At 45.9% G+C, this 144179-nt stretch overlaps 2 protein-coding genes across 3 annotated transcripts; both read right to left on the bottom strand.

The window, feature by feature from the left end:
• Positions 1–37102: 37102 nt before the first annotated feature.
• LOC100216809 (putative glycosyl transferase family protein) lies at positions 37103–112091 on the bottom strand. 2 transcript variants are annotated; one of them, NM_001348664.1, is made up of 51 exons: positions 111561–111926; positions 110821–110918; positions 110549–110703; positions 109561–109684; positions 109277–109390; positions 108472–108591; positions 107715–107804; positions 106955–107052; positions 106731–106848; positions 104516–104641; positions 102674–102750; positions 102506–102584; positions 82700–82792; positions 82512–82614; positions 82263–82386; positions 81989–82178; positions 81849–81901; positions 81228–81288; positions 81053–81134; positions 80867–80916; positions 80684–80770; positions 80485–80561; positions 80299–80329; positions 78448–78545; positions 78282–78363; positions 78012–78172; positions 77778–77898; positions 72414–72511; positions 72235–72325; positions 71997–72157; positions 71806–71915; positions 64625–64756; positions 64386–64454; positions 64118–64295; positions 59862–59982; positions 55680–55799; positions 51624–51748; positions 51461–51541; positions 51202–51314; positions 50679–50731; positions 46888–47064; positions 46181–46228; positions 45912–46070; positions 45716–45829; positions 45559–45647; positions 45117–45275; positions 43429–43531; positions 43215–43334; positions 38077–38127; positions 37799–37981; positions 37103–37573 (listed from the first exon to the last, which is right to left on the bottom strand). In NM_001348664.1, exons 1-51 carry the CDS (start codon positions 111811–111813, stop codon positions 37337–37339), a joined length of 5757 nt encoding a protein of 1918 aa, NP_001335593.1. In that variant the 5' UTR covers positions 111814–111926; the 3' UTR covers positions 37103–37336. The 2 variants fall into 2 exon arrangements, with proteins under 2 accessions (NP_001335593.1, XP_020402565.1); XM_020546976.3 differs by lacking the exons at positions 37103–37573; positions 37799–37981; positions 38077–38127; positions 43215–43334; positions 43429–43531 and adding an exon at positions 44760–44916 and having other exon boundaries at positions 111561–112091.
• On the bottom strand, positions 112057–115143 carry LOC103644874 (uncharacterized). The gene is made up of 4 exons (XM_008668027.2): positions 114963–115143; positions 114578–114829; positions 114185–114404; positions 112057–112288 (listed from the first exon to the last, which is right to left on the bottom strand). Exons 1-4 carry the CDS (start codon positions 114979–114981, stop codon positions 112057–112059), a joined length of 723 nt encoding a protein of 240 aa, XP_008666249.1. The 5' UTR covers positions 114982–115143.
• Positions 115144–144179: the final 29036 nt, after the last annotated feature.

The following is a 144179-nucleotide window of genomic DNA, read 5'->3' as shown; positions in this document are numbered from 1 at the left end:
TGTACATTTTACCCACGAGACGTGATCCTTTCCCAGCCTAGGTTTGCAAGACCCGATCTTCACTACCGAGGTGAATGGCCAGGGATTCACTACGTAGCATTTACAAAGATTCCCTAGAGGTTATAGCCGCCCGTTAGGTTTCTCCAGTTTGATAAACATAGTACCTCTCCCCACAAGAAGGGTGACTAACAAAAGCAACACGAAAGAACCTTGGCACCCAGCCTCGGCAGAGCAAGTACTATGCCCGGACCCCATTGACGGCACGACGACGAAGCCGACTACACCTCAAGTTTCTCTAATTAATCAGCTAAGGGTGTCCCATACCACCCTCATGGTTGTATTGTTTTCCCGGGTGGTCATCCAAAGAACCGGTCCTTATGGAGAGGTACTCGGGAAACAGCCCGAGTCCCCTAAAGTAGCACAAGTTCATTATCATATCTAGAATAACATCATCGTATCATAAATATTCACATCATGTTCAATGATTAAAGTAAAGCAATAGCATGATACTAATCATAGTAACCAATTCCCAAAGGATAACCAAGGACAGGAAAAACAGAACACTAGTCAATCCTTAGGTTGATCATAGTATGCGGGACGATGAATTATAAATTAAGTAGGACATAATGGGTCAAATGACACTTGCCTTCACCAGGTTGCTGCTCAGGGAAGTCTCCTGCAACATAGTCGGGAACCACAGACTGCTCGTTGTCTACGCAAAGCAATCATTCATTCAACACACTTAGAAAATGACAAAAGAACAGTACACTAAACATATGCAACCGAGCAAACACAGGTTTAATAGAAAGGTAAAGACACGGAGGTGTATTATAGGTTTGGGGTAGATCACTATGCGAAGTGGTCTATTGTTCTCTAACTAGGTGTATCCTAGTAAATTACTTACTTAAACAAAGTTATTCCATGGATGGGATCATACATTAAATGAGATTAGGTCTACAAAATTAGGCATTTGAACATTCATTAGGGTTATCTTTATTTTATTTTTAATAAATATCCTATAACCTTACACTAACCTAGAGACCAACTATAAAATTGAGACATGGAAACAGTAGTTGAACATAATTTAAACAGATAGAAAATATCCTAAGGAACATTTTGCAATTTGAACCACCCAATTTGGAGTTCATATGCAAAAGTTATGAATTTTGGAAGTTTTAGAATTCAAAAACCCTAATTTATACCCATTTCTCTGATTAAAATAAAGTCTGGGTTCTCCCTAAAGAAACCAAGGACTCAGGTGCAAGAATCCAGGACAGCGGGTTGATTCTCGGGAAACCGAGGGGCTCTTTAACAAAAAGACTAGGCAAAGGGGTATCGGGCATTTTCGGCTATGCAATCTCAGATTGACGGCTGAGAACAGATCCCATGGGCAAGCGTGGGCGCACGCACACTGATAGGCGGGCCAGGGCGGTTAGCGACCTAGGGCCAGCGGAACTAACTAGCTAGGCCCAGCGGTAGGGGCCCGTGTAAGGGAAAAATCTAGGCGGTTGGATTTCGATCAGGTGGTCGAGATTGGTTTGATCTATTTAAATCAGGGCCATCCGATCCGAGACGAACGCCTGGGATTTGACAGCCACCTCGGGCCAGTCTCTCTGGCCGCAAGCGGCGGCGCTGCTCGTGCGCACGGTGGAGGACGGCCGGAGACGATGACGCGGGCTTGCTGAGGGCCCCAGGGAGGTCGGGGGGAGTGTGACAAACATGGAGGTAGGCACGACACCTATGCAGAAGCTCCGGAGGGTGGCGATCTGCGGCGAGATGGCTCGGCGTCGTCGCTGTCTCACTTTGATGAGAAATTGTGCACAACAGAGGGCAGGGGAGGGGAAATAAACGAGCGGGAGAGGTTGGTTACTTCGAGGGAAGACTCCGAGACCCTTGAACGGAGGCAGAGGCATGGCGAGGGCTCGAGTCGATGACTGTAGCGCTGCTGCTGCGAGGAGGGAGGTCTGGTGAGCGTAAATAGAGAGAAACAGAGGGGAAGGGGTGAATTGAAGGGTGTCCCAGGTCACAGAGGTCGAGGCGAAACTCACCGAGGCAATGGACATGGCTAGGCCTCAACGACGATGGTAGAATGGACGAGCAACCACAAAGGAGGGCAGTGGTGCTTCTCTGGCGTGCGCGCGGTGCGAGGTGAGGGTGGGAGCTCTGTGGATGCGCAAATGAGGAAGGGGGATAGTGAGTGGGGGTGCGACCTGCTAGAAATGGTCGGGGGTGGGGCGGTCGCAACCTCGGCGTGTGTCGTGGGCGCGAAGTCCACGGCATGCGCGTGAGTCGTGCGCGTGGTCAGTTGGGGAGGACAGGGCTGACAGGCAGGGTCCACGGGTCAGTGGGAGGGGGCGCGTGCAGGCGAGGGAAACAACGGCGACAGGCGGGGCCCACCGCGCAGAGAGAGTGAGGGCGCGCGTGGGGGCGCTGGCGAGCTGGGCTGACTGGGCCGAAAGGCCGAGGGACAGGGGGTTTCGGCTACTTTGGCTTTTCTTTTTAAATCTGAATTTCTAATTCCTTTTATTTTTGTTTCTTCTATTGAATTCAAATCCAACCAAAGGAAAAATTCAAACTTGAATATTTCAAACATGGACATAAACCAAAAACAAGCTTTAAGCTCAGCATGATGCAACATTTCATGTCTCCTCTAGGGTTTAATATACTAAAGTATTAATACATATCCAAATAAATAAATAAAACTCTATTAAAATGAAGAGAAAGAAATCTATAGAGAGGAGAAAAGAGGTAACACCTGAATTTGGTAGATATTAGAGAAGAAATTTTATACCCCCAAATTCAGGGTGTTAAAGATGGATTCACCATCATGAGTTTTCTTTGTAAATATTCCCATTCCAGTGTGAAGCATCACCCTTTTAAAACAAAACATTTTGTTTTCTAAGAAAAGCTAAGCATCATTAAAACTTGTTTGAGTAAATCAGGTAACACAGAATGGTACTCGATTTCTCAAGGAAGGAAATGCATCAGTAGTTTATCACACAACTCCTATCACCTAATGCATCATTCTAAGGTGATAAAACTTTAAATACAAGGGAATGGAAAATGCACCGGGGCTTGACTTGTGTTGTAGGAGTAGCTGCTTCTTCACAACAGATGTCAAAATAGAAATTATTCTCCACAAGAGGGTTCTCAGTCGGAGGGACAACTTCTTCTACTATAGAATCTTCTTCATGTTCTATACGCAATAATACATATATGGATGCTTATGTTATGCCATGAACATGCATGTCTATAAACAAGAATTAGAAAACACTCTCTTGAATACAACTTTCCTGCACAGAGTTTATTAGCCATCAGAGCTTCCTAGCTAGATAATCTTCTAAGATTAACTCAACTAATCTTCTTAGGTTAACAAGTTATAGCAAGTTTACTATTCTTAATTTCACTTATAAAATTAATTTCTAGTTTCGTTTTGTATTAAAAGGGGTTATTTCTTTGGACTATATCTGGTTTCCTGGTTAAACAGTGGCCAAACAAGTTCAAATTTCACCCAAGGGCTAGAACAAACATATCAAGTCTACCCAAAAGTTTTCATGATTTTTGAAACTCCTAATATATTTCTAAAATTCTAATAGGCTTTGCATAAAAATCTAATTTTATGAGTCTAGTAAAATTGGTCCCATGGTTTTACCATTTTCTACTGTTTTAGTGGATTTCACAAGCTATCAGTAAAAAAGAAAAAGGAAACTCGTGAACAGGATTAGGCTGAATCCAGCTCGAGACGGCCCACGGACGGTAGAAGAGCGTGCGCGCCCACAATGGTGATCTTGCACAGAACCCCCTGGCGTTTCAAACAACTAATCTAGACCCTAGTCACTATTCCACTATCTCTCTGTCCTTACGCTCGACCCCCTTTTATTCTTCCTCTTCGCAAAACCATGCCCCCGCGCTCGACCCCGGTCGAACACCTGGCGGAACCACCAGAACTCGCTGTCGACGACCCTCCTCGACGGTAGCGAGTACCCGTACAACACCCCAGAGACTACCGGAGCATATGCCCTAGGTTACTTTGGCAGGTCAGCCCCTAAGTCATGCCTTCCCACGACGACGGCGGAGTCAGAGCTCCGGTGAGTCCGCACATGCGCACACAGTATGGTAGCACTCAATTGAAGAGCGGGGAGAGCATCAATGTCTCACCAAGATTAAGGTGCTTGCGCGATTTTTGAGCGAAGAAAGCGCAGCAGTGCCGGTCGATGTGAAGGGTGTCCACGACGGTGTTCCCAGGCGGCGACACGACGTTCCTAGAGTTGTGCTGCAGTAGCGTTCAAATGGTCGAGACTATGAGCGTCTAGAGGCCAGAGGTGTTCTAAAATGGGGACCAGAGGGGCATATGAACCAACTCAAGAAAGGCTGACCATGGCGAAGCTCAACTCGGCGGTGACGTTGACTGTTTCCAGGGAATTCCAGTGAACTCACGCTCTGGTGGACGAATTAGAGTAGTGAGCGGTGGGCTGAACACGTAACAAGGAGGCGAAGCCAAGGGAACATCCAATTTAAAGGGGTCAGCCTGGTTACTCGCGAATTTTGGACGAGAGTGTGGACGCCGGTGACGGGATATTTCACCGGGACACGATCACTGTGGTGCGTGATGGTATACTGGATCAGGGGCGGTAAACCATGGCTTGCCATGGTCACGACGACGTGGTAAAACGACCCATCATGTGGCACAACCACAGGTACCGTGGATCACGACGACGGTATCTCGGCCACGACACCGGCCAATGATGCGATGGCCATGCCAGTGCCAAACCCAAATGCAACCCCCAGCGACGATCTTTTCCTTCATTGTGTGTTACTCGTCCTTACCTATGCATGAATCACCGCGCCGGGCACGGATCACAGTGCAAGGACACCGGCGGCGGGTGCACTGAACCTAGAATCTTGTTCAGTTACTGTTCATGTTGAATACCAATTCCAGCTGACTGATAGTGCAACTTTGAGGCATTTTTATTCCCTTTTCCAAACAACAACATACCCACCTTCACTATGACAAAGTTGCACACCTATATATAGTATTCAACTATGTCACAGTGACCCCGGTCTTAACTTCACTAGATCAGTCACAAATTGGCTCCAAAGTTGACTAAATGTCACTGAATTCTCAGTTTCAGAACTGTTCTAGTCTGACAGTCCTACTTTGGGGATGTTTTACACTATGTTCCATATAGTTTTAGGGCCAGGTCCCTTACTAAAATTTGTACTATAATAGTAGTCCTGCAACTTTGTTATAGTGACTTATAGGAAAACCCTCATGGATTTAAAACTACAAGCGTCCAAAATTGGCTCAATATCACTATTTTGTAGGACTTCAACTCTTGAGCACATGTGAACTTTTGCACTTTACTCCAATTTACCCCACAACACATGGAAATTCCCAAATAGGAAAAACGCTAGCTCTCAAAACTCTACTACTTTGGTATATACACTTTTTTGCAAAAAGTGATTAGAATTTGAAATCCCCTATAAGGCATTATTTAGGGTTTTTGGACTCCAAACTAGGGTTTTGGTTTTCCAGAGTACTTTAAGTGCTTAACCTCCCTAGTTTTTACCCTTCTAGGAATAATCCTTAGTAAGTATGCTCTATGCTCAAACAAGTGCCACATCACATATTCTTTTTAAGATTTTAACTTAGTGGATGCATTCTAGGTGTATCACAAGCAATGTAATGTCAGTGCATATGATCCCATGCTAAAGTTTTAGTTCTCGTAACACCAGAGGTGTTACATCCTCTCTCGCATAAAAGAATCTCGTCCCAAGGTTTTAAAGCTACTGGGTAAGTAATGGAAAAGGAAATACGTCACAACTTTATTTCCCATTTTCTCCTACAAGGCAGGGGTGGGCGTGTGTGTCTCACCTGACTTTACAATAAAGTGTACAAAACTTAGGGTTTACAGGAAACTAAAAACTCAGGAAAATGCTTCGTTAAATAATCTTTAGATTCCTAAGTGCCCTCTTCTTCTATATGTTGGTTCCATTGTACTTTATAAAATTTGAAGTGTCCTTTTTCGAGTGACTCGATCCATTTGGTCCAAAACTCGTACGTGATATTTTGAATAAGTTAGGTCTAGTTCCAAGTTAACTTCTGATACATCCATGGTTTGATCGGGTACTCGGAGGCACTTCTTTAGTTGTGATATGTGGAACGCATTGTGTACTGCAAATAAAGATTCTGGTAACTGAAGTCTGTACGCAAGATGTCCACATCGTTCGAGAATAGGGAACAGACCAATGTATCGGGGTGCTAACTTTCCTTTAACTCCAAAACGGCTAACCCCTTCATTGGTGATACTTTCAAGTATATGTGATCTCCGACTTGAAAGATCAATGGTCAGTGTCATTTGTTAGCATAATTCTTTTGTCGTGCTTGAGCTTCTCTCAAATTGTGTCAAATACATTGAACCTTTTCTTCTGTTTCCTTGACCAAATGAGGTCTGAAGAACCATCGCTCTCCCGGTTCTGACCAGTTTAAAGGTGTTCTACATCGTCGACGATATAGAGCTTCGAATGGCACCATTTTGATACTCTCTTGATAACTGTTATTGTAGGAAAATTCCACAAGCAATAAACTGTCATCCCACTTATGTGTAAATTCCAAAACACAAGCTCTCAACATATCTTCTAGTATTTGATTAACCTTCTCTGTTTGTCTACTCGTCTGGGATGATAGACCGAACTATGGGGCAACTTAGTACCCAAAAACTTGTGTAGCTCTTCCCAAAATTTGGATACAAATTGCGGTACTCGATCCGATACTATCGTTCTTGGTACCCCATGCAGACGTATAGTTGAGCATAGGTAAGAACTGGGTAATAAGTTGAGCATAGGTAAGAACTGGGTAATAAGTTTTGACTGAATGAAAATGAGCTATCTTTGTAAGCCGATCCACTATAACTCAAATAGAATCATATCCCTTAGATATTTTCGGTAGTCCAACAATAAAATCCATACTAATTTTGTCCCACTTCCAAGTTGGGATGAGCTATGACTGTAGGGGACCAACTGTTTTCATGTGCACAGCTTTTACCCACTGGCAAGTATCACACTTTGCTACATAGCGAGCAATTTCTATCTTCATTTTAGTCCATCAATAATGTTGTTTCAGGTCTTGGTACATCTTAGTACTTGTAGGGTGGATAGAATACCGAGTGAGATGAGCTTCATCCAAAATATGTTGGTGGATAGAATACCGAGTGAGATGAGCTTCATCCAAAAAATTCTATCTTCATCACAAAAAGCTTTGTATGGTTTGAAACAAGCCCCTAGAGCCTGGTATGAGTGTTTGAAAACTTTTCTACTTGCAAAGGGTTTTAAAATGGGCTTTGTGGACAAAACTATTTTTCTCCTCAAGCTTGGCAGTGACACCCTTTTAGTTTAGATTTATGTGGATGATATCATCTTTGGTAGTTCCTCTCATGCTCTTGTGTCTAGATTTTCAGATCTTATGAGCAAGGAGTTTGAGTTGAGCATGATGGGTGAGCTGAACTTTTTTCTTGGGCTGCAAATCAAGCAGACCTAAGACGAGACCTTTGTACATCAAGGCAAGTATATAAAGCACGTCTTGAAGAAGTTTGACATGGGCGAGGCCAAGCCTCTTTCGACGCCCATGTCCAATACGATGGTGCTTGATGCCGATGAGGATGGCGAGCCCATCGACCAGAAGGAGTACAGGAGCATGATTGGCTCTCTCCTGTACTTGACTGTGATGAGGTCGGACATACACTTCACAATGTGTCTGTGCGCTCGTTTCTAGGCTTCCCCACGCACATCTCATAGATAGGCTATAAAGAGAATTATGAGGTACCTGTGTTTCACTCCTAGTTTGGTTTGTGGTACATCTCTTTGTCTGTTCTGTCTTTGTGCGGTTACTCTGATGCTGATTTTGCGGGTTGTCGTTTGGAACGCAAGTCTACTTCTGGGACTTGTCAGTTTTTGTGGACTTCGTTAGTTTTCGGTCTTCATGCAAGAAGACTAGTGTGGCTCAGTCTACCACAGTGGCTAAGTATGTAGGTGCTGCTAGCTGTTGCTCGCAGTTGTTATGGATGATGTCAACTTTACGGGATTTTGTCTTGGATTTTCATCATGTGCCTTTGCTTTGCGATAACATGAGTGCCATAAGTGTTGCCAAGAATTCTATGCTACATTTGAGGACCAAGCACATTGATGTTCATTTTCACTTTATTTTTGACCATTCTAAGAAAGGCGACATCGATTTGCGCCACGTTGATACCCAGCGACAACTAGCTGACATTTTCACCAAACCCCTTGATCGGTCAACTTTTGCACATTTGAGAGGAGAATTGGGTGTTTGATTCACTTTTTGATCGAGGGCTCCCATTTTTGGTTTTTATATCTTTCTTCTACCTTTTCATATAAATTTTAGTCTTTCTCTTTTGATTTATTATATCTGCATCTCATGTAGCACTTTGAGCTTTGTATAACTGCTAGATTGTGATTATGCTCCTAGTAGTATGTTCTTTGTGTACATGATGATGCTATGGCATGCTTAGACTCTTTTTGCCCATATAGATAAAATTTTGTAGAGCTAAGCTTGTTTTCATAATTGTGAACTTGACTATTACTTTCTGAATCCAAAACATGTTTACCATTTGAGAATGGCGCCTAGAATGTGTAGGAGGTGTTTGAAATCCTTTGTGTTGCCTCTAGTATGCTAGGTGGCTATGTCTCATGCTTTGAATCATTCACTTGTCTTGATTAAGTCATTTTGTGCTAAAATTCAAAATCAAGATAAGTGACAATCAGAAAGATCGAGATGGGTTTGCATTTGTCCCCACCTCTTTGTATCGAGATTACTTCCATTTGCACCTATGGATGAACTTGAGTAGGATAGCGGATGATCGAAACTGGTGTGTTTAGCTTATGATTGCTTTTCTCCATAGGCTACACCCGGTTGAAAGGTTAGACAAAGACAATGCTTACAACATCTCGCACTCACATGCTCTTCAATGAAATTTGGAATCTGCTACAAAATCCAAAAAATCTTGAAAATTTCAAATGGTACCAATTTTAAATATGTTTCTAGCATGATGAGTGACTGTTGTTTGGGGTATTTCACCTGGTTTACTTTGACTCACACTTAGTTGATTTCCTGCATACTCCATGCCTAGTGTTGTCTTTAGTGGTGAACTTCTTTTTTGAATTACTTAAAATTGAATCAAAATGCTTACACTTCACATATCTTGTGCATATGATCAGTTTGAGTGGTTGCTAGCATGTGCATTTATTGATGCACACATAGCACAACACCACTTAGAGCATTTTTATACTCTAACTGGTATAATCTTGAAGCTCCCGCACCTTCGCCATTTTCTACTCGCTTTTGCATTTCTACATTTTCTCAGGGGGAAGTTCTCTTGTCGAGGGGGAGTTTTTCTTTCTACCCTTGTTTGTGCTTGATGAGTTCATTTGTCAATAAGGGGGAGAGATTTTGAGATTTCCAGTTACTCTATCAAGGGGGAGAAATTTGACTTTTGGGCTTCCTCTCATCCAAGGGGGGAGAGATGTGTGAATTCCGATTATTTTTTGGGAGTATTGTGACAGGGGAGGAGATTTGAGCATTTTCGAGCTTTTGCTGGTTGTCTTGAGCCATTTGTCTCTTTCTAGAGGGACCAACTTTGATTTCAGCTTTTGTGTTGATTTTGTGATCTAAATTGGTTTTATGCTCCAATGAAGTTTTTTTGTGCTTCGATGAGTTTTTGGCTTCTGGCTAGTGGTGTTGAGCCCTGCTTTTGCCTCTTATTGGGGGCTAGCCTTTTCTTGCTTGGTCGTGTTGAGTTGTTGCCCATTTCTTTGGGGACCAAGCTTTGCTTACTCTAAATGACTTGTTTGGCTTTTGGTCATTTGAGTGAGTTTCTCTTCTTCATCTTTCTGCTTAATTATGCTCATATGGTGGTGTTAACAATGCACTCATCAAGGGGAAGATTGTGAACACAAGGTTAACTTGTCCCTTGTGGTTCGAGTTGATGATGAGTGTTTCTCAACGGGTAGAACTCTGGGGTAGTAAGTGGACTAACCAAAGTGTGAGATTATGCTTGTGCAACCATGTCGATCGACTTGTGGTGTGAAGGTGTGGAGCACAGGGATGGTGGTCGACGACTATGGTGAAGGTCATGCGGGCTCGTGCTGATAGACTGGGAGTGGTCAAGGGCGAGTGCTGGGTCATGACTGATGGACCAGAGTAGCCAGGTGACCAGACATGGTGGCTAACACTTGGGAGACCCACTCGTGCGAGGACATGGTGGAGTGGACCGTGTTACCAGTGTGGTCGAGGACTCGCAGGACATGTGTCTGGTCATAGAGGACGCGCACGCGGTGCGAGACTCACGATGGCTTTGGTGGTTTGGGCTTCAAAACCACCCAATGCTACGGATGGTGGATTTTGCTGAGTTTTGGCTTCAAAACTGAGAGGCGGTGGTTCTGGAGGGAACCGATGGTGGCACGTGGCATCTGTAACACCATAAAAGCCATCAACTACAAATAATAATTTTGGTTATTATGTTAAATATGGTAATAATTTTTTTAGTGTTTAATTATTTATTTGCGCTTTGAATCATTTTTCTGTGTATGCGCATGATTGATGATCGAATGTTTTATAACAATTCTTCTTAAAAGAAAATCCTAGTAATTAAGATAATAATTAAATAATATAATAATTGTTAGTCTAAAAATAAATATTTTATTTACAAATAATTTTGGTGATTTTTTATGAATTTTTGAGCTCTTTAAAAATTACATTTCAAATAAAAAAAGAAAACTCCCAACCTTAGGCCCACTAGGGGCCTAGCCACTCAAACCCTAGTCGCGCCCCCTGCTGGCTCTCCCTGCCGCCGCCGCTCTCTACTCCCTGCTCCCTCTCCCCTTATTCTCTCTCCTCTGTCTCTCTCTCTGTCCGAGCGCCGCGCCAGGAGCCTTCCCCGAGCACACTCCGCGGCCGAGCCGCCCAGCCCACGCGACCGACCCTTCCCCAACGCGTCGAGGTCCTCGCCCCGCGCCAGAAGCCCGACGCCCGGCCGAGCCGCGTGAGCCCGTGTCAGGCGCGACGCCGACACGCCGCCGGGAGCCCCACGCGTGTTCCTGCCCCGACTGGCCCCAAGCCGCGACGCCAGGCACACCAACCGAGGCTGACCCGGCCCTGCGCCAGGACACCGCCCGCGCCCGACCAAGCCACCGAGCCGCCGTGCCATTTCGTTTCCCCATTAATGGACTTCATGCATCCGAAATCCTCTCCTCTCCCCATTCCTCTCCATTGAAGCCATGAGAAGAAACCGCTGCCATTAAACCGCGTAATGGAGCCGCCGACCGTTCTCCTCTCCCCCTGGCCAACCCTCCATTCCCCTCCCTCTCCCCTATAAATCTGACGCTCTCTCTCTCTCTCTTCCTCCCCTACCCGAGCTCACTCTCATTTCCTCGCACTCTCTCACTAGCCGTTGTTGCCGGAGTTCACCGGAGCTCGCCCCGCCGGAGCCTGCCCGATGTCGAGGACCCCTGCCCGCTTCTCTTGCTCGACCGACCTCCTTGCCGAGCCATCTCCATTTCCCTGCGCAAGCGAGAACCCAAGGTGGAAGACAACCCTAAATTAATTTGTGTATTTTTGAAATTCTTTTGATTCAATTCATGAATTGTATGTTTATTTTGTTGTAATATGAACATGTGTGATCCGAAATACATGTGTATGTGCGCTATGGAATTTTTGGTAGATATATGTGATTATTAGTGCACCGTGATTGTTCATGTTACTCGATGCGATGATTTTTGATTAGAGAGAAATATGACGAAAATTTAGTAGTCACACGTTGGTGATAAAAACACTAGATAGGAAATTTTGTAGTTAAAATTTGGTCACAATGAATTTTAGAAACTATTTGGAGAATTATAGTCATAGGTTCATTTTAATAGATTTAGAAAATAGTATAGAATTCATGTCATATAAACATTATAGGATTTTAGATGATTTATATCTGATTATATTATTAATATTTTTCTTTTAGAAAGAAATGAGAAAATACCACTAGTAGTATGGAAAATAGATTTTTACTGGCCAAAATAAACATGTTCACGAGTATAGCACTTAAATTCTTGGAGTTAGTAAAATACTTGTTTATGTCAAAATAACCCTGCTTATGTTATAAAAGTCCAATTAGTAATTTATATGGATTTTTTTAGAATATTAATATAATAGATTCATTTTTAGCCATACTCAATAATTCAAGTTAGAAATAAAAAGAATAAAACTTACTAGTCTATTTATTAGTATTAAAGACAATAACTACCATTTATTTTTATTAATAATGTTAATACGGATTAATAGTAGTTAAAACTATATTTGTAGCACCGACTCATAATTTCACCATTTATGACTCGCAATAATAGTCATAAATGAATTAATAAGCATTTACGCGCTAAGACGTATTTATTTGTGTATTAAGTGTGATGTGCTAATGTGAATATAATGGTGTATGTTTATGTAATGGTGCATGTTTATTTATTGGTGAATGATTTTTTTTGAATGTACGTTATGCGAATCGATATTAGAAGTTGACTATGTGGTAGAGGATTCGAATACGTTCGAGGACGACCCGCAAGACGCTTTTGAGCAAGGCAAGTGGATTCTCCCTCTGCATATTCTATTTGTACCCAATCAATGCATATAATGATGTTTACTTTTTGATATACAACATAATTTGATGGGATTTACCTAATTAATGATTTCCTAGTTTTACCAACTGTATTCCTTGTTTACCCTCGGGAAATTATTAAGCTTTGCAAATTTGTGCTACCGCTCCACTTAATAACTTTTATGTCACTCATCAATTGATATTAATGTTCCGATAATGAAATTGGCAATTATGATATTAACCCGATGGTTAACGCAACATTATTTCAAATTAATTGGAACATGGAGTGACCACCCAGGATAACAGTGCAACCACGAGTGCTATCATGGCTCTGGCTTTGGTAATTAGCTTTATATGCTTAGTGCCTAGCAACCTTACCTAAAAAATGGACAAGAGGGGGAGCGGTGGTGTTGGCAGCCCACATTAACATGGGGACGTATTCTTGGCTAAGGTACCTCACCCAGGGGGCCACCACCATCTACTTTAGAAACCTTAGCGGGTTGCTTCGTATTAAGTGTATTTTGTGAAAGCCTCATAATGGATCCCTAGCCATTCACCTCGGCAGTGTTTAAGGGTCCGATCAACCCAGGCTAGATGGGATACATGGCTTGTGGGTAAAGTTGTACCACCTCTGCAGAGTGTAAAACTAATATATCAGTCGTGCTCCCGGTTAAGAGCAGCCTGGACTCCTCACATGATAATTGAACTTGAAGATGGAAATACATTGAGATCCGATGATCTGCCAATTGTTCGCTTAAGTGGTTTCACTTAAGTGTTTTTGATATACTCATATTCCTTTGTTTAAATGGGATACTTGAGATTCACACTTATTAGTAAGATAGGTGTTGTTAATAAAATGTTGACCAACTAAAATACTTACTGCTCAACCTTAGCCTCACCTTGTTATACCTGCATTAATTTTTCCTCCACTTGCTGAGCCCCGACCATAAGTGAGCTCACCCTTGCTAATATTTTGATCAGAGGGTGATGCTGGAGACTTTGATGGAGATTTTGACGACGATGAATTCTAAGTCTAACGATGCGTCGGTCATCTTCCTGTGGGAGATTGCCCATGTTATTTAAATTCCGCCTGACTTTGATGTGACACTTGTTAAAGATATAATGATTCAGATGATGTAATAAAGTATTATACTCTCTTTACACCTTTATTGCATTGTCTTTTGATATATTACACTTGTGACGTCAACATATGTGTGGAAATGGATCTTGGCACACATATGGTATGCGCTCGGTTCTACCCCCTGGAACCGGGTGTGACAGAAGTGGTATCAAAGCTATGCTAACCCTAGGTCGTTAGACTAGTTAGAAATGGAAAGCCTAGTTTGTTCAAAACTTGCTAATTTCATTCCTATAAAATTATTTTATCAGCCTTACCTCTTTAAAAAATTCAACTGAGTTGACATTTCTCTTGTAGATGATTCGTACTCTCCAAACTACCCAGTTCAACACCAGCTACGCCCCTCAGCCCCGACAAATTCCTGTTTACCCAGTGGTAGTCGAGGAAGTTCCGGTGGACCTACCTCACATCCGAGTGGAGAATGTAGTCATCCTGGAGGACAGCTCGGAGGAACAGCTGCCGACGCCCACCCCGTTGGCAGAATCACTGGCCTTCGTAGCTAGGTCATCGACATCGGGACCGCCTGCACCAGCCGTCCAAGCTCCTGCACCCGGAGGCAACGACCCCAACGACTCTGGGACGATGATGACGACGACGAAGGATAAGAGGAACACGTCAACGAGGAAGCCAACTACGCCCAGCAGGACTACTTCATGGGGTTTGGTCCTGTTGTCGAACATTACACATCAATGTTCGAGACGGGGCACTTCCCCAACCTGCTGCAAGAAGTGTTGCACGCGCTAGGAACCTACGTCCGCCCCCTGTACGAAACAAGGCGAGTGAGCGAGCCTCCCCGGGCTTGCTACTACATCACTCACATCCATGTCAGGGTGATGGATGCAAGGTATAGGGGATTCAGGACTCTGTCTGCTCACGAGTACCTGACACCACTATCCACCTACGCTGCCTCGGTCAGCGACGCTGCCAGACGGACCCTGTGGTCGCTCAGCCACACCTACCGACAGCAGCTGCAGGACACGAGGTTCAGGCATCTTCCTCTGCGTCTGAGTGGAGGAAGCCAGATCAGCATCGTTCCAGGTGAAGCTAGTGAGGATTGCCTCAACACCCTAGCTTGTGTAGTGGCCGGTCTCAACACCGACTTGGACAGTGCCACCCTGGATCTCTCTAGGGTGCACTTGGAGCTAGAGAATGCCCATGCCAGGATTGCAGCCGTAGAAGCCCAACTTCAAGGACTGGATCCGCCCGAAGCCTAGGTCCTCGCCATGGCGTTGTCTCCTCCCCGCAAGAGGCTGTGCTATGGGGAGCCCGGATCCGTCACCAGGCTAATTTAAGTGTTTTAAGTTATGATGTAATAAGTTTGTCTTCGCGTCAGACATTGAACACTCTTTTAAGTTATCTTATTAATAAATAATAACCATGTGATGGTGTTGGTTGACATGTTTGAGTTGGATTTTTGTTTGAGTGCAATGGTCTTATGGAATGATGGCCATAAGAGCATATAAAAAATAAACTTAGGATATTCCCCTCTAGAATCTTTTCTTCTTCTCACTCTTCTAAGGATTTCACTATTTAACCAATCAGATGGTGAACGCTCACCAAGGACCCAACAACAACAGGAACCAGCATGGTCAACAGATACCACCACCCTCACTGAATCCCAACATGGAGCAGTTCATCGTCGCTCAAATGCAGTTACTACAAGGACTCACTGCAACTGTTCAACAGATTCAGCAGATCCAGCTGATTCAACAGCACCAGCACCAGCAGCAGCAGAACGCACCCCCGGCCAGAGTTAAGCACCGGGATTTTATGAGTCATCACCCGCCAACATTCTCTCATGCGGTTGATCCTTTAGATGCCGATGACTGGCTCAAAGTCATTGGAAAGAAGTTGGACATCACCCAGTGCAACGACCGGGAGAAGGTCTTGTACGCCTCGGAAAGACTTGAGGGTTCCACGTCCGACTGGTGGGATGCCTTCACAGCGGCACATCCCAACGCGGATACTATAACTTGGCAGGAGTTTCAAGCGAACTTCCACGCTCACCATATTCCCTCGGGAATTATGAAGTTGAAGAAGAAGGAATTCCTTTCCCTTACTCAAGGGAATATGACGGTCAGTGAGTATCGTGATCGCTTCACTCAGCTTTCACGCTACGCACCGAAGAGGTGGATACAGATGAGAAGCGCCAAGAGCGTTTCTTGGAAGGATTGATCGGACCTCTGAGCTATCAACTTCAGAGTCATACTTTCCCCAATTTCCAGACACTGCTGAACAAGGCAATTGGCCTTGAGAGTAAAAGAAGGGAATTATCTGACCATAAAAGGAAGTTTCAAGGTCAGTCCAGCAGGAACACCCGCCCAAACAACGCTCAAGGTTCGCAGTTCCGCTCTGAAAATTAGGGTGGAAATAATTATCAAGTGCAACGCTCTGGACAGCAAGGCCAGAGGAACAGTCAAAGCCAGAACCAGCAAAGGAGCAGCTCTCAGACCAACTAGAGGTATGGTGGGAATTCACAGAATCGTCAAGGTGGCACCGTAAACGCGCAGCCCAGAAGCAACAACGCACCAGTCCAACCCAATGGCTATTTCAAGTGCGGTGAGCTGGGCCACTATGCTAACAACTGCCTAAAGCGCAACCAGTAGACACCTCAGAGGAGCAACACTCAGAGGAATCACCAGAGCACCCCCGCTTGTGGATCTGTTCAGAACAAAGCTCAGCAGAACCAGAGTAGAGGAAGGGTCAATCACGTCACAGCGGAATCAGTGCCTAAGGATGCCGACGTAGTGTATGGTATGTTCCTTGTTAACTCCATACCTACATCAGTTTTATTTGACTCTGGAGCATCGCATTCGTTTATAACTGAGTCATTTGTGGAAAAACATAGCATACCTAAGTACCCTCTTAAGAAGATATTACATATTAGTTCACCGGGAGGTGACATGAAGGCCACACACTCATGCCCCCATGTTAATCTCAAGATTCAAGGAATAGATTTCTCAGTCAACCTAGTGGTCCTAGGATCCAATGGTATTGATGTGATTCTTGGATGCAATTGGTTGAAGAGTTGTGATGGAGTGATACAGTGTGCCAACGGAACAATTACGTTGACAAGTCCGCAAGGCGAAAGAGTCCAAGTTAGCACAGACATGTCAACAAATGCAAAAGGGAAGACAGTGATAAATCACTTGGAAGAAAAGCTCTTGGAAAATATCAAGGTAGTGTGTGAGTACCCAGACGTATTTCCAGAGGAATTACCAGGTATGCCACCTAACCGTGATATTGAGTTTTCTATTGAAATATTACCCAAAACTGCACCTATCTCGAAAAGACCTTATAGAATGGACGTCAAAGATTTAGTTGAACTGAAGAAACAAATAGAAGAATTATTAGAAAAAGGTTTCATTCACCCAAGTTCATCCCCTTGGGGAGCCCCAGTTCTATTTGTGAGCAAGAAAGATGGTTCGAGGAGAATGTGCATTGATTATAGAAGTTTGAATGAAGTAACCATCAAGAATAAATACCCATTACCTTGGATTGAAGATTTATTTGATCAGATGAAGGGAGCTAAGATATTCTCGAAGATAGATCTGAGATCGAGATATCATCAGTTAAAAATTCGAGTAGAAGATGTACCCAAGACAGCCTTCACGACGAGATATGGATTATATGAGTTTTTGGTCATGTCGTTTGGACTAACTAATGCACCAGCATACTATATGAACTTGATGAATAAAGTATTCATGGAATATCTGGATCAGTTTGTGGTCGTATTCATTGACGACATACTGATATACTCTCCGAATGAAGAAACAAATGAAAATCATCTAAGGCTAGTCCTACAAAAGCTCCGTGACAACCAGCTATATGCGAAGTTCTCGAAGTGTGATTTTTGGTTGAAGGAAGTTGCTTTCTTAGGGCATATCGTTACCGATGGTGGAATTAAAGTGGACCCGGGAAAGATAAGCGAGATACTAGATTGGAAGCAACCAAAGGATGCGTCCAAGATCAGAAGCTTTCTTGGATTGGCAGGATACTACAGAAGATTTATTGAAGGTTTTTCCAAGTTAGTGAAACCTCTTACCTCTCTACTAGAGAAAGGTAAAGAGTTCAAGTGGGATGAAGCTTGTCAGAATTGTTTTGAACTCAAGAAAAGGTTAACCACTGCACTAATATTGGTAATGCCAGACATCCACAAGGGATTTGATGTGTATTGCGATGCATCACACCTTGGACTTGGATGTGTGCTAATGCAAGAAGGAAAAGTGATAGCTTATGCCTCAAGGCAGTTGAGGAAGCATGAGAAGAATTATCCTACGCATGATCTGGAACTAGCTGTCGTAGTGCATGCTTTGAAGATTTGGAGGAACTATATGATTGGAAACAAGTGCAAAATCTTCACAGATCACAAAAGCTTGAAATACATATTCACTCAGAAAGAACTCAACCTCAGACAAAGAAGATGGCTTGAGTTGATTAAGGACTATGACTTGGAAATACAATATCACCCCAGAAAAGCAAATGTAGTAGCTGATGCTTTGAGCCGTAAGGGTCAAGTGAACAACATCACTACTCATTTGATGTCCCAAGAATTGTGCTGGGAAATGGAACAACTCAACCTTGGTATGCTCAATAATGTAGAAGCAACGGTTATGGAAGTTGAGTCTACTTTGGAAGGAGAGATTCGTAAAGCACAAGAGCCTGATGAGAAAATCAAAGAAATTAAGACACAAATTACTTTGGGTAAAGCCCCAGATTTCACGGAAGATGATCAAGGCACAGTATGGTTTAAGAAAAGAATCTGTGTACAGGATTTCGAACACCTGCGCCATCTTATCTTGAGAGAAGCTCATGATTCGGCTTACTCTATTCACCCTGGAAGTACAAAGATGTATCAGGATCTTAAGGAAAAGTATTGGTGGTACGGTTTGAAAAGTGATGTTGCTACTCATGTTGCATTATGTGACGTGTGTCAGCGAGTTAAAGTCGAACACCAAAGACCAGCAGGATTACTACAACCTCTCAAGGTACCGGAATGGAAATGGGAAGAAATCGGTATGGATTTCATAGTTGGACTACCCCCTACTCAGGATGGCTATGATTCAATATGGGTCATAGTAGACAGGTTGACTAAACTGGCACACTTTATACCTGTGAAGACAACTTACTCGGGAGCCCAATTAGCAGAATTATACATGTCGAGGATTGTTTGTCTACACACTTTAGGGTTTAGGATTCAGGAATTAGACAGTGAAGGATTCTTACTATTATAACAACTCGGTCGATTATTTGTTTATGCTGATTTTGGATGGTTTTTGCCAAATTGATTCTTATAGAAGTTGGCTGAAAAGCTGAGCGTTTGGTAGTCCACAACAACTTTTGGTGGCCAGAAGCTAGAAAAAGCTGAAACAAACAGGGCCATTATTGTCTCACTACTCCTACCCTACAGAAAACTGCATATACTCTTGGAGGATGGAGATTTTAATCCAATTAACGAGAAATAGCTCCTGCTAAAGAGCATTTGCATTTGGAATGAAAAATTGAAAAAGCAGAGAGAGGCCCTAGTGGCAAAGAAGCAACACAGTCAGCCCTAAGTGGTCCTACAACGACTCATTCAGGAGGAGAAATAGCAAACATGCAACACGACCAACACTAGTCATTCCCTAAGTTCTCTAACAAGGGCCCTTGATAGGAAACGTGTGGAGGACCTGACTGGTCATCCCAACACCCTAACACGTTCTAAATATTCAACTTCATAAACGAGATGTGTCCCCTGCATGTGAGACTACAAGCTACCCCTTGGCAACAAAGCTATCGCTTGGAAAACTAGCCAAAATACATTGACAGCACGAACCCATCACAATACATCATAAGCTACCAAGTGATAGTGTCTTCGTATGGCAAGGACAACAACAAAATGGCAAAGTCCACCATCATCGCCATAGAATGCCTAGTATTAACATGGTATACGATACTGCACCCCTATCCATCGACTTATGGCAAACCCTTCATGACAAATTCTTGCTCAACTTTCAAGGCTATAGACCCGACATTGTTGACAAGTGAGAGAACCTTCATGAGTATTATGACAAATTCTTGTTGCTAAAGTCTTAGCTCCCAATCGTCAAAGACCATAGTGCAGTTCACTATGCATGAACAAGCTTCGGGTAGAACATCTATATAGCCACTTCACAAGAGATCTACCACATCGCTCCAAGAATTATAACAGCTATTCGAGAAATATGCACACTCCAAAGAGTTATATTATAGAAATTTGGAAACCCAGAGGAAGCCAAAGGACACATCAGAGACCAGAAACATGACCTAGACCCAAAGTAAATTGCAATAAGACCATCAACCAGACCAAATTAACAATATGAACACTGAAAAAGAAATTGGAAAATAAGCCATTTCTCTAATGTCTTGGTGATTAATGACCAACACAACATATTGAACTAACCAGTTTGCTAAGCCTATGAGCAAAAATTCACTTAGGTGCAAATTGAAGAATCCAAGTTCAAATGAGCTCAAACAAGGCTAGGAATTGCAACATATTGATAAAGAGTAAAATAGTGAGGTTTGAACCTTTTAATATGTTGTATATATCTTTTAGAATGTTTTTGGCACTTTGGTTTGCTCCCTAACTCAGTTTCTAGTAAAGGTGCCATTTTGGACTTGTTTTGAGCTACATGACTTATATAGAAAAGATGAGCTAAAGGTATGAACCTATGACTTAGACTAGGTTGACATACTCTAATAAAGTTTGTCTAAGTCATACAATAGCTTTGAAGACTAGCCAAATTGAATCGGAGAAGATTTGCTAAAACTGCAAAATTTGGGTTGCTCCGTGGCTCACCGGATCGCGTGTCCAGGGAGCCCTAAGAAGACCTCGACGGATTGGTGCAACGGACCCTAGGTTTGAGGCATCAGACCTCGCCGTATAGGAACTGCCCAGCCTCGGTTTTGATAAAAAAATCATCAGACCATGGTCCGGTGATGCACCAGACCTCGGAGTCCAATGACTACTTCAGTCTTAAATGAGCGTGCAATGGCTAACTGATGTGCTGGACGGTCCGGTGCCACTGCCACCAAAGTTAGGAAGGCGACAATTAGGATCCGGAAGGACCAGCTACAGGACTTGGTCCGGTGGTGCAGTGGACCAGTCTGGTGCGCTTGTAGAAGTCAAATTTCTAGCAATTCATCAACATCTCTTTTGGCCATTTGGGATATAAATAGCCCCTATCAGCCTCTACGAGAACCCAAGCACCCTAAGAGCAAGTGATCACTCCCATACACATTCACAACATAATAGATTCATTCTTGAGAGATCTGAGCACCATTTTGAGTAGAATTAGACTTCCTAGGGAGAGTGTGCTTCTAAGATCTTTTTGGTGTTGTGTGTTGCGTGCTTGCTCTTTGTGTTGCATTCTACTTCTCCCTCTTGCATTCTATTAGAGTTGTTGCTCCCATAAACTTGTGTACGACCGCAATAGACTGTGATCTATGGAGATCCTTGCGAGGAGAATACTATAGGGAAGATTTATGGCCTCAATTTGATCATTGGATAATTTGAGAAGGGTTGAGTGCAACCCTTGTCCTTTGGGACACCACAACATGTAGGCTAGCATCTGAGGTTGGTCGAACCATGATAAAAAAATTATTCGTAGAGGATTCGAATACGTTCGAGGACGACCCGCAAGACGCTTTTGAGCAAGGCAAGTGGATTCTCCCTCTGCATATTCTATTTGTACCCAATCAATGCATATAATAATGTTTACTTTTTGATATACATCATAACTTGATGGGATTTACCTAATTAAGGATTTCCTAGTTTTACCAATTGTATTCCTTGTTTACCCTGGGGAAATTATTAAGCTTTGCAAATTTGTGCTAACGCTCCACTTAATAACTTTTATGTCACTCATCAATTGATATTAATGTTCCGATAATGAAATTGGAAATTATGATATTAACCCGATGGTTAACGCAACATTATTTCAAATTAATTGGAACATGGAGTGACCACCCAGGATAACAGTGCAACCACGAGTGCTATCATGGCTCTGGCTTTGGTAATTAGCTTTATATGCTTAGTGCCTAGCAACCTTACCTAAAATATGGACAAGAGGGGGAGCGGTGCTGTTGGCAGCCCACATTAACATGGGGACGTATTCTTGGCTAAGGTACCTCACCCAGGGGGCCACCACCATCTACTTTAGAAACCTTAGCAGGTTGCTTCGTATTAAGTGTATTTTGTGAAAGCCTCATAATGGATCCCTAGCCATTCACCTCGGCAGTGTTTAAGGGTCCGATCAACCCAGGCTAGATGGGATACATGGCTTGTGGGTAAAATTGTACCACCTCTGCAGAGTGTAAAACTAATATATCAGTCGTGCTCCCGGTTAAGAGCAGCCTGGACTCCTCACATGATAATTGAACTTGAAGATGGAAATACATTGAGATCCGATGATCTGCCAATTGTTCGCTTAAGTGGTTTCACTTAAGTGTTTTTGATATACTCATATTCCTTTGTTTAAATGGGATACTTGGGATTCACACTTATTAGTAAGACAGGTGTTGTTAATAAAATGTTGACCAACTAAAATACTTACTACTCAACCTTAGCCTCACCTTGTTATACCTGCATTAATTTTTCCCCCACTTGCTGAGCCCCGACCATAAGTGAGCTCACCCTTGCTAATATTTTGATCAGAGGGTGATGCTGGAGACTTTGATGGAGATTTTGACGACGATGAATTCTAAGTCTAACGATGCGCCGGTCATCTTCCTGTGGGAGATTGCCCATGTTATTTAAATTCCGCCTTACTTTGATGTGAGACTTGTTAAAGATATAATGATTCAGATGATGTAATAAAGTATTATACTCTCTTTACACCTTTATTGCATTGTCTTTTGATATATTACACTTGTGACGTCAACATATGTGTGGAAATGGATCTTGGCACACATATGGTATGCGCTCGGTTCTACCCCCTGGAACCGGGTGTGACAGAAGTGGTATCAAAGCTATGCTGACCCTAGGTCGTTAGAATAGTTAGAAATGGAAAGCCTAGTTTGTTCAAAACTTGCTAATTTCATTCTTATAAAATTATTTTATTAGCCTTACCTCTTTAAAAAATTCAACTGAGTTGACATTTCTCTTGTAGATGGTTCGTACTCTCCAAACTACCCGGTTCAACACCAGCTACGACCCTCAGCCCCGACAAATTCATGTTTACCTAGTGGTAGTCGAGGAAGTTCCGGTGGACCTCCCTCAAATCCGAGTGGAGAATGTAGTCATCCTGGAGAACAGCTCGGAGGAACAGCTGCCGACGCCCACCCCGTTGGCAGAATCACTGGCCTTCGCAGCTAGGTCATCGACATCGGGACCGCCTGCACCAGCCGTCCAAGCTCCTGCACCCGGAGGCGATGACCCCAACGACTCTGGGACGATGATGACGAGGATGATGACGACGATGAAGGAGAAGAGGAACATGTCAATGAGGAAGCCAACTACGCCCAGCAGGACTACTTCATGGGGTTTGGTCCTATTGTCGAACATTACACATCAATGTTCGAGACGAGGCACTTCCCCAACCTGCTGCAAGAAGTGTTGCACGCGCTAGGAACCTACGTCCGCCCCCTGTACGAAACAAGGCAAGTGAGCGAGCCTCCCCAGGCTTGCTACTACATCGCTCACATCCATGTCAGGGTGATGGATGCAGGGTATAGGGGATTCAGGACTCTGTCTGCTCACGAGTCCCTGACACCACTATCCACCTACGCTGCCTCGGTCAGCGACGCTGCCAGACGGACCCTGTGGTCGCTCAGCCACACCTACCGGCAGCAGCTGCAGGACACGAGGTTCAGGCATCTTCCTCTGCGTCTGAGTGGAGGAAGCCAGACCAACATCGTTCTAGGTGAAGCTGGTGAGGATCGCCTCAACACCCTAGCTTGTGTAGTGGCCGGTCTCAACACCGACCTGGACAGTGCCACCCTGGATCTCTTTAGGGTGCACTTAGAGCTGGAGAATGCCCATGCCAGGATTGCAGCCCTAGAAGCCCAACTTCAAGGACTGGATCCGCCCGAAGCCTAGGTCCTCGCCATGGCGTTGTCTCCTCCCCGCAAGAGGCTGTGCTATGGGGAGCCCGGATCCGTCACCAGGCTACTTTAAGTGTTTTAAGTTATGATGTAATAAGTTTTTCTTCGCGTCAGACATTGAACACTCTTTTAAGTTATCTTATTAATAAATAATAACCATGTGATGGTGTTGGTTGACATGTTTGAGTTGGATTTTTGTTTGAGTGCAATGGTCTTATGGAATGATGGCCATAAGAGCATATAAAAAATAAACTTAGGATATTCCACTCTAGAATCTTTTCTACTTCTCACTCTTCTAAGGATTTCACTATTTAACCAATCAGATGGTGAACGCTCGCCAAGGACCCAACAACAACAGGAACCAGCGTGGTCAACAGATACCACCCCCCCCCCACTGAATCCCAACATGGAGCAGTTCATCGCCGCTCAAATGCAGTTACTACAAGGACTCACTGCAACTGTTCAACAGATTCAGCAGAACCAGCTGATTCAACAGCAGCAGCAGCAGCAGAACGCACCCCCGGCCAGAGATAAGCACCGAGATTTTATGAGTCATCACCGCCAACATTCTCTCATGCGGTTGATCCTTTAGATGCCGATGACTGGCTCAAAGTCATTGGAAAGAAGTTGGACATCACCCAGTGCAACGACCGGGAGAAGGTCTTGTACGCCTCAGAAAGACTCGAGGGTTCCGCGTCCGACTGGTGGGATGCCTTCACAGCGGCACATCCCAACGCGGATACTATAACTTGGCAGGAGTTTCAAGCGAACTTCCACGCTCACCATATTCCCTCGGGAATTATGAAGTTGAAGAAGAAGGAATTCCTTTCCCTTACTCAAGGGAATATGACGGTCAGTGAGTATCGTGATCGCTTCACTCAGCTTTCACGCTACGCACCGGAAGAGGTGGATACAGATGAGAAGCGCCAAGAGCGTTTCTTGGAAGGATTGATCGGACCTCTGAGCTATCAACTTCAGAGTCATACTTTCCCCAATTTCCAGACACTGCTGAACAAGGCAATTGGCCTTGAGAGTAAAAGAAGGGAATTATCTGACCATAAAAGGAAGTTTCAAGGTCAGTCCAGCAGGAACACCCGCCCAAACAACGCTCAAGGTTCGTAGTTCCGCTCTTGAAATCAGGGTGGAAATAATTATCAAGTGCAACGCTCTGGACAGCAAGGCCAGAGGAACAGTCAAAGCCAGAATCAGCAAAGGAGCAACTCTCAGACCAACCAGAGGTATGGTGGGAATTCACAGAATCGTCAAGGTGGCACCGTAAACGCGCAGCCTAGAAGCAACAACGCACCAGTCCAACCCAATGGCTATTTCAAGTGCGGTGAGCTGGGCCACTATGCTAACAACTGCCTAAAGCGCAACTAGTAGACACCTCAGAGGAGCAACACTCAGAGGAAACACCAGAGCACCCCTGCTTGTGGATCTGCTTAGAACAAAGCTCCGCAGAACCAGAGTAGAGGAAGGGTCAATCACGTCACAGCGGAATCAGTGCCTAAGGATGCCGACGTAGTGTATGGTATGTTCCTTGTTAACTCCATACCCACATCAGTTTTATTTGACTCTGGAGCATCGCATTCGTTTATAACTGAGTCATTTGTGGAAAAACATAGCATACCTAAGTACCCTCTTAAGAAGGTATTACATATTAGTTCACCGGGAGGTGACATGAAGGCCACACACTCATGCCCCCATGTTAATCTCAAGATTCAAGGAATAGATTTCTCAGTCAACCTAGTGGTCCTAGGATCCAATGGTATTGATGTGATTCTTGGATGCAATTGGTTGAAGAGTTGTGATGGAGTGATACAGTGTGCCAACGGAACAATTACGTTGACAAGTCCGCAAGGCGAAAGAGTCCAAGTTAGCACAGACATGTCAACAAATGCAAAAGGGAAGACAGTGATAAATCACTTGGAAGAAAAGCTCTTGGAAAATATCAAGGTAGTGTGTGAGTACCCAGACGTATTTCCAGAGGAATTACCAGGTATGCCACCTAACCGTGATATTGAGTTTTCTATTGAATTATTACCCGGAACTGCACCTATCTCGAAAAGACCTTATAGAATGGACGTCAAAGATTTAGTTGAACTGAAGAAACAAATAGAAGAATTATTAGAAAAAGGTTTCATTCACCCAAGTTCATCCCCTTGGGGAGCCCCAGTTCTATTTGTGAGCAAGAAAGATGGTTCGAGGAGAATGTGCATTGATTATAGAAGTTTGAATGAAGTAACCATCAAGAATAAATACCCATTACCTCGGATTGAAGATTTATTTGATCAGATGAAGGGAGCTAAGATATTCTCGAAGATAGATCTGAGATCGAGATATCATCAGTTAAAAATTCGAGTAGAAGATGTACCCAAGACAGCCTTCACGACGAGATATGGATTATATGAGTTTTTGGTCATGTCGTTTGGACTGACTAATGCACCAGCATACTTTATGAACTTGATGAATAAATTATTCATGGAATATCTGGATCAGTTTGTGGTCGTATTCTTTGACGACATACTGATATACTCTCCGAATGAAGAAACAAATGAAAATCATCTAAGGCTAGTCCTACAAAAGCTCCGTGACAACCAGCTATATGCGAAGTTCTCGAAGTGTGATTTTTTGTTGAAGGAAGTTGCTTTCTTAGGGCATATCGTTACCGATGGTGGAATTAAAGTGGACCCGGGAAAGATAAGCGAGATACTAGATTGGAAGCAACCAAAGGTTGCGTCCAAGATCAGAAGCTTTCTTGGATTGGCAGGATACTACAGAAGATTTATTGAAGGTTTTTCCAAGTTAGTGAAACCTCTTACCTCTCTACTAGAGAAAGGTAAAGAGTTCAAGTGGGATGAATCTTGTCAGAATTGTTTTGAAGAACTCAAGAAAAGGTTAACCACTGCACTAATATTGGTAATGCCAGACATCCACAAGGGATTTGATGTGTATTGCGATGCATCACACCTTGGACTTGGATGTGTGCTAATGCAAGAAGGAAAAGTGATAGCTTATGCCTCAAGGCAGTTGAGGAAGCATGAGAAGAATTATCCTACGCATGATCTGGAACTAGCTGTCGTAGTGCATGCTTTGAAGATTTGGAGGCACTATATGATTGGAAACAAGTGCAAAATCTTCACAGATCACAAAAGCTTGAAATACATATTCACTCAAAAAGAACTCAACCTCAGACAGAGAAGATGGCTTGAGTTGATTAAGGACTATGATTTGGAAATACAATATCACCCCGGAAAAGCAAATGTAGTAGCTGATGCTTTGAGCCGTAAGGGTCAAGTGAACAACATCACTACTCATTTGATGTCCCAGGAATTGTGCTGGGAAATGGAACAACTCAACCTTGGTATGCTCAATAATGTAGAAGCAACGGTTATGGAAGTTGAGTCTACTTTGGAAGGAGAGATTCGTAAAGCACAAGAGCCTGATGAGAAAATCAAAGAAATTAAGACACAAATTAGTTTGGGTAAAGCCCCAGATTTCACGGAAGATGATCAAGGCACAGTATGGTTTAAGAAAAGAATCTGTGTACCGGATTTCGAATACCTGCGCCAACTTATCTTGAGAGAAGCTCATGATTCGGCTTACTCTATTTACCCTGGAAGTACAAAGATGTACCAGGATCTTCAGGAAAAGTATTGGTGGTACGGTTTGAAAAGAGATGTTGCTACTCATGTTGCATTATGTGACGTGTGTCAGCGAGTTAAAGCCGAACACCAAAGACCAGCAGGATTACTACAACCTCTCAAGGTACCGGAATGGAAATGGGAAGAAATTGGTATGGATTTCATAGTTGGACTACCCCGTACTCGGGATGGCTATGATTCAATATGGGTCATAGTAGACAGGTTGACTAAAGTGGCACACTTTATACCTGTGAAGACAACTTACTCGGGAGCCCAATTAGCAGAATTATACATGTCGAGGATTGTTTGTCTACATGGAGTACCGAAGAAGATCGTATCGAATCGAGGAATCCAGTTTACCTCGCGCTTTTGGAAAAGACTACATGAGTCCATGGATACCAAGCTAAACTTTAGTTCAGCTTATCATCCGCAAACGGATGGCAAACGGAAAGAACAAACCAAGTGTTGGAAGATATGCTAAGAGCTTGCGCTCTAAAGCATGGTAGAAGCTAGGATAAAAGTTTGCCTTATGCAGAATTCTCGTATAACAATAGTTATCAGGCAAGTCTAAAAATGGCACCATTTGAAGCACTTTATGGACGAAAGTGTAGAACACCGCTTTATTGGAATCAGACTGGAGAAAGTCAAGTATTTGGTCCAGAAATTCTCTAAGAGGCGGAAAAGCAAGTGCATATTATCAGAGAAAACTTGAAGAAAGCACAGTCAAGACAAAAAAAATCTATGCTGATAATAGAAGAAGAGAGTTAATGTTCGAAGTAGGAGACTTTGTCTACCTTAAAGTTTCACCGATGAGAGGAATGAAAAGGTTTAAAGCTAAGGGAAAATTATCTCCTCGCTATATTGGCCCATTCAAGATTTTGGAAAGAAAAGGTGAAGTAGCCTACCATTTAGAACTACTCGATAGATTATCGGATGACCATGACATATTTCACGTGTCACAACTTAAGAAGTGCTTAAGAGTACCAGAAGAACAGTTACCCATGGAAGAACTAAATGTCAATGAGGATTTGACTTATTCGGAGTACCCAGTCAGAATTTTGGAAACATCTCACAGAATTACACGGAGTAAAGTTATTAACATGTGCAAAGTTCAGTGGAGTCATCATTCGGAAGATGAGGCCACTTGGGAAAGAGAAGATGAACTCAGAACAGAATTCCCCCAGTTATTCTCGAAAGTTTCTTAATCTTGAGGACGAGATTCTTTAAAGAGGGGTAGGTTTGTAACACCATAAAAGCCATCAACTACAAATAATAAATTTGGTTATTATGTTAAGTATGGTAATAATTTTTTTAGTGTTTAAATATTTATTTGCACTTTGAGTCATTTTTCTGTGTATGCGCTTGATTGATGATCGGATGTTTTATAACAATTCTTCTTAAAAGAAAATCCTAGTAATTAAGATAATAATTAAATAATATAATAATTGTTAGTATAAAAATAAATATTTTATTTATAAATAATTTTGGTGAATTTTTATGAATTTTAAGCTCTTTAAAAATTACATTTCGAATAAAAAAACTCCCAACCTTAGGCCCACTAGGGGCCCAGCAACCCAAACCCTAGCCGCGCCCCCTGCTGGCTCTCCCTGTCACCGCCGCTCTCTACTCCCTACTCCCTCTCCCCCTATTCTCTCTCCTCTGCCTCTCTCTCTGTCCGAGTGCCGCGCCAGGAGCCTTCCCCGAGCACACTCCGCGGCTGAGCCGCCTAGCCCACGCGACTGGCCCTTCCCCGACACGCCGAGGTCCTCGCCCCGTGCCAGAAGCCCGACGCCCGGTCGAGCAGAGCGAGCCCGCGTCAGGCGCGACGCCGACGCGCCGCCGGGAGCCCCACGCGCGTTCCTGCCCCGACCGGCCCCAAGCCGCGAAGTCAGGCGCGCCAACCGAGGCCGACTCGACGCCGCGCCAGGACACCGCCCGTACCCGACCAAGCCACCGAGCCGCCGTGCCGTTTTGTTTCCCCATTAATGGACTTCATACATCCGAAATCCTCTCCTCTCCCCATTCCTCTCCATTGAAGCCATGAGAAGAAACCGCCTCCATTAAACCGTGTAATGGAGCCGCCGACTATTCTCCTCTCCCCCTGGCCGACCCTCCATTCCCCTCCCTCTCCCCTATAAATTCGATTCTCTCTCTCTCTCTTCCTCCCCTACCCGAGCTCACTCTCATTTTCTCGCACTCTCTCGCTCGCTGTTGTTGCCGGAGTTCACCGTCGTCATCGGAGTTCGCCGGAGTTCACCGGAGCTCGCCCCGCCGGAGCCTGCCTGACGTCGAGGACCCCTGCCCGCTTCTCTTGCTCGACCGACCTCCTTGCCGAGCCATCTCCATTTCCCTGCGCAAGCGAGAACCCAAGGTGGAAGACAACCCCAAATTAATTTGTGTATTTTCGAAATTCTTTTGATTCAATTCATGAATTGTATGTTTATTTTGTTGTAATATGAACATGTGTGATCCGAATACATGTATATGTGCGCTATGCAATTTTTGGTAGATATATGCGATTATTAGTGCACTGTGATTATTCATGTTAGTCGATGCGATGATTTTTTATTAGAGAGAAATATGACGAAAATTTAGTAGTCACACGTTGGTGATAAAAACACTAGATAGGAAATTTTGTAGTTAAAATTTGGTCACAATGAATTTTAGAAACTATTTGGAGAATTATAGTCATAGGTTCATTTTAATGGATTTAGAAAATAGTATAGAATTCATGTCATATAAACATTATAGGATTTTAGATGATTTATATCCGATTATATTATTAATATTTTTCTTTTAGAAAGAAAGGAGAAAATACCACTAGTAGTATGGAAAATAGATTTTTACTGGCCAAAATAAACATGTTCGCGAGTATAGCACTTAAATTCTTGGAGTTAGTAAAATACATGTTTATGTCAAAATAACCCCACTTATGTTATAAAAGTCCAATTAGTAATTTATATGGATTTTTATAATATTAATATTAATAGATTCATTTTTATCCATACTCAATAATTCAAGTTAGAAATAAAAAGAATAAAATTTACTAGTCTATTTATTAGTATTAAAGACAATAACTACCATTTATTTTTATTAATAATATTAATACGGATTAATACTAGTTAAAACTATATTTATAGCACCTACTCATAATTTCACCATTTATGACTCGCAATAATAGTCATAAATGAATTAATAAGCATTTACGCCCTAAGACGTATTTATGTGTGTATTAAGTGTGATGTGCTAATGTGAATGTAATGGTGTATGTTTATGTAATGGTGCATGTTTATTTATTGGTGAATGATTTTTTTGTATGTACGATATGCGAATCGATATTAGAAGTTGACTGTGTGGTAGAGGATTCGAATACGTTCGAGGACAACCCGCAAGACGCTTTTGAGCAAGGCAAGTGGATTCTCCCTCTGTATATTCTATTTGTACCCAATCAATGCATACAATAATGTTTACTTTTGATATACTGCATAATTTGATGGAATTTACCTAATTAAGGATTTCCTAGTTTTACCAACTGTATAACTTGTTTACCCTGGAGAAATTATTAAGCTTTGCAAATTTGTGCTACCGCTCCACTTAATAACTTTTATGTCACTCATCAATTGATATTAATGTTCCGATAATGAAATTGGCAATTATGATATTAACCTGATGGTTAACGCAACATTATTTCAAATTAATTGGAACATGGAGTGACCACCCAGGATAACTGTGCAACCACGAGTGCTATCATGGCTCTGGCTTTGGTAATTAGCTTTATATGCTTAGTGCCTAGCAACCTTACCTAAAATATGGGCAAGAGGGGGAGCGGTGGTGTTGGCAGCCCACGTTAACATGGGGACGTATTCTTGGCTAAGGTACCTCACCAGGGGGCCTCCACCATCTACTTTAGAAACCTTAGCGGGTTGCTTCGTATTAAGTGTATTTTGTGAAAGACTCATAATGGATCCCTAGCCATTCATCTCGGCAGTGTTTAAGGGTTCGATCAACTCAGGCTAGATGGGATACATGGCTTGTGGGTAAAGTTGTACCACCTCTGCAGAGTGTAAAACTGATATATCAGTCGTGCTCCCGGTTAAGAGCAGACTGGACTCCTCACATGATAATTGAACTTGAAGATGGAAATAAATTGAGATCCGATGATCTGCCAATTGTTCACTTAAGTGGTTTCACTTAAGTGTTTTTGATATACTCATATTCCTTTGTTTAAATGGGATACTTGGGATTCACACTTATTAGTAAGACAGGTGTTGTTAATAAAATGTTGACCAACTAAAATGCTTACTGCTCAACCTTAGCCTCACCTTGTTATACCTGCATTAATTTTCCCCCACTTGCTGAGCCCCGACCATAAGTGAGCTCACCCTTGCTAATATTTCGATCAGAGGGTGATGCTGGAGACTTCGATGGAGATTTTGACGACGATAAATTCTAAGTCTAACGATGCGTCGGTCATCTTCCTGTGGGAGATTACCCATGTTATTTAAATTCCGCCTTACTTTGATGTGACACTTGTTAAAGATATAATGATTCAGATGATGTAATAAAGTATTATACTCTCTTTACGCCTTTATTGCATTGTCTTTTGATATATTACACTTGTGACGACAACATATGTGTGGAAATGGATCTTGGCACACATATGGTATGTGCTCGGTTCTACCCCCTGGAACCGGGTGTGACAGCATCACAGTGAAGGGTGCGTCAAGGTGAAGCAACTTCGCGTGGAGCGTGTGGCCATTAGATCAAAAACCTAGGAGTTGGTCCATTTCGCCCCCGGTAGAGTGGATAGGCTTTATGTAAATAGGGCTAGTTTAGGAAGTGTAAATAACCCACTATAAATAGAAGGGTAGGTTGTTTAGTTCGGCATCACTTGGCTGCCATTTGTTTTGGCTTATGGTTTTACTGCTCATATTTTCTATCTCTAGACGGCTCTAGTTTTAGCCAAGGATCCACAACAATTTTGCACTTCGACTGTGTTTGTGTTCTTCAAGTTTAATCCGAGGATGGGTTGCCGGTTTGGCCCACAGGTTTTGATCACTTCTATGTTTCAGTTTTGCACCCTTGCTGGAATTTCTGAAGTTTAGTGTTTTTGGTTTTTCCCTTCCCTTCTCTTCTGGTTTTGTGGAGAAACTGAGTCCTTTTGATATGGGTTCTGTTTGGGGTTGATTTGTGGAGAAGTAGGCTCTTTGGATCACTACGTACGCTCATGCGATGCAATTCTTGGTCGTGATTTGAGCATATTTCTGTTTGAGTTCCTTTTGAGGAAACCCCAACAAAACCCCATCACTCTCGAGATTTATGATCTGTGATTTGATTTCTTATTTTTTGGGGTTGATACTTTACCAGAGAACTTCTTTTACCCCACGCAAATGGCCTATCAAATTTTAGATCATTCTGGGCATTTTTGCTTGCCCGGCACTCCTGAACCTCAGGTTGGTATTACCACTCGGACTTCCTTGTGATTTTGACTCTGATATTTTCTAGGAAGTTAGGTCTGCTATTCTTAGGGTTTTTGGTGCATACAAATGACACTGATTTGTCGTACACCCTGATCTACTACTTTAAGTCTCTCGAGGTGTTTCGGGATGAACTTTGGGATCAAAGTCACATACTCATAAGACGATAATTTTTAGTGGCTCCCATTCACTTCCCCTCTCGTTGCCTCACCAGTCCTACACGCCAGCTCCTCATCCCCGAGGCTCTCCACCTGCTCCTCTGTTATGGTGAACAAAGAAGACAAAGCAACATATCAGGTGAGGGTTAGAGGAAGCACCACCTCCAGAGACCAGGACCATGGTGGGTGCACGAGGCTTCTCAATCTTGGCCTAGGTCTGGTGGTCAATCTTTGTGGACTTGAGCTTGCTAAAAAGCTCATCCATGGTGACAGTCTCATAATTGGGCGACTCAATGATTGTAGAGACCTTCACCTCCAAACCCTCTGATATAGATTATGTAGAAATTTCTACGCTCTCTCATGATCATCGTAGGGAAGTTGTGCCTTGTTGGCACGCATCTTGTTGACAATCGACTGGAACCGAGAAAACATTGTATCAATGGTCTCTCCAGTCAACTTCACAAAATTATCGTACTCTCGTCGGTACGTTTCAAAGAGTCTGGTCTTTACATGATCATTGCCCTCTTGAAATATCTCGAGGGTGGACCAGATCTCGTGAGCCGTAGCCAGATGCCCAACTCGCTCAAACTCAGCCAGTGAGAGGCCTAAGAACAAAGCATCCTGAGCCTTGTTCTTTGAATCATGGAACTCCAATTGGATAGGAGTAATCCGAGCACTCTGGGCATCAAAAGTAGCATCGAGGCAAATCTCCCAAACTCGATAACTTTGGAGAAACACAGGCATGCGAATCTTCCATTATAGGTAGTTGGTCCCATTGAAGAACAGTGGCATGCAAACACCACATTCCATGTCGACTTCGTGGATTTCGAACTAATTAGGGAAGGGAAATCCTTAACCGGTTCCGATACCAATTGAATAACCAGTGAGGCGACCAGAGGGGGTGAATGGTAGCCACTAAAAATTCTCGACTTGTGAGTACGTGACTTTGATCCCAAAGCTCAACACAGACACCCTCAGGGACTCACAAAGCATCAGATCACAATATGAATCAAACCACTATCGTTTGATCACACAAAAATGCAACTCAGAAAACTGCACAGGTGTCTATAAAGTATCAAAGTGAAAAGCACAAAGAACACTGAGTGGCAGTGCCGAGCTAAGAGCCGGCAATGCTAGGTAGAGCGGCAGTGTCGCGAGTAAGTCCGGCAGTGCTAGGGGGTCTACCAGTGCCATGCACATGGGTGGCATGCCAGGCAGAGGAAACGACCTAGAACAAGCTCAAACTTTGTAGATAGTTTGCGGAGGAGGAAAGATGTCCACTGTTGAAATAACAACAAGAGCAACTCAGAAATCTAAGCACAGCGTCAAAACCCCGAGAAGAATGGGGTTGTGTCGTTGTCAACAATGTCCACGTTCTCCGCGTCTCAGCCACTACATAGTTCGATGACATCTTCACCAAGAGGCTTCATTCCACTGTTTCAACGAGTTCCGGTCCAATCTCAACATATGTACCTGATAGAGTTGTGACTATGGGGGTGTTAATGTATACATCTATTGTAGTGGACCATAGCCACCTAACTCTGTTATATCAATGCATTCCCAACCCTTATTAGGGTTAGGGTTTCTCTCATTCTAACAAATGACAACAAACCTTAAAGGAAAATAAATTATGGATATGGATATAAACATACTTTTGCCACTCGAAACCAGAAGGGTTGAAAATGTAATGCGCAAAAAGCTAGGACATAATGAGGAACCAACTATTGATAATAATTAGAATAAATGAAGATGAACCGCTTTTCGTGTATCCATATGCAATGTAAACGGTCAGGAGGAGAGCAACCTCAAGCCTACGATAAGGATGTCTTTCAGATGGATTATCAAGTAATGCTAGCAAGTACAATTAACTAGAACTAAATATTCCATTTGTTGTGCCAGGTCCATGTAATGTCTAGAAAAACATATATCCAGTATTCCTAGGTATGATTCTGAACGTTATATACATAAATCAGGGTTTTATGACCAATGTCAAAACATAATTTATGGTAAAGTTTAGATTTCATGTTTCAAAATATACATTATGATCGCTCTAAATGATAAATTCTTCCTCATGTCTGCAATAGGCATTTGGTACAGTAATAAAGATAGGGGGATTCTCTTCCATACAGCCATTTGAGGTAGACTTTTCATTTATACTAAGTTAGTGAATAACGAATGGGGCGTGGTCCCACATGTCATTTACATAGACTGATAGGATAGACAAATAAATGCATCTAATTATTTAGAACAAGAAAATATTCCTACAAGCCATATGATTGACATTACAGCACTCGTAACCATTAAAGAAAGATATGGTAGTGCAAGCAATAGTAGCATATGTTAACTTCCTGTAACAATTTATATGCTTTGGTAAGTAACAACTTACGCTTTGACAAAGTGACTTCGAGTATAGAGCCTATAATTTTCAGCAAACTTTATGTGCCCAACAACAAAACCTCTTCCAGTAGCACGATACTGCATAAAGGAAAATGTTAACAAAATTCATGAAGTAACAATAGTAACGATTAATATATGTTTTGCTTTGCACCGCCATGAAGGATTGTTCTATCAAAGTAATGTGTCCTTATTCCAAGCGAAAAGGTGAAAAAACACCGAACAAAACTGGAGGTCAGTTGTATTAAAACTAAAAACAGCATGCACAAGATTGAAAATTTTGATGTGATTGAAAAACCTGTAAATAGCATTTTGTTAATTTTCTGTAGAATAATAATAATACACAAATATTTTTAGGAATTCGTGAAATTTTACGGAGGAGCAATATATGCCCATATAGTATTCTTAAAAATGTTTGGATCTAAAATCCATAAAATACGAGAACATTTGTATTTGTATTTGTATTCGTATTCAAAACTATTCGTATTCGATATCCGTACTCGAATCCGAAAAAAAATATGAAAACAAATATGGTTTCAGTGATATACATCCATATTCGATCCGATTACACCCTACTCGTAACGGTATATGGGTAACCCAATGGATATAATTTTTTTTATGGGTACAGAAATAAAATGCTACTACCCGATAGATATATACTATTGCCATTCTAACCAACGGTCCTCATGGACCATAATTGTTGGGCTCCCGGTAAGAAAATCTGTGGAGTTGAGAATGAGGATACGACTAGAACGTTTTCGTTGGAGCGGATTAAAGAAATTGACCTTTCTTTGGCGAAAATACAGCCAATGGGGCTGATCAAATACCCATTAACATCCATCAGCATTAACATTATTAAAGATGACCTTTATACAGTGTTTAACGAATTCTGTAAACAAAATCAGGATACAGAAAGATTTAACTATAAGGCAGGTATATACTTGCCAATCGAGCTTTTCATATAATTATGTAATTAAAATAATTTGCAAAAATATAATTATATTCTATTATATACTATACCAATATATCAATTTTTAAGTTATATATACAAGCAGATATAAAAAATGATATTATATTAAATTATTTTATATTAAGAATATTTTTCTTTTTATATCTCTTAGAACTTAAAATTTTATATATTTTCATTAATATATTGTAAAGGAAATTTGATTGATGTTGATTAAACAAATAATAGTTTATATACGACTATAGTCTGGAATAACAGAATATGCATTATTTCAAATTAAATTTAAAAGTTCAAGACATTTCAAAACGATTTTCACGATTGCACTCGAGTAGTTTGTACAGTATATTCTGCATCGCTACTGACACACCAGACGTTAGTCACTTGGATTGATGCAACATAAGAGATTGTCCAGTGATTCAACGATCATCCAAAACATTGTTTCATAGTATTTATATTGTTTTATACTATATACTGAACTTATACTATTTATATTGTTTTATACTATATACTAAACTATTTATATAATAGAATTTAAATATTGGTACGAGGATGGGTAACATAATGAAGATGCCATGTCACGTGGATGGGTGCAACATACTAGTGCAGGCCTACTGAACCGTCGTAGCCTTAAAGAGAGGTTTGGTTAAGATCAAATCGACATACATCAGCTCATCTCTACTGCCGTAGCTGCCTCTCCGCATAATTAGTGTACAAATTACAGGGGCAATTATGTAGAAGGTTGTCATTCAAATCGAGCTCATTAAATTGTTCAAACTAACTAAGCAGCTCTCAGTAATTCCCAGAATATACAACAGAAAAATACGATGGATGCGGCAGGGCCTTTCAAATCTGCTGATTCGCCTTGTTCCCTGCAAGGATGAGGGAGATCTCCAGACCTCGACTAAACGCTTGATTGAAGAGGAAACGTGACTGGAATGTTGACACGAAGGGGAACCATGAGAAGACGACGATGGGCACAAAGATGATGGCTCCCATTCCTGCATCGTACATCCTTGCAATCTCACGGACTGAATCCCATAGCCCAAGGACTTTCACTACCCTCTTCCATGTTACGGCCAGCTGCCATGACAAGAAAAATTTAGTGAGGCGTGTGGCACCGGGCAAGTTACCAGCCATTAACTAGGCACTCCGTTCGTTCTTTTTTATTTGTCGCGTTTTAGTTCGAAAATAAACTGGCGGGTGACAAATATTCAAGAACGGATGTAGTACCAAATTTGATTCAATTAGATAGCACATTGATATAATGCAAGTAATTCCCGAACAAAATAAGGATGTTGTGCTTACACACAAGACACACCAGCCGGTTGCTATAAAAGCAAGTGCACTTGCAAATAAATCAGCAACAGTGAATGATGTGAGCACGATAAGAAGGGCAATTCCTGCAATTATCCCAATAGCAAGGACGCCCTGCAGAAACCTAACAAAAGTCGGCAAGGCTGTCGACTTCCTAGGAGTTGCAGTAAAAAGCTGAAACACAACAGGACAAAGCTTAGCTTAGAGTTCATCCATATATAATCTTAAAGCATGCAACATTTGAATGTTCAAAGAATTAACGTGAAAACCTTGAAAAGAAGAACCATAACAAAGAGTACAATCCATGAGAAGCCGTAAACCTGCAGTGACAAAAGGCATTAGATAGAAAAACAAAAACAAAACTCGGTTGGTGGTAGGATCCCATGTTAAATATAACATCCAAACGGTTGGTTATTAAAGTTTTTATATTGCTTAAATTGAACATTTAAGTTACAAATGTCTACTTCAAGACCAAAATCCATAACAAAATTATTTGGAAAAGGTAAAATAACATCATTCAACAAGGAAACATTATACATTGCCTTTCACACCACCAACAACAAAGGTTTTTAGTAGGCTAGAGTTGAAACTCGACAGAAGCCATAAATCAAGGTTCAGGCAGGAACTTGAATAGTTGTTTTTCATTCACTCCTATTCAAGTCCAAATCATTGGGTATGTTCTATCCTTTGACTACTTATACATTGCATTTCACATTATAAAAAATTACAATGTTTTGAGTTGCATAATGTTGACAAATAAACAGGGTTAAATTCTTTTAGGATCTAGAAAAGGTGAAGTCAAATGATCCCTACAACAATCAAATCTTGTAATATCCTGTGGAAGAGAACTGATGTCCTCCCTTTCCTCAAACAGAAAAACCTACCGAATGATTAGCTTAATAACATTGAAGAGATTTGACGTGAAAAACAAGAGTTCGCGACTTTTTTGCCATCTCAGTGGTGACCTTAGTTGGTAATGGGCAAAATAAGATTTTTTGGAAAGATTGGTGGCTTAATGGGGAGACCATTGCTGATTTGGCTCCAGAAATGGCTGCTGCGGTTGTGCCTAAGGAGGCTTGCTCTAGAACAGTTGCTCAATGCCTTTCTAACAGAAGCTGGGTTGGAGATATCAAGCCAGAGGTGTCCATCAATGGCATCCATCAGTATCTTCTCCTTTGGGATTTATTGGAGAATGTGGCTCTCACCGAGGAAGCTGATAAGCATATTTGGAGGCATACTGGTAACGGGACCTTTTCTTCCAAATCTTGCTATCAGGCCTTCTTCTGAGGTCTATTACTTTTGAACCTGGAAAAGACTTTGGAAGTCTTGGGCTCCTCAAAAATGCAAATTCTTACTTTGGCTAGCAATAAGAAACAAGTGTGTACTGCTAATAATCGGGAGAAGAGGGGGCTGCAACACCCACACAGTTGCCCTTTATGTGACCAGGAAAGGGAAACGATACAGCACATCCTCACTAGTGTTTTTGCCAGGCAATTCTGTTTCTTCTCTTTGATTCTTTCGGGATGTCTCACCTCGCACCTAGGGCTGACGAGCAGGCATTTGAGGTCTAGTGGAGGAGAGCCAAACAGTGTACAAGGAAAGAAAAGAGAAAAGGGATCAACTGCGTCATCAATTTGGGGGCTTGGTGCCTCTGGTTAAATAGAAATAGAACGGTCTTTGATGAGGATCTTCCCTCCATTTAGAGGGTGCAGCAGCAGTTCAGTGACGAGCTCACTTATTGGCTCTTGGCGGGCGCCAGGGGTTTGGGTCAGCTCGGTCTCCCTAGCTTCATGAGTAATATAGGATCTAATACATTTACTCCTTTGTAACCTTTTTTTTTGTTTCTGTTTTGGAAATGGTTGCAAGCCTTTGTTCTCTCTCTCTAATATAAGATGTGCAGCTCTCCTGCGCGTTCAAGAAAAAAAACAATATCTATGCATGATATGTAAAAATCACAATACAGATTTAAGGGGTGTTTGGATGCCAATTAGGACTAAACATGAGCTAATTATAATAAAATTAATTGCATAAGCATTGGCTAAATCGCAAGTTGAATCTATTAAGCCTAACTAATCCATGATTACCCCATATTTTGCTACAGAAAATGTGCTAATCATGTATTAAATAGTGTTAGTTTTGGTAAGCTAGAATCAGGGGTAGACATATGATTACCTTCCCCGTGTACTCTAGCCAGAATAGGTAGGGAATATGAGCTAATTAGTCAAGGATCAATCCGTGATTGGGTGTTTCTATAAACCATGTGATCTTTGCCTATATATGTGTAACCTCTGATACCATGTGGAAATGTAGCTAGAATAGTATTGATTGATTGCATAACAATGGCCGCGAGTTCAATAATGCGAGCTCTCGCACCTTCTTCCTAACCCACGGCATCCATCTTCGCATGTCTTGTCCCTACACCTCCTTGCTGAGCGTATCATCCGCACCATCAACAACATGGTTCGTACCTTACTTTTTAAGGAAGTATGCCCCCTTCCTACTCGGTTTAAGCGTTACATGTCGCAACTCACCTGCTAAACATCCTACCCACCAAAACGCTTCAAACCTCCATCCCCCATGTTGCTCTTTTTGGTGCTCCTCCACGGTACAATCATCTTCGTGTCTTTGGTTGCGCTTGTTACCCAAACCTTTCAGCCACAACCGCCCACAAGCTTGCTCCTCGCTCCATGCTCAGCACTTTCCTTGGCTACTCTCCTAACCACAAGGGATATCGCTGCCTTGATTCTCTCACCAATCGAGACATCACCTCTCGCCACGTTGTGTTTGATGAGACCTCATTTCCCTTTTCCCATCATTCATATTGCCTCCGTCCACACGATCTTGATTTTTTGCTCGATCCCACTGACTTTGTGCTGCACCCTATCAGTCCAGCACATTTTTTGTAGCCTACAGGTGTTCCCGGACAGCCACGTGTGGCCCCAGAAGCAACCACCTCCCCTCAGCAACGTCCGGGTGGGTCTGCTGCGGCTAGCCCTACTAGAGGGACGACCTCGACCTCCCCCGCGCCACACGAGGCTGCGCCCCTCGCGGCTGCGCTGATAGCACCGACAGCCTTCCCCGTGGCGTCTACAGCACCGGCGGCATCGGCTTCCCCCGCGCCACACACGGCTGCGCCGACGGCACCGGCCTTACATCCTGCTGCCCCCTGCTCATCTACACGCGTCACCGACATGTTGTGGAAGACTCGCCTTCTACATCTACACCAAGTCTTCCCAAGGGTGCAGTACCGATTCCTCCGATTGTCAACAACCACGTGATGACCACGCGGGCCAAATCTGGCCTCCGGTTCCCGTCCATCTACCAGGCCACTACGTTGTCTCCGTGCCTCAGACTTTCGGCACTACGTTGGCCTCCGGTTCCCAAGGGTGCAGTACCGATTCCTCCGCTCGTCAACAACCACGTGATGGCCACGCAGGCCAAATCTGGCCTCCAGTTCCTGTCCATCTACCAGGCTAATACGTTGTCTCCAGTGCCTCGGACTTTCAGCACTGCTCTCGTTAATCCAAATTGATGCGAGGCTATTGAAGTTGAACACTCTGCTCTTCTTGACAGCAACACCTGGGGTCTTGTTCCGCGCCCCCTCGCACCAACGTCGTCTCCGACAAGTTTCAGGCTGATGGAACTCTCAAACGCTACAAGGCTCAGTGGGTTCTTCAAGGTTTCACTCGACGACCTTACATCGACTTTGATGAGACTTTCAGTCCAATGGTGAAGCCTAACACCGACCTCACAGTACTCTCCCTCGTCGTGTCCCACGACTGGGCGATCCACCTACTCGACGTGAAGAAAGCTTTTCTCCACGGAAACTTGTCCGAGACTATCTACGCTGCTCAGCCAGCCGGATTAGCTGACCCATACGCCCTGACTTCGTTTACCACCTCAACAAGTCTCTCTACGGCATGAAGCAGTCCCCCCCCCCGAGCTTGGTATAGTCGCTTCGCCTCCCACCTGATGTCTCTTGGCTTCGTCAACGCCAAGGCTGATGCCTCGTTGTTCTCCTACCACCACGGGGGCGACACCATCTACCTACTTCTGTACGTGGATGACATTGTCCTCACAGCATCCTCCACGGCTCTTTTTCGGCGCACTATTGCAGCTCTTTAGGAGTTTTCTATGAAGGATCTCGACCAGTTACATCATTTCCTAGGGATGTGTGTTGAGCGGTGTGATGGCTGTATATTTCTATCAGAGCATCAGTACATGTTGGAGATTCTCAATCGAGAGGGTATGGCCGACTACAAGTCATGCACCACCCCATTAGACACTAGTCCAAAGGTTTTATCTAACACTGGTACCCCCTTGGCGCACTGGACGCTTCGGATTTCCGCGGTCTAGCAGGTGCTTTACAGTATCTGATCTTCACTTGACCCGACCTTGCATATGTTGTCCAACAGATTTGCCTTCACATTCATGATCCTCGAGAACCCCATCTGGCAGGACTAAAGTGCATTCTTCGTTATGTTCGAGGCACCTTGCAGTTGGGGTTGATGATCCATCCCTGCCAGAGCCAAGAGGAGTTAGTGGTGTATTCTGATGCAGGCTGGGCTGGATGTCTTGACACTCACAGGTCTACTTTAGGCTATGCAGTCTTTCTAGGTGACAACCTCATCTCATGGTCGTCCAAGCGCCAAAACACGGTTTCTCACCAACGCAGTCGCCGAGGCTTCCTGGTTGTGACAGCTCCTCACAAGTTACAGACACCACTACGTCGCGCTTCAGTGGTCTTCTGCGACAACATCAGCGCAATCTACATGGCCTCCAACCCAGTTCAGCATCAGCGCACCAAGCACATCGAGATTGACCTCCACTTTGTGCGAGAACGTGTTGCTTGTGGTGACATTCGCGTTCTTCATGTCCCAACGTCATCACAGTATGCTGATATATTCACCAAGGGTCTTCTATCCTCTGTCTTTAAGGAGTTCAGGACTCGTTCCACCGGCGGTCAAACTATGGGGGCGTGTTAGTTTTGGTAAGCTAGAATCAGGGCTAGACATATGATTACCTTCCCCATGTACTCTAGCCAAAATAGGTAGGGTATATGAGCTGGTGAGGCAAGGATCAATCTGTGATTGGGACATTGGGTATTTCTATAAACCCTGTGATCCTTGCCTACATATGTGTAACCTCTACCCTATTATGCAATCAATCAATACTATTCTAGCTACATTTCTACAAATAGGCTTAATAGATTCGTCTCACGAATTAGCCATCGCTAACGTGATTATTTTATTATTAGCGCATGTTTAGTCCTCCGAATTAGCGTCCAAAACCAGGACTAAACTTTAGTTTGGGGGTTCCAAACACGCCCGTATACTGATGAATAGTTAGTTAGAAGAACAATTGAAGGTCTTAAAGATGAAAGACAACTCAAAAGAGCACAACTTACTGCAAGAGAAGTATTATGATCTGTAATTTTAAGCTTGTACACAATGCCATACTGAAACATGAGAAATCTAAGGCTGAGGATTGTCTCAAGAATACGTCCTCTGAATGTCTGGATATGCGCCTGTATATACAATTATACGTATTGTTGTAAGTGAAAGGAACAAACCACTGAGGGCTCAAACATATAGTTGAAACACAAGTAAATTGCTACTGACCTGCTCCTCATCCCACCAAGATTCCCAACTGTTGTCGCCCTTTACACCAACTCCACCTTTATAAAGTAACCAGTTTGTCCAGTCATCAAAGTCCTCAACAGTCCTAGGAGAGAGGACAAAGTACATGAGAATTATGAAAAAACCATTATACATCATCCACAAATTTTACTGATGACTCTTAATTGAATCAATAGTGATCAAGTTTAGGGTTAGAGTTAGGGTTTCTCTCATTCTAACATGGTATCTAGCTAGGTTCTCCCTCCTCTTCTACCCTACAGCCACCACACCTCTCTTTCCCACATCCTCTTCCACGCCGACAACGGCCCATCCCAACCCACGGCGGCATAGACCGCACTCCATTTCACCTGGCTTCTCCTTCCCTTTCCAACGCCACACCTACGTCCAGCACACACGCACGCGGCGGCCCAACTTTCCCTCCGGCGGTAGCGGCCGTGCTCGACCTCACCGCCCATTCTCCTGTCGTGCCTTCCCATGGCCTCCAAATGCTCGGCACGCCTGCAGCATGCAGCGGCGCAGAATCTCTGGTCGATGCACCAGCGACTCTTTTCACCCGCGGCGGCGACGTGACCGGTTTCACCGCCACCGCCATCGACGTGGCCACTCCATCTCCCACTGCCCCTACCCTCCCTAGCAGCAGTACGGTCTTTCTGCACCACGGCAGCGCGCCCGACACACCCATCTTTACCCCCCAACAGCAGCGCTTTCTGGGTCATTGCCACCTCTCCCCACGGCTAGCGAAGCACCAGCGACCACACGCTGCCCCTTCCTCCGCGGCATGGTCCTTCATGGCGAACGCACCTCTCCCGCACCGAATGTCTCGCTCGCACCAAGCTCCACCACCCTAGTGCACCCCATTGCGGTCTATTCGGCTTTCACGCCTCCTCCTGTGCCCTCCATCAACCCTAAGCTTCTCCTTCATTGCCTCCACTGCCCACTCCACCATGGTGGCGGCCCTTGCCAATGTCCGGGCCACCGTGGCTACCACTCGGGACCATGAGCACACCGCGGCGGATAGTGTCTTCTCCTCGACCATAGTGTCGAGTCGCCTCTAGTGACCCCAAAGCCACCCCTCCCTCCAGGTTCGACGTCGCCGCCATCGCCACCCTCCACGCTCAGGCGATCGATGTCCAGAACATATGACCGCTTGTCTCCCGCTCCATCGGCGAGGTCGAGTATCGCACTGTGTCCAATGGTGTGGTCGAGGCTTCCTAGCTTCATCAGCTTCTTCATGAGGTCCACAGCCCACTCACACAGTAACGCACGGCACCCTCGTCTACTACGATAACGTCAATACAGTCTACCACTCCACCAATCGTGTGCATCATCTACCTCCACTTTGTCCGCGAGCATGTCGCTGTCAATAATGTCCATGTTCTCCGCGTCTCAGCCACTTCGTAGTTCACTGACATCTTCACCAAGAGCCTTCCTTCCACAGTTTCATAGAGTTCTGGTCCAGTCTCAACAGTTCTGGTCCAGTCTCAACATATGTACATGATAGAGTTGTAACTATGGGGGTGTTAGTGTATACCTCTATTGTAGTGAGCCTTGGCCCACCTAACTCTGTTATATCAATTCATTCCCAACCCTGATTAGGGTTAGGGTTTCTCTAATTCAAATGACAACAAACCTTAAAGGAAAATAAATTATGGATATGGATATAAACATACTTTTGCCACTCGAAACCAGAAGGGTTGAAAATGTAAGGCGCGAAAAGCCAGGACATAACGAGGAACCAACTACTGATAGTAATCAGAATAAATGAAGATGAACCGCCTTTTGTGTATCCATATGCAATGTAAACGATCAGGAGGAGAGCAACCTCAAGCCTGCGATAAGGATGTCTTTCAGATGGATTATCAAGTAATGCTAGCAAGTACAATTAACTAGAACTAAAGATTCCATTTGCTGTGCTAGGTCCATGTAATGTCTATAAAAACATATATCCAGTATTCCCAGGTATGATTCTGAACGTTATATACATAAATCAGGGTTTTATCACCAATGTCAAAACATAATTTATGGTAAAGTATTCAAAATATACATTATGATCGCTCTAAATGATAAATTCTTCCTGTAACAATTTATCTGCTTTGGTAAGTAACAACTTACGCTTTGACAAAGTGACTTCGAGAATAGAGCCTATAATTTTCAGCAAACTTTATGTGCCGAACAACAAAACCTCTTCCAGTAGCACGATACTGCATAAAGGAAAATGTCAACACAATTCAGGAAGTAACAATAGTAACGATTAATATATGTTTTGTACCTTTGCACCGCCATGAAGGATTGTTCTACCAAAGTAATGTGTCCTTGTTCCAAGCGAAAAGGTGAAAAACACCGAACAGAACTGGAGCTGCATTGTAATAAAACTAAAAACAGCCTGCACAAGATTGAAAATTTTGATAAAACCTGTAAATAGCATAAACCATTCCCCCAAAAGAAAAGAAACAAAGATAGATCACCTTCATCAGCCCCAGCTCCAGAATGAAACCCATTATCATCGGCACTGCTGTAAAAATACCAATCTGGACCAAAAATTGAGCATTCAAAGCTGCATCTAGTGCAGTGTTCCCCAAAAACCTAGCTTGGCGAGATATTGAGTAGTCAAGGCCAGAGAGTGCCTGAAAATTACAACAGACTGTCCCAAGTCAAATCATACAAAATGAAAAAGAAACACTAAGATAAAAAATTTCCTCAAACTAAATGATTTTGAAAAAATTGAAGTACTCACCAGATAAACCCTTCCATACAAGAAGATATACACAGTTAGAACAGTCATCTGTATGGATAAATCAACAAACAAGCTAAATGATCGGTTGTATACAACAACATAGGAGATCATGAAACATAAAATACATTATTACATAAACATGTCCAAAGCCAGTCAAAATACCAGGCTAAACCAAAGGATAGTACTAACTTGCAGAATAAGTTCCCTATGCAAAAATTCGTAACGAACCAGTTTTAGGGCAAGATCCAGGGAATGAGAAGACACAACCAGTTTCAAATTCAAATTTGTAAAACATGTTGAGAATTAAGAACAATCGAATTGTAATTTGCAACAAAAACATTGAAAATAAAGACTTGTCAAAATATTCAGGCAATCTAAAGGAAGTAATCAAGAAAAAATCCTTGCAAGTTCATCAAAACTTTTTCTGTCGAACAGCAATCTGGGACTTTCAAAGAAAAGGAGTTTCTATTTTAGTACTCCTCCAAAAACCTAATGTATTAGTTTTTAGAGAAGCCAAAGTGCAATGTGCACGCAGACTGCATCATTACTGTTACAGTTTCTAGCTACACTGACACTGAAGTTTCAGGGTTCTTTTTATAATTGCAACTACAGATGCCATGAAAGAGCTCAGCACACATAAGATGCTAGCGAGAGAACCACAAGTATACAAACCATGTAAAAAGAGAGCAAGGGAGGTAGGGGAGTACCATCGTGCAGACATAATAACCAACAGTGGTGAAAAAGAAGGTTAGCATCCTGAAGAAATCAAATAACTGGCCCAGACGGTACACATCTCGGCTGAGAACTTGCTCACCATTGCCTCCAGCAACTTTCCCCTCAAATAGTGCAATTTGGTTCAAGCCAACATCACGCCCTTTCCCCACCTGAAACAAAGGATACTTTTATATTCTCTTTTAGAGATAAAACAAAGGACACTTTTATATTCCCTTTTGGAGATAAACTTTAGGTGATTGCAGATGTGGCATAATGGCAATGCACCCATTGGCTAAATGCAAGCATTCATGCGCTTCAAAAAAAATCTAAAAGAGGACATGAATATAAGAAAGCTAGCATATGCACCCTTGGAAATTTGTGGGTAGGAAGGACTGAGGAGGATTAGACGAAGAGGAAGCAGAGGACTGATTGAGTATATTCAAGTACAGTGGGTCACCTAGCTATAGCCTAGGTTAGCGTCCAGGAGGCTACTCGCTTCGCCGGAACGGCGTGATAACCATGGTATTAATTAATATTAAGAAGGAAACGGTGTATGAAAATCCATACAAAAAGACAATTCAACCCTCCCTCCCTCCCCCCCCCACCCACAAAAACCTGTTCTATAGTGGATCCTGCTTCCATTTTTTTCTTGAATACGCATGAGAGTTGCGTACCATTGTATTAAGAAGAAAGGGGTAAAGAAGCCCCAAAAAACACAGAGGCACCGAACAAACACACACCAACTACTCAAAGACTCTGCCGAAACAAACAGCAAAAAACTACCACACCCACACTATTCTGGGGGGGGTGCGGGTTATAGGGCCTGCTTCCATTCTTGCTTTAGTTGAATGATGAAAAAATCTCATATCCAGTTCCTTTGGGGATGGAATCTAAATAATTCACCTACCAAATAAAAAAACCTAGCGCAGATAATCATGTATTAAGAGCAAGATTAGCTAAACACACACACATGAACGCACTCCCATTAGAGCATCTCCAACAGTGACTTGTCTCAGTGCCCGAAATTAAATTATAGGGCTCAAGCTACAAAAAACTGCTCCAACAGTGCCCTATTTTACAAAAAACAATGTCAAAAAAATATAGTCACCTATTGAAGTGCCACAAACATACTGAAACTTATTGGGCTGCCCCATATCTAGATCTAAACGAACGAATGCTTTACCAAACTTTCCTGTCCAAACGAACGGAGTAGATTAACAAATGTCGGTTAATCACTTGATTTGGGGCTTTACTGTTGGAGCTTATATTTTTGTTGGTTCCCTAAATTCTATAAAATATATCTTTTTAAAAATTTTAGGGCACTTTCATGTGGCACATTGTTGGAGATGCTCTTATATTTCTTCCACGAAACCTCTAGCTTACCCCTTTATCTTAAAATCTCCTCCACTGGCTTTTCAAGCGATGACACTATTAATTCATGATAGGTAGGAGGTTTGTACCCATGGCCATATTGTCCAACAGATTCCATCATAATCTCATAGGCCCGAAAAATTGCTACAATAAATGGAATGCCACAATGATAAAAGAAATCAGCCACATGCATATTCGTCCTCTCCTTTTCGTCCTTGGGTTTCATGCACTGCTCTACAGAGGATTGGGATTTTTCCTTTGAGTGCCTTTCCTCAACCATCTCTTATGACTTCTGGTGTCTTTTTTATCACTAAAGTGATTGTTCGTTTGAAATTTAGGCCGGACCAGATTTCTTCCTTTTGGAAGTTGACCCAGAATTTGGAGCTAGGGTGCATAAAGATGCATTTGATGATGTTGAGCCTGTTGGATGTGACCTCAACCTCAACCTCCTGAGTCTCCTCTTCTTGCCCCTCTTCTTCATCATCAATATCAGGGTTTTGAAAATCCACGACTACGACGCGCCTAGGCGCTAGGCCACGACCTCCCGTCTGGACTAGGGGGGTAGGCGGGCTGCTAGGCGTTTGGAGCGACTAGGCGGCGCCGAGCGGCGATTCCGCGCGCCCAGGAGAACAGGCGGCCGCGTAGGCGTGCTAGGCACGCGCGCGCGGGAAAATGGCGGGCGGGAAAAGGTCGCGAGCGCAGGAGAGCAAATGGCGCGCGTGGGGTAGAAAATAGGACGCGCGCGGTAGAGAAAAGGCTGGCGCGCGCAGAAAAACTGTACGCCAGAAAAAGAAGCTGTACGCCAGAAAAGGAAGGAAGGATAGAAAACACGAGGTAGAGAAGACCCCTGTTGCTGCTTGCTTCTCTCCTGTACGCCGGACCCTTGCTTCTCTCCTCCCAATCTTGTTTCTCTCCTGTACGCGGGCGGCTACTGCTTGCTGAAGGTTTCTCTCCTGTACGCGCGACAGCAGACAGCGCAAGGTTTGTTCCTCGTCCCCTGCTTCTCTCCTCTCATCTCCTCTGTTATTCCCATTTTCAGTTTCTAATTTGTTGACTGTTGGCTTGGACTCAGATGACAGAGGGTATGTCTACTGGTCCTTCCCTATTTTTTATCTATAAATGTATATATTATATAATTTGGCAAAACACCTAGAAAAACGCCTAGCATCGCCTAGGCAAGCCTAGGCTGGACTAGTCCCTTGGCTAAGGGTCATCGCCTAGATTCCGCCTAGCACCTAGCAAAACTATGATCAATATACACCTTACTAGTTCTTGCAATCTTGCACTCTTCAATAATCTTGCATCTCTCATTAATGTTGTTGTAGTTTTGGAACATTTTTGAACATCTCCAAAACCAGCACCAAGGCGTTGCTTCAATCTCTTGATGCCTAAATGCATTTGCTTCCCACAGAGTACAATTGCACCAAATCTTTATTTGTCAAATCTGCAGCAATGTTTCCTAAATGAGTTAGTTTGCTGGGTCATGGCTGGGGCTAAGCACCTTGGCAGTCTAAGGCTGGCTGAAGCTCTGTGGGTGGCTGAGTCAAATTAGTTCTGGTCTTTTTGTTTTCAGTTTATTTGAGACCTGCATGCTTTTCTGCTGTTTGCCTCTTCTAGTGTTCCTGTTGTGGCTTATGAGGTAGCTGGAGCATTGTAGCTCTGTTGCAGGCAGGTTTCTTTTTTTCTTTTTTTATATTTGTCAGCTCTTTTGGGCTTGTACTTTGGTCCTTTTCTAGACTTTTCTCCTCTTAATTTAATGATGTGCAGCTCTCTTGCGCGTTCAAGAAAATAATCTGGCCAAAATCAATACTTCAAGTCAAGATCCTTTGACTTTGCCTTCCTCTTCGGATCCTTGAATGGATAAAGTGAAACCTCCTACCTACTTTCTCCTCCAACATCCATGATTGAAGGCCGGCATGAGCAGATAGCCGGCACGGCCGCACGGGCAGGTTGATGGCCGGTGGGGCGAGCGAACTGCCGGCAGATGGCTGTTGGCGGCACCGGTAGGACCTAGCAGCAAGAGTGGGCGACTAATGGCGGCAAGGGAAAGTGGAGAGGTTATGGTCGCATAAGGCACATCTAAGACCCATCCAAGCCCACCATTACGACAAGGCGTTGGTGCGGCATCACCTAGAGCCTGTCTAGTAGCCCAGGCGTCGTCTAAGGCAACCAGGCAGGCGCCTAACTCAAACTAAAAAAGGCGACGGGACCTGGCATCCATACCCAGCCACCTGGACGCCTAGTTGGCGCCTACGCAACGCCGTGACAACCATGCCTACTAAGCTAAATAACCATGTGTATTTTGGAATCTTTGAGGAAATTCCCATTTGTAAACCATAATGAGTGCAAATGCACAGTGCATAGTATCCCTCTGTCTTGTGGTTATGCAGTAACATATCACATAAATATTAACCTGGATATATTCATGGTGTGTGATGTTCCCTTGGCGCAAAGTCGAATTGAACCCTGCAGAATGATTAACAATTAAAATGTTGAAGGTATGAGTCTCAGGTATGAAGAAAGTGACTCAAACAAGTGGTAAGTCTGGTCCAAGTCAATAGTTTAAATGTGTGATACCTTTTGGCTATTTCATAAAAATAATCTATCCAGAACATTTGAATAACAAGGCAATTTTTAGTAACATCAACAGGCCACTCCTAAGCACACAAAAGGATGAAATACAAATTCCTAATTCCTAAACAGAAAGAAAAAGAAGATAAGGGGCAGAAGAAATGGTGTTTTGCAAGGAAAATCTCCCAGTTCTATGCCATTAGTATTTTCAAATTCTAACTGTTTCTTAGAACTGAAAAATATCAGTTTTAAGCAACAAAGACAATCTACACATCCATGAGTGTGTCCAAGGTTGCCAACAACCACTTCTAACACCAAGCCAAACTCATAATGAAACACCACTGTAAAGAATACAATCTACCCACCGGCATATATATCTTCGCTTATATTAATCACTCGAGACGCCTTGCTAATGCCACCTCGGGTTATGTGAAATATCCGATCAAAAACATCAGGATGTCCATAGTGCATTCGAACTCTGAACAAGGATAGTATACCACCAGAAGTTAGCTCAGTTCTAAATTATTGTCAAATATATCATAATAAAATGACTGCAGTATAAGAGAGTGCAACAGAACATGTTCCCTATAGCATGCTACCATATGGTTGGTAAAATTTACTCACTTGAGGTAAGCAAGAACACGTTGCCCCAAAGTAACAAAACTAGTCTCCTGTTTCGACATAAATGACGCCAGCGAAGAGACACTATTAAAGATTACAGGTCAATACAGAAAAATTAAATATAATCAAGCAAAGAGATAACGAATGAGATTAGTTAAATAATAACCTCCCCGTGAATACATGCTCCCTCACACCTAGGATTGTGGGCTTCCGTATGCCATGTTTTCCATGAGCATTATGAAATTCTTCAAGTAAATTTCTCATTTTCATTGCTTCCTCCAAGTAGTTATCCTACATGGGAACTTTGTCAGTTAAGGTAGCACAGGGACATCTCAAACTTTTCAAACGTCATTCTGAAATAAATATGTACTTTCTGACAAGTACACAGTTCAGAATCATCCATGTGCTCATACATACTTTGTCTGGACCAGATAATATGAGCACAATACATTAAGTGAACGTTGAGGTGGATATCGCATTTCTTATCCGCTTGAGGAAGTTAGGACTGGTTTGGTTTGAAGCCCCAAGAGGCCAAGCCCAAAATCAGTCCATGCTAAAATTGGAACAAAAAAATAGCATGGTTGACGATAAAGCAAAATTTTGGCCAGACAAAATCAGGCCAACAGTTTAGTTGCCTGAGTATTTCCCAGCTCTTGAATAGGAAACTGGGCAGACAACTAGATTTTTTTTCTCAAATACGCAAGAGAGCTGTGTATCATTGCATTAAGAAGAAAAGCTCGATACAAACGGCCTCCAACCCCAGGCAAAAGAGGCCGAAGAGGAAACCAAAAGAAAGGCTAAAGAAACTAACAAACAAGAGAAGGCCTGACCAACACCAACTACACTAAAACTTCCTAAGAAATCCCGTGTTCAAGAGCTACAATTTTTATACTATAATCAAGCAAAGAGCTAGCGATACAGGGGCACCGCACCTCCCTGATCTGGTTTCCAATAACCAAGCATTTATCAAAGGTCGAAGCATTCAAGATAATTTCCTGCTGGTTCAACAGTTGGCTAGGTCCCTGCACAGAAGCAAGCAGCCCCATGTGTTGCTCAAGCTAGACATGACCAAAGCCTTTGATTCCGTCTCCTAGTCTTTTTTTATGGAAATCATGCAACACCTGGGCTTTGGCAGGAGGTGGTGTAATCTCATCAGCTTACTCCTCTCCACCTTCGAGTACTTAGGCAAGGGGACCCGCTCTCACCCATGCTTTTTATTCTCGTCATGGATGTCCTTAACTCCTTGGTTTATGCCGCCAGCCAAGAGAACCTATTGCAGCCTATACTTGGAGGTCTCAGTTTACATCGTATATCTTTATATGCTGATGACATGGTCCTCTTTGTGAGACCAACACGCAGTGATCTGCACATGGTCAAGGGGATTTTAGATTGTTTCAGTCATGTTTCCGGCCTCCAATGCAACCTGCTTAAGAGCGCTGCAGCACCCATCCAATGTTCTGAGGAGGATATTGCCTTGGTGTCTGGTGAACTTTCTTGTACAGTCTCTAATTTTCCATGCACTTACCTGGGTCTCCCACTCACCCTTCGCAAACCACCGAAAGCTGTGCTCCTGCCCCTTGTGGACAAGGTGGCGGCCAAGCTTCCTGGGTGGAAGGTGCCACTTTTAAATCGTGCTGGCAGATTGATAATGGTTAAAGTTGTATTGACCACCACTGTTCTTAAGGCGTCGCCTAGGCGACACCTAGGCGTCCAGGCGGTGGTCTAACGCCTAGGCGCCGCCTAGGCGTCCAGGCGGTGGTCCAACGCCTTGGACCGCCTTACCGCTTTAAAAACCATGTTGACCACAACTCTTATCCATTTAATGGCTGCTTTGGACTTGCCGAGATGGATGATCAGAGCAATTGATAAGCTAAGAAGAGGTTTTCTGTGCAAGGGTCAAGAGCAAGCTCGTGGGGGATGCTGTCTAGTATCCTGGACGAATGTGCAGCGACCCCTTCGGTATGGAGGCCTAGTGGTGCTTGACTTGGAACGTTTAGGGTGGTCCCTGCGCATCCGGTGGTTATGGTTACAAAAGACAGACACTTCTAGACCTTGGGCTGGACTGTCAGTCATGGTCCCCATGAAGGCTCGTGCACTCTTCGATATGCCAGTGTATACCACGGTTGGGAAGGGGAGATCCATGAAATTTTGGACTGACCGCTGGATCCAAGGTAAAACACTAGCTGAATTGGCGTCTAACCTCTTCAAGGCGGTAAAGCGGCGTACAGTGAGCCAGGCACTTGCTAACAGGAGTTGGGTGAATGATATTCAAGGAGCACTAACAGTTCAGGTCATTACTGATTATCTGCTCGTCTGGGATTTGATTGATGGACTGGAGCTGCAGCCCAACACCCCGGACCAACACCACTGGAAGCTCTCCTCCACTAGTTCTTATAGCTGTAGCTCGGCTTACAACTCTGTTTACAGGGACCATCAATTTTACTCCCTGCAAGCGGGTCTGGAAGAGCTGGGCACCTCCGAACTGCAAGTTTTTCATTTGGTTGGCTTTAAATAATAAATGTTGGACTTCAGACCGTCTAGCAAAGCGGGGTTTGCCACATCAGCCGGCTTGCCCCTTCTGCAACCAAACGGAAGAATCCATCAATCACCTCCTCTCCGCTTGTGTGCTCTCCAGGGAGGTTTGGACTTGGATTTTGAGGGAGCCAAGGCTGGACAAAAACAAGCCACCCAGCCCTTCTAGCAGTTTCCATACTTGGTGGAATAAGGCTGCTGAATCTCTCGACTGCTCTCCAGGGAGGTTTGGACTTGGATTTTGAGGGAGCCCAGGCTGGACAAAAAACAAGCCACCCAGCCCTTCTAACAGTTTCCATACTTGGTGGAGTAAGGCTGCTGAATCTCTCGACGAAGATCTGAGAAAAGGTTTCAATACCTTGGTCATCTTGGTCACCTGAATTTTGTGGAAACACAGGAACGCCTGCGTCTTTTTTTTTTTCGAAAGCGCAGTAGAGCAGTGCATCATTTTATTAGAGAAGAAAGGGTCCAAAATGGACCAAGGTACAGAGCCCTCTGAACAGGCAAAATAAAAACACCCACACACACTACAGCCTCCCCCCAACAAATTAGGCCATGTGTATATTAAGCGCGACCTCTAGGCCTAAACTCTCAAGATGTTTAGCTCCAGCCTTAATCCAACACCCCATCTCATCAACAAAAACGCATCTGATAGTGCCCAGTGAAGGGTTCTCTCCATTGAAGACTGCCTTGTTGCGGTGAATCCATAAACACCAAGCCCCAAAAATGATGACGATGTTCATACCCTTTCTCTTGCTTTTATGAATCCTCTTACTTTCCGCCACCAATAGGCAAAGGAGATCTCATCTCCAGACGAAGAGAGATTACCAAAACCCAAGGGAAAAAGAATGGTATGCCAAAACTGTCTTGCAAAGACGCACGTACACAATAGATGTTGGATGGTTTCTTGCGATTGATCACATAAAAGACAAGACTCCGTGTGGTCCAGACCTCTCCTTTCCAGGCGGTTCTTTCTAAGGTGGCTGCCAAAGGTCACATGTGGTGTCTTAGCCGGGGCTGCAGGTCTGCAAAGACTCCTCTTGAGGAGGGAGCCCCCTTAGCTGCTAGCTAGTGGGTCGTGGTGTCTTGTTCGTTGTTTTCAGAGTGAGTTGGTGTCTTGTATTTGGTGTTCGGGGAGTTTTCCTCCCTGTGTACTTGGTTTTTTTATCCTCCTTAATGAAATGACACGCAGTTCTCCTGCGTCGTTCGAAAAAAAAGAGCTAGATTTTAAACCCAAACCAAACAGAGGCCAAATTTGCGGGACATGGCCAAAATTTGTCTTGGCTTACTGGGGGCATAAATCAAACACATGTCTTGATCCTCACACCATCACTTTGAATCTAAACTGCCCACATTACATGTGGATGACATTAACATTAGCACCTAAATATGTCTTTGCTTTACAGGTTTCAGACATGATAAACATAAGGTAAAAAGTATATTAGCATTCTTCATGGGAGATTATGGGAAATTTTACTGAGCATGAACAGATCCTAAGACGTCCTTGTTAATATCACCATTAAGAAAGTTCAAAAGAAATAAGGTTGCTAAATCCACATTCTACCACCTTAGAAGAAATCACACAAAATAGTTTGTGAAAATACAGTAAACTACATTTTGTGTGGAGGCGAAGCTACCAATGGGAAGGTTACTTTAGCATGTGTGTGTGAGGGGGCAGGGGGTGTTAAACCTGATTCATATCGATCGTCTGAACTGCATCTCCTCGAGTGAAGATTATGGCATGGTTTTGGTTCTCAGGTTTGCCTTCACCAAGCTTGGGGTTCCCAGGCAATTTAATGCAGTATATTTCCTATTTATATAACAGGACGGCAAAATAAAGAGCAAGATGTTAAGGCAAGGCAATATCAATAAAAAATGTATTATGTGTGGCTAGATAACAGCAAATAAACAGTCGCACATTTATTTGAAGTTCAATATATGCATCAGCCTACTTGCAACATAAGTTTGAGAGTAAACAGTAATCCAAGCTACATTATCTTTTTCTGATTTTAAAAGTTCAAAATTTACATGAAGAGGACTTTAATGAAATTTTGAGTTGTCCACCTAAAAAATTGTCTCAGCTTGTTGCATTCTACTCAGCAACGCTTTTGCAAAAATAAGGATGAAATGGTTGGTATATACTATATGGCAGTGAGTTGAGGGCATATAGAACCAGTATGGCGGTAGCCGGGTGGTTACCGTCAACCAATTGTGCTGGTATGGACTGCTAATGATTACAGAAGACCAAATCAAACTGTTATTGTGACGAAAACATGGGTATGCAGAACACAATAAAAATTTATTAAGCACAACAGACCAGAAAATAGCAATAAGCAGTGGGACAAGGTTTGAAAATCTTGAGTGATCATAGAGCATTTGTATTTCTAGCAGCAGTGGGAATTGCTCACTACCTTGTTGAAAGTTTCCTAAGATAACATCTTATTCACTGTTAGAACCTCGTTTAGGTTTTGGGGTTAGCCTCCTATAATTACCTTCATACCCTGTGCAATGGACCAGGCCCAACATCACTTAGTTTATTAATACAAGTCCCAACCCTGAGTTAAGGTCGGAGTTTCTCACATGGTATACAGATATGTTCCTCTATCTTCTCCATCCCTCCCTTCCCCTGCAAGCCGGCCCACAAGCCTCTCCCCTGGCCGCCGCCCTCCCTTCCCCTCCCCTACAGCCACCAGCCGCCAGGCCCTCTTCCCTGGCCGCCGCCCTCTCTTCCCCTGCTCCGCCAAGGATCCCACCCCGACCCCAGCCAGCTCGCCACCTCGGCCCTAGGGCTGGGCACAAGTTCCGCCGCGGTCCTAGGCGCAGACCTGACCACCGCCACCCGCATTGTCACCGCGGCCTTCTCCGTTGGAGAGTGCGCCTTCCTTGCCATGGGTGGGGCCCCCTACATCGCCGAACTTGGGCCCTCCCCGGCGCCTCCCATGCTGCCTTCGCTGCCCAGTGTTCCCCACCGGGTTTCCCCGCCCACCACCCCACTCTCGCCACTCCCTCGTGGACCGACATCGTCACATCCTCGTCGGCTCCTCCCCCTGCCTCCTCCGCGTTGGTTGCAGCTATCGCCACCATCTAGGCGGTTGTCGCCGCCTCCTAGGAGCGCGAGCGTGCTGCGACCCTTGCTCTGGAGCAACAGAGCGCCATTGGCGCCACCTTGACAACTCAAATGGCCGCTGCGTAGCGCCTCCTCAGTCGCGGTCAGACCCCAACCCCTCGGTCGCTCACTCGCTCCTGAGGCTCCCCACACCTCCGAACTCGACACCGACACCATCACCGCCCTCCACGCTCAGGCCGTCGGGGTTCACAACATTCAGTACCTCATGTTTGTTGTGTTGGACCAGGCGTCCTCTCACTACCCTCGTTGGCGCGCTCAGGTGATCCTCACACTCTGGTTGTTCGCTCTCGCCGACCACGTCCTCGACGACGCCGTCGCCCTGGTGTCCCCATCTTGGTACCATATGGATAGCATGGTCCTCTCGTGGCTCAACAGCACCATCACCGTCGAGCTCTAGGACATCGTCCGCGACCAGAAGGGCACCGCTTACCAGGCGTGGATCGCACTCGAGGAGCAGTTCCTCTGGAACCGGGAAGCTCGCGCGCTCGACCTCGACGCGTAGTTCCACTTGTTCTCTTAGGGGACCTCTCCGTGAGTGAGTACTGTCGCCAGATGAAGGGCATGGCGGACTCCCTCCTCGACCTCGGTGAGCCCGTCGTCGACCGTACATTGATGTTGAACCTTCTGTGTGGCCTCAACCCCGCTACGGCCACCTGAAGGCTCTCATCAAGAGGTATGTGCCCTTCCCCACCTTCCACGTCGTCCACAACAAGCTTCTCCACAAGGAGCTCATCATGGAGACTGAGAGAACCGCTACCGCCCCGACCCTCTACAGCGTGCCTATCAGTGGTCAGGCGTCTTCAAGGGGCCAGGCCCCTGGCCCTTCGTCGACCGAGGCTCCTACCCATCCTCCCCCCGTCATGCCTATGACACCTCATCCCCCCGCTGTGCCTACAGCCCCTCATCCGGCACCCACCGCCGATAGAGGTCACCTGCAAGGGCGGCCACGGGAGTGATGGCTCCACCCGCTGTGGTCCCTCCTGTCGGGACCATCTCCAAGTGGTCGTCATTCTACAACCCCTAGAGCGGGGCCATCTCCATGTGACCGGGCCATGCCCCGGGTGCCTCCCTGCCTTGTCCTCCTACGTCGGCCCTCCTCACGGCGTGCCTCCGACGACTCTGGCTCCGCCCCGCCTCCGGGGACCCCAACTACGACACCCTTGTCTCCAATGGCTAAAGGGTGGGACTCAACATCCCTCGTCGCTGCCTTCAACACCATGGCGATGACACCACCACCCCCTCCTACTAGGTGGTTGACTCCGATGCATCCTACCACACCACCTCCACCGCAGGCTCGTTATCTCGCTCCCATCCCCCCATTCCTCCCATCCCTCGATCGTCGTTGGGAACGGTTCCAGGCAGTTGTGGTTTATGCTCGGGATTGCGAGCGTGCCATGGCCATCGCCTGTGAGCACAAGCACCACGTGGTTGATGCCCTGACCTCTCAGATGGCTGAAGTTAAGAGGCTTCTCCTCGGCCGCGACGTTGTGCCCTCCCCGTGGCTCCAGGGACTAACCCTACCTCTGGGCTCAGTGCCACTGACATCGCCACCCTTCATGCTTAGGTTGCTAGAGTCCAGAACATTCGGTCGTTCGTATCCGTTGTCCTTGACCCAACTTCCACCCATTATGCTCGCTGGCGTGTCAAGTGCTCCTCACGCTCCAGCGCAACATCCTCAACGACCATGTCCTCGTCAACCCCGTCTCCCCGCTACCCCCATCATAGGTCCAGATGGGCATCCTCTTGTGTCTCATCGGCACGCTCACCGTCAACGTCAAGCTACAGGACATCGTCCGCGAGGGGGGGGCTCGACAGGCCTAGTTCGCCCTGGAGGCCCGGTTCTTTGGCAACAGGGAGGCCCACGCCCTCCACCTCAACGCATCGTTCCACCTCTTCTCCTAGGGGGACCTCTCCGTCAGCGAAAACTGCCGACGAATGAAGGGCATAACGGACTCCCTCCGCTATCTCGGCAAGCTCGTGCCTAACCCGCACACTCGTGCTGAACTGCCTGAAGGCCCTCATCAAGCGGAACTCTGTCGTTCCCCACCTTCTATGACGTCCGCAACGAGCTTCTCCTCGAGGAGCTCAGCATGGATGTAGAGTCCCCTGCCTTCGCCACGACACTCCAGCGCGTCCTCTGTTGGCAAGGCACCTCGCCTCGCGTCGACGGGGCCCTTGCATGCCCTCCTACCGTCCCCACCCCTAGAGCTCCTTGTCAGCCTCCTAGCTCTAACAGCGATCACCGGTTGTTGCGGCAGTCCGGTGTGGCCGTTGTTCTACAACCCCTAGACCGGGGCCATCTCCATGTGGCGTAGACCGACCACGGGTACCTCTCCGCCACAACCTTCACCATCGGCTCTCCTGGCGACGCAACCCTACGATGTCCCACCGCCCTCAGCGCCACCACTCCCCTACCTAACACCGGCTGAGCCTCTCCTCCCGCTAACGGGTTTCCCTACGTTGTCTGCTTGAGGCTAGGAACAAGTGGAGCTAGCATCAATATGATTAGTAAGTGGTAAAAGAAAGGTAGAGCATCAATATGCAATTATTACTAGGTACATGATTGACCACCAAGCCAAGAAAACACATGCTACATAAATTTTCACCTATTGGTCCGAAACATAAATCATCAAGACTTGATGTGAATGGTAGATTGACAGTGTCGTAATTGATTTTAAGTAGGCAAGATAAATGCACGGTGACATTGGCAAAAAAATATTAATAAACTTAAGAAAATATACTGACTTGGTCTTTGCCATGAACATCAGCCTTCACAAGCTTGGAATAATACTCTCTTGTTGTAGCCTTACCATCCCTTGATATGATTTCCTCTTCGTGTATGAAAGCAACCCGAAGAGCCTCATTTCTACAAATTATATAACAAAAATAGGTTAGCATTGCTCAAATCAAACGACAAGGCATTTCACAAGAATTTTGCAAGACACAAATCATTCCCACACAAATCAAGTTTCACGTGTTCTAAATAGAACCTTAGAGCATCTCGACCAGTCAAACATGCTCACCCCTAGTGAGGAAAAATTGTTGTTTGGGAGATTCCAGGTGCTCCAGCAGTCCCAAGAGAAAAATACATCTCCCAACGAAAGGAAAAAATCTAAGCCCTCAATAACCAACCTGTCATCTCTCAAAGGAAGGGGAGACCACCTCTCACTCTTTTTTTCGAACACGCAGGAGAGCTGCGTATCATTGAATTAAGAAAAGAAGGGTCTAAAAATAGACCAAATGCAAACACAACAAAGAAAAGAAATAAAGAAAGTAAAAGAAGAAAAAATAAATAGGGCCATCCAGCCCCAGCAGAACAAGACCACCTAAAAAGGGCACCACATCCAGCCCCAGACTCAAAAAACACCCTTCCTTTATGAAGCTAGCCACTGAACTCTCTACTAGATCCCTAAAGGACACCTGGAATGGGAGCTGTAATAAGGGCAAGGTGTTTGGCCCCTGCAAACTTCCATATAGTAATTTCTTCTTCAGCTCTTCTAATAGCACCCTCCAGACTGGGTTTTACTCTGTCAAAAACGCACCCATTTCTATGGTTCCAGAGAGTCCAAAGCCCAAGGGTAATCAAGGAATTGAGCCCTTTTTTAGCAATCCCCTGCAGCTGCTCACTGATTCTGCTCCACCATTCCATCGTTTTAGCTTCTCCCACCTTAGGAGCAAAGGCAGACAGGTTGACCTGTCCCAGCAGCTGAAACCAAAAGCTCCTAGCAAAGACACAACCCGTCAAAATGTGGTCTATGGTTTCTTGATCTTGGTCACACAGAACACATTTGTCAGGATGGCTTAAGCCTCTCTTCTGCAGACGGTCTGCTGTCCAGCATCTTCCAAGATCAGCAAGCCATAAAAAGAATTTACATTTGGGAGGGGACCAAGTTTTCCAAATTAATTCCCAATACTGAGCCATGGTCGACCCGATGAAGAGGCCATCATAAGCTGCTTTAGCTGAATAATTTCCATCAGTAGCGAACCTGAAAATATGCTTGTCCTCCCTGTCTGGATGAAGCTAGATATTTTGAAGTTCATCCCAAAGATCAAGGAGGTCGGCAAAGACACCTACTGTCAAGGCCCCTTTAATATCATATAACCATTTTCTGTTTGTCAAGGCCTCAAGCACAGTTCTGTTGTTCCTAATCTTTTTTGGCATAGCTACAAGCAGTCGAGGAGCAATGTCTTCAATATTCTTTCCATGGACCCACCGGTCTTGCCAAAATAAGGTTGAAGACCCATTCCCAAATGTCAGTGAGCAGGAAAGTGTAGAAAAAGGCCTTTATTTTATTGGATATCTGCATAGGCAGTGAGGACCAAGGCTTATCCAAATCCGTTTTGCTCAGCCACAACCATCTCATTCTTAAGGCCCATCCTAGTTCTTTGAAACTAGAGATCCCAAGTCCGTCGATTTCAAGAGGTCTACAAACTCTTCCCCAAGCCACTAAACAATGTCCTCCTCTGACATATTTCCTTCCACGCCAAAGAAATCATTTTCTGGTCTTGTCAATAGCTTTGAGCGAGCCTGTGGGTATGTCGACTGCCATGGCTAAATAGATACTCAATCCACTGTTTTGTTGAAGGGTGCTTCAACTGCAACTTCTGCCACTACAGTAGCTGTCCACCTTGAACTGCAGCAACCACAAACCCCCTTGCTCTGCCTCACCACAGCTCTCCTCCACCGCTTCCTCTACACGATGTTGATGGGCTTGAGCTTAGCCACCACCAAATGAGCTTGTGCCACCACGAATGGAACTTGAGGCGCAACAAATCAGGTCTAGCCATCACAAATCTAGAGATGAATCAAGTTCAGCACCCTCTACTCTAAGGAGTTAAAGCAACAAAGGATGAGAGGAGCAGGCCACCGCATTGGTAAGGGAAGAGGGGCAGGGACTCCGGAGAAGATATGATGGGGCACAGCCAAAGGAGAAGATGGGGGAGTATGGTGATGCTCCGCTACAAGATGAGATGAGGGGGGAGTGAGGCACCATGACAGGTGAGAATGGCACAACCCTAGTGTAGAAGCAGATAGGAATGAGAGAGAAGTGTCGAGACAAAAGCGATGGTGAGGAAAAACAAAAGGCGGACTCACAAACAAGCAGGTCCCATATGTCATTAAGAGATATTGAGGTGCCTTCTTATTCTGCTACAGCACAATACTACCAAACCCTGAAAAGTTTATTGTACCTTATCCAAAAAAAATACTTTTTTGGGGTCAAGTTTTTCTCCTACTAGAGATGCTCGTAAAGGTGTCAAGCAAAAAATCAAGATCGGAAAATTGTAAGACTCAAGATTCTGAGGCATGTGACCAAGAAAAGTCATGTATATTTGTTAGACTGCTATCACTATGAGTGTGGTTGTTGTGGGTATCACTATATAGGCCTAGAGTCCAGTCCGTATGGCCTATTAGGCTAGGGTAGAACCCTAGGCAGGTGCCTATATATTTGTAACCCTCACTCAATGAATTGTAATTTTAGTTTTCTACCTCCAATATGGTTGTAAGGCCCATAATATCAGCTTGTATATTCCACCATCTTGGCAACTGATTCCTAATTATCCTCTCATCGCCAAGTTAGTGACATGGTAAAAGAGCAAGGTTAGGGTTAGGGTTTCCTAATTTTTGGCTACCCGTCTCTCCTGTCACTAGGATTTCCATGAAATAAATCCACTTGTAAGGATGCTAGTTCCACTTGTTTCTGGTCACTAGGTCGACTCCGAACTCGTTAAAATGGACTATAATGGCATACCATTTAAGTTAATTTGCTAGCCTCAAAACACTATCAGGTACCCGTTTCAAAGTAGAAAAGTCAGTAGGGATACTTTGTGAGTAGTTAATTAGCTGACCCCAAAACATTATTGGGGTACAGTGGAAAACCAATTCAGAGCAGTGTTCATGAAGTAAATCCACTTGAGTGAGTGATCATACTGATCGTCGCTCCATCCCTGGTTATTGTATTTTTCATGGTTTCTCACCTACTGCATGGAAATCCAAGCAAGTTGTTGTATCTCGATCTAGAACAGAGGCCAAATTTCGAGCCCGTGGCCTCATGCTACTACTACTACTGCAGAGATTATCTGGCTAAGATGATTATTAGCTGATCTTGGTCTCTCTTGTGACACTCAACATCTTTGTGACAACATTGGAGTCATACAAATTGCAACTGATCTAGTAAAGTATCAACTTACAAAGCGCATTGGTGTTGATGTCTTCTTTACTCGGTCTTATTGTCATCAAAAACATATTGCTCTTCAATATGTGCCCTTAGAATTGCAAATGGTTGGCTTCTTCACAAAAGCTTAGACTAGAGAACAACATTGGATCAATTTGATCAAACACAATGCTCCAGATCCTCCACTTTCACCTTAAGTTTGAGGGAGGGTGTTAAGGCTTGTGAGGCCCATATTATCAACATATATATTCCACTAAGTTTTGGAGACTGGTTATCTAATCATCTTGTCATCCACAGGTTAGTGACAATTGTATCAGAAAGCCTCCTCTAACTGGTCGCCAGCCCTCTCCCTGGTCACAGCCGCCACTCCCTCCTCTCCCTGGCCGCTCGAAGGCCTCGGTGGTTAGTGTCACCCCCATCTACGCCCTTGCACCCCAGAACAACATTGTCCACTATTTAGTCGTCAATCGCTGCCAAGGGACTTCCATCCCCGATGTTCTCAGAGTTTCGGTCGTCTCAACATATGCTAGAGTTTCGCCTGCAGGGGTGTTGGACTGCTATCAATGTGTGTAATGGCTATCGATGTATTGTCCTAGAGCCCAGCCCATGTGCCCTATTAGGGTTAGGATAAAAACCTAGACAAGTGCCTATTATTTGTAACCCTCACAGTCAATTAATGTAATTTTAGTTTTCTGCCTCCTCCAACAATACTATCTAGGACTAGGAGACAACACGAATGGAAACCCCACAAAAATAATTATTTCATATTTAATCTAGTATCATCTACCAAACCATTCAGCAAACAACAAAGGAAGAAAGCAATATAACCTTTGCAGTAGGAGAGCAATATCTGCAGCCTCTTGTTTTTTTGTTTGCTTCTGTAGTCCATATATTTGGCAAGAAACAACATAAGTAAATTTTATATCTGCTTGGGCCCGTGCATCAGGAGATAACTCATAGCCTTGAGTGTCAATATATTCTGCTGCAGAATTTCCATCTTCAATACCTGATAGAGCAGCAAGGATTAAGATATATATATATATATAGGACAAGTGCTGATTGCTGAAGTAACAAATATCAAAAACTATATACCCACCCCCAAGGCATCTCCTCTCCAGGTAACTTTGTAACATCAAAGCTCTTCTATAGTACATCATTCCACGCACTGCCTCAAAAAAATAAATCAAGACGCATAGCAATCAAATACAGGACAAAACGATGAAGATAACCATATCAGAATAAAAAATTTAGGCCTAGCATGTAGCATGTTTACATCATACCATTTGTTCTTCTTCAGCAATTACTGTAACCAAAAGAAATGAAAAAAAAACTCACCTGTCCTGGCCAAAGTTTGGCCACGATAAGATACCCAAAACCGGAGTTCCATGGTGTCACTTGGACTTTCTTTAAAATCATCTTCTGATGATTCACCACAGCCAATTCGTTCTAAGAAGTTAGCCCACTCATCTGCAAGATAAGAATCCATTACATGTGAAACCATAGGGTTCTTTTGTTTTTGTGTGAAGTTGAAGTTGTTTGCAATGGTCTTCTTAGGATGTTTAGGGTTTATGTATAGACCCCTATTGTAATGGGCCTTGGCACACCTAACTCTATTATTAATGCACTCCCAACCCTGGTTAGGGTTAGGGTTTCCGACTAATCCAACATGGTATCCAGCTACGTTTAGGGGATGACGCTGTTTGACACTGTTTGCAGAGAGAAGTTTGAAATATGGGATGGGATAGGGGATCTACTGGAGATAGCCTAATGAAAGCACTTTACAGAATTTCAACATGAGAAATATTCAAGAAAAAGGGAACAAAATTCATGCACAAGGAACAGAGCGCTTTTCTCTGAAAAGGAGGTGTTCCGCTAGACTTCACACGTGTGAGCAACTGGAGGCACAGATGTGGCAACCTCAAAACCAACTAAACAATCAAGCAACACCATAATAACATTGTTTCATCAATGTTCTAAAGGCGGTAAGGCAAGGTGTAGCGACCAACACCTAGGAATTGATAAGGAGAGATGAGACGACGCCATAATAGTAACCTGTTAACCAGCAAACTACTAACAGAAAGGAGGGTGAAAAGAAAAGGGAGAAGGCCTGGCCAACCCACACCACCAGCTAGCCCATGTTACTTCCCCTTATTCATCCGCCATGATGTGTGTTTCTCCATCATCCCTTATCTATCCATGATGCACCAGTGCCATCTCTCTCCAGTGCTCCATCCTCTATTGGTTCAGCCCGTTGCACCACCAGCCCACCAATCTCTACCCCTCACTGTGCTGCACAATCAGATTAGCTACAAGCTGCCGCCAAATCCTAGATCTACCAGCAGCTGCAGCTGATAGGAGGAAGTTGCCATTCTAGCTGCCAGAGCTAGCAAGGATGGGGAACATGGTAGCTTCAGGCCCAATAGTTGGCAAGGATGGGGAACATGCACATGCTAGCTTCAGACCTGTTGGTTGGTTTCCTCCCACTTCTCTATTATCCCTCCTTCCCTCTCGCTGCTTTTCGCAAGGCATCAAGGACACCGCCTTGTCCCGTAAGTGATGCCTTAAGAACACTAGCACTGCCATGCTTATGGTTTACCCCCAAACTGTAGTTTCAAAATATTGCTGGCAACATATTTCTACATAGAATCAAGTGCTAGTGAAATAGGATGTTATCAACAAGCAAGAGAAAAAAAATACAACGAAATTAAAAGCAGCCAATTTTTATACTTGTCACCATGCCAGAATAACAAAATTTAGTTAATGTGTTTCCCAACTTCTAGGTTGGATTTAGTGGCTCACCTTGTTCATGTTCGATTAAACACAGCGAGTGACACGTTCCGTTGGGACTTGTCGGCGGACGGATCCTTTAGTGTTCATTCGATGTACAAGAGGCTAATAACTAATGTCAATGTGGCGTGGCACAAAGACATTTGGAAGGCTAAGATGCCTTTGAAGATTAAAATCTTCATGTGGTATTTACATAGTGGTGTTGTACTTACCAAAGATAATTTACTCAAGCGTAATTGGAAGGGAAATGCAAAATGTTCTTTTTGTACACAGAATGAGACAATTGATCATCTTTTTTTCCACTGTCAACTTGCTAAATTTATTTGGCGTTTAGTTCGAATCAGATGTGGTGTTCGTCCACCAAACAATATTAGACATATCTTTGGTTCTTGGTTAACTGGTCTGGACAATAGAAAGAGAAGTCACTTTATTCTAGCAGCTTCGGCTATATGTTGGGCAATTTGGTTGAGCAGGAATGATGCAGTGTTTGATAATGCTCCAATAAAATCTTCTTTGCATGTGGTTTTTCGGGCTAGCATTGGCTCCGCTTCTGGGCTCAACTACAACTTAGACAGGATGATCAAGAACTAATAATCAAGGCATGCCGTAGATTGGAGGAGTTGGTGATGCAGATTTTTAGACATCATGGATGGGGATCAGCATTTAGACTTTGTCTTTAATCTCTGTAGAAAAACAGGGTTGAGGGCAATTGGCCACACCTCAATGAGAGGGGGCACCTTCTATTATATAGAGCTGGCTGGCCTGCTTTACAAGGCAGGGATAATTCCCCTGATTTATCCCTGATTTACATTTGCTATATCTAGCAACTAATCCCTGATTTACATATGCTATCTATAGCAGCTAGGATTTCATCCCTGATTTACATCTGCTATCTATAGCAGCTAGGATATCCACAGATCGCATATTCTATTGCCTAACACCCGCCCGCAGTCGCAGCGGGAGGCTCCCGGACGCAAAGACTGGATCGAAATTCTCGAAAGAGTGCTGTCAGAAGCCCTTTAGTCATGATGTCAGCGAACTAGTGAGAGGAGGGCACATGGAGAACCCGAATTTCACCAAGGGCCACCTTTTCGCGGACGAAGTGAATGTCGATCTTAATGTGCTTCGTTCGCTTGTGGTGGATGTGTAGCTCCTGGAGTAACTGTCGAAGCCAGCAGCACTCAGCCACAACGTGAGCCACAGCCCGATACTCGGCCTCGGCGCTAGAGCGGGACATCGTGGTCTGGCGCTTGGAGGTCCATGAAACTAGATTGTCGCCGAGATAGACACAGAAGCCAGAGGTGGATCGTCGAGAGTCTGGGCAGCCTGCCCAGTCAGCGTCAGAGTAGGCAGTCAGCTTGGTGACAGACCCGGTGCCAATGTGAAGACCCGAGGAGAGTCCCTGGACGAAGCGTAAGATGCGCTTGACGAGCGCACGGTGAGGCTCGCGCGGGGCGTGCATGAAGAGGCACACCTGCTGAACAGCATATGCCAGATCAGGACGAGTCAACGTCAGGTACTGGAGAGCCCCCGCTAAGCTCCTGTACTCTGATGCATCCTTCTCTGACAGTAGATCCTCGTCGGTCGCGGATAGCTTGGCGTGAGTGTCGACAGGCGTCGATGTCAAATGACACTCAGCCATTCATGCGCGCTGAAGAAGCTCAACCGCGTACTGTCGTTGGGAGAGGAAGAGACCATCGGAGGAGCGCGTGACAGCGATGCCGAGGAAGTGGTGGAGGGCGCCAAGATCCGTCATGGAAAACTCGGAGCTCAACCGAGTCATAATGCGTTGTAGGAGGGCCGACGACGAGGCGGTGAGGATGATGTCGTCGACGTACAACAGTAGGTAGGCGAGACTTGTCCCCTCTCGTAGAACGAAAAGAGACGTGTCGGAGATGGAGGCGACGAAGCCGAGGTGCCGGACGAAGGTGGCGAAGCGCTGGTACCATGCCCGCGGAGCCTGCTTCAGGCCATACAAGGACTTCTGCAGATGGCGGATGTGATCTGGAGCGCCAGGGTCGATGAAACCTGGCGGCTGTTGGCAGTAGACGGTCTCCTCGAGATGGCCGTGAAGAAAGGCGTTCTTCACGTCCAGTTGATGAATGGGCCAGGCGCGGGATGCGGCGATGCTGAGTACAGACCGTATGGTAGCCGGTTTGACAACCGGGCTGAAGGTCTCGTCGTAGTCAACGCCCTCGCGCTGGGAGAAGCCACGGACAACCTAGCGAGCCTTGGGGCGAGCAAGGGACCCATCGGCATGGAACTTGTGCCGGAAGATCCACTTCCCCGTTACGACGTTGGCTCCAGGGGCCGCGGAACAAGCTGCCAGGTGTTGTTGTCGACGAGGGCCTAATATTCATCCATCATCGCGGCACGCCAGTTGGCGTCGGCCAGCACTACGGTAGTTCATCGGAAGCGGCGACGGTGAGGATGACGTCGTGGCCGCCAGCCCCTCATAGCAGACACGAGGAATGGCACCCGTCATGGTGCGAGTGACGCGCGGCGGTGGCGGAGGCGATGAAGTCATAGGGGCTACTGGGTCAGCTGCCGGCTCGAACGTAGACGTCGTACGGGAACGACGGACGTAGACTCGTGGGAAGGGAACCACGCCGGGTCCAGGCGGGGGCACGGGACCACGCCCGCCCGGTGTCGCAGAAGGCGAGTCTTGTGAGGTTGCAACGTCTAGGGGCGGCTGCTCAACATCTGAGTGGGATGGAGCAACCACGGGCGTCGAGGATGGAGTCCCACCTGCAACAACAGTAGGACAGGGCACCGAAACCATATCGTCGTCGAGGAGGAATTCTAGGGAAGCAGAGGACGAGACGTCTGAGGTGGCTGCAAAGGGAAAGGTGGTCTCGTCGAATGTGACATGGCGAGAGATGATGATGCGACGGGTTGATAGGTCGAGACAGTGGTAACCTTTGTGTGAGCTAGGATATCCTAGGAAGATGCATGTCGTGGAGCGAGGGGCGAGCTTATGTTTAGAGGTTGCTTGCATGTTGGGGTAACAGAGAGACCCAAAAACACGCAGATGGCTATAAGTTGGTGGTTGATTATGCAGACGAGTATAGGGAATTTCATGCTGAATAGAGGAGGATGGGCGCCTATTATGGAGGTAGCAGGCTGTCAGGAGTCCCTCGGCCCAATATGTGGGTGGTAGGGAGGCATGGAATTGTTGAGTGTGCGGATGATACGTTCAGCCTTGCCATTTTGGGGAGATGTGTAGGGGCAGGAGAGGCGAAGGTGAGTGCCTTGAGCAGCGAGGAATTTGATGGTGGCAGTGTTTACGAATTCAGTGTCGTTATCAGCCTGAAAGCATTTGACGGGGAGGCTGAATTGTGTTTGGGCAGAGGCAGCAAGCTCGACTAAGTGTTGGTGGACATCAGATTTTTTTCGGAGCGGAAAAACCCAACAGTAGTGAGTGTAATCATCCAAATAGACCAAGTAATATGAAAAACCAGACAGACTATTGATGGGTGAAGTCCATACATCACAGTGAACGAGTTCAAAGGGTGCATGAGTTATGGAATGCGAAGAACTAAAAGGTAGACGCGTATGCTTGCCTAGTTGACATGAGTGACATAGGGAGTGTTGTACTTTATTACAGGAAATAACATGAAGTTTATTGAGACGCTCTAAAATGGCGGGGGCGGGGTGACCGAGACGTTGATGCCAGAGAGTTGACGATGCAGCCAGGAGAGCATGAGGTGGAGCGCCAGGTGTGGAGGCAGGCATGGTGTATAGGTCCCCGTCGCAGTTACAACGGAGAATCACGCGCTCCGTCCTGAGATCCTTCTGAGATCCTTAATAGAGAAACCATGGGCGTCAAATTCAAAGGAACAATTGTTGTCGCGAGTGAATTGACGAACGGATAACAGGTTGCGGACTATGGATGGGGCGACAAGGATATTATTAAGAGCAAAATTTGTTGTAGGTGTAGGAAGGACGGAATGACCTCTAGACATAACAGGTATACTAGTGCCATTACCTACTCTTATTGAGGAGATGGAGGGGGGAGGCGCTGAGTAAGCATACCATCCGAGGACGTCATGTGCGTAGAGGCGCCGGAGTCAACAACCCAGGGCGAGTTGCCCTGAAGTTGCATGTTTTGCAGGGCAGCGATGAGGCCTGCTGCATCCCAGGTGCTGGTGGAGGTGTTGGAGCTGCTGGAGGACGCCTGGAGTGGAGTGAAGGCGGTGTGGGCCTGCGGGGAAGACCCGAGTATACCCAGGGTGCGCCCAGCCTGGGCACCAGAACCTCCCTGGCGGCGCTGTCCAGGAGGGGTGACGCGCTCTCCAGGGGCCACACGTTCGCCAGTCCAGGGATTAAAGCCCAGGGAACACATTTGTTGGTGCTGGTGTTGCCGGAGTTGTTGGAGAAGCTACCGGAGGTGTTGTAGAAGGGTTGGTGGCCGCCCTTTTTGGTATTAGGGCGTCGCCCGCCCTGCTGGTGCTGCTGCGAACCACCAACATTAGCTAGGAGGGCAGCGGCAGCACGCGTCTTCTCGTCGTTCTGCAGCCGCAGCTCCTTGAGGAGTAGCTGATGGCGTGCGGTGGCGAGGGTGAGGGGCTGCTGTCCGGCGATGTTGTCGGCGACGCCGGAGTAGACCTCGTTAAGTCCAACCAGCAGGTTGAGGACGAGGTTGGGCTCAGATACGGGCTGCCCAACGTCGCGTAGTTCGTCGGCCTTCTCCTTCATGCGAACGCAGTAGGCGTCAATGGACAGGTCCCCCTGAGTCATCGAGTGAAACTCGTGATTCAGGAAGATGGCACGGGGAGCTTTGTTTGCCTGGAACACCTCGCCGATGGCCTTCCAAAGGGCGCTCGCCGTCTTGGTGCTGTCGGTCATGGCGAGGTTGAGGACGACGTCGGAGGTGGTGTTGTACATCCATCCGCGGACGCAGAAGTCAGCCTGTGCCCATGCCGCATCGGTGGGGCGCGAGGTGGAGAGGTGATGCAGCAGCCCAAATTTCCCACACGTGGCCTGAAACGTCGTCGACCACTTGGTGTAGTTGGAGGGTTTCAACTCCAGGGTCATGGGGACGTGGAGCTTGATGTTGATGGTGGCAAAGGGGCAGAGGACAGGAGCAGAATCAGCAGCATCGGAGATGGTGCTCATGGCGCACGGAAGGGGAAGGAGAGGGCAGGCGGCGCGGTCTGGTTAAAGCGGCGCGGCTGGAGGAGAGAAGGGGGGTGGGGCGGTGCGCTGGAAGTCGGCGCAGAGGGTTGTTGGCGGAAGGTGAGGGGGGTTGGGAAATTAGATCGATGCCTGGGTCTCTGATACCATGTAGAAAAACAGGGTTGAGGGCAATTGGCCACACCTCAATGAGAGGGGGCACCTTCTATTATATAGAGCTGGCTGGCCTGCTTTACAAGGCAGGGATAATTCCCCTGATTTATCCCTGATTTACATCTGCTATCTATAGCAGCTAGGATTTCATCCCTGATTTATATCTGCTATCTGTAGCAGCTAGGATATCCACAGATGGCATATTCTATTGCCTAACAATCTCGTTTCGCCACACTATGTTTTGCCTTTCTTTGAGTTTTCAGATAGTGTTGTTTCTATCTGAGTCTGTACTCTGTAAAATAAGATGCAGAAAGCAGCTCTCCTCCCGTGTTCCAGAAAAATATGGTGCAGAAATATAACTTTGCTTGCAGTAGACAAAACATGTGTTCATGAATAATAAAATTTGCAGATAAGGTGAAAACTAAGTATGTCAACAGTACCAGGGTATATTTTCTGAAGGTAGAAAAGTATAGAAATGCCATCTTCATTCTCAACACAAAGCTCAGACATGCTATAAAGAACTGTTTCACTGTAGTATGGGGTAAAGACACTGTTGCACATGAAAATTGGTTGTTAATAGGAACCTATTCATTTTGATAGAATGAAGATTACACGCATTAACTAATAGTACCTAAAAGGGATCATCTCAGATACAGGCTTTGCTTGTGGAATGTCCATGAATAGAGAATTAGTGAAAAATTGTAATCTTCTCCGAGCTTCAAGATTTTTTGGTATGTTGGTGGCACTGTCCTTGACAGTAAGAAGTAAGTGTAATCGCTTAAGTTGCTCTTTCTGCAGGCATAGATAGTGTCATGCTAGTAATACCACTAAAGCTAAGAAAAATTCAATTTATATTATATGACAAGTACCATTTCTGGATCCTTTGGCCACAAAATCTTAGAGAATAGGCGTCCATCATTTCTGGCTCTTAACAACAGTTGCCACGTGTCAAACTGTTCCCTGCAAGAAAAAAGAGGTTATTTGCAACAGAAACTAACTGGAACTGACAATGTTTTCCAGTACAAAGAAAAGGATTTCTACAGCTAACCTCAGATTCTGTGAAAGAAATTCATGGGTAACAACCTCATAAAGCTCAAGAAGAGCTTTAGTAACACCAGCTGCACGGCCAGCAGTCTCATCGCGTATCTAATGGAAATTCCATGTTAAATGAGTGAATTTATAACAAACCAATGAAACATAGATGGAATACAAATAATTAAACAATAAACATAGCATGATGACTAAGATATACTCTATATAAACCGCCTAAGGACTCAATGCAAGATATCATCTTTTGCTCCAGCATATTTTTTGTCTAACATCGTAATCAGAGCCTAGATAAGATTTTTTTTCTTTTGCTCCCTGGCCGCCGCCCTACCTAGACTGTCACCTCTCTGGGGCCGCCCGCCTTGAGGTCCATCTCCCCCCTCCCCCCTCATCGCCATGCCGCACGACCTGTACGCTGCTACCCTCAAGGAACGGCTCGACAACTTGATCGTCACCATCAACACCACGGAGAAGGATGCCGGCACACGCAAACGGGTGCAGGCCGCCCACCAACTCCTTGAAGAGGAGCATGTCCCTGTCGACGACCTGGAACGAGAGATCGTTGTCGGTAAATAGTTGTTGTCGTCCTCCTCAACCCTGGATGCTCCGCCAGATGCCTCCTCCTACAAGGCGATCGTCATCGTTGCCCTCCACATCCAAGCTACAACTATCCCAAACGTTTGTTAACTAATTAATATCGTTTTGAACACCTCGTCGTCCAACTACTCTCGCTGGCGTGATCTCATGTTGCTGGCCATAACACGGTACGCCATCGCCGACCACGTTGTGTCCAATGACGCCTTCCCCAACAACCCCAGTTGGAATCGCATGGACGTCGTCGTCCTCTATTGGCTCACCAACACGTTATCCCCTAATCTTAGGTCATTCAAGAACGTGGCCGCATCACGCGGCAGTTGTGGCTTGGTCTTGAGAACTATTTCCTAGGTAATCGTGAGACCCATACTCTTCACCTAGACGTTGCCTTCCGCAACTTTGTACAGGTGACCTTTCCATGAGCAAGTACGACGCAAGTTCAAAAGCATAGTCGATGCCCTGGCTGATCTAGGATATCTCGTCGACGAGTGGATCTGTCACGTCCAGGCGTTACGGCCAGACATACACTAGGCGTCGAGCACGGGATGTGCGACGCGCAGCGGCGCGGTGCGCACAGCAGGCGTCCGTGAAGAGGAAGGCAAGGAAAGTGGCTAAATTGGGAAAGAGAGATAGCTTCCTATTATTGGCTCCTAAATTAGTGGGTTGATCCCTTCCTATTATTAGCTCCTAGATTAGGGGGATGTCCCTTCCTATTATTAGTTACCAAATTAGTAGGTCCTTCCTATTATCAGCTCCTAAATTAGTGGGCTGAGGGCTATATAGTCTTGTAAACCACACATGGAGGAGGCAAGCAATAAACTATTTCCTAATCCCTCCTTTCCTCTAAAGCCTGCGGTTGAGGAGTCTATCCTCACCGGAGAAGACAGACGGCGGCTACAAGCTACGTAGCCGAGGTCCGGCCAGTCAGGGGTTCGACGCCCTTGACAACCTGGTATCACGATCTCTGCGATCCTCGCCTGCGCCACCCACTTCGCCATCATCAGCCGCCAGCCCTTCTTCACCAGGCTCCGCTACTTCCTGCGTCGCGCCTGCCATGGGGGACGACCTCAAAACCATCGTCGAGAACCTCGCCAAGGCCGTACAAACCCTCCAAGCCACCGTCGAGGCCAACGCCAAGACAATTGAAGCCCTGACCACCGAGTCGTCGTCGTCCACAAGCCACCACCAACCGCCCGACGAGCACCACAATGATCACCCGTCCAGGTTCCAGAAGATGGATGTCGTTGTGACTTGCGAGTCGTATTTCCATCAAAAGAGAACCATGCCGGAGAAGGTATCGATGGCTTCCTACAACCTCGAGGACGTGGCCAAGCTGTGGTACATCCAGCTGCATGAGGACGGATGAACACCGCGTTGGGGCCGCTTCAAGGACCTCCTCAACTTGTGGTTTGGGCCGCCCCTCCTCTCAACGCCGCTGTTTGAGCTCGCCGAGTGCCGGCGCTCCGGGACCGTGGAGTACTCGAACCGCTTCCAGGCCCTCCTTCCTCTCGTGGGTCGGCTTGATGAGATCTGGCGCATCAAGCTGTACACTGGCGATCTGCTTCCGCCGCTGAGCCAGGGGTCCGCATCCACAACCCGGAGTCACTCATGGTGGTGATGAGCCTGGCGTGCTAGGTTAAATTGATGGAGATCACCAGGCCAGCACCGACTCCAGCTCGCCCAGCCCTGCGCGGTCTTCTTCCGGCCCTCGACGCGGGCAACCAGCGGTGGCAGACCCCGAAGTAACAGGCGAAGGGGCGTCGTCTTGGGCTTTGTTTTAACTGTGACGAGAAATACTCCCATGGCCACAACAGATTTTGCAGGCACATTTTCTTCGTTGACGGGGTGGAGATCGACGACGCAGAAGACGCCGCATATGGGGCTGACAAAGAGGCACCTTGCTTCTCCCTGCAGGCCCTAGCAGAGGTGCCCATGGCGGACACCATGCAGCTCACTGTAACGCTTGGGGCCACATCCCTCGTCGCGCTCCTAGATTCTGGCAACACGCACAACTTCATCTCCGAAGAGGCGGCGCGACGCTCCGGCTTGCCGCTACGACAACGGCCACGCCTCATGACCATGGTCACCAATGGCGAGCAGGTCACCGGCAAGGGCGTCAACCGCGGCGCACCCCTCATCGTTGGTGCCCTGTTCCCGGCGGACCTCTTCGTCATGCCACTAGCCGGGTACAACGTCGTTCTCGGCACCAAGTGGTCCGACGCACGGAGACCAATCATTTGGGACCTCGCTCGCCGGCGCATATCGTTCGAGCACGAGGGACACACCGTCTGTCGGCAAGGCGTGGCGCCGCCAACTGCGCCGCGCCTCCAAGCAACCGTGGCCGTGGCCACGGACGCCCTCCTCGACGGGTTGTTGGGCGCCTTCGTCGACATCTTCGCTGAGCGGACCGGTCTTCCACCAGCTCGGGGTCACGACCACCGCATCAACCTCAAGCCCGACGCTTCCCCGATGGCGATGCGCCCATACATGTACCTGGTCGCCCACAAGAACAAACTCGAGCGACAGTGTGCCACCATGATCGAGCAGGGCATCGTCCGCCGCAGCGACTCACTGTTCTCTTCGCCGGTACTCCTCGTCAAGAAACCGGACGGGTCGTGGCGATTCTGCGTGGATTACCGCGCCCTGAATGAGCTCACCGTCAAGGACGCTTTTTCCATTTCGGTTGTGGACGAGCTCCACGGCACGCGCTTCTTCACCAAGCTCGACTTACGGTCAGGTTACCATCAAGTGTGGATGCGGGGTCCGGGGATGTGCACAAGATCGCGTTCCGTTCTCATGATGGCATGTACGAGTTCCTGGTGATGGTGTTCGGCCTCTGCAACGCTCCAGCCACATTCCAGGCGCTCATGAACGATGTTCTCCGGCTGTTCCTCCGTCGGTTTGTCCTCGTCTTCTTTGATCAGCCGGTGTCTCTCGACTACTCTTCCGATCACAAAGGCTACGAGTGTCTGGATCTATCTTCCAACCGCCTGCTCATCCCTCGCCATGTGGTTTTTGACGAGGACAGCTTCTCGCTCGCTGCCTCATCCCGTCTAACTAACCTTGATTTTTTATATGAGTCAGGTTCCTCGGTTTCCACCATTAGAACCACTCTTGCAGATATTATACCACCACATCGACTTCCTTGCCTGCACAATGGTACCCCCAGGTTCGAGCCCCTACAGTGTCCCTACCCACATCTATGATCCCTCCGGGATTTCTACCACATGCAGTGTCACCTACTTCTGTTGTGTGATGTGCAGCTCATGTGCCAGCCGAACTGTGCCCGTCACCGATACCCCTTGTCGCGCCACACGCGGCTCCGACGGTCCACATGTGGTCGTCCTCGCCGATCGTCTACACTCGTCATGTGATCGCCCACAGCTCCGGTGCCCTTGGCTCTTGCACCAGCAACACCTATGTGTCGTCCCACCGAGGTTGTCCTCATGATGTCGCTGATCAGCCGATGGTCACACGCACCAAGGCCAACTTTAGGATGCCTCCTGATCCGCTCGTCCTCACCACTATTGCCTCTTCGACGACAACGTCCCCAATATTGTGTGAGGCGATGGAAGAGTACGAGGGTCTGATGAGCAAAGACGCCTAGGAACTTGTTCCCCGACCCCGTGGCTCCAACATCGTCACCGGCAAGTGGATATTCACGCACAAGTTCCTCTGCAATGAGACTTTTGATCGCTACAAGACTCGTTGGGTCCTCCGTGGGTTCACAAAGTGCCCTGGTGTTGACTACAATGAGACTTACAGCTCGATTGTTAACCGGCCACACGGTTTAGGGTATCGCTCCACTGTCAGTGCCATGTATCTCTCCACCAACCCCGTTCAACATCAACGCTCCAAACATGTGGAGATCAACCTCCATTTTGTCCAAGAGTACAGGGCTCTTGTGTTGTGGGTGGACAAGCATGATTTATATGGTTGAGGGTGCAACCCCCTAATGGGCTAGCTTTTGGGGGGGAGCGTTGGCCCAATAGACCTAAAACTCATTGTTGTGTGTTCGGGGGCGTGTGTCGTGGCCCGATGACTTGGGTGTGTGCATGCACGCGCCGTGTGTGCGGCCAATCTAGCGGGCGCACCTTGTGTTGATGGTCCGACTCCAAGAATTGGTACCAAAGCCAGGTTGGTCCAGTGCATTCTCAGATAAATATCGACTCACAATGTGTGAGGGGGAGATTGTTGGTAATAGTCCCACATTATGTGTTTTGGGTGGACAAGCATGGTTTACATGGTTGAGGGTGTAACCCCCTAATGGTCTAGCTTTTGGGGAGTGTTGGCCCAACAGACCTAAAACCCATTTTTTTGTGTTCGGTCGTGTGTGTCACGGCCCGAAGGCCTAGGTGTGTGTGCGGGTGTGCCGGGTGTGCGGGCAACCCGGCGGGCGAGCCGTGTGTCGGTAGTCCGGTTCCTACATTTAGGTCCAATCTCAAAATTTGCAGTGGCTAGAGTTTCGACTGGGGGAGTTGGTGAGTATATTGGTAGTCTAGATATTGTGTCCAGTAGACTGCCATATGTGTAAGTATATTTAGCAGTCTAGATATTGTGTTTCATAAACTGCCATATGTATGTGTGGGTTGCGATACCTCCTAGTCATGTACTCTATATAAACCACCTAAGAGCTCAATGCAAGACATCATTTATTGTTGCAGCATAAACCTTTGTCTAACATAAACAACCTTATGCCAAACATGCTAATAAAGAGATAATGGACTGGTATATTCATGCCTAGATCCAAAATCAAGAGAAACAATCTTACCAGAAGACCGGTCAAGCCCGTCAATCTAGACTGGACTAACTGCAACTTCTTCAGATTTATAGTCACTAAAAGTGAACCCTGTGCTATACTGTCATTAAGATCTCGGAAAAGCCTTACAACCCTGTATATGTAACAGCAGCATGTATTAGAGGTAAGTAGTGACAAAGTTTAGCACAACAGTTAGAAGGCTTGGTTTCAGTATCAGATTCATGGTTTTTCAGTGAGGAAGCATACCAGTGCTGCCCTTCAGCATCAACTAAAGAGTGAAGAATTTTTTCAGTGCTGTAGTAACATTCTTTGACGGCATAAGCCATGTATTCATCTTTTGATATTCTATCCCATAGCTCATACTGCGAGTCTTTACAGTCAGAAGCATAGTCATTTGCCAACATGATCTACAGAAGAAGCAACCAACAGATTGATATCATCCAAATTAAAGGTTTCGATATGCAAAAGATTCATTCATCCAAAGAAAACATTGATTTCAACTAGGATATCTCATACCTTGCTAGTCAATAGAAACAGTGGCCACTGTACAAGCATTAAATTTCCACAGTTACTTGGCATCATAAGCAGATCCATTTCCCTGGAAAGAAATTCACCCAATACTGAAGCAAAGAAGTCACATATAAGATAATACTGTATAATGTATTATTATTTTCTGCCACACCTGTTGCTGATATAGTCCTCTTCACGCAAGCTCTTGATAATTTCATTCCAAAATGGGGAAAATATTGAGGCATACGTCTTAGTTGTAATTTCTGATTCCTAATGTCAATAGTGGTAAAAAAATCAGTACAACAACACACTTTTATCAAAAAATTCAAAAAATACGGTCCACTTAGGAGTGGTAATGGATCACGTTCCAAATGTTTCTTCACAATTTGTTTGAACCCTTAATTAATTTTAGTTCAAAAATGAATAGAAATAGAGTCTGATCCTAGTCCGATCCGATCCTTAAATTTTTTAGTGGAAAATTTAGAGCCCATTACCACCCCTAGGTCCACTAGGCAACTTTTTTGTATAATTAGAGAAGGAAGGGCCTGTTTGGAAGCCCATAGTTTTTTAAAAACTGGGTTACAAAAACTATAAAGCTTCCAAACAGTCTAGTTTTTTCCAGTTTCTTAAGATCAGTCCCTCAATTTCTTAAAACCCGGTAATCTAGGTTACCCTAGCTAAAACCAGTTTCTTAGAGCCTAATTACGTGCTATCCCTGGTTACTTTCCCAAAATTACACTAGCTGCCACTCCCTCGTACACAACCGCAGTGCGCGGTCTCGTCTCGCATGCTCGCGCGGCGCCGCTGCCCTACGGCCCTATCTTCTCCAAGGTCGCCGGCCCAACCCGCCATGCTGAGATTATTTTCAGTAGTCTTTTGCATTTGTGTACCAGTACAACAGTCCTCTAGGATGGTTTCAGTGGCTGCATTTCCAATTAAATTCTACTCACTGCCAGCTTCCGTGTACTGAATATTGACATGCGTTTCAGTGGCTGCCAGCTGCCTTTTCTGTAGGCGAGAGCATTTGTGTACCAGTTCAGTGGCTGCATTTTTTGTACGCGGGAGCATTTGTGTACCATGTACCATATATGCTGATGATTTAAAAAACTGAAGGGGTGGGCTGGTCATTTTCAATTAAAAAAGCTAGAAGCCAGTTTCTACAAATAGCGCTTCCAAACAGCCACAGACAGTTTTTTTAGAAACCAGTTTTCAAAAACTGAGATAAGAAACCAGTTTCTTATAAACTACAACGCATCCAAACATGCCCTAAAACAGAATAGTCAGAATCTATTATCAAAGCCATAGGGTATTCGCCTAAGAGCTTGTTCGGTCCCCAATTTAAAGGGAATGGAGTGTAGGCAATAAAATCCCACCCCCAATCCCCACCAATCCGCTCGGATTGGGGATTAACCAGACAAGATCTAAATGATAATAACAAGAAAAGGGATATCTAAATTCACAAAATAAGAATGAACCATTTAGGGCATGTTTGCTAGGGCTCCATCTGATTCTGATTTTCTATGGAAAATGATTCACTGAGAGAAGTGACTCTTTGGCTGACAGTGATTCTCTTCGTCTTCGATTCTTTAGCATAAACTATCAAAATCATACTGGAGAATCACTTCACAGCAAAGAATCAGTAGAGATTACTTCTCTCTACAAAAAAGTTTGGCAGTGCTCCTGCTGGATTCAGCAGAGAATCAGGGCCTAAGGTGCCGTTTGGTTCACGAAATGTAACGTAAATGGTAATGGTAACGATTCACACTCGACTACCGGCGTTAACAAATTTGAAAAAGGCGGTATCATTTATAGTGTGGTATCGATTACGGTTGGACTTAAACAAACATGATTCAACGTTATCGGTTACCCATTATGTTACCAATATGTGAACCAAACGGCACCTAAGTGATATGAAGCTAGATTACCGTGACATGTCAATGAAAAACAAAATACAACTTAACCACCAAAAAATAATAGTAAATTTATTCAAAATATGAAAAAGGCAAGGCTTCGGAACCAGTACATTTACACGATCAATGCGTCTGCTAGGTATCCTGCAGCATAAAATAGAAACATTATAAAAACAAAGATCAAAAAAGCAATTTATACTAAACGACAGAATAAACACAAATACACAGACCTCTTATATGCAATTAATCATGAGTCATAAAAATTCAGATTGACAAATATTGAGAATAGGGTTAAGAACCTTGAAGCGGAAAGGTTTTTAGCAAACGCTTCTGGAAAGCTCTCAAAACGTTTATGAAGCATTTCAATTGACCGAATCTGCATTACATTAGAGAATGTCAGAACAATAATCTAGCTTGCACATCAGAAGAAATGTATGCATAGTTGATAAGAACTTGGATCCAAAAACAGGACCAGGACATAAAAGAGTAAATATACACCTCTCCAAGGCGATCTCTGGCACCCATAACGCCACCAACAAGTGCTGATAAAAGAGTGTACCAAATGTGGATGTCCATCAGGTATATCTGTAAAATTGTAAACACAAATGAAAGAACATAATTTATCAGTTGCAGTCATTTTTCTTATATCAAAGGAACTTTGAAGTCAAAACCGGAACTTACAGCTAAGACTGGTGCCCATAGGCTCAGAATGGTCAAAGCATTTTTATTCCCTAAAATGAACACATTATCATGATTATAGTTGCATTTATTTAATGTGCATAGAAAAACAATGTAATAACAGCTTTAGTTGAGATAGTGCAACAATTGGGTTATGATTCTAGTGTAATATTTTTCAGATCTACTAACCCCTTGATACAAGATCATGCCAGGAATACTTCAAATCATGGAGTTGCACAATAATATTGGTTGGTTCAACTAAAGGCCTAATCTGCAAACGTGTAAGAAAAGGTATGAGTATTTTTTATCATCATACAAAACATAGAACAAACATAAACTTTCTGCAAGTTGTTAGTAGAGCCACCTGGAGAAAATATGCAAAAGTAAATTTGCATGCCAGTATGACGACCCAAAATATCACGTATCTGCTTAAGAAAAAATTGTCACAAACATATAACACAACACACTTGAAAACAATAAGTGAGAACTAGTCACTATTCAGAGAACTGATGTCTGGTGAGTATATAAATGACGGTATGGCAAGTAATCAAAAATCTACTAAATGGTAATATCTTGGTCAATTGCCAGTAACTGTTAAAGGCTGGAAGTAATCACACTGAGCAATTGCCACTAACTGTTAACATCAACATGTAAATGAACCAACAAGGGTATGTCAAGCTATTTTAACGCAATTCCAAATTAGTAATTTCGTAGGCTTCGCGATAAGTGACACATGTACCAACCCTGAAACAAAAGAAACTACAAGCAGAATTCCTTGGTAATTTTCAACCAAAATCTAGTTCACATGCAATACTCAAGAAAATATTTACAGGTTTCATATAGAGATAGATATCGGTATTCTGAAGTGAAGATTTGAAAATTAAAAAAAAAATCTGCTCCAGATGTTAACCTGGACAGTTCATAATAAACTAAGGGTGCCACAATATGATAATATAACAGAAATCGTTAAGGTAAAAGAAAGAACCTGGCATAATCACTAATACTCTCATAAAGTCCCCGCCCAACATAATATCGCTCCTGAAAACAAATTAGTAAAAACATAATCAGTGCATAAATAAGTAATCGAAATATATTTCCAAGTTATGTTGAACAATGACATCATACCTGGTATATCCACTTGAAAAATTGGAAAAACTGAGACCGATCAGAAAAACTTGAGAGCCTATGACAAGCTGGGATCTTAGCCATCAGTGCAAACATGATTCGAACAGCAGCATAACCACCAAGAACAAGACCATAAATTCGGAAATAAGTCGAATCTGAATTCCTTGTGTCTCTCTCTTCCAGGACTTTCCTGTTCAATATTCAGCATTTAAGTGAATAGACAGCATTAATGTGCATTGACAGTATAAGGTACAAAAGCTAAGTGAGTACTCACACATAGAGATAGGTTACAAATGTTGAAACTGCAGTTAACCAAAGAAATCGAATAACTAATCTTGAGATAGCAAAACCTCTTGCCGTCTTATATGCACCAAACATGAGTATGACATCCAAGCAGCCTACAAAATATGGAATATAAAAAACCGTAGAAATATAAATCGATCACATCCCAGATTACATTTAGAAATGAGAAAGGAATCAAGATAAAGCAAAAATAACTATAATATTACAATAGAGAACATACATTCAATGAAGTTTAGTACAAAAAAGGCTGGCCCAGCGCTAAGTAGTATTCTAATGGTGTCAATGTCCATCTTCCCATGGTGAAAGGCAATAATAGCTAAGAGCTGCATCATCAATTAAAATACATATTGAACATTAAATATTCCGGATGTATTTATTTATGACAGAACACAATCGCAAACCACTAACCTGGAACATTAATAGCAGAAAAATCCACAAGCGGTGGAAACTGCGGTACAAATGCAGAAAAGTGCGATGTTCAACAAAATTGGTCTTTCCTGTCTGTAAATAAATAATTAAAAGCAATCATGAGGTGAAAATATTGATAAGTGTGTTAAACACAGAAGGGATCAACAATCGAGAATCGACAAAAAGTGTATTTATTTTTTTATTAGTCAAAATGTCTCTCTATTCGAGAAAAAAAAAGTTTCCCACTTAGTCAAGTGTAACAAAGCACAATGAAAACTACCAAGAATAAACACCACATGTTTCTGTTGGAAACCGGCTGGCCTGCACAACTCAAGTACACACACACAGGTTTGGGCTAGAGGTAGAAAAGAGGGGTTGAGAACAGAGCACACACGAGCACAAGTGGAAAAGCTGAACTACCTCCAGGCTCCAGCCAGCTCTATACATGCTGTATACAACTCCAGCCAACTAGAAGTACAGCTAGTACACCTACTTCTACTATAGCCACTACTTGTGACCGCTGGCCATACATCAGACATCTACTATTAGGCTGAGATCAGACACACCGCTGGCCATACATCAGACATCTATTATTGGGCTGAGATCAGACACTATTTATGGAAACTTTGCCATATCAGATCTGTATTCTACCATTTTCCTCCTTTCAACTGCCAAGGTAAACTATTAAAATGATATCAGTTTAATAGTGAGAACAATGTTACTTTCCAAACTGTTTAAACTAGTTTTTACATAACATTATATGGTAGGGGTGGATAGACCCAGTGTCGGAGGCTCCTGCGTGTATGAGGTCTGGGGAAGGGATAAAACGAGGCACCCCCCCCCCAAATGTAGAGAGACTGGTTCAAACCCGTGATCCGGTGACTCGATGAGACAGGACTCTATTAGATTCATGTGCTTGTTTATTTAAGCATCCTGGCGTTGACTACGATGAGACATTCAGTCCCGTCGTGAAGCCTTCTACCATCTGTGTCATCCTCAGGCTCTCCCATTCTTGGCTAGTTCATTAGTTGGACGTCAAGAATGTTTTTCTCTATGGGACTCTCACTGATATTGTCTGATAGAAGTGGAAACCCTAACCCCAAACCAGGGTTGGGTGATGTATTATAAGAGGTAAGTGGACCTATGCCCAATACAGGGACAATCACACACAATACATTAATACACACACAGTATATCTAACCCACCCACCCGCGCAGTCGAAACTCTAGCCATGACAGATGTTGATACTGGACTGAAACTCCTCAAACACCGACACAGGGAGGCTCTTGGTGAAGATGTCGGGACATGGAGAATGTGCACATCCCCGACAGCGACACGCTCGCGAACGAAGTGGAGGTCGAGCTCGACATGTTTCGTGCACTGGTGTTGGACGGGGTTGGTGGAGAGGTACATGGCGCTGACGTTGTCAAAGTAGACATGTGTGCTCCGCGTCAGCGGATTGTGGAGCTCCTGGAGCAGCTGACGAAGCCACACCGCCTCAGCGACGTCATTGGCCACAGTCCCAATCCCAAGTCGACGTCCTCAGCACTGAAGCGGGAGACGACCGGCTACCGCTTCGAGGACCAGGAGACAAGACTGCCGCCTGGGAACACGGCAAAACCGGAGGTGGACCGGCGCGTGTCAGGACAACCGGCCCAGTCGACGTCGGTGTAGACGGCGACGTCGGTGGTCGCAGATCGTCGAAGGAGGCCAAAGTCGGTAGTGCCCCGGAGGTAACGTAGGATCCGCTTCATAGCGGTGAAATGTGGCTCCTGCGGGGCGTGCATATGGAGGCACACCTAGGCAATGTCGAGGCGAGTGAAGACGAGGTACTGTACCACCCCGACAAGACTCCGATAGCTAGTGGGATCAGCCACAGGGGGGCCCTCATCGGTGGAAACATTGCCCTGAGTGTCCACCAGAGTCGTGCAAGGCTTACAGTCGGCCATGCCAGCGCGCTCGAGGATGTCAACGGTGTACTGGCGCTGGTGGAGAAACAGGCCCTAGGACCGACGCTCCACGGTGATCCCCAAGAATTGGTGCAGCTCACCCATGTCCTTCATCGCAAACTCTTGTTGGAGGAAGATGATGCGTTGTAGGAGGTCGTGAGGATGATGTCGTCGACGTATAGGAGGTACGTCGTGTCCAGGCCACGGTGGAAGACGAACCCGGTGTTCAACTTGGCCTCGACGAAGCCCTATGAGAGCAAGAAAACGGCGAAGCGACTGTACCAAGCTTGGCGCCTGCTTGAGACCGTATAGGGGCCGGTTAAGCTTGCAGACCATGTCAGGGTGCGTCGAGTCCACAAAGCCAACCAGTTGAGTGCAATACACTGTCTCTGTCAAAGTGCCATGGAGGAAGGTATTCTTAACGTCGAGCTGATGCATTGGCCAGGCCCGTGAGAGAGCCAGAGTCAGAACAGTAATGGTACCAGGCTTCACCACGGGGCAGAATGTCTCGTCATAGTCTACCCTAGGACGCTGGGTAAAGCCCCGCAGGACCCAGCGAGCCTTATATCAATCGAAGGAGTCGTCCGTCTTCACCTTGTGCTTAAAGATCCATTTCCCGATGACCACATTTGCGCCCGAGGGTCGTGGCACCAGGTCCGAGGTGCGGTTCGCCTATAAGGCCTCGTACTTAGAGATGGCAATGGGTAAATACCCACCGGGTATTACTACCCCATACCCATACCCACGACAAAAAAATAATCCCACCGGGTCACCCATATACACTGGTGGGTATGGATTTACCCCCATACCCATACCCACGTGGGTATGGGTCACCCATCGGGTCACCCGTACCCACAAAAATTAAACATCTATCAAAATATTATATTATACAAATATCAAGTATATCCATCTAAATACCATTACAAAATTTCTAGCATCATTTAACCATCCATTCAACACACATTGGGTGAATTACATGTTCCATTACATGGTCATTAAATTGTCGTTAAGCCTTCTATGACATAATGGCCTAAAAGGTTATTAAATAGTAAAAAATATGGATGACTAAAGTCTAAGTTTATGCTTGGGCTAAGTTTATATTGGGTATTTTATACCCACGGGTTAACGGGTATGGGTGAAGGTGGAACGTTCTAATACCCGTTTACCCATTGGGTGAAGATTTTTTCCCAATAACAGACCCATGGGTAGAATATTTAGCCCACGTACATACCCTAATGGAGTAAATACCCATCGGGTATCGGGTCGCGGGTACCCATTGCCATCTCTACTCGTACTCCATACCGTGCCGCCAGTTGGGGTTGGCAAGCGCACTACGAACAGAGGACGGCTCAAGGGAGAGCACCAAAGAAGATGACACCGAGAGGACAAGGCGGTCGACAGGACTGAGGACACCAGCGGCCCGGCGGGTAACCATCGGGTGGATGTGCACGGGTCCTGATGGAGAGCATTCAGATGGTACACTGGTGGCTCCTCACGAGAGGGAGTCAAAGCACGGGCCGGTGTAGCGAAGGGGACCGAGGAGGCAGGTCGCACACGTCGCTGGTAGACATGGGCGAGATTAGCGTAACATGCTGCAAGGGGCACAGGCGATGGGCCCGCACCTAGAGCGTACGAGGGCGAAGGGGCCACGCTCGTCGACGTGCCGCGGGCTGGATCGACGGGGCCGCGTGTGGCAGCGCGAGGAAAGGTAGAGGTAGTGAGGCCGCGCGTGGCGCAGGGGATGGCAACAGGGCCACGTGTGGTGTAGGCAAACGTGGTGCGGTCACACAAGGCGCAGGCGACGTGGTCACGTGCTGCGTGAAAGAGGGCAACAGAAGAGAAACATCAATGCAATCGACATCGAGGGAATCAAGGTCGGGAGGTGGGGAGGAGTCAGCAAGGGGAAAACATTCTCATCAAAGACAACATGACACGAGATGATGATGCGGTGTGTTAGAAGATCGAGGCACTGATACCCCTTGTGATCAGGGGAGTACCCGAGGAAAAGACAGCGAGAAGAACGAGGGGCAAGTTTGTGAGGACTGAGGAGCGATGGTGAAGATGTTAGGATAGCAAGCACACCCGAAAACACGAAGGTGCTCATAGAAGAGGTGGTACCGAAGAGGGCGAAGAACGGAGTGGGATGGGAAACCGCCTTGGAGGGAAGGCGATTGAGGAGATCGGTGATTGTGTTCAAGGCTCCGACCAGTAGCGGGCGGGAAGAGAAGCCTAAAAGAGGAGGCAACGCAGCACGTTGGTGGTGGTGTGAATCATGCGCTCAGCTCGGCCATTCTAAGGGAAGGTGTGGGGGCACGACATCCGTAGTTGCACGGCATGGGAAAGAAAGAAGATGCGGGACGTGGAGTTATCAAATTCACGTCCATTATCAACCTGAACATCCTAAATGGTACGACCGAACTGAGTCGACACGCAAGCAAAGAAATGAAGAAGGTGGGGGAAGGTATCAGATAGGGATGGCAATTTTACCCGCGGGTTCGGATATCCACGGATATCCGACCCGTCGGATTCGGGTTCGGGTACGAAATTTAACCCGCGGGTCTCACCCATACCCGACCCGTGATAAAATCAGGTCGGGTACGGGTTTTATCTTGCACCCGCGGGTCTTGGCGGATATCCGAAATTATTTCAGTTTTCACTTTTCAATTTCAGCCCACAAGAAAACCGGCGGACCGGCCCAATGTCCATCTCTATTCACCAATCACCAGAAACCCTAGTCTCACTCTCACACGCAGGACAGGACGCAGCCACGCAAATCTCTCTCTCTCACGTCTCACCTCTCTCTGTCTCTCATCCGCTACCGCCCACCGGCCACCGCCAGAAACCGAGCGCGACCGTCCTCTGGTTCATCGCACGGCCGCCAGTAAGCCGGCTCGTGGGACAGCGCTAGATCCGCCCCGGCGGCGGCCGTCCATCGCACGGCTGTGCCGGCGTCGAGACGCAGACGCAGGTCGCTCCTCTGGTTGCCTTGCTCCCTGCCGGCTGCCGCGGTAATGCCTGCGCCCTGCCCGCCCAGCGACCAGGCTCCCTGTCCAGTGCGGCAGGCCAGCAGTGCCCCTGCTTCAGCGACTCAGCGTCTCCAAGAGAAATTAGCGTTGGACACTGCAGCAGCACTATCATTGTCTCCAAGGGAAATTAGCGTTGGACACTTGGACAGCAAGCAGCAAGCCCGCCAGACGCTAGTGCACACTGCACACGCACACTGCACACAGCACTATCTTGTTTTTTTTGTTTTACCTTGTCATTTGTCAACCATGTGTCCATGTGTTTTATTTGTGTGGAGTGTAATTATACCCGCGGGTATCCGATACCCGCCCGATACCCGATGGATACGGGCACGGGTACAAAATCCTACCCGCGGGTATAGTCGCGGGCGGGTATGAGTAATACCCGCGGGTATTGTCGTGGGCGGATATTTACCATACCCGACCCGAACCCAACCCATTGCCATCCCTAGTGTCAGACTTACGGCGAAGGGGAAAGGTCCAGAAGTAGTGAGAGAAGTCATCCAAAATGACGAGATGGTACTGCATACCAGAGATGCTAGGAATGGGGGATGTCTAGAGGTCACAGTGGATAAGGTCGAAGTGGCAAGTAGCGCGGAACAGGGAAGAGGAAAAGGGTAAGCGTGTGTGACGCCCAAGCTGACAAGCATGACAAAGAGAAGTAACGTTGTCGCGGGGGCAAGAGATGGTCGAGGTGGCGAAGAGTCGAGAGGTACAAATCAGAGCACTTCCACCTGGCGGGTCTTCTCCTTCCTCTACCTGTACCCCAGGGCGTCTGGACGGACATCGCGCTCGACTTCGTGGAAGCACTACCACGCCTCCACAGCAAGTCCATCCTCTTGACGGTGGTGGATCGATTCATCAAGTATTGTCACTTCATTCCCCTGGTGCACCTGTACTCCATTGAGTCCATCACACAAGCCTTCTTCACCGACATTGTGTGGCTCCACAGCGTGCCCCAGTCCATCGTGTCTGACTGCGATCCGATCTTCACCTTGCTGTTTTGGCACGAGCTCATGTGACTGATGGGTACCAACTCCACATGACCTCATTGTTCCACCCTCAGTCCGATGGCCAATCGGAGGAGGCCAACCGTGTCATCATCATATAGCTGCGCTGCCTCACTGGCGACCGTCCTCGACAGTGTTGCGTTGGCTACCATGGACCAAGTACATCTACAACACCACCTACCAGTCCTCGCTGCAGGACACGTCGTTCCATGACGTCTACGGGCGCGATCGTCCGACCATCAGATCCTATGACCCGGACGACAACCACGTGGCGACAGTCACCAGGAGCATGGAGGAGCATGACAAGTTCCTGGCGGACATCCGCTACCATTTGGAACAGACGCAGAAGGTCCAGAAGAAGCACTAGGACAAGCTCCACCGACATGTTGCGTACCAGGTGGGCGATTGCCGATTGGGCCCTCCTTCGTCTCCGACAGCGAGCGACTTCATCCATTCCCCAGGCCGCCACTGGGAAGCTCAAGTCGCGCTACTCCGGCCCTTACTACGTTGTCGAACTAATCAACGACATCGCTGTCCGGTTGGCCCTACCGCCCTGCGCCCGGTTGCACGATGTGTTCCACATCGGGCTCCTCAAGAAGTTATGTGGGCTACCACTGGATGCTCCTCCGCCATTGCCCACCATTCACCATGGTGCATCAGTTCTAGAACCGAAAAGGACCGTGCGGTCCCGGTTGGCGCGTGGGGTACACCAGATCCTCGTAGAGTGGAAGGGTGAGACAGTTGCCTCGGCTACATGGGAAGATGTCGAATCCTTCTCCGCCAAAGTACCCAAACTTCTAGCTCGAGGACGAGTTGCTCCTCGACCGGGGGGTGCCATGTACGACCAGACGTACGCCAAGAATAGAAGGGCACGTGACGTGCAACGCACACATGAATGCCAAGGCGGCGCAAACATAGCGCACGCGCTAGAGCCTCAGCGCTCGGTTTAGATAAAGTCTAGAATAAAGGATGGGATCCTAGAATTTAGGAGAGATTAGAAAAGATAAGAACAGATGAGAGTTAGTTGGATGCATAGCTCCCTTATCTTATCTGAAGTTTGTTAAGATCTTGATAGATTAGATGGATAGCTCCTTATCTTATCAGAAGTTTGTTAAGATGTACTAGGCAGCCTTGGCTATATAATGTCAGGGGAGGAATTAATAGAGTAAGCAAGAACAATTAATCTTGTTCCTCTTCTCTAACAGTCGGGCGCTGGGGGGTAAAACCTCGCCCCAACACGGACCGCGGCTACAATCTACGTAGCCAAGGGCCACCCACTCTATCACCCAACGCCCTTGACACTGCACTTCATTCGTGAGTGTGTTGCTATTGGGGACGTTTGCGTCCATCACGTCTCGAAGGGTTGCTGACATCTTCACCAAAGGTTTTCCCTCGTTGTTATTGAAGTTTCGGTCTAGTCCCAACATCCGTCGCGGCTAGAGTTTCAACTGCAGGGGTGTTAGATTCTTGTGTTTGTTCATTGTACTCAGTCTAAGTGTTATGGGCCTTGGTCCAGCCCATGTAACTTCTTTTCTAATATAGCAATACATAGCTCACCCCGAAGGGGTTAAGGTTTCCAACACTCACCACAACTGCACAAGGACTGCCCTTCATAAAATTAAATGGTAGGGTTGAGCAATTTTCAAACCAGATGTTATACACAGCAACAAGATCACTAATAGAAAAAATAATTTGCAGTTTTGAATATTTGAGTGTTATAATGTGATTAGGCGAAGTGGAAGCCATTACAATAATGTAGGAAATTAAGTCTACAGTCACAAAAACAATTAAGCTAAGCAGCTGACAAAACATTCAAGGATGGATACTAGCTGACAGAAAAATAAAAATCTCAAGAGAAAACATTTCTTGTACTTATATTTCTCGCATTGTGCCCTGTTGGAACTTGCTCTCAACCGCAAGGAGGCCAACAAGGGTGAACAGTGGTGACAACAGGGTTACGTGCTAGGAGGCAATAGCTCTGTTAATCTAGCCTCTCACGGGCACTGTGTGGGGGTATTTATAGGTATCTGAGTGACCAGCGCCTTGTGTTAAGGACGCATGTGCCCTCAGACACCTAGTTTATCCCCAGAATATTCCCGTAAAGCAGGGTTACAAGCTGTAATTACAAGAATGCCTTTACAAATTAGGCCCGTAACACAAAGGCGGCCACGCAGGGCCCGTTACAATGGGCCAGATCACACGTGGGCCTCAGAGCTGGACGAGGCCGCGCTGCGGGATGACGTTGCCGCAGGCCATTCGTCTGGTGCCGAATGGAGCGAAGGGTGTCCCTGCCCGCTTTGTCTTTGTCAGACCAGCGACTGCAGCGAAGGCCTCGAGCGAAGGATGGCGTCTTTGCCTTCGCCCCAACATTTGCCCTCCGAGGGACCAGTTCGACAAAGTCACCTGGTGCCGAAGACGTCGCTAGATGGCGGAGACGCTGCCCTCGCTCGAAGTGGTTCCGCGGGGGTTTTCGATGTGACCGTTGATGGACGGCGTACTGTTGGATTGCGGGTTTCCCGAAGCGTCGCGCCCTGTTGGATTGCGGGTTTCCCGAAGAGCCGCGCCCTGCCTATAAAAGGGGGCGGGGGTCGGCGCTTTTTGAACTTTGCCTTCCGTGCTCCGCGAAAACCCTAGCCGCCCGCCGTCTTGCTGCTCGTCTGCCCGCCGTGCTCTTGCTCGCCGGAGATCTGGCTCGAGTGAAGCAGACCGCCCGCCGCCGCCGACGGTACGTAGCAATGTCGTCCTCTTCTTCTTCCGCTGCCACTACGCCGCCGGCCGCCGCCTCGTCTGAGGAGACGTTGAGTAGCTTGATGGTGGAGGAGTTGCGCGCCGGCGACTCTGTTGATTTTGGTGTGTCGCGGATGACGTCAGCCCGCGTTGAAGATATGCAGCGGTTGGGCTACTTTGGCGGCGGAGTTGCTCGTGCTCCGGGGACGGAGGAAGTCCCCGAGCCGGAGGGTGAGTTGGTCGTTTTCGAGGCGTTCTTCGCCGCCGGTCTCCGCTTGCCTGCGCACCGGTTTGTTGGCGAAGTCCTGCGTAGATTCAACGTTCAAATACATCAGCTGACACTGAATGTTGTGGTGGCACTGTCGAAGTATGTCTGGGCGACGACTTCGTACGGCGGACAGCCGTCAGTTGAAGTTTTTGCGAAGTATTATTGTTTGCACTGGCAGAAGAGGATGATTGGGGACGAAGTTGCCCAGTTCGGGTCATGCACATTCACGCCGAAGACCGGCAAGACCACAATGCAAGTAGTGGAGTTGGTTCCGTGCGCCCGCAACAAGTGGGGCAATTGGAATGAATTTTGGTTTTACGTTGCTGAGGCTACTGTCGAAGACCATGAGGGACTCCCCGTGTCTGAGATTTGCTCTCACTATTACTCTGCGTACCCGCCCTTTGAAGTGGCAGAGGAGGATGCAGACGAAGGGGCCCTTCGGTGCGCCGCCGGTCAGAGCAGTGGGCGTGATTTAGTTGAAGAGTTCGTGGCGTACGGGGTGTGGCCCTTGGCGCATGGCTGGGCGTTGGGCGAAGTGTGCCCTCGCCAGATGCCCTTTCACGGAGGAAGGGTGGTGCGAAGTCCTGCCTTCGCATTGAATCTGCGAAACCGCGACCCGGCCGCCTTTCACGGAGGACGGGGCGGTGCGGCTCGTGGGACGTTACGTGCCGAGGACGGAAGGCCAGCGCAGCTTTGATATCCGCGGGTCAAATGACCGTTTGAACAGGGTCTTCGAATTAAATCAATTGTCGTACGACGGCTATCCTGGTCAAGACGAAGCGGACCGCCGTGGGAAGAAGCCGGCGGTGGAGACTGGAGACGACCCTGCGCCGGCGGCCGCCCCCTCGTCGAAAAAGAGAAAATTAGGTACTGCGATGGGAGGACTTGGGGTGTCTGATAGCTTTGCTAGAGAGTTGATGAGGACGTGTGCGGCCCCGGGGGAAAGGATGTCTTCGCCCGAGCTCCGGGAGTCTTCGGCTCGGATGCTGAGGGTTACCGGGGGTTGCTGGCCTAGGAATGTTCCTATCCCCTGCGCGGCTGACGAGGACTGTTTTACATCTCGTATGGTTCGTCAGTGGAGAGTTTTTCCTTACGGGCGGAATATCGGTGCTGTTGTGTGGGCAGTGATGGACAAGGATCGCCAAGGGGCGGCGCAAAAACGCCAGGCGGCTGTCAGGCTGCATGAAGCTAGGCCGAAGAGGCAGCGAGGGGCTGCGAAGGCTGCGGCGGAGGCAAGCCGCCGCTGGCGGCGAAGGCGGGCGCCTCTGCACCTAGCAAGGCGCCGGAGGCAACGGCGGGCGCCGGAGGCTCCAAGTCAACGAAGGTGGTGCCGCCGGCCAGCGGAGTGGCGGAGGCTTCGAAGGCGGCCCGAGCGTTGCCGTTGTCGGGCAAGCGTGTTGCCGACTTCGACACCGATATTACTGTGGACGACTATCTTGGTGGTAAGTCGTTGGCCTATTATTATTATTATTATTTTTTAATTCGTTGATGCGTTGTAGGGTCGGACGAGGGCCATCTTGCTATGGTTGCGCCTGGCGCGAAGATCGCGACGGCGGCCATAGTGCCGAAGGCGAGGGGCGAGGCCCTTGGCGCCGGAGGCGAGGTGTCGGCCCTCGCGGTGGTCAGGGACGAGGCGGGCGCAGCGACCCGCCGGCTGAAGGGAGTGACGGAGGCGCTGAGTCAGGCGATCGAGGCGCTGAGTCAGGTCCGCTGAGCTATACTCTCTCCCCCACCTCTTTCTTTTGGGGCAACGGCCTTACGTGTGCTCTGCAGGTGGCTGACTTCGCCAGCCGTACTGCGTCGGGGGCCCTCACGGCAGCTGTGTCTGCCGAAGTCGAGAGACTTCGGACGCAACATGCTGACGCTGTCTGTGAGAAATCGGCCTCCGACAGCAAGTGCCGTAAGCTGACGGACAGGGTGGCCGCCCTGGAGAGGGAGAAGGCTGACCTCCGGCGCCAACTGGCGGCGGAGAGGAGGGAGGCCAACGAGGCCATCGCCAAGGAGCAGGCTGCGCAGGCGGAGGCCAAACTCGCGCGGGCGGAGGGCAATCTTGCCAAGGAGCTCGCCGAACATCTGCAGGAGCGGCTTACCGCCCTGGAGAGCCGCGCGAAGGGGGCCGAGGCCGCGATGCGTGCGGAGGCTGAACGGACGCGCGCTCAGCTTATGGATACATATCGTGAGCTGGGCGCGCGGACCGGTGACTTCGAGGTGCCGGACCGAGAGCCCGGGCTTCGTTGTCTGCAATGGGTGCAGGAGGAGCTGCAGGAACTCCCCGCTGTCGTGGGGGGGTTTATGTCGTACGCCTCCCTGGTCACCTGCGAGGGGGCGATGAACGCACTCTCCCGCGAAGGGTGCCGGCACTTCGAGGTCTTCGACCAGGCAGATGAAGATTTTGAGCGAGATGTCTATAAGGTCGAAGACCCCGTTGTGAAGGAATCCGCCGGGGCCCTCTACGACCGGATGTGGGGTCCGCACGGTCGTGAGGTGGTCAGGGAGCGGGCCGAGACTGCGAGGGCTCAGGTAACGTTGTTGTTTGTTTGGCGTTTGCTGTATGCGGGTTGTGCGTGTGTTTGCTGAATTTGTGTGTCTTGTCTTAGGCGGCGCGTGGCGAGCGGGTGGACGACTTCGGGGCGCTGAACAGCGCGCTGCCTGACCCGGAGCCGACCCCTGCGGAGGCCGTGCCTGGGGTCGCCCTGGAGCCAACCCCGGAGACCGCGGCGATCGCGACGGCTGCCCCCACATCCGCTGCGGCCGGCGAAGACCTGCCCCCAAAGGTGGCCGAAGGCGCCCCTGATGCCCCCGCGGCTGCTGTGCTGAGTGCTGAAGATCCCGCGGCGGAGGCGGCGGAGACAACGGCGGAAGCGGCGGCGGAGGCAACGGCGGAAGCGGCGGCGGAGGCAACGGCGGAGGCTCCCGCAGCGTCAGGGCCTTCGCAGGTGGCGTAGTGGGTGTATAGGGTTGGGGAATTTTGGATATTTTGCTGAATTTTGGTTGCTGCGCAGGTTCAAGATTTTGGGCCTGCGCACGCAACCGCTACTACTGAATTTTTGGCGGCTTCGACCGCGGAAGGTGGTAATGGATATGGTGAATCTGCATCTGAGTTTTTTGATTTTACTGACTCTGGGAGCTCGGTTGAGTGGACTGAGGAGTCGTCGGAGGAGGACTTGGATTATTTTGCGGCCTTGGATGTGGCTGCGGCGGAGGCTACGCCGTACGCCGCGGACGCGCCAGACGTGCCAGGTACTAGCGCCGGGCGCCGACGACGAAGGGCGGTTGCAAAGCGTAGGGTTAGCACGGAGGAAGGGGCTCGGCTTCGTGTGAGTAGGGCTGGTCGGCAAGAACTGTTGTCTTTGCCGGCCGCCGCGAGTACAGGGGAAGGGGAACTGCGAAGTCTTTTTGCGGGTGAGGAGCTTAGGATAATGTTATTTAATTATAGGGAGATGGGGATTATTCCTAAGGTTGAGCCGATGTAGAGTGTGGTGCCCTCGCTTGTATATGTGTAAAGGCTTGTACGATGAAGTTGTGTGCCCTCGCTTGCCTGTGTTCTGCGAAGGCGTTGTGTGCTTTGTCTGGTATATTTTGTTATGCTATGCTGGTGCGACAGTCCTCGCGGTAGACTGCGGCTTTTCCGTATTTGTTGTGCTAGTCCGGCTGCGCCCTTAGGCGACTTCTGCACGGATAGTCCTCGCGGTGGACTTCGCTTTTTGCGCACTTGTTGTGCTAGTCCGGCTGCACCCTTAGGCGACTTCTGCGTGGATAGTCCTCGCGGTGGACTTCGGTTTTTGCGCACTTGTTGTGCTAGTCCGGCTGCACCCTTAGGCGACTTCTGCGCGGATAGTCCTCGCGGTGGACTTCGGTTTTTGCGCACTTGTTGTGCTAGTCCGGCTGCACCCTTAGGCGACTTCTGCGCGGATTTGTCGCACGCGAGGGACTTCGGTTTTTGCGCACTTGTTGTGCTAGTCCGGCTGCACCCTTAGGCGACTTCTGCGCGGATAGTCCTCGCGGTGGACTTCGGTTTTTGCGCACTTGTTGTGCTAGTCCGGCTGCACCCTTAGGCGACTTCTGCGCGGATAGTCCTCGCGGTGGACTTCGGTTTTTGCGCACTTGTTGTGCTAGTCCGGCTGCACCCTTAGGCGACTTCTGCGCGGATAGTCCTCGCGGTGGACTTCGGTTTTTGCGCACTTGTTGTGCTAGTCCGGCTGCACCCTTAGGCGACTTCTGCGCGGATTTGTCGCACGCGAGGGTGGCTAGCGCTTAGCCTCGCGGTGACCTTGAATTGGTCGAATGCCGAAGACCGTTGCCGCGGTCTTTTTTCGACACATGTTTTTGCGGGGGATTTTTCTCACATATATTACATGGCTCCGCCTCGTTAAAAACCTCACCCCCCGGGAGGAAAAAAGTGCGGGCCGGTACAAGATTGTTTTTGGCGAATTACAAGGGCGAAATCAGCCCTAATGAGTTAAACAAAAAATTTGCGAAGGTTGTCGATGTTCCAGGAGTGCTCCAGGTCTTCGCCGTTTGGCGTTGTGAGCCTGTAAGCGCTGGGGGAAGCTTTTGTCTTGACTATAAAGGGGCCCTCCCACTTGGGCTCCAGCTTTCCCCTGGACTCCGTCCGAGCTGTTCGGACGAGTACGAGGTCCCCTTCGCTGAACTCCCTCGGGATGACTGCGTGGTCGCGCCATGCTTTGGTCTGGGCTTGGTATTTGTTCAGGGCCTGTAGGGCGAAGACCCGGTCTCCGTCAATGAGATCTTTTGAAGTTGGCTCGTCCACGTCGGGGACGGCTGACGGAACTGTACGCGGGGACCCATGCTTTATTTCTTGCGGGGTCATGGCCTCCGATCCGTATAGAAGGCGGAAAGGAGTGAACCCAGTCGCCCTGCACTCAGTTGTGTTTAGCGCCCAGACTGCCTCCGGTAATAAATCGGTCCATCTGCCTTTTTTTCATCGAGGAGCATCTTCTTGACAGCTGTGAAGATTTTCCCATTGGCGCGCTCCACGACCCCGTTGGACTGCGGATGATAGACTGAAGCGAAGGCAAGCTTGGTGCCGATGGAAAAACAAAAATCCTTGAAATCTTGGCTGTCAAACTGCTTGCCGTTGTCAACTGTTAGCTCGGACGGTACTCCGAAGCGGCAAACAATGTTTTGCCAGAAGAATTTCTGGGCAGTCTTTGATGTTATTGTAGAAACAGCCCTCGCTTCGATCCATTTGGTGAAGTATTCGACGGCTACGAAGGCGAACTTAAGGTTCCCCTGAGCGGTGGGCAGGGGCCCGACAATGTCCAGGCCCCAGCGCTGGAGAGGCCATGTATGGGCAATCAGCTTTGTATACTGCGAGGGGTTGCCTGACCGAGGAGAAAACTTCTGGCAGGCTTCGCAGGACCTTGTGACCCGATTTGCGGCGCAGATCATTGCGGGCCAGTAAAACCCTTGGCGGATCACCTTGGCAGCTAGGGCCCTTGGCCCTGCGTGCGAGCCGCACGTGCCACTGTGGACTTCACGTAGGATCTGCATGCCTTCGGTTTCGGTGACGCACTTAAGCATTGGCTGACTGACCCCTTTCTTGTAGAGTTGGCCCTCGATCAGTGCGAAGTCCCGGCTTCAATGTCTGAGGCGCTTGGCCTCGCTGACGTCGGTTGGATGATAGTATCCCTGTAGGAACAGGGTTATTGGTGCCCGCCAGTCTTCGGTCATGATTAGATTGACTATGCGGTGGCCCTCGCTATCATTAGTTATTTGGAGCCCTTCGGGGCTCCGGATGGCTGGCGTGCCGATGGTGTGAAAGAACACGTCGGAGGGCAAGGGCTCGCCCCTGGCGGCAGCCTTGGCCAATGCATCGGCCTCCTCGTTCTTGGCCCTATCCACATGCTGCAAGGTGAATCCCTTGAACTGTCTCTCGAGACTTCGGATAGCCGCGAGGTATTGCATGAGTGCGGGGTCTTTTGCTGCATAATCTTTCTCGACCTGGCCGGCAACTATCTTGGAGTCTGTCTTGATGATACATGTGGTGACTCCGAGGGCCCTTAGCTTGCGGAGGCCGAGGATAACCGCTTCATATTCTGCTATATTGTTTGTGCATCTGTCGGATTCCAGAGCGAAGCTGAGGCGTGCTGCATATCTGTGTTTGACTCCGGCTGGTGAGGTGACGACTGCAGCGACGCCTGCCCCCGCATGGCACCATGCGCCGTCGCAATGGATGGTCCAAACCTTCTCTGTGGACGGGTCCGGCTGTGTTATTGGCCCAGTCCAGTCGACGACGAAGTCTGCCAGGACTTGTGACTTGATGGCTGTCCAGGGCTCGAAGCTGATGTGGTAGCCGGAGAGTTCGGCTGCCCACTTGGCAATCCTCACCGATGCCTCCGGGTTTCTGAATAGTTCGCCGAGCCCCCTGTCTGAGGTGACTCGGACCTTGAATGCTTCAAAGTAATGGCGCAGTTTGCGCGAGGACATAACAACTACGTAGGCGATCTTCTCCAGCTCTGTCATGTTGCATTTGGACGGTGTCAGGACCTCGGAGACATAGTAAACAGGGCACTGTCTGACTGCGCCCTCAACTGTCTGCTCCTGCACTAGTGCCACGCTGACCGCGTGCGGCGAAGCCGCGACATAGAGCAATAGGGGGAGCGAGGAGTCGGGGCTTGTGAGGATGGCCAGCTCCGACAGGTACTGTTTTAGTGAGGCGAAGGCCGCTGCTTGCTCCGGCCCCCAGGCGAAGTCTTTCGCACCGCGGAGTGTTTTGAGGAAGGGGAGACTTCGCTCGGCGAACCTGGAGATGAATCTGTTGAGAGCGGCCAATCTGCCTGTCAGACGCTGGACGTCCCTAGCGGACTGCGGAGGCGACATGTCGACGATGGCCTGGATCTTGGTTGGGTTGGCCTCGATGCCGCGGTGTGACACCAGGTAGCCCAATATCTTGCCCTGGCGAACACCGAAGACGCACTTTTCCGGGTTTAGGCGGAGTCGTGCATCTCGCATGTTCGCGAATGTCTCGGCGAGGTCGGCGAGATGGTCCTCCTTATTCTTGCTGGCGACGATGATGTCGTCCACATATGTAAATATATTTCTGCCAACCTGCCCTTCGAGTACTGTTTTGGTGAGTCTGGAGAAGGTGGACCCTGCATTCTTGAGTCCCTCCGGCATCCTGATGAAGCAATAAGTGCCGAAGGGTGTTATAAAGCTGGTGCTAGCCTTGTCTTCCTCCTTCATGTATATCTGGTGATAGCCGGAGAAGCAGTCGAGGAGTGACATGACCTCGCATCCGGCCGCGCTATCGACTATTTTGTCGATCCGCGGCAACGGGAAATTGTCCTTTGGGCAGGCCTTATTGAGACTGGTGAAGTCTATGCACATCCGCCATTTCCCGCTTTTTTCTGCACCATTACGACATTGGAGAGCCACGTGGGGTAAGCCACTGGCTCGATGAATTTAGCCTCTAGGAGGCGGTGCACCTCCGCCTTGGCGGCCTCTGTCTTTTCGTCGGACATTTTGCGGAGCCTTTGCTTTTTTGGTCGCACCGAAGGGTCAATTCCCAAGCTGTGCTCAATTATGGATCGGCTGACTCCGACCAGGTCTAGGGCGGACCAGGCGAAGACATCTTTATTCTTGGCCAAGCAGCAGAGAAGCTTCTCTTCTTCATGTGATGTAAGGTCTTCGCTGATAGTGACTGTCTGCTTGGGCGTGGCCTGATCAAGGGGGACAGTCTTGGTCCCGTCTTGGCTCTGCAACTGTGCCTTGTCGTGCTGCTTATCGGTTGGGCTGGCGGGCGCAGGGACCTCGCGCTGGGTCGTGAGACAGTGTACGTTCCTCTGACCAGGCACGAAGTCCCGCTCTATGTTGCGCGCCGTCTGCTGGTTGCCGTAGATCGTGATAGCGCCTAGCGGACCTGGTATCTTCATACATAGGTACAGTCTGTGGATGGCAGCTTCGAACTTATTGATGGAGCCCCGGCCCATGATGGCGTTGTATGGATATACCATGTCGACAATATCGAAGGTTACTTGCTCACTTCGGGCATTGGGTGCTACACCGAAGGAGAGGGGCAACTCTATTTTGCCAACGGGAAAGGTGCCTTTGCCGCCGAAGCCATACAACGGATTGTCCGAAGGCTTGAGCAGGCTGTGGCTTATACCCATGCGGTCGAAGGCGTGGAGGAAGATGATGTCCGCCTGACTGCCGTTGTCGACTAGGACTTTGTGTAAGTCCCAGCTTGCCACGCTGCAATTGATGACCATAGCGTCGATGTGGGGGGCGCTGCGCAGGTCGACGTCTCGTGCGTCGAAGGTTAGCGGTATGTGGGACCACTTCGTCTGCACGACTGGGCCAGTGACGGCGACATGGTTGATGCTGCGGTAGTGGTCCCGCTTCTGCCGCTTGGTGTCGAAGTCAGTGCTGGACCCCCCTGTTATCATGTGAATGACTCCGCGATATGGTTGATCGGCGAAGTCTTCCTGCTTTGGGGCATGGGGATGTTTTGATGTTGCTGGTGTGGCGGTGGGGGTGGAGGAGGTACGATTTGTACTTCCTGATGGTGTTGGTAAGCGTGGTGCGGTGGATGCGGAGCGGGAGCGTGGATATATGGTGGAGGGGGTGGCTGGTAATTATGCGCGACAATTCTGGGATTGTCGGCTGGCTGCGCCCGCGCCATTCTGTCTCTGGTGGCCTTCGTTTCGGGGCAGTCTTTGGTTTGGTGGGCGCAGTCTTCGCCGTGGAAAAGGCAGTAGAACCGGCGCGGCGGCTGCGCGCGCCCTCGGCCCCTGCCACGAGTTCCGTTTCCGCGGCCCTGGGGGGATATTCCTGGCGACGAGGGGGGTCAGCAGCAGGCTGCTGGTTGGCGATGTTGTGCACTTGCTGCTGACTGCAGCCATCTCGACCGGAGTCTGGCTGCGGAGTCCTCGTCCACGTGCGGCTGGACTGCGGGGCATCTTTGGGCTTCCGCTGTGACTCAACCTTGCGCTGGTGGAGCTCTTCGGATTTGGCATATTTTTCAAAGAGCTGATATAGCTCCTGGAGGTTCTTGGGTGGATCTCTGATACAGTGGCTGTAGAGGACGCCGGCCCGAAGGCCACTGATGGCGTAGTGGATAGCGATCTGATCATCGACGGAGGGCAGCTGTGACTTGAGTGTTAAGAATTTGCGGTAATACTCCCGCAGAGTCTCCTTTTCCAGCTGTTTGCAAAACGAGAGCTCGGCCAAAGCGTCGGTGTCTGGACGGTACCCTTGGAAGTTGAGAAGGAACTTGTCCCTGAGACTTCTCCACGAATCAATGGACAGCGGAGGCAATCTGGTGAACCAGGTGAGTGCTGGGCCCTCTAGGGCGATGATGAAAGACTTCGCCATTGTGGCGTCGTCCCCTCCGGCGAATGCAACGGCGACCTGATAACTCATTATGTATTGCGCCGGGTCGGTGCTGCCGTTGTACTTGGGATATGCCCCTACTCGGAAGTTGGCTGGCCAAGGCGTCACTTGCAGGTGTGGCGCTAGGGGACTTCGCTCGTCGAGGTAGTTGACCCCTTGGAACGGCGCGCCGTGCTGGAAGGTGTAGTCACGCTGGGGGAAACGCGGGTTCTCCGGCTGTGCTCGGTGTTGCAGGGGTGCTCCATGCTGCAGGCCAAGGTGGCCTTCGCGCGTGTCTTCCGGTTGTGCGCGCTGCTGGCTGGGTGGCTCTTGCTGCAGGCCAAGGTGGCCTTCGCGCTGCATCAGCGCGATCTCGCGCTCAAGGTCTTGGGCCTTCTGCTCCTCGTCGCGTATCATTTGCCACACCTTGGCTAGTGCGGACACACGTTGGCGCTTGGCCTCCAGTATTTCTTTCTGCCTCTGGAGATTGCGGTTCTTGAGGCGCAGGGCGCGCAGCTATAGCTGTTCTTCTGTTGAGACGCCGAGGACCTCGCCGTCCTCGGTGAGATCCGCGCCTTCCAGTGGGGCGAAGCCTGGGGGCGGCTGCGATTGTCCTTCGGGCCCGCAGGTGCGGAAGGTGTCGTCTTCGCAGGTGCGGGGAACATTGTCTTCAGTGGGCTCTTGGTGGGTGGATTGGGTGAGGACGAGGGCCTTGCCCTTTCTTGCGGCAAGCAGTGCTGCCTTCGCAGCCTCGTCAGCCTTCGGGTTAGCTCTCTTGGGTGCCATCGCGGGTGGTTTTGTCGTAGCACGAACGGTGGGCGCCAAATGTTGGAACTTGCTCTCAACCGCAAGGAGGCCAACAAGGGTGAACAGTGGTGACAACAGGGTTACGTGCTAGGAGGCAATAGCTCTGTTAATCTAGCCTCTCACGGGCACTGTGTGGGGGTATTTATAGGTATCTGAGTGACCAGCGCCTTGTGTTAAGGACGCATGTGCCCTCAGACACCTAGTTTATCCCCAGAATATTCCCGTAAAGCAGGGTTACAAGCTGTAATTACAAGAATGCCTTTACAAATTAGGCCCGTAACACAAAGGCGGCCACGCAGGGCCCGTTACAATGGGCCAGATCACACGTGGGCCTCAGAGCTGGACGAGGCCGCGCTGCGGGATGACGTTGCCGCAGGCCATTCGTCTGGTGCCGAATGGAGCGAAGGGTGTCCCTGCCCGCTTTGTCTTTGTCAGACCAGCGACTGCAGCGAAGGCCTCGAGCGAAGGGTGGCGTCTTTGCCTTCGCCCCAACATGCCCCTCGCGATCCACGTGTAACAAAACTATTACTTCAATACTCAGTTCCAAACTATGCCATTTGGTTTTTTTAAGTACATAGGATTTTGCTATGCACCTAAAGATACATGCCAAAAGCTACCTAGAAAAACCAACACCACTTATAATTTGAATTAGTAGTAGTTCCTAAGGAAAACACATATTGTTAACTTACACGTTTCCTCTTAGCAGGCTTGCGCAAAAATTTGGAACCCTCTGCAGGTGGCCAACCAAGCTCAAAGCATGAGCGTGACCTACACATGCATCAGAATAGGGAAGGCATCAAGACAGGAAAGAAAAGGATATACAAACAAACAACAGAAAAGCACGTTTGAAGACAAACCAGAAATATTCATTGAAGTCATCATAATTCCTCCAAGCAGAATGTGCAGCTTTTCCATCTTTATTATTTTCAGCCTCCTATGTACAGTATATAAAATCCAAAAATAGTCAATAGGGCAACAAAAAATCTAAGGTGGTTGATACAAAATCCAAAAATATTCAATAGGGCGACAAAAAATCTAAGGTGGTTGTTGGGTCTCCCAACACCCATATCTATATCTATACACGTAATATTAAAAGAAGAAACTTCGCGAAAGGGTCTATAGCTGAGTTGGTTAGGTTGTCTGAGTAGCACTCCTCAGGTCCTGAGTTCTCAACTCTCCGTGATAGCGAATTTTACGCTAAGGTTAAAAAATTCCCTATCTCACGCCAAAGCATAGGAAAGACCTGGTCCTGATCGCGGTCGTCCTCACATGGACTACGGTGCCGTTGTGTATGGATGGAGCAAAGGTTTAGGGGTTTTCTTGACCGGCATGAGAAGGTCTTCTTAATGTAATGTCGATGCCTATCACCCCCCCCCCCCACACACACACACACAACAGATCAAGATTTTTTAAAAAAGGAGAACTTATTCCTGTCTCTCTGTCCGTCTCTCTCTCCTATATGTCCATCCACAATGATTTTAATAAGAATAGTAGTACATGATGAATTAGATATGAGCTCTAGGTTTACTGTCCCATCCATGACTACAAGTTAGAATAGTGTGCGCCTAGCCACAGTAAAGAGTTAAATTGCAGGACGTATTGAAATGTATGATAATAGTACACTCAAGTTGCAACGCACGGGCATGGTAGCTAGTTTAAAAATCCAACACAGTTAAGTTATTGGAATGTAAATGGCTAATTTACCCAAGAGAAAAGCTTAACACACAGGCAGATCGTAGGATTAGATAGATGCCACATGTCTTACTAGACCAAACTATTTCTAAATAGGCCCAATTAAACATTGAGCGAAAATTGATAACAAAATAAAACAGAGTACTATAATCTTGAAGCACCGAACAACACCATTAACGCAAAGCACCATGAGCAGAACATCTTTACAGTGTAAATGTGCAATTAGAATTAAATTTGGTCACTAGTTCTAAGAAAAAAATGCTACGTGCCTACATCTTACTCAAGAAGTCAAGAGTTACTCCTGTGGACTAAAAAACAAGTGCAAATCATGCTAATAACTTAATAGCAAGAAATATAACAATCTAGCAACTCAAAGGGGAAAGAAGAAATGTTGTTCCAGGCCACGGACAACTTTTTTCTCTTCTGGGAAATGAAATGGCTAGAGTGCTAAAACATTCCATGAAGGTTTCACAATTTGCCAGATAGATTTGGTCCCTAGCTGAACCAGGATCTTGCATAAATACACAGTAAAAGCGAATTGCAGTGAATATTTACTGTTTGAAGTGAACAAACACCAAAGTCCATTGTCAATCTAAATGCAGCCAGAAATACAATTAGGGAGACCATACTGATCAAGATCTAATAGCAGCCCTGTTCTTTCTAAAAAAACTCGACCAATGGGGGTAAGACAAACATCGGGCACTGTATTAAGAAGACCTCACACAGGTCGAGAAAGCTCTCAAACCTCTGCCCCACCCATTCACAGCAGCATCGTAGCCCATGTCCATGTGAGAACAATCGTGGGCAGGGCCAAACCTTAGACCTGGGCTTTGTCATGGGACACACAGGGGGATTTTTTTTAACCCTAACCTGAAATTCGCTCCGACAGGGAGTCAAACTCAGGACCCAAGTGCTACTCAGACTACCTAACCAACTCAGCTAAAGGCCCTTCTGCTTTTTCTATAAAAAAAGTAAATCAAGATAGAACCTTTAATACATGAACCTACCGCTGCCATGGTATCATAAATTGGTGTAATTATTTTCTCAAGAAATGAAGTGGAACCCTCAGTAGTGCAACTCTTTGCAGTCTCAGCAACAGATGAATCAAGAATCCCATCGAGTTCCTTTGCCATCTGAAAATATGCCAATAATGTCATTAAGCAGAAAAAACTGCAGTACTGCACATAAGTACATTGCTACAGAAATACAGATGACTTTTTTCTCTCATAAGGATATGTACGACTACAAAAACAAAAAGGATATAAACTCAAGTTTTGACTAAAAATGCAAATTTGGTTATTAGATATTGTAGTACTCATAAGGCAAGATCCCAGAGATGGGCACTCTCCCTAGTCCCTCAACCAGCACCAGCAGGTCTACCCCGTAATGAGCTAGGAGAAGTTCAGGCTTATGAGACTAACTATAGATTCATTCCTATATTCATAATTAAGTGCATGGGTCTTATGTATAGGGAGAACTGACTCCACCTCTAAGAAACTAAGGCCTTCCACAGCAAGGGAGATGTCTAAAAAATCTGGACTCTGCATGCCAAATACTGGCATCACTCTTAAATGTCACAGAGTGGACAGCATTCAGTGTGCGCATCATTCCTCGGAGCCAGGAAACGGATAAAAACAGAAAGGGAATCAGAAGTGCAGAGCCTCATCTATCATCTCTCCCTGATGCTCTGCTTCCTTTCACAATTTTTAATGAAAGGGCACTAGCATTCTATCTAGCTTCCGTCCCAGAATTCCTGGCAGAGCAGCTCCATATAATAATAACAACAACATAGCCTTTTACCCCAAGCAAGTTGGGGTAGGCTAGAAATGAAACCCACAAGAAACAAGGATAGGAAAGGGAAAAAAACACTGAAAGGGTAAAAGAAAGACGGTCGAGGTAAGGGTAAACAGAAAAAAAAAGGGGGCAAAGATCATGGTTCGGGCACGTTTATTGCTAGTCACCAAGCACCCATCCTTATCTAATTCCTTAGAGATATTCCGCTCCTTAAGATCTCTCTTAACCGCCTCGTCCCAAGACATTTTAGGTCGACCCCTACCTCCTTTTACATTATTGACCTGCCTACCTCTTTTTACATTATCAACCTGCTCTAAAACCCTTCTACGCACCGGCGCCTCAGGAGGTCTCCTTTGGACATGTCCAAACCATCTCAACCGATCTTGAATCAGATTCTCCTCAATTGGTGCCACCCCGACCCTATACCGAATATCTTCATTTCGGACTCTATCCCTTCCTGTGTGCCCACAAAACCAATGTAACATGTGCATCTCTGCTATACTCGGTTGTTGGACATGTCGTATTTTTTGTCGACCAACATTCAACGCCATATAACATCGCCGGGCGAATCGCTATCCTATAGAACTTACCTTTAAGCTTTGGTGGCACCCTCTTGTCACAGAGGACGCCAGAAGCATGACACCATTTCAACCAGCCGACTGAAATTTTACGCCTAATATCTTCATCAATATCACCATTCTTTTGTAGCATTGATCCTAAATACCAAAAAGACTCCTTCCTAGCCAACAGTTGCCCATCGAGGGTAACATCTCCATCCTGATGTGTAGTCACGCTGAAAACGCAAATCATGTACTCAGTCTTGGTCCTACTAAGCCTAAAACCTTTCGACTCCAACGTGTGCTTCCACAACTCTAGCTTCCTATTAACCCCTTCCCTACTCTCATCAACGAACACCACATCATCAACAAAGAGCATACACCAAGGGATATCCCCTTGTATGTCCCTTGTCACCTCATCCATCACCAAAGCAAATAAATAAGGACTCGATGTTGATCCTTGATGTAGAATACAAATCCTAATAGAGAGCAGTATCAGCTTCACTTGCTCAAACTCAATGCTTCAGATCCTCCACTTCCACCTTAAGTTTGAAGGGGGTGCAAGTATATGTCAAGGCCCATATAGCCTATGAGGCTCTCTCTCCATATATACAGAGTCATCTCCTCTAATGGAGAGCTAATCTTCTCAGATCCCCAAGATTAGTAACATTAACCATGTCAGTCATCAACAAAGTAACAAGAACAAGACCATCAACATAAGATACAACCCATAATGAACACATTTCTTAACTACATAAAATGAAAGGAGTGGGCCTTTTTTCTTCTATAATGAAATGAAGTGAAGATTCTGTGTTTTTTAGAAGGAAAAAAAGAAAATAGAAGAACAGCACTTGATCAAACATTGACTCACATTGTGGAAAATATAGCATATGCATTCTGGGAGAAAACGAATATTCGCTGCTTCACCCCAAATCAGAAAGTAGAGGGCAACCAATATGATTTTCCGGTTCTTATTTACTGCTTCAAGGCTAAAAAAAGGTAAAGTGGTAAGCATCATGCAAGATGGTACCATGTATGAGGAAAGCCCCCCCCCCCCCCCCCCCCAAATAACAAACACACAAAAAAAAATATCACCTGGTCCATGCAACACGCCTGCCCAAGTACCTACACCATTTTATGTAGTTGTCCAGGACTTTGCAAAAAACATCAGTAACAGCCATCTCATCAATTTTCTGCAAGACAAATAGCCCCATTTAGTGTCTGGTGCATATATACAGAGAGAACTTGCTGAAAATGAACACAGAAGGCCATGGCAAAGATTCCATTTGTGGTGACTGTCTGAGCTTTTACCAGAAACATGTTACACAACATCAATTATAGGCAGTGGTAAGTATAATGCTAATGTATCTTAAATAACTTATCCATTACTTCAGGATTTGATTTTTGTTCTCGAATACATAGACAATATGCATATCACTGAATTAGGATGTTATGTTACTATGGCAAAACTTCAGTTATGTAAGGCAACTAGCAAAACTATACTGAAACCTAATAAGCCTCTAAATTTGTATCCAGATCAACTAAAAACGCAAAAAAGGCTGATTATTCAGATTTTTATTCCTTGTTCTAAATCAAGCTTAATTTACATGAACAATGAATTTCAAAGGAAGCTAAAAGAAAAATACATCTCCGAGGCCACTATGAGAGATCCATCACCCAACAACAGTTTATAGAGTTTTCGAGAATAGGTTTGTGGTAAACACTGATACCTTGTTAATGTCCAATGACACATATTTAATATAACATATAGAGTATAGCATCAGCAGGATCTACAAATCTTACAAAATGCAGAACTAGTTGATAAGCTACATAACGAAGGAGCAGAAGAACTCACGGGTTCTGACCCAATTTGCAGGCTTAACCGGGACTGAGCATTGGCTAACATAAGTACAACATTTTCACGCTGGTTCCGAATATTATCTTCCTGGAACAATCATTCAACCAGAGTGGATGATCAATACGAAGACAATACAAGATTGGGTTAACAAATTGACGGTGAACAATTGCATTAGCATCTAGAGAAAGAAAAGCATCCCACAAAAGTTTCCTGATTAGTATTAAACCATATAATACATAAGTCGACGGGCTAAGAATTCAAACTTTTGAAAAAGATTCTGAGGCAAATCATGGCACTTGTTTTAGTCATTAACTTGTTTATGAAAAATTCTCAGAATGTCCAAGCCATCACTTACTCAATCTGCAGTCTGCACAAAATCAAACTGTCCGTTTCCATACCAAAGGTAACAGAGTAACAGTGTCTTAAGAGAGCCAAGACTCAAAGGTGGTTTCTCAACAAATAAATGGAAGACGTCAACTGTCAAAGCCAATTAGTGGTCTAATCGTTTGACAGTTCCAAAGTAGGGTGCAAGTACTAAGTAAATTAGAGGAATTATTGGCAATACGCGAGATTTGGACACAGAATTCTTCTATAATAGTATTAGCTAAATCTATAAAACATACAGGATAAAATAGGTGACTCAGAACAAGCAGCAATTTTAACTGCCCCATGTGGCAATGCAGGATAAAATATAAACCATATAAAACATTTAGAAGATCTAATATCAGACTGTTGAGAAGTATGATATGTGTACCTGGAAGCCAAAAACATATTGCAAAAGGTCGAAAATGTCTTTTTGTCTTAGCTGGGGTGTATCAAAAGGGAATCGTGGCAGGTCCTCACAGTTCTGAATTGCTGCTGTTGCAGCAATGACCTGATACAGTTGCATGGAATTGTTCTCATCAACATGAAGATATTTCTTTTGTTTGTTAAGGTATAACAAAACAATGAAAGAGAACTTGAGTCTTCAAGTACCAGCATAGACAACTCTGGACCTTTTACCACATATATTTCTGCTCTTCATTAACAACATATAAATCCCAAAAGACATTTAAATACTCCAACAATGAGATAGGGGGTACGAGGCACCCCATCACATACCTAAGTCTTGTGAATCGTGACAAAAGAAAAGGAAATTGGACTATGGGAATGGCCCGATGTATGATTATTTTAACCCCTCAAGTACAAAATTAAGTGCCAACTAAGTGAACTTAAAGTAAAAGATCGTAAATTTGACCAGCGATGTCTCTATGTAAATATGCCATGTGGAAATGACATCTTATAGAGTTTGAAATTGATTCAAAAGGTCTTCTAAAGTCCATGACAATATGACATTTAAAAGCATATTAAAAGGACAGACCCAATGTTGGTGGCTCCCACATGAGTGGGGCCTGGGGAAGGAATAACCAAGGCAAGCCTTACCCCTGCATTTTGCAGAGAGGCTACGTCGAACTCAGAACCTTTGGCTAAGTGGAAATGCTTCTCACATTTAAATGCATAGTACAGCACAAATTTATAATAAATATTGGTGTTTGAAAACCGAAAGTAAATAATCATACCTCAGGGAAAAACCCAAAAATATTTGCCACTGACGATGATGTATCAAGGGGTACAATGTTGTATGGCATAAGTTCACCTCTCAAGGCTGCATCAGATCTTTTTATTCTCTTTATCTGAAAAGAAAAAGATGATGAGAAAAGTAATGGTACATTTTATATAACGTAAATTTATTCTTGTGAAGCAAATATTATTACTGTCACAGGGTTTTAGTACACCAGTGATACAACCACAAACAAAAAATACGGGGTTTTTTCACAGGGTCATGAGTTCTGCAATGAATTACCTCCTCCAGAATTTGTCTATGAAGTCTATCAGTTGGTGACTGACCAACAAGATTTTCCAGAACATCAAGCAAAGCCCTCAATGTAGCAAAAACTTTCTTCATTTTCATTGCCCTATTTCCCATCCTGATCATAGTAAGGAAAATACAATTGCCATGAGGTACGTAGTAACAAACGTAAGATTTCTAATGAATAAAATTACAGGGAAAGCCCCGAGACTGAGAGTGATACAATATTTAGGAGGAAGGTAGTAGATAAATCTATTTCCATTACATTAAGAAAAGAGTAACCAAAAACATATGGCACATCAGAACTCAGAAGGCAAAACTGGACTGAGCATAGGCAAGCCTTTTATTAACAACTGGGGAAAATGATCAGTAAGCATATATCATGCTTAAACAACTAGATTTGGTGTTGGCACCAGCACCACAAATTACATTCCACTCTAGTAGAACAGAAGATCACCCAATCCCATTTCTTGTTGATGGAAAATCCAAAGAGCGCAAAAGTTCTAAAAGATGTGGTATATAATATAGTAGCACCACATAGCTTCGTTGTTCAACAATAAGAAGGCAAATGAACTACTGTGTGCGCATGAAAATGAATTCACGGAGAATAAACAAGCAAAAAAAACAGTGTCATGTATCTATCCCTGTCAATTCTAGGATCACCATAAGTTCATTACATTATATAGAGACTGATGACACAAATGTTGTTTCTGGGCACATCCAGTAAACAAAACATATGCAGGCAAAACCTTCTGAAGCAAGGTGAGCTTGAAAAATACTATTTAGAATATATCAAATTAATGGTTGGTGATGACTAACCAGAAATACAAGGATTCCTCACTTTCAGTAATAGTATACTAACCTAGAGCTATAAATTTTATCAGGCAAAAGCTGATCAGAGTCACAGAGAATGTCGAGACCCTCCCAGAACCCAAAAAAACAAAATACATCATGATTTTTTTAAACGGGAGAGAGGTCATACTCTGTACTAAAGGTTCCTGACTCTCTCAGTCTCTCCTGCTCACGTTGCATATCATCAACCCGACAACGACTCTTGTATTCAAGATAAAAGTTCCACAGGACTTGAACGTCATTCTGTCGGTCTATCGGAGCCCCATCCTTCTTAGCAAGTTTTTGCTGCGGAATACCATGATTAGAACATGGGAAATTTAGAAATAATCACTGAGAAGAAGAATGAGCAGAAACTAAAGTAACAAGTGTACCCAGTCATGTTTACAGTGAAAGTAAGCATACCTTAATTACAGATGCCAAACCTGTCTTGAACTGAAGAACCCCTCTACCTTCACTGCTGGGATCCAGATTCTGGGCCATCGTGTACGCTTGTTCACAAACTGTGGTGCAAGACGAAAAGGAGTGACTTAAGAGAACACCAAAGTGCCAACTGTAATAAAGTAAGGCTCTGTTGGGTTCCGCTTGTAATCGGAATGTGGATCGCTGGCCACAGGAATCGATGAAAAGCGCGCAAGTGGTCTGCGGTGATCATGATTCTCACTACTGCCTCCCTCCCAACCACCACGACAAATAACTGGGCACTCTGTTCTATGTATAGCTGTTCTCCCACCGAGTATGACACCGTGCCAGGTGGTAGGCATAAGGCAAACCAAACAGGGCGTATGTCAAGGACTGTTGTGTTTCCCATCACACGAATCGAACCAAACCACAAGCCAGAAAAACCCTAAATCTTAGGTAGTGTAAGTATGGGCGCTCGTACATAGCATTAGCAAATAGCACATGACCCCCCCCCCCCCCCCCCCCCCCGAGGTTGGAGTCCAACACTGAGGACATCCTCAGTACTCAGTAGCACGCACTGCAGGCAGTAATGGGCAATCACAGCAGGATAACAAGAGATAATCCCCCAAACCGAGGACTCCAAAACCCCCATCCAAAGCTACCCCAAACAAATCAGCAGTCAGCTCCATCCATGAATTGCACTGTTGTTAACTAGGCGAGATACGTGGGAGGAAGGGACTCACGGATCCGCGCGACGTTGGGGTCCTCGACCTCGATGTCGTCGGCGGCCTGCAGGATCTGCTCTATGTTGGTGGTCCGACCCAGCGAGGCCGGCACGGCGTCGGCAAGCCTCTGCCCTCCCACGGCAGCCGGGGCTCCCCCCACGCGGAGGTGGTCCCGGTCCCGCTTGAGCGCGGCCCGCACGAGGCGCTCCCAGTTGTCCGCCACCCGCTCGAGGCCCCCACCCCTCCGGCGCCTGGACGTGGACGACGCCATCGCCGCGCGCTCGCGGCGAGCCCTAGGTCAGTCACCAGGGGAGGCGCGCCGCGTGATCTGACTGCCTACGAATCCAAGGATGCCAAGCAGTAGTGGAAGGAAGGCGTTTTGGGGAAAACCGAACGGAGGCGGATTCAAAAGCGACACTGGCTTGGCCCCTGAAGCGAGTCGAGAGGGTGGCCGGTGGGGTGTTGATTCGCGGAGGCAGGGTGAAATGCTTCCAGCACTCCTGTGTCTATTATCTCACTGGCGCTGCCGCCGCCGCGGCGCGTGGTTTTTGGTGGTGGGGTGGGGTCCTAGGCAGCGCACGCGGTAACGTAACATGATCTGCCCGCGGGCCGCGCTGCGGTCGACGCGGAGGTGACCGACTGGACTCTTACCATGACGCGTGAGAAATTTGCTCGGCAACCGAACAGTTTTTATCTCCAAAACCATATCCAGCGGTTCATGGTTTATAAGGAGCTTTTTTAAAAATCTGGTTGTAGAAAGAATTTAGCTGTAAAGAAAATTGAATATCGTGTAGATTACGTATGAAAGAAAATAAAAAAGGTATATAAGGTTTAGTATGTGAAAAGTGGTGGTTTTCTATTATAATGATTCGGTCGATTCTATGTTCAAGTTGATTTTAAAAAGATTTGACTGAAGTGATTCTCATAGAAGCAGGTTGAGAAACTGGGCGTTTAGCAGTCTGCAACAGCTTTTGGTGACCAAAAGCTGAAAAAACTAAAACAAACCGGGCTCATATCGTCTAAAACATTGTTTTGCACTATAAATGTACTGTTTGTAGGGTAGAGTTTGAATGTAGTGTTTGCTCCGATTTGGGTCCTACCGAAATGTGCTCTCTACGGCGGCACGGCCGGTCCACGGTTCTGGCCTCACGATGTTCGATTTTGTTGTAGGAGCGTCTCCTCTCTGCGTCACTTCGGGCGGTCCGCGATAGCACAGAGAGTTCTCCTTCCTTGCAGGACATAGATCTCGTCCAAGGGACCACGTCGGGAAGGAGAGATCTTATGGTGTTCCGGTCGGCATGTCACCCGGGACATTTCCAGACAGAGTAGAATCGCCTAGGGATTAAGAAAATAGGTCGAGGAAGAAATCTTGAGTGAAGTGGATTTTGCCCCGAGAGAGATCTCGTGAGGGTAAGATTCTAGGGTCGTTTTGGGGCCGGCGGACTGTGAGGCCAAAAATTGGTAGAAGAAAAAAATAATAATAAAATAAATAAATATATTTATGATAGCGATTTTAAAATTCTTGAAAACCCCTTTAAGAAGTTATTAGGACCCTTCCTATTCATAATCAATTAATAATAAACTAGTTAAACAACCAATAAATAAATAATGAAGAAAATGCATCTCTTGCTTATAATTTTGTGAAAGGCACTTTATTGAAAATATAACTTGAATTTGACCCCAAAATTTTAAGTGAAAACATAGAATAGAAAAGGAGAAAGGGAATTTTAATGGAACCATTTATTCCTCCCATAAATAAATGACAAGGAAAATAAATGATAATATTGTAAATAGTAGATGTTATAATCACATTAGTATCAACTTTGGCACTTGGGAATTTGGAAGATCAAAACATGAGTTTGAATTTGAAATGGGTTTGGAAAAAAAAGAAATAAAATAGAAAAGAATAAAGTACCTAGTTGGGCCTGGTTTTGTGCTTTCGGCCCATCTGGCCTTCCTGGTCGTGCGGCCCATTTAGACTTTCCCCCTGGTCCGCGCGTCGTCCCTCTGTAGTGTGGGCCATGCGTGTCAGCCTTTCCCTCGGACACTTGCGCGTGGGCCCGAATAGCTAGCCTCTAACTCCCTCGCGCGCGTGCTCGGTCGGGACACTGCCCGTGGGCCCCCTCTGCCAGGTCATTTCGTCCCCAACAGAACGCGAACCAGGCGGGCGAAATCCCCTCGTTGTGCTCCTTCGCCTTAACAGCTTTCCACCGTTTGTTTCACCAACTAGACCTCACTAGGGTCGCGCGGACTCCACCCCTATAAAAATTAGACCAATTATAACCTTGGCCTCGCCATTAGGTGTGGGTTTGAACCATCTGGAGCTTGGTCCACCGCCACCAACGAATCTCAGTCATAGGAAGCTACTAGGTCTATGCTCGTGCGTTGCTACGGGTGTATTAAAATGCATAACAATGTTAGTGCCAATGTGCCATTATATAGGAACTAATCCTTAGTTCAACGCACACTCTGTGTGCTAGAGTTGTTGATGACCATAATTTCCATCTCCCAACAAATTTCATGGAACAACAATATTGGATTTGTCATCACTAATAATTTCCGGGAATCTCAAGTGTAAGAAAACTAACATATAATGTATATAGTACAATGCATGTACATTGTGACAATACACAAATAAAAACGAACAATATATATTCTCATGTACTTGCTGCGGAGCTTGGTATTGTGCATTACCATGGAGAGCAGATTGGTTTGTCCCTGAGGTAGAAGGACTGCACTTGAGGTTCGACCTTGATCCCTGCACCACTTCATGAGTTCCTTCTGCTCTCGGTTGATACCTATGGCTATCGCATTCAACCATTAATGTTTTTTGTACATGGTACAAACGATGCAGCTCATGCACTTGATGCAAAGAAGCAGTATCATATGCAAAAGTTCTTGTTGCATGGATGACAAGACAACTTAGGTCTGACTAACAACTGGTCGTCAACTTATTACAGAACTGGAGCAGTCTGTTAACTTCTCGTCGTCTATGTGTGCAAATATACCTCACAAATTATGGTGTTGCTTGCTACGTACCTGCTGCCTGAAGACCTTATCATGCTCCACGATTGTTCTCCGAATCGAGTCCTTGCTATCATGTTTGCACTCCTCGACCATTGGGTCTTCCCAGGTGCGTAAAATCTCTTGCTCACCAGCTTCCAGCAACAATTCAGTTGTTTTCTGGGTATTACCTCTACCTTCTATATATCTCGTGGCGGTTATCCCCTTTGTCTCCAACAGGGTGGAGAGGATTCTGTGAACACGAAGCAAATCAACAGCCATACCTGAAACATCCAGTCTGAAAGGTCAGTAACTTGTTTACGGTTGTAGCTTGAGTCGATCACAAGCGAATGATGGGTACTGATGAGCTAACAGCGAATCAAGAACCAAACAAAGAGAAACCAAAGATCTACTCACCTGCATCCCTGGTTATCATGGTCCAGCTACTGCTTATCTCGCATTTTCCCTCTTCTTTGGTTACAGGTCATAGCCCCCGGCAGTGCCCATACGTCGCAGGGACGCAGAACGGGAGGAAGCTCGCGTGGCTCTATCCTCAGAACCCATTACTCATCTCAGAGCCTAGCTGTGGGAGAGTTCCGAGCAAGATACTTCGTCGCTCTATCTCTCATCCTTCTGTGCGCTTATGAAGCCAACAACAAACAAGAGACGCCGACCAGAAGTGAAGAAAAAAAGCTAGTGATGCGATAAACAGAAATGGCCAATACTGCATTCATCCACTACAGACGCGTAGTGTTCCAGCGGCGTGGGGGCGATGAGGAGGCCCACGGCCACGCGCTCGACGCCGCCCCATGCCCACATCGGGCGTAGATCCACGATCTCGGGCGAGGTACGGGACCGAGGGGTGGCGCTCGGCGGCGATCTCGAGTGGGGGCTGGGACCGGACATCACATGAGGGGTGGCGGCGGGGGGGGCAGGCGTGTGGATGCCCTCCCTATTCCTTCAACCTGACGAGGGCTCCCCCGGAGCACCGGGACGCCGCGATGCGTGGCCTCCGTGACTGGCTCGGCAAGCAGCGGTTCGAGCCGCAGGTGATGGCCGAGCTCGTGCACCTCATCAAGCGCCCCATGGACCGGTACGCCGCCGGGGCGAGGGGCGGCGACGGCAACGCCCCCGACCGTATGTGTCGTGTGCCATGGTCGGCAACAGCGGCGTCCTGCTGGCGCGGGAGCACGGCACGCTCATCGACGCCCACGACCTGGTGATTCGGCTCAACAACGCGCCCGCGGGCGATGGCAGGTACGCGTGGCACGTGGTTTGCGTCACGGCATGGTTTGCGGAGGCGGACGGATTGCGGCAGCGTTGGCGACGTTGGCTGTGTAGCGCGGCAGGATTTGTGGGCGGGCGGGCGGAGGCGAGGGCGGTCTATAGTACTAACTTAATAGATAGTAAAACCAGTTTGATAGAGAACTTTTGTCACATGGTACTATTGTTTTGGTCTGTAGATGCCTTGACGTTGCAGTATGATTTGACCTACTTAAGCATAAAAAGCCAATAAACATCCCATTTAGTTTGGATATCCATCCAAAACTGCATGTACCGGTGAGGCATGGTGTTACCTGAACTTTTTGGAGGAATGTGTTTGTTCCTTAGGAATAGCCAATAGGGGGGTCTCTACGCAGAACAACTCCATGAAAGACTGATTGATTCCGCAGCTTAAACCAAACAGCAGCACATGCCATGGAATGGTTTTGTGATGCAAACCAAACACGCTGTGAGCGACCAGAGCTTGCTCACGCAACTTGTAGTAGACAAGTGGCTTGAACATCTGCTGATCTGCACACTGCACCCAAAATAATTTAACACCAAGACTGCATGTGTGAATCTACGAGTGGGTTTTAGGGGCATCCTAGATCTACGAGTGGGTTTTAAGCGCATCCTACATCTGACAAAACCCAAGGTGACACGTCAGTGGTACTGAAGCGATCGTGATACATCGTGCAAAATTGCAAATAACCATTTTTGGATCCGGTCCCGCGGCTCCGTGGCAACGAATTCAAGACAGAGGACTGATGTTTCCCTATCCCCTGCTTTCGGGACAGATTGAGCACAGACGTTTCCCTATCACCTTGAGTCCTTGATGCATCAGCCAGCGCCCACACCCCCGTTGACAGAGGTGGGTCAAGCAAAAACAAGGAGACCGCGCAAGGAAGCACGGGGTGGGCGGGCGGGCGGTCGCGAAACAAATCAACGACATAGCCGGTGGATTACCGTGAAGCGTGGCGCCAACGTCGCTTGCGAGCCGCTAAAACCCTAAGCGCCAGCGGCCACGGACAGATCGAACGGGCACCAGGCAGGCAGCAACCGCGAACAGCAGCGCAGATCGAGGGCGGGTGGGGAAGGGGCAGGCGGACCTGAGAATTCGGTGGGGTGGGGCCGCTTCATGGGCTGCTGCTGCCCCCGGCGGGGGCCATCTGCGGTTTCCCTCGTGCGTGCGACGGTAGATTGAGCTCGGGCCCACGCGGGGGATTGAGCTCGGGGCTTTCGGTTTGCGGTGGAGTATGCGGCGGCCGCGGCGCGACGGACGGATTGCGGCAGGCGCTCGGGATTGTTGGGGGACGCGGCGAACAGATTGCGATGGTCGCGGCGCGATTCGCGGAAGGATTTGCGGGCTTAAGGATCACGATGGCGGGTGGTAGGGCAGGCGGTTTGCGGCGGCGAGGATTCCGGAGGTCGGGCGGGCGGAGGGGGGGGCGGGGTTGGCGGGCGGTTTGCGGCGGCGAGGATTCCTGAGGTCAGGCGGGTGTAGGCGGGGGCGGGGGCATTCTACACTAAGCAGTTAATAGTTAGTAGAGATTCGGGGGCCTGGGTGGACACCGGGACTGCGCTTGGGCGTACTACGCGCGTGTGTGGGATAACCGAATCGTAGCATCGACCCAGGTGTGGCCAATTGCACACTGGCGCGGTGTCACCGTCGCGGATCTGATACTCACTGTGATCGACTCCTCCGTCGCCTCCGAACCTCGGTATGGCCCTTTATCAAACTCACCATCCCCTAGGCATCGTGTAGCAGTCTTAATTGGGTTTTCGCGCTCTGCATCACCAAGTCAAACTTCGCCGGCGAGGTTGCCACCGTGGGGGGACCTCCATCGCGTTGGGTGGGCGTAAGGTAGGCGACTACCTCCGGGCCCTTCGATCGAATATTGGCGGTCGTGATTAAAACGGCGCATACCCCTGCACTTGGATAAATTGTGGCCATTAGATTCTGATCGAGCGGTGGAGACCAAAGTATAGTTAACAAGTCAGCCAATTGTGTGGTGGTCGTTAGATTGTGATCTGAGGGCTTGGGTTGCACCATTTCGGGTGGGTGTGGGCGTTGATCTGGCGCGTCCGTTTTTAATCTGACAGCTGGCAAAGCGTGATACCCATTGAGCCGTGCGGATTTGTAAAAGAGACCCTGGCTGTTATTGAAATTAACCTGCCATCCTAGGTAGTATTAATATTATTACCATCAGGTCCTTAACTTTACATATTAGACCTTGGATTCTCGGGAATTGACACGCACAGTCCAAATATGGGTTCCAGCTTAATAAAATAAATCAAGAAATGGTACTAATAGAGGAAATAATACCCTAAACACCAATAAATTCATAACTTATTTATTTTAATTCCTCTTTGACCCATTCCAGTGGCATTAGTTTTGTTTTAATGTTATTTATCACCTAGTAACTCTGTTTAGACATGAAACATAGATTAAAATTGTCTACTTAATTTATTCCATACCCAGCACTTAATAACTTCAGAAAATCATAACTCGATAACCGTAACTCCGATTTTAGCGATTCTCGAACCCACGATCTCGTAGCATCGCGTAGATCATTATTACGTAGTTTGTTCTTATGATTGGTGTGATGTTAATTTTGCCTATACCATGTTTGTTTGTACTACTATGTTTAGAAGTGAGGATACAAGTCATCTGAAGAGCAAGTTGGTACCGGGAATCTCAAGTCCCAGGCAAGGTGTGCCCTTGATCACTTTTATTTACCCAATAATGTTATCTATAATCATTTTATCATGCATAGACTTAATTTTGATGGGACTCAATAGGTCACCCTAGTTTGGTCATCTTTACACCTTTTTTATCCCTAAACTTTTGGGTAGTCTTTGTTATTGCTACATATGGTTTTTGGTGTTGAGACAACTATTACACATGGTCATTATTTATTATTATTGTTCTATTTCTGTTCATGATAAGACTATTATGTTAATTGGAACATGGAGCTTAACTTGAGAAACATGTGCCACCACAAGGGTGGAATGGGACGCCCTTGGCTGACTAATTAGAAAAGCTAGTGGAGGTCTACCTTACCCAAAAGGGGCAGGGGTAGTAGAGGAGTTGGCGTGTAGGGAGATCCTCGGGTTGATTTTGTTGTGATGGCGGTCAGACGAGGGATTCTTGCATTGCGCTTCCTAGAACTGTAGCGGGTTTACTAAAGCTAGTGGAACTTTGTAAAGGCCTCGTAGTGTTACCCTGCCTCGCTTCCTTGGTAGAGGTGTATGAGGCCCATACAACCCCGTGGCAAATGAGTAACATGACTTGTGGGTAAAGGGTACAACCTCTGCAGAGTGTAAAACTAGTATACTAGCCATGATCGCGGTCATGAGCAGCTCAGGACTCTCGCATGATTAATTTATGGAATTAAATTCAATTTGTCATATGCATTGCATCGCGAGTGTTGTTATCAATTTTGATCTATTATTACTCTGGTTTGGTATCTACTTGCACTTAGTAACTGCTAATAAAATTTTGACCAACTTTAAAAGCGATGCTCAGCTTTAACCATCCTCTTTGGTAAGCCTTACACTTCACGTGAGCTCCCACATTTAGCGAGTTCATGCACATTTTTCCCCACAACTTATTGAGCGATGAACGTATGTGAGCTCACTCTTGCTAGCTCACACCCCCACAGGTCAAGAACAGGTACCGCGGGATGAGGCACATGGAGGATGATGTGATGAGTTCGTGAGAGGTCTAGGTTGTCGTCTCCTAGTCAACTTTGGGTTGCTGGATCGTTGTCTCCATATGATGTAATTATTTATTTATTTTGTACAGAACTCCTATTATATAGTAAATATGTGACGTTCGTTTCTGTACCATGAGTCATCATATGTGTGAGACTTGGTCCCTGCACACTTGGTGATTATGTTCGCGCCCGGGTCTTGGTGCCCCTGAAACCCGGGTGTGACACAGACCACCCAAAACGACTCTACATGACATAGAAAGCTATATCTAGGACTATGCTACATCTACTCCTAAAGCACAATGTTATCCTAAATGGTTTTAGACGGCTGTTAAACAGGTCTAAACGGTAAACGGAGGAACACCGTGCAATTTAGGGCCTATGTGGTCCTCTAAACAGTTGACCTATTTTAATGGTCACCGCTTGGTCTAAACGGACTAAACAGAACAGATTTAACCAGGTTTAAACGTTGTTTAGCCTATTTATTGGCTTGTTTTCTTGATAGGGCCAAAATGTAACTACATTAGCTAGTTACTGTTAGGATTCCCTCAGCTTCCTTATCGGAGCTTGCCTTCTTTCCTTTGGCTTTTTATAGTTTCTATACATAATATGTCTTCTTCTAGCATGTTTTATTTTGTTCTGTAATTAGCTAAACTAACGAGTGAGATTAGTGTCTTGAATTGGTCATTTTGGTTATATGGATATGTAATATGTTATGTCGAAGTTGTTGTCCGTTGATCACAATTTTGTATCGTTAAACCAAATATATTTGTGGATTTAATCATTTACTCTTAGTAAAATTTGCATACTTGGCGTGCGAGGATCACCAAAGATTATGTTCTTGCCCTTATATTTATCGACCATTTTCGGCCAGATCAGGACCTTCTTTCCATTCATTTCAAGTGTATTTATGGGGAACGATTATATGCCAATTTTCTTTTTCTTGAAAAACCAAACAACCTTCATTTATAGCCGATTGTATCTACCGACGGAAAGCATTGCTATTACTGGCGACATGAGTAGATGTGTTATGCCATTTACAGTAAGCATGCCTCTTCATTTTTTTTGCTGAAGGAATTGTATGAGGCAATTTAATGTTGCCGCTCTTAAGTAATTCATCAATTATCTTGTCACACTTAGTAATATTAAATATGAACTTAGCTTCTCCTTGCTGCTTATTATGAACCGGCAGTACAGAAGAGCAAGTCAGAAGTTTGTCCTTAGTGGGCCAAACAAGCTCAGCGATACATACCTCTTTTTGCTCGTCATCTGAGCTACTATTGTCATGATGCTCATTATGACGAGACAGTTCTTTGCTTCGGCTCTCATAATCCAATGCTTGCCGATGAACCTAAGTTAGCAAAGAGAATTAGGTGCCATCTAGTTGTCCTTTCAAGTATGAGTGCAACCCGTTAAGTGCTAACCCTGCTAGCCCCCTATCTATAAGGTGTACCTGAAAGCATAAGCTTTTAGTATCCTAGAACCTCTGGAGATAATCATTAACTGATTCCTCGTCCCCCAGGCGAAGCGATGTCAAATCGGCTAAATATGTCTTGTAATCCCGAGAATAGAAGTGCTTATGAAATTTATGCTCTAAATCATTCCAGGAATCAATCGAATTAGGGGTAAGGCAGCATACCAAGCAAATGCGGTGCCAGTAAGAGATAATGAAAACAAGTGAACACAGAAAACTTTGTTGTCAACCAATTCTCCCAATTGTGCTAGAAATTGGCCTACATGATCATGAGTGCTTTTAGTGCCCTCGCCTGAGAATTTGGTGAAATTTGGCACACTAGTCCCCAAAGGGTATGGAATGACATCCCAACGAGGGTCGTATGGCCTTTGATATTATTGTCCTGGTCAGAATACTCTAACACCTAATTTATCACAAAATAGTTCGGATATTTTCTCCCGAACTTCATCCATAGTGACTGATGGTAACCCATCGGTCCTCGGGACATGAGGCTCAAGTGGTCGATTATCCTTATGTCGGCCCTCTATATTAGGATGATCAAAGGTGGCTTCCGGTATAGGCCCCTGAGGCACACCGGTACCACATCTCACTGTTGTGTGGTATGGGGTGACCGTTTTTGGCTCTGTAGGGGACAAAAAATATTCAACCTCACATGCGGGTGGTGTCATGCTGTGAATATAGTGTGTTGTATGTGGGGTGGAGTATGAAAATTGCGCTTCATGCACAGTACTCTGTTCTGCGTATGCATATCTGGACGATCTAGCGTAAGGTGTCGGATGGTCCGCAATGTGTCCGGACGATCCGAGATCATATTCTTACTGTCTGGTCATACCTAGCTGCATGTTGCATACCGATGGTGGTGGTGGTGGTATACTAGAGCTTTGATGCACTACAACTTTGATGCACTATAGCTTTGATGCACCAATGAGTAGTTATCTAGGAAGTTTATAAATAATTGATTAAGTGCAAATAGTTCTTTATAGAATAGTAAACGTATTAGTTTGGTTCTTTACTCCTCATTATCCTTTGAGGCAACTTTACCTTACTACAGATCATAGGGTTTAATTCTACTCATTCCCCCATACACCTATCTTTATTGCTTTTACCCCCGTATAATTGCTAGTGTGTATACTTACTAAGATTTTATGTTTTAATTCATTATTGAGTTTGGTTAATTAAACTCTAGCCTGCCACTTCCTTGTGGAAAATACGATACCTGCAATGCTCCTAGTGAAGGGCTACAATCGGTCTCCATCTGCCTGTGGAGTGAAATCCAATTGACATAAGAACCGCCAACAATAATGTATGGTTGGATAGTTTGAGTAATGTTCTAGTAAGGTAGATATTTATGAATTGAAGACCATCCAGCCTAGGGCACAGACCATTAGTGGTACTAACTTTTGAATAAGAGCCAGTCTACATAGTTATTGTGTCTCAGTTTGTGCACTGTGAACCGTCTGGGCCTTGAATGGTGGACCATCCGCGAGTCACTTTTCTGATAGCTTTGATAGTGCATTTAATGCAAAACTAGCTATTGATTTTCAAGTGTGGACCGTCCTGGATTTGAACTGCAGACTGTATGCGAATATGCAAAATTCGTGGAAATGTCTATTAATGGCTAGTATGTGAGAAGGGGCATAAATATGAAGGTTCAGGGCTTGGGTGCCTCTCTTGGCCATTTGGATCACTTGTTGAGCATACACAAGCCTTCCCTCCTCTCCCACTTACACACATTGCTTGGGATTACATTCTAGTGAGTTGGAGAGCCACCTAGTGCATTCATCAAGTTGTTTAGCTTTGACGCACTAGGAGTCCATCAGGCAAGCATTACTAACTCGTTACTCTTAGAGGTTGTTGCCTCCTAGATGGCTTGGTGGAGGTTCCCATCGTGCTCTCCGAAGAATATTGTGAAGGAGTAGCGATGTTGATTATGAGAGGGCTTGTGCTTGCCTCACCGGAGCGGTGAAAAGTAACTCTAAGGAAATTGAGATTTGAGAGGTTCATTGACTATACATTTCAAAGTTCAAGCGGAGTCTTGATAGAGGAGCGGTTGAGTGTTTTGAATCCACATCAACGTGGATTAGAGGTGACTGACAAGTCATCGAGACCATGGAAAATAATTTGGTCTCCCATGTGTTGATTACTTGTCTTAAAGTTACTACTCATGTTTACTTTCTGTAATCTCTCATTCTTAGCATTACTTGTTTGCTTGTTCACCCTAGGTTGCAAATCTAGTTTAGCTCAACATAGGCTAGAAGATTTAATCCTCCTGAGATTCTAATTAAATCTGCCTAGTGTCTTTGATTTTAGTTAAAACTATCTATTCACCCCTTTTAGACGGTGTCCTTGATCCTACGTCAGGTCAATGAAACTACCAACTACCCACCTATCAAGGGGAGCATCCACACAGACAATTTAGATACTCCCTGCTAGCCTTTGGTCAACCCTCGTAGTTAGCCCTATGAAGCTAGAGTCTGACCTCCTATGTGCAAAATGTCCAACCCCAACCTAGTGAAGGCCAACATTCGTCTTTGCTTCAATGGCCGATTGTCGAAGTCCAGTGTCAATGAGCAATTAAAAGGCCAATAGGTCTGTTTGGTTTAACTTTTTTCTAACCAGCTTTTCTAAGAATCTAGATGTGGGGAGAATCTGGTTGTGGAGAGAATCTGAGTATCGTGGGGATTATATGCGGAGGAAGATGAAGGTGTCCATAGGATTCAGGAATTAGACAGTGAAGGATTCTTACTATTATAACAACTCGGTCGATTATTTGTTTATGCTGATTTTGGATGGTTTTTGCCAAATTGATTCTTATAGAAGTTGGCTGAAAAGCTGAGCGTTTGGCAGTCCACAACAACTTTTGGTGGCCAGAAGCTAGAAAAAGCTGAAACAAACAGGGCCATTATTGTCTCACTACTCCTACCCTACTGAAAACTACATATACTCTTGGAGGATGGAGATTTTAATCCAATTAACGAGAAATAGCTCCTGCTAAAGAGCATTTGCATTTGGAATGAAAAATTGAAAAAGCAGAGAGAGGCTCTAGTGGCAAAGAAGCAACACAGTCAGCCCTAAGTGGTCCTACAACGACTCATTCAGGAGGAGAAATAGGAAACATGCAATGCGACCAACACTAGTCATTCCCTAAGTTCTCTAACAAGGGCCCTTGATAGGAAACGTGTGGAGGACCTGACTGGTCATCCCAACACCCTAACACGTTCTAAATATTCAACTTCATAAACGAGATGTGTCCCCTGCATGTGAGACTACAAGCTACCCCTTGGCTACAAAGCTATCGCTTGGAAAACTAGCCAAAATACATTGGCAGCACGAACCCATCACAATACATCATAAGCTACCAAGTGATAGTGTCTTCGTATGGCAAGGACAACAACACAATGGCAAAGTCCACCATCATCGCCATAGAATGCCTAGTATTAACATGGTATACGATACTGCACCCCTATCCATCGACTTATGGCAAACCCTTCATGACAAATTCTTGCTCAACTTTCAAGGCTATAGACCCGACATTGTTGACAAGTGAAAGAGAACCTTCATGAGTATTATGACAAATTCTTGTTGCTAAAGTCTTAGCTCCCAATCGTCAAAGACCATAGTGCAGTTCACTATGCATGAACAAGCTTCGGGTAGAACATCTATATAGCCACTGCACAAGAGATCTACCACATCGCTCCAAGAATTATAACAGCTATTCGAGAAATATGCACACTCCAAAGAGTTATATTATAGAAATTTGGAAACCCAGAGGAAGCCAAAGGACACATCAGAGACCAGAAACATGACCTAGACCCAAAGTAAATTACAATAAGACCATCAACCAGACCAAATTAACAATATCAACACTGAAAAAGAAATTGGAAAATAAGCCATTTCTCTAATGTCTTGGTGATTAATGACCAACACAACATATTGAACTAACCAGTTTGCTAAGCCTATGAGCAAAAAATCACTTAAGTGCAAATTGAAGAATCCAAGTTCAAATGAGCTCAAACAAGGCTAGGAATTGCAACATATTGATAAAGAGTAAAATAGTGAGGTTTGAACCTTTTAATATGTTGTATATATCTTTTAGAATGTTTTTGGCACTTTGGTTTGCTCCCTAACTCAGTTTCTAGTAAAGGTGCCATTTTGGACTTGTTTTGAGCTACATGACTTATATAGAAAAGATGAGCTAAAGGTATGAACCTATGACTTAGACTAGGTTGACATACTCTAATAAAGTTTGTCTAAGTCATACAATAGCTTCCAAGACTAGCCAAATTGAATCGGAGAAGATTTGCTAAAACTGCAAAATTTGGGTTACTCCGTGGCTCATCGGATCGCCTGTCCAGGGAGCCCTAAGAAGACCTCGACGGATTGGTGCAACGGACCCTAGGTTTGAGGCATCGGACCTCGTCGTATAGGAACTGCCCAGCCTCGGTTTTGGTAAAAAATCATCAGACCATGGTTCGGTGGTGCACCAGACCTCGGAGTCCAACGACTACTTCAGTCTTAAATGAGCGTGCAATGGCTAACTGATGTGCTGGACGGTCCGGTGCCACTGCCACCAAAGTTAGGAAGGCGACAATTAGGATCCGGAAGGACCAGCTACAGGACCTGGTCCGGTGGTGCAGTGGACCAGTCTGGTGCGCTTGTAGAAGTCAAATTTCTAGCAATTCATCAACATCTCTTTTGGCCATTTGGGCTATAAATAGCCCCTATCAGCCTCTACGAGAACCCAAACACCCTAAGAGCAAGTGATCACTCCCATACACATTCACAACATAATAGATTCATTCTTGAGAGATCTGAGCACCATTTTGAGTAGAATTAGACTTCCTAGGGAGAGTGTGCTTCTAAGATCTTTTTGGTGTTGTGTGTTGCGTGCTTGCTCTTTGTGTTGCATTCTACTTCTCCCTCTTGCATTCTATTGGAGTTGTTGCTCCCATAAACTTGTGTACGACCGCAATAGACTGTGATATGTGGAGATCCTTGCGAGGAGAATACTATAGGGAAGATTTATGGCCTCAATTTGATCATTGGATAATTTGAGAAGGGTTGAGTGCAACCCTTGTCCTTTGGGACACCACAACATGTAGGCTAGCATCTGAGGCTGGTCGAACCATGATAAAAAATTATTCGTGTCCTGCATGCTTGATCTTTTGCAATTTGCTCTTCCTCTTTCTTTCTAAGTTCTTGAACTTCACTTGTGATATTGCTCTAATTATAGAAGAGCAATCAAGTGCAATAACTTCTATCTTCTCTCACTCTCTTGGATCTATTTTTGAGCTAACCCATAATTTGAGATTCAAGTGTGTGTTAAGTTATGTGTTGTTCACTTGCTTTTGACTCCTTCATGATATCAAAAACAAGACAACACAATTAGATCAATCTTCTTCTCCACCATTTAATTAATTCCTCTCAAAGAGAGATTAATTGAAGGGAGAAGATATTAATTCCTCTCAAAGAGAGATTAATTAAAGGGAGAAGATGTAAACGATAAACAAAAGATAGATAAAGAATAACGGGAATCAAACATGTAAAATATATAGATGAAATACATTACTTATCCTAATCCTAATTGGATGTTACTTTACACCAATTTTTATTATATAACAAATTATTACAATTGTACCTTCGTGTAACACCCTAAATTTGGGGGTATAAAATTTCTTTCCTAATATCCACCAAATTCAAGTGTTACTCTGTTATTTCTCTGCTTTCCTTCTCTTTTTCCTAAAAATGAAGAATTATTTTGTTTTATATTGGCATAAGCCTAGTGGAATAAGCACTAGAGGCACTTTGGTTGTTGCATTCATGCCGTTGCACGACGTTTCTAAGTGCAAAATGTGTTTGAAACATGTTAGTATATCCTATAGAAGCTCTCGGTAGATTTTCCTATTTTTCGAAATATTTTTCTATTTTCAAGAAACCAAAATCTATTTATTTGAGGGAGTTAAAAATGTTTTAGAAACTCTAATTATATTTTTTGAGTTCATTAGGTGTCAAAACATTTATAGGAATTTTTCTGGATTTTTTGGAAGCATCTATAATATTTTGAGTACAAAATATGAATTTCTAGGCTTTTCCGAATTTTAAAAATGGTAAAATCCGAATTTGAACCGAATTCCCATCTCGTCCGAACCCCAACTATATATACATGTCCGACTTCTCCTCGTCGAGCCCGTTCCAGAGCATGAAACGGTTTCCCCAAATTCAATCACTAGCTCTCGGAATTGCTCGCCGAAGTTCGGAGCGGTTCCAACTCCGGTGAGCAATTACTCTCAATCCGTGCATCCATACTATAATATAATAATCAAGGATAAGGGTTGTATTCATGAGTCACTTCATCGCTTGTAGAATTCAAGGATACCACTGCATTCGGTTCGTCGAGGGCTTCGTTTGAGCGCATTTGGTTCGTCGACCAGACCTCCGAATCTCCGTCAACCGAAGGATTTCTCCGCGGCTCCGGTGAGGATCTTCTTCCCGGTGAGCTCCTCCATTCTTTTTCTTTCTTTTCTTTAATTTCTAGGGTTTGGGTGTAGCATCTCGTCCCCTGGCCCCTAGCGCGCGGCCCCTGCCCCTGCTCCCCGTGCACGGCCGCCGCGGTAGCTAGCGGAGCAGTCAGATGCGCCCTACTCCTCGCGCGTGCGCGCCATGGGAGCGGGCGTGCTTGCCAGCGCGCCTGCAACCCTCCCCGCACGGGCGACTCGACTCCCTCGGCGTGGGCACGGCTCGCCCGCCTTACGCGCGGCCACCAGGCGTGGCCGGCCGAGCCCCCCAAGCCCCCATGGCCATGGCAGTTACTATGGGTGGAAGGAGAACATGAGGAAGAAGATGACAATTTTGTAATTTAGTAAGTGCGGATTTCAGTATAGTTTAAAATAATGATAACTTTTGCGTTTTAAATCCAATCCAATCTGTTCAAGTTGCGTTAGATTTGTATTAAAATTATCTACATGTTAGAAATATTTTCCCCTACTGTTGCATATTTTATTTTATTTATTTAAACGTTTGTTTGACCAAAGGTTAATAGAACGACGTTTTATTTAAATCTAATTTATAATTTTGAATTGCGCATTTATAAATCAACATCAACACAGTTAATGTTAACTGAACTATTCTTATTAAATAATTGGTTAGTTTAATTATGTATCTATTTATTAGTTTCCGCGTATCGTGTCGGCCTGTGTGTCGGGCGAGTGCCGCAGTCTTGTTTCGTGCGCGTCGTCGCGTGTCGTTCTCAAGTGTCGTGCGTGCGGTTCGTATGTGTTGTCACGTGCGGCTCACATGTGTTGTCGCGCGTCGTTCGTGTGTATCGCGTGTTATTCACGCGCGAGATTAAACCGTTCGCTTATAATCACTCATGTCTTTTAATTAGTTATTTATTTAATCATTCACAATTAAAATAGTAAGTTAGTCAAAACTAAGTAGTTTTAATTTATATTTCACAAATGTCAATTAATATAATTATGTTGAATTAAATGTGTTAACTAGTACTTGTTTAGCGTAAACGCGATAACTTCTCGACCGTAGTTTCGACTATCACGTTTCTTTTTCCTCGCGTGACCGTAGTAACTCGCTCTATTTCGTTTTGTGTGTTTTATTATATTTTTCTTTGGATGGTGTTATGTCACACCCGGATTTAAGGGATAAAGACGGGTGCATCTCATATGTGCGCCAAAGAAGAACAACACACATAATAACAGAGTATATAGAGATAAATATCATAATATCATAAAAGTAATTATTACATAGCGGAAGTCTTATAAAAATAAAAGATAAGTATAGAACGAACTAAAGTCCATCCTTGGCGCCATAAAGTCGACTGGGAGACACCACCTAGGTCAAGTCGAACTCCTCGTTGTGCGGCTCCTCCTGAGCCACATGTTCTTCTCCTGTGGGGGGTTTATATATCACATGTGTGAGCTCACAAAAGATCATAGCTCAACAAGTCATGGGGAATAATGTGCATGAACTCACCGAAGGTGGGAGTTCATGTGATGTGTAAGGCTGATTAACAATAGGGGTTAAAGCTGAGCATTGCTTTTAATAAGTTGGTCAAATTTTATTAGCAATTACTAGATGTAAGTAAATACCAAACCATAATAGAAATAGTAGAACAAAATTAATAATGAATCCCATGCAATGCAAATGAAAAATTGAATTAAGTTCTATAGATTAATCATGTGAGAGTCCTAAGTTGCTCATGACCGCGAGCATGGCTAGTATACCAGATTTACACTCTGCAGAGGTTGTACCCTGTACCCGCAAGTCATGTTACCCATCTGCCACTAGCTTCAGTTATACCAAGGAAGCGAGGCAGGGTAACACTACGAGGCCTTTACAATGCTCCACTAGCTTCAGAAAACCCGCTACAGTTTCTAGGAAGAGCAATGCAGGAATCCCCCGTCTGACCTCCATCGCAGCAAAATAAACCCGGGAACCTCCCTACACGCCTCCTCCCCTACTGCCCTTGCCCCTATCGGGTAAGGTAGTCCTCCACTAGCTTTCCTAGTTAGTCAGCCAAGGGCGTCCCATTCCACCCTTGTGGTGGCACATGTTTCTCAAGTTAAGCTCCATGTTCCAATTAAAAATATTGATCTTGACATGAACATACATGAAGTAACAGTATAATTGTAACATGAAGATAATGTAATATTAAACCGAAAACCATATAGAGCAATAGCAAAACTACCCAAATATTTTAGGGGTGTGTAAGGAAAATGGACCCCGGGCCATTTGGCTAAATGAGTTTTGGTGTTTGTTGATTAACACAACCTGTGAACTAATGTGTTTGCTAGTGTTTATGTTTATAGTTCACAGGATGCGAAGAGGATTGGACTAAGACACTGAGGATGCAACACCTCAAATGAAGACATAGAAAGAGCTTAGAAGTCCAAGACTCAAGACCAAAGGAGCCTAAGAACAAAATACAGAAGACCTAGAAGATGGGTTGTCAGCTGGCGCACCGGTGGCACACAGTTGGCGCACCGGTGGCACACAGTTGGCTCACCGGTGGCACACAGTTGGCGCACTGGTGGCACACAGTTGGCTCACCGGTGGCACACAGTTGGCGCACAGGACAACCAACAGAGTTTTCTGAGAGGAGGCACCAGACTGTCCGGTGTGCACCAGACAGTCACTATTCACTGTCCGGTGCACGTAACGGCTAGCTCTCAGAACTATCCGTTGGCTGCACACCGTTGGCACACAGTTGGCTCACCGGTGGCACACAGTTGGCTCACCGGTGGCACATAGTTGGTGCACCGGACTGTCCGGTGTGTCAGAACTAGCCGTTGGCTGCACAGCGTTGGCGCACTGTTGGCGCACCGTTGGCTCACTGTTGGCGCACTGTTGGTACACAGTTGGCGCACCGTTGGCTGACAGGACTGTCCGGTGTGTCAGAACTAGCCGTTGGCTGCACACCGTTGGCACACAGTTGGCTCACTGGTGGCACACAGTTGGCGCACCGTTGGCACACAGTTGGCGCACCGTTGGCTGACAGGACTGTCCGGTGTGCCACCCTTACAGTAGCCTACTTTTCAACAGCTAGTTGAGTTGGGGCCTATATATACTTCACCCAACCAGCCATTTGAAGGTGTGGGAGCCCAAGCAACATACCAAGGCATATTGTAGACATTTCCAAATGCTCAAACACCCAAGTGCTTAATAGAACCACTCGATGATTAGCGTAGGTGCTTTGCGAAGTGCTTAGGTTAGTTAGACCGCATTAGCGCTTGCTCTAGGTGAATCCTAGTTAGTTAAGTGAGTTTAGACAAACCACACAACCCCTCGGCTCTTGCGCGGGCCGTTGTAATTGTACCGAGTGGGGCGAGAGTCTTACGAGACCGTGACAACCGCGTTTGTGTCACGGCCGCCACCGTGTACCAGAGGGAACGAGGCCCGCGACGTTTCGGCCGGAAGCTCGATAGTGGAGACGGTGGGGAGCGTCCGAGAGGAGCCAGAAGCGGAGCACCACTTGCACGTGGAGAAGGCCCGCGGCTCTCTACGGAGTTACTCGATCGAGGTGCTTGGCCCTCGCGTGGGCTTCCCTTTGTGTAGGGGCACCAACGAGGATTAGTCGGGACCGTGCGTGGTTCCGGATACCTCGATAAAAATACCGGCGTCATCCACGAGAGTTTGCATCTCTACCTTGCTCTTTACTTTCCGCATTTATGTTAAGCATTTAAGTTTCAATCTTGTATTCATATTTATATTGTGTAGATTGGAACTTAGCCTTTGCGGTAGAGATAGCAACACTTAGACAAAACCTAGTTTGCACATTCTAGTTTGATTATTTGCATAGGTTTTGCTCTAGGGATTTAATTGTGGCCTAGCTTAGTAAAAGTTTTAGAAGTCCTAATTGACCCCCTCTTAGGCATCACCCGTTCCCTACAAGTGGTATCAGAGCCTGGTTTGGCTCATTTGAAACGCTTTAGCTTCACCGCTAAAAGAGCCGACACTTTTTAGAGGAAGGGATGGATACCCTTAGGCCACCACACTTCGACGACACTAACTTCCCATACTATAGTGCTAGAATGGCTTGTTACCTAGAGGCAGTTGATCTAGGTGTTTGGAGAGTCACTCATGACAGGATGAAACCCTTCAAGAATCCCGAGAAACCCACCACGAGTGAGGAAAAAGAAATTCATTTAAATGCTAGAGCCAAAAATTGCTTATATGAATCTCTTAGCATGGATATTTTTAATCAAGTATTTACCTTGAAAACTGCTAATGAGATTTGGCTAAAATTGCATGAGCTCCATGACGGCACATCCAATGTCCGTGAACAAAAACATTGCCTAGTCTTAAATGAGTATAATTCTTTTGCTATGAAAGATGGTGAGCTTGTTAGAGACATGTATTCTCGTTTGAATCTAATTATCAATGAGCTCAATTCTATTGGCATTTATAAGCTAGGTGATGCGGACATTGTGAGAAAGATTATCTCCCTGCTACCACAACAAAGATATGGGAGCATCATCACCATCCTTCACAACATGGAGGACTTGAGTACCATGACCCCGACCATTGTGATTGGGAAAATCATGGCTTTTGAGATGTCGCGAAAAATGTGTCAGGGAGAGGAGCCAACTTCCTCAAGGCCATATGCTTTTGCATGTGATTGAAGGAAGGGCAAAAAGAAGGCTCCCACTCCAAGTTCCTCAAGTGAAGAAGAGGAAGAGGAAGAAAGTGATGATGATGAAGATAATCAACCATGCACATCATCCTCCGAGGACGAAGAAACAATCCGACGCGTCGGAAAGGTAATGGGGATGATCCGCAAGATTAATCTAATGGGTGTACCTCTGCAGGTAGAGGATCTTCTCTTTAACATTGACAGGAAAAAGCAAAGAAAGAGAGGATGTTTCGCATGCGGGGAGAAGGGCCACTTCAGGGACAGCTGTCCAAATATGGCCGAACCCAAAAAGGGGAGGAGCAAAGGCAAGGCGCTAACAAGTGTCAAAACTTGGGATGATTCTTCAAGCGAAGATGAACCTCCAAGAACACGCAGCCACCGATCCTCATCACGCTCATCATGGTCATCACACAAATGCCTTATGGCAAGAGGTAAAATGAGTATTCCATCCTCTAGTGATGAAAGTAGTAGTAATGATGAAGGTGAGGGAAAGCCCTCCATAGATGAGCTTGCGGAAGCCGTTGAATTTTCCCAGGATGTTTGCACTAAACAAAAAGCTCAACTTAAAACTCTGAAAAATAAGTTGATTAGCTCTCAAAATGATTATAAAGGTTTGCTAGAAAAATTTGAAACTTTTGCAAACTTAAATAGTGAGCTATCAACTAAAATTGAGTTATTAGAGTCTAGTGCTCCATCCATTGCTACCGATGATGGCCTTATTAAAAAGAATGAAAAACTTAAGGCTAAGTTAGCTAGCTCCCAAGAAGCTATTGAAAATTTGCTAGAGAAAATGGAAATTCTTAGCATACACAATAACGAGCTAAGTACTAAGCTAGAAAACATTGGTAGCACCCCAGTAGCATCTTTAGTTGTAATACCTGAAATAATTAAGAAAGATGCTTCTACTTCCTGCTTTGATTTAATTGATGATTCTAACCCCTGCAACCAAGTCTTTGTTAAGAATATTGTTGTAGAGACATGTTCAGATGAGGTTGCAAAGGAAAATGAGCAATTAAAGCAAGAAGTGGCTCGCCTTGGCAAGGCTTTGTATGACAAGAAAGGCAAAGCCAAACAAATCCGACCTCCATAGGATAACACCACTGCGGGAGTGAACAAGCCTATGGAGGGAGAAACTGTGATTTGTAGGCTATGCCACAAGGAAGGCCACAAGTCTTTCCAATGCAAGGCGATGACCGGGGATAAGCAAAGGCAAAAGCTCAAGCAAAGCAAAATCTCCAACACCTACATAAAAAAGGTGGACAAAAAGGCTGCTACACCATATTTAATCAAGAAGAAAAAGAGTGGAAAGGTGATAGCAATCAAGGCCAACAAGCAAACCAACAAAGAAAAGGGGGCCAAACGCATCTGGGTGCCAAAGGAAATAATCTCAACCATGAAAAGCACTAAGAAGGTTTGGATCCCGAAAGGGAAGTGAGTGTACCGAAGGTCGTCGGGAAATTTGGAGACTTGGCAAAGTTGGGATGTATATCATGGGATACATCATGTTGGATCAAGTTTATTGCCAAGTGAGTTAGTGAAAATCTTGGACCCAAATATCCCACCCATGACTAAGGTAACTAGATTTACTGTATTTCTTATCTTTAGATATTAGCATCTATCTTTTATGTATCTAGTTTTACCTTTCATGCCTAGTATTACATTTTTTGCTTACTTTAGCTTAAATGCATGCATACTAGGTAAATCACATGGTAGGTCTGCTTGTTTTAAAATTCATACACTTAAGCAAGCCTACATGATTTAAAATGTTCATTTGAGCATGGCACATAGCTCCTTTATCACTCCATAATAAATGATGCATCAATTGATACTGTTAATATTACAAGTGGTAAAACACTCACATACTCCATGTGTATCATTTAATTTATATGTGCCAAACTTCGGATTATAGATAATTCGCCCCTCTTGATATCAAATCAAAGTGCATGTCTCCTACAAGTATTCAAAACTTGTATGCACACCTTTAGGGGGAGGTTACTCTATAATCTAAGACTTTGAGACTAACATCTTTTCAAGTCTATTTTTCTATGATAGTCTCATTGTAAGGAAAATGAAGTCCCCGGAGAATGACAACAAACTTCCACTGCAAAATCTCCAAGAACTCTCATGTCTCACAAGCACGCCATTTGGTATCTTTGAGACTACATTTAGTATCATTTACATGTCTTCTCCAATATTTGATTAGACTATATTTCATATCATATACTTCCATGTTGCTAAAAATGCATAAGTGGTTAACTCATATTTCGTTACCTATGCATACGGGAAGTTAGTCTTTTCAAATCGTAACTTGCACCTCTAACTTTCACATTCTTTTTCCTAAGTAGAAGATCTCTGACAGGGGGAGTTTTTCTTCGTCTCTAAAGGGGGAGAAAATTCTTTCTAAAGGAGAACACTCATTCAGGGGGAGTAATCTTTTAGTGCTTCTATTAATATTAATTGATAATTCTTTAGAGAGGGCAAGTCTTATTCGCTTCCTATATGCTCTTAATGTCTTCCTTTTCGGTGGTTGATGCCAAAGGGGGAGAAGTTGTAGGGACCAAAGCAATATAAAATGTATCAAACACCAAACACCACCACTTTAAAATTTTATTTCTTCAAGTGGTTTTTCAAGTGGTTTTGGTTCTTTGGTCTAAAATAGGAAGTAAGTGAATTATGGAGTTAGGGGAAGGCTTAAGTCAATAATATCACTAAGTGGGGATAAAACATGCATCCTAGCAATTAGATTGCATATTTTCATTCAAATGTTTGTTATATTTGCTTGCTTTGGTTGTGTTGTCATCAATCACCAAAAAGGAGGAGATTGTAAGGAAAATGGACCCCGAGCCATTTGGCTAAATGAGTTTTGGTGTTTGTTGATTAACACAACCTGTGAACTAATGTGTTTGCTAGTGTTTATGTTTATAGTTCACAGGATGCAAAGAGGATTGGACTAAGACACTGAGGATGCAACACCTCAAATGAAGACATAGAAAGAGCTTAGAAGTCCAAGACTCAAGACCAAAGGAGCCTAAGAACAAAATACAGAAGACCTAGAAGATGGGCTGTTAGCTGGCGCACCGGTGGCACACAGTTGGCTCACCAGTGGCACACAGTTGGCGCACCGGTGGCACACAGTTGGCTCACTGGTGGCACACAGTTGGTTCACCGGTGGCACATAGTTGGCTCACCGGTGGCACACAGTTGGCGCACAGGACAACCAACAGAGTTTTCTGAGAGGAGGCACCAGACTGTCCGGTGTGCACCGGACAGTCACTATTCACTGTCCGGTGCACGTAACGGCTAGCTGTCAGAACTATCCGTTGGCTGCACACCGTTGGCACACAGTTGGCTCACCAGTGGCACACAGTTGGCTCACCGGTGGCACACAGTTGGCTCACCGGTGGCACACAGTTGGTGCACCAGACTGTCCGGTGTGTCAGAACTAGCCGTTGGCTGCACAACGTTGGCACACAGTTGGCGCACCGTTGGCTCACTGTTGGCGCACTGTTGGCAGACAGTTGGCGCGCCGTTGGCTGATAGGACTGTTCGGTGTGTCAGAACTAGCCGTTGGCTGCACATCGTTGGCACACAGTTGGCTCACTGGTGGCACACAGTTGGCGCACCGTTGGCACACAGTTGGCGCACCGTTGGCTGACAGGACTGTCCGGTGTGCCACCCTTACAGTAGCCTGCTTTTCAACGGCTAGTTGAGTTGGGGCCTATATATACTTCACCCAACCAGCCATTTGGAGGTGTGGGAGCCCAAGCAATATACCAAGGCATATTGTAGACATTTCCAAGTGCTCAAACACCCAAGTGCTTAATAGAATCACTCGGTGATTAGCGTAGGTGCTTTGCGAAGTGCTTAGGTTAGTTAGACCGCATTAGCGCTTGCTCTAGGTGAATCCTAGTTAGTTGAGTGAGTTTAGACAAACCACACAACCCCTCGGCTCTTGCGCGGGCCATTGTAATTGTACCGAGTGGGGCGAGAGTCTTGCGAGACCGTGACAACCGCGTTTGTGTCACGGCCGCCACCGTGTACCGGAGGGAACGAGGCCCGCGGCGTTTCGGCCGGAAGCTCGATAGTGGAGACGGAGGGGAGCGTCCGAGAGGAGCCAGAAGCGGAGCACCACTTGCACGTGGAGAAGGCCCGCGGCTCTCTATGGAGTTACTCGATCGAGGTGCTTGGCCCTCGCGTGGGCTTCCCTTTGCGTAGGGGCACCAACGAGGATTAGTCGGGACCGTGCGTGGTTCCGGATACCTCGATAAAAATACCGGCGTCATCCACGAGAGTTTGCATCTCTACCTTGCTCTTTACTTTCTGCATTTATGTTAAGCATTTAAGTTTCAATCTTGTATCCATACTTATATTGTGTAGATTGGAACTTAGCCTTTGCGGTAGAGATAGCAACACTTAGACAAAACCTAGTTTGCACATTCTAGTTTGATTATTTGCATAGGTTTTGCTCTAGGGATTTAATTGTGGCCTAGCTTAGTAAAAGTTTTAGAAGTCCTAATTCACCCCCCCTCTTAGGCGTCACCCGTTCCCTACAGGGTGAACAAGGTAAAAGATAACCAAACTAGGGTGACCTATTGGGTCCCATCAAAATTAAGCCTATGCATGGATAAGTTATAATAAAAAAACATTATTGGGCAGTAAAAGTGGTTAAGGGCACAACTTGTCTTCAATGAGCTCCTGCTCAGCAACTTCTACCTGCTGAACACCGGGATCCTCAGCCACTGGCTCTTCTACTCGCCACAATACAAACAAGCATAGTACGAAGTGGAAATTAACATCACACCAAACATATATACAAAATACATATTAATAATCTACACATTAAAATATGATCATAGGAAAAATAATCATTAAATATTGATCTTGACCCGAGGTGGACGGCGGGTTCATTTCCAATAAGTCGAGGGGCTCTTTTGCAATTGACCATGCACGAAAGGGTATCCTGAAACCTGAGCCGCCCGATCCAATTCGAACGGTCCAGATTAGATGCACAAGAGTGCAAATCGGTATGCGATTACATCCATCGGATCCAAGATCAGCCGCCCAGGTTTAATTAAGGCGAGATCCAGCCGCGGCCCTTGATTTTAGATCGGATGGACCACGCGCACCTAGGTCGAAGTAGTACACATAATAAGATCTGGGCCGCCCATCACGCGATCAACGATTGACGTGTATTGTCCCCACCCCAGCCGAGCCGAGCGGCATTCGTGCGCACCCGACGGCGGCGCAGTGCCCTCACGTCAGGGCCATCGCCGGAGGATAATGCAGGCGACCAAATCCGGTTCCTAATCCAGTGCCGCAAGGCGCTAAACGTAGCTCTAGGCATGGCAAATCGAATGGGAGGCACCTTACCAGAAACTAAGGCACGAAGGTCCATGGCCACAGCAACAGCGGCATGGCGGTGGAGATGGGGCTCCAACGAGCAATTCCCATTACCCAGCCACATCTCCCGTTGAATTGAGAGTTGTTGAAGCACCAACATGCACTCAAAAATCTTAGCCCCTTCCCCCGAGACTGAACAATGCCGAGGGCGCAAGACATTGGCGGTGGCAACCTCTCTTTCTCTCACTACCTCTGACCTATCTGCATGCATCAAGCGGGATGCTCATGGGTTTAATCAGGTGACCCTGGCTTGAGGGCAATGGACGGCGGGGCCTCAGGTTTTATAATCCCAGACCGAGTGGATAAGGATTTAACCGATGATCGATCTCCGATGATTAAGGACGGGTTAGGTGTGATTCGGTCGGAGATCGGCTTCAGGTAGAGGAAGGTCCTGGCAGGTGGGGCCCAATAGTAGAGGCGTGGGTGACGCGTGTGAGGGTGGTCTGACGGGCGGGTCCCGGCTAGCGGTGACACACCACGACAGTCGCCTGATGCTGAGCCAGGCGAGCGGCTTAAGTGGGTCGCGCGGTTGTATATTTGGCCCATTAGGCCCAGGGTAGAGGGGCGAGGCTGGGCCGAGCGGTGGGGGAATATGCCCATGGGAAGCTTTCTCTTTTTTTATTTTCTTATCAATTCCTTTTGGATTTCAATCACAAATTTCAATTATTTATTGAGCTTGCAAACTTAAGTTCAAATGCACAGATCAAAACAAATAAGCCATGAGATGCAACTAAATTTTATTTCTATACTATTTACTTTATCTATTTATTTATGAAAATATATCCAATATGCAATACACACCTCATTCCTTGTTTTTCAAAATCTAATGTTCGATTTCAAATTTGTTTGTGGATTTCATACAGAGATGAAGTGCACAAATAAAAGTGTAAGTATGAAGTGATATATATATAATTTCGTTAGTGCATGTTATTTCCATTATTTATAATTTGAGGTTAATTTAAGTTATGATTCCTTTATTCAAATAGAATGCATCACAAAAATAACATCAGCATGAGATGCATATTTCTTTATTTATTTATTTGTTATTTGACCAATATAACCCTATTAATTGAATATGCACAAAGAAAAGTAAATCAATGATCTCCCAAGGTTCCATAATCTCAAAACACTACATAATTATATCTATTTATTTATATCATCATCATTATTTTTTTCACAAATTTTGGGCTTTACAAATCCTACCCTCTTAAAAATAATCTCGTCCTCGAGATTAATAAGAAAAGGGATGTAGATAGTTTGGTTTGTAGCTTAGCTTTTTATTTGGTTTTAATACCAACAGATTTTTTTTTCATGTCTTTAACACAATTGTGATGGTGATTAGGTAAGCAGAGATATATAGCCACCTAATATGTAGGATAATGGATGTCTTTAAAGCATGGATATGTTTGGGTAAGAGAGAGTAGGGAAAGGAAAGACTTCATCTTGGACGGTGACACATCTGAGGATCTGGTTTGAATCTTATCCATCCTGATTGTGGATCTTGATTCCCTTGAAGGTCTGGCTTAAAGCTTATCCTTCCTTGATTTGATGAGGTCAATCATCTTTGATCTTCGGCCTTGGAATTGTCACCCAAGTTGGGGACATATAGCTAAGATGACTTGTAGGTAAGAACAAATGGTTAGTGCGTAGGTCGCATAGAATGAGTGTTGACATAGAATGAGTGTACTATGGCATAGTCTAGCTTCCTTTGGGGGTTTAGCTTGATTCCTATTCTTCTTTAATGATGTTGATTTCTTCCTTTTTGAGCTTTGGTGTCTCCTTTCGGGTTTCGGACAAGAGGTCAAGATAGATCTGTAGGTAACAGATGGGTAGAAGGTTTAGTAGGTAGATATATGCTAGATGGGATTAGTTATGTAACCTGCTTTTGTAGGTCAAGTTATTGGGTAGGGTCAGGTTGATCTAAGATCTCAAACTTGTTTATAGGAGCAGGGTCTAATGTATTCCCCCAGCATTAGCTAATCATGTTTGAGTGACTCACATTAGGTTTGATCATAATAGATTAGACATGATTGGTACGACTAGAATAGACTAGTTTAGGTTAGATAGATCTACTAGGGTAGAATAAATATTATTAGGGTATGTTATAATCTTCTGAGATAGGATGTGTTATATGGTGTAGGTAAGTCAGAATCTCTGATAGGTTAAAACAGAGGGGTTATGCAACTATCAGATGGTTAAGGTAGTTGCACGAAGCCGAGTGGGTCTGTCGTTCTTAATTTAGTGCAGAGTGAATTAAATTAAAACATATTTTATAGGAGTAGAGTCTCATTTATTTCATCAGTATTATCCTTCTTGCTAAGCAACTTATATTAGATTAGCTCAATTTGAGGCTACTCCTTCGTTAGGTTAGATTAATCTGTCACATTAGATCAGATCTAAGTTATATTTGTGTGACTAGATAAGATCTCATTATTTTGGATTGGATCCTGGTTGTTACTTTAGGATGAGATAAGTAAAGTGGTTAGGATATGATGTTTCCTTTAATATAAGATGAATCTATTAAGGTAAGAGGGTATCTTTTAATATAATATGGGTCTTATGAAGCTAGATATATTTTAATGGGGGAATATTCTTAGTTGGTCTGGTTATCTTATGAGTTTTTTATGCCTTTATGTAGATGCAATTGTGGACATTACTCCACAACTCTTCACACTTAATCAAAGATCCAAATCAGACAAGTATCATAAGAACAAACATTCAAGTTCATAGATATATATGAAAATAGTTTTGTTTTTGTTCCTAAGATTAGGTCTCCTATTCCTAAAAGTCACTCTAGGTACAGGATTTCAAAGTGTGAAATCCACTTTTGTCTTTAGAAGTGAAAAGGTAAGAGTAATCAGAGTAAAGCAACAATAGATGAGAAAAGATTAAGAAAAGTTTAGAAAGAATCAGAGTAGCAAAGGTAAGTAAATAAGGGTTGTCCAGTTCTATCTAGGTTTCGTCCTACAGTCAACATTGTGTCTGATACCACTTCTGTCACACCCGGGTTTCGGGGCACTAAGACCCGGACGCAAACATAATCACCAGGTGTGCTGGGACCAAGTCTCACACAAATGATGAAGCATGGTACAGAAACGAATGCCACATCTTTACTATATAATAGGAGTTCTGTACAAGATAAATAATTACATCATAAGGAGACAACGATCCAAAAACCCAAAGTTGACTGGGAGACGATGGCCTAGACCTCTCACTAACTCATCACAACATCCTCCATGCGCCTCATCCTGTGATACCTGTTCTTGACCTGTGTGTGTGTGTGTGGGGGGGGGGGGGGTGTGAGCAGCAAGAGTGGCTCACATACGTTCATCGCTCAACAAGTTGTGGGGAATAATGTGCATGAACTCGCCAAAGGTGGGAGCTCATGTGAAGTGTAAGGCTTACCAAAGAGGATGGTTAAAGCTGAGCATTGCTTTTAACGTTGGTCAAAATTTTATTAGCAATTACTAAGTATAAGTAAATACCAACCCAATTAAGTAGTAGAACAAAATAATAAATAATTCCACTGCGATGCAAATGACAAATTGAATTTAATTCCATAAATTAATCATGTGAGTGTTCGAGCTGCTCATGACCGTGAGCACGGAAGATATACCAGTTTTACACTCTGCAGAGGTTGCACATCTTTACCCACAAGTCATGTTACCCATCTGCCAAGGGATCGCGACTTCCCATACACCTCTACCAAGGAGACGAGGCAGGGTAACACTACGAGGCCTTTACAAAGTTCCACTAGCTTCAGAAAACCCGCTATAGTTTCTAGGAAGCTCCAATGCAGGGACCCCTCGCCTGACCGCCATCGCAGCAAAATCAACCCAAGGGCCTCCCCACACTGACCACTCCCCTACTACCCTTGCCCCTTTCGGGTAAGGTAGTCCTCCACTAGCTTTCCTAATTAGTCAGCCAAGGGCGTCCCATACCACCCTTGTGGTAGCACTATTTTCCCGGGTGGTTCTCCATGTTCCAATTAACATAATGATCTTATCATGACCAGTAAATAACAAACTGATAATAAAAGTGTGATCATGAATAATGTATATCTCCATACCCAAAACCACATAAAGCAATAGAAGGTACTACCCAAAAATTTAGTGGTAAACAAGGTCTAAAGATAGCCAAACTAGGGTAACCTATTGGGTCCCATCAAAATTAACCTATGCAGATCATTATGATTAATAAGAACATGATTGGGTAAAAAGAAGTGATCAAGGGCACAACTTGCCTGGGACTTGAGATTCCAGGTACCAACTTGCTCTTCAGATGACTCGTAACCTCGCACTAGTCGTAGCAATACAAACAAACAGTGTATAGGAAAAATTTACATCACACCAAACATAAGAACAAACCGCATAATAATAATCTACGCGTCGCTATGAGATCGTGGGTTCGAGAACCACCAAAATTGGGGTTACGGTTGAAGAGGTATAGTTTATGGAAGACCCACATGATTAAGTGATTAAAACTAGGTCTTGTTGGGGGCCTGCTTCATCGCCGAAGGTCCTCTAAGCAGAAACAACTTCGAAAGATCAGCATATGAGCAAACACAGCGCAAAGGTACACGTCGAAGCTACGATCCAGGGAGCTTCGGCATAGTGACTTGCCTTGAGACGAAGGGCTGCACCGACTTAAAGAGGAAAAGACCAATCAGTCCATGATAATTTGAGTTATGATTGTAACTAGTCATCAAGGACATAAATGTAATTTTGACCGGGCTGCGTCCCGTGTCTATAAATAGGTGAACAGTACCCCCGTACTGTTCACGCTGGCTTGTATTCGCTCGTGCGTCACGCTTGGACTTTCACCTTCTGTCAAGCCGAAGGTACAAATGTAATTCAATATTGTTCACGTTCATTCATGACGATATAATTAAGATATATTGATGATGTCATATGATTATTCATGTTATCTCTTATGTTTCATATGTTTCTTCTTTCATTAATATATACTACGATGATGGAGGTACGTCATTCATGACCTTCGTCTGAAGATCATTATATCCTAAGGGAGATAATGCTCCAAAGGATGAAGGGCATTAACCATTAACCTTTTTGTGTTGCCTTGTTCTTAACTCATAGCATTTGAGAACAAGTCCCCAACATTGGCGCCCACCTCCGGTGAACTCACTTCCACTTTTGAGTTGATGGCTTCGTTAAACAACCAAGTCGTAGCACCTTCGGCTACGAAGCTGGTGTTCCCGATAACAGGCGATTCAAGTTCAGAGCCGGCTAACAAGAAGCAGAAGAAGGAAGCGCAGAGAAGGGTGCAACATGTTGGGGTGCAGGGACCCTTCATCAAGTCCAAGTGGTCCCACATCCCAATCACCTTCTCCTAGGAGGACCTTCAACTCAAAGATTACCCTCACATTGATGCTATGGTCATATCTTGTGTCATCAAGGGATTTCTGGTCCATAATGTTCTGGTTGACATAGGCAGTGCAGCGGATATCATATTTGCTAAGGCCTTCCAATAGATGCAAGAGCCAGAAGACAAGATTCATGATGCTACACACCCTCTTTGTGGCTTCGGAGGAAGGCAGATTGTAGCACTTGGTAAAATCACAATGTCAGTTACCTTCGGCTACGTCCACAACACAAGGACTGAACAAGTTATCTTTGACATTGTTGACATGGAGTACCCCTACAATGCAATCATTGGTTGAGGGACACTTAATGCCTTCGAAGCAATACTTCATCCAGCATATTTATGCATGAAGATACCTTCGGAACAAGGGCCCATTGCTGTCCATGGGAGTCAAGAAGCTGCCAGAAGGGTTGAAGGGAACTGGACAAATTCAAAGGCAATCCATAACATAGATGGAGCTGAAGCCTGTCAGCAGTACAAATACAAAAGAGAGGGCTGCTTCGGTGGATTAGCCAAAGCCTACGCTTCTATGTCAAGATATAGCAGAACAAAGGGTACTGCTGGGGTCTCAGTTATCTGATGAGCAAGAGAAGACTTTGCTAAGATTTTTATTCAACAACAAAGATGTCTTTGCTTGGTCAGCCAATGATCTCTGTGATGTCAACAGAGATGTTATTGAACATTCACTCAATGTGGATCCATCTTCCAGGCCAAGAAAACAAAGGCTTCAGAAGATGTCTAAAGTGTAAACCTCAGGTGTTACCATGGCTAGAGCACACCTTGGTGCTAAGGACTGTGATCACATGTGGTAATAACTTAAGGAGAACATAAGAACCTTGGAGACCATGTGTTAACCAAGATTTGCTAATGACCTAAGAGCATCACTCAAACCTTTGTGCACTTACTACCTTGGGCAAGAGGGGGAAACCCTAGACCTCTCTTGAACCCTATCTTCCAAAACCATGGTTGAGAGGGGGGAAAGAATAAGCAAATGTGCAACCATGAGTTAATCTTTAACCAAACCTTGAGTAACTTTATAACCAGCAATTGTGGGAAGGAAATGTTGCAAAAAGACCCCTGGAGAAACCCCAAATCCATTCCCTAAGTAGAGAGAGAGAGCTAGAGCTCTCTAATTTTCTCTAAGTCAAAAACTACACCTACACTAAAGATCAACCGTGTTCACCTCAAAGCTGGCACCAAAACCACCTAAGTTCTATACCAAAAATGTGGCATACCACCTAGGGCACCCACTG

This window comes from Zea mays, chromosome 1 (genome assembly GCF_902167145.1).
Source record: "Zea mays cultivar B73 chromosome 1, Zm-B73-REFERENCE-NAM-5.0, whole genome shotgun sequence".
Classification (NCBI taxonomy): domain Eukaryota; kingdom Viridiplantae; phylum Streptophyta; class Magnoliopsida; order Poales; family Poaceae; genus Zea; species Zea mays.
The sequence above is the reverse complement of the archived record's forward strand: the minus strand, read 5'-3'. Positions and strand labels throughout refer to the sequence as shown.

What these genes read in the sequence shown, in the direction of transcription:
- LOC100216809 (NM_001348664.1), bottom strand. Translation starts at nt 111,813, where the DNA reads ATGGCGTCGTCCACGTCCAGGCGCCGGAGGGGTGGGGGCCTCGAGCGG. An exon ending in AGGCGTGTTGCATGGACCAG is followed by an intron (nt 106,849 to 106,954) that starts GTGATATTTTTT and finishes ACCTTTTTTTAG; the next exon opens with CCTTGAAGCAGTAAATAAGA. An exon ending in GACTTCAATGAATATTTCTG is followed by an intron (nt 102,585 to 102,673) that starts GTTTGTCTTCAA and finishes ATGCATGTGTAG; the next exon opens with GTCACGCTCATGCTTTGAGC.
- LOC103644874 (XM_008668027.2), bottom strand. An exon ending in GGTCTTCAGGCAGCAGGTAC is followed by an intron (nt 114,405 to 114,577) that starts GTAGCAAGCAAC and finishes CTTTGCATCAAG; the next exon opens with TGCATGAGCTGCATCGTTTG. An exon ending in CATGAGAATATATATTGTTC is followed by an intron (nt 112,289 to 114,184) that starts GTTTTTATTTGT and finishes TTCTACAACCAG; the next exon opens with ATTTTTAAAAAAGCTCCTTA.